The sequence below is a fragment of the Triturus cristatus genome, chromosome 9 (genome assembly GCF_964204655.1).
Source record: "Triturus cristatus chromosome 9, aTriCri1.1, whole genome shotgun sequence".
NCBI lineage: Eukaryota > Metazoa > Chordata > Amphibia > Caudata > Salamandridae > Triturus > Triturus cristatus.
Window position 1 is genome coordinate 737,510,272 of NC_140592.1, and position 144,179 is coordinate 737,654,450.

At 45.5% G+C, this 144,179-nt stretch overlaps 1 protein-coding gene across 1 annotated transcript; it reads left to right on the plus strand.

Annotated features, from left to right (window-relative positions):
* Positions 1–7,432: 7,432 nt before the first annotated feature.
* Positions 7,433–119,153, plus strand: LOC146798682 (transforming growth factor beta-2 proprotein-like). Its single transcript, XM_085625981.1, has 7 exons — positions 7,433–9,091; positions 50,570–50,733; positions 54,288–54,420; positions 78,442–78,552; positions 90,706–90,871; positions 98,066–98,219; positions 116,351–119,153. The coding sequence occupies exons 1-7, from the start codon at positions 8,752–8,754 to the stop codon at positions 116,507–116,509; spliced, it is 1,227 nt and encodes a 408-aa protein (XP_085482107.1). The 5' UTR covers positions 7,433–8,751; the 3' UTR covers positions 116,510–119,153.
* The last annotated feature ends 25,026 nt before the right edge of the window (positions 119,154–144,179 follow it).

Sequence of the window (144,179 nt, forward strand, 5' to 3'; positions counted from 1 at the left end):
AACGAACTTATTCATTACAGGAGTGGCTTTGTGGATATAATAGAGTCTGACAGGTCCCAAAAAATATCTTGGTTGCTCGGGATCAAATCTCTGTTGGGCAGCATAGGCCTAATCGAACTATGGACAAACCCTGCAAATGCTGTCTTTCCATCCAAAGAAAAGTTGAAAATAATATATTGGGAATGGGTTTACAAGTCAGAAATTACCCAAGGTCTTTCTAGCCATTTAACGAGCCGCTTTCTCGATTTAAAAGCCCACCCCCTCTTTGAGAAGTTTTGGGACCTTATTGAAAAAACCTTAGATCGCAAGTTATACTTCCAATTGCGGGTGGGTACATTACCCGTTGCAGAATTTACTTCTAGATGGGGGGGACAAGGTACTAATAACGATATGTGTTATAAATGCGTAGAAGAATGCGAGAACATAGGACATGTATTATTCTTTTGTCCAATGTACGTAGCACCCCGAAAAATATGGATGAAACCAATCTGAAGACTACTCTCCTCCTCCCTTTCACTTGCCCATACCCCTTCATCTACCGAAGCAGAAGTGGAGGACACTCCTTCTCCCACATTGCAGCAAAGACCTGACTGAAACAGCCTTCCCACGCAACACTGCACCATCACCTCTCTTCCCGAATTACAAATATCCCCCAAGACCCAGCTGTTTGAATAAGCCTCCAAGGACCTGCAAGTGCCTGGATACCCTATTGGGTGATTAGCCATGCTTTATAAATCCTGATTGACTGGTTGATTGATTGATTGATTGGGAAAGTTGAGTACTTACAACACACAGTCTAGCTTTGCAGTCTCGGCTCTGCTACTTAACCAAACTGGTGATCTTGGCTAAATGATACTCTTTTTATGCCTCTGTCCTTGTATTGGCCATTACTTGAGAACTTCGAAAGAGGGTCACTAGAGGAAATGAGACCAAAGATCAGAGACAATGCCTTTCTCTGTATATGGTGTTATCATATTTTCTTGTAAAAATGCTTATATCTGACAGATGACTACCACCTGGTCTACCTATGTACCTAATTGTTGAAATCTCTTAGCATACTATTTCATTTCAAGTTCGATCCTTGCTCTTACTTGAGATTAAGATAGGATTCCTGAAGTCACAAAGTTGTACTTTTTTATTTTACATGTAGTTAATTAAGTCAAGCTAATTACTTTTCTAAGCTAGGGGTCTAAGACTAAGGGCCATATGTAGGAAGCCAAATACCGGTCGGTAACGGCCGATTTTCGGTAAATATCCCGTTACCGACCGGTATTTAGGCATTTGGTATGTAGGGGGCATATTTCAGGATTCGGTAATTTACCGAATCGGTAAAATTACCGAATCGGTAATTTTACCGATTCGGTAAATACCGAATCCTGAAATGATATGTAGGGGGAGTGTGTCGTTGGTGTGGGGATTCGTTATTTACCACCAACTAAAAGTTGATGGTAAATGACGAATACCTGTAAAAAAGCATTTTTTTGCAATTTGAAGTGTGCAATGTGGCAGACATACATGCCCTTAGGGCATGTATGTGCGCCACATGTGCACACATGGACGAATCAGGGGTGCAACAGGGTGTCAATGTGACACCCCGCCACCCATGATGATGCCTCCCCCATTACCGATTCGGTATTTACCGATTCGGTAATGGCAACTGGCTTCCCATTCATTCCTATGGGCCTCCAGGCCCATAGGAATGAATGGGAAGCCAGTTACCATTACCGAATCGGTAAATACCGATTCTAAAATACCGACATATACCGAATCGGTAAATATTTACCTACATTACATTTACCGATTCATAAATACCGAATCGGTAAAATTCGGTATTTAAGAATCGGTAAGTGTAATTTACCTACATATGGCCCTAAATGTTTAATTCCCAAGCTTGTTTTCTTACATCAAATGCTTGTTAGTAGCTTTTGGCCTAACTCTAAGAACTCTCAATCTTGACAAAAAATGGGAGCAGTGCAATAATGTTAGAACTGGGATTTCTGGCTAGCTGAGACTTGCGCTAAAGCGAGGCAGACACCACCACTTTAGTCAGGATAAGGGAGTTACACGTCTAAAATAACCCCTGCTCACCCCCTTGGTAGCTTGGCACGAGCAGAAAGGCTTATCTTAGAGGCAGTGTGTAAAGCATTTGCACATAACCAACAGTAATACAGTGTACACACTACAAAAGGACACCACACCAGTTTAGAAAAACATGCAATATTTTTCTATAATTAAAACAAGACCAAAAACGACAAAAACTCCACAATAGTATACTTAAAAGTTCACAGTTCAGAAACTACGTTGATTAAAAAGAGTTCCTTGGGTGGATAGCTCCGTCCGGGCTCCCACGGTGTCGTGAGCACAAATCTGAAAACAGTTCTGGCTGACTGCGGGTACGCGGCCAACTATGGTGTCGGGAAGACCCGCAAACAGTACCTTTCAGAGATGCAGGGCGATGGGACCCTTGAAGTCACTCGCGTTGCAGGTCGAGCTCTTCTCTGATGGGATCAGGTGCGCTGGCGCCAACAGGCATCGGGTGCTGCGGTGCGAAGTGCAGCGGTGTGGCGTGCGGTGCCCCCAAGTCGCGGTGCGAGCAGCGGCTCGGTGGTGGCATCAGATGGCGTCATCGGTGAGACCAGGGTCGCAGTGCGAGATGGAGGCACTGCTCGTCACGGTGCTAGCAGGTCACGGTGCAAGCAGCGGCGTTATCGTTGCGGGAGCGCTGTCGTCGGCTGACGAACTGGAGTCGATGACACTGGCATCGGTGGGACAAGGCTGCGGTGTGGGATGAGGGCGGTGCGTCGTGTAACTTACGAGCGGTGCCCCCGAACCACGGTGGAAGCAGCGGTGCTGATTTTGGCGGGAGGTGGCGGCATCAGGAAGGCCACGGCGTCGTCGTGTAGCGAGGCGGTGCAGAGTGTGGGCCCACAGGTCGCGATGATGGAGTCAGTAGGCGTCCTCGGTGAGACCAGGGTCGCGGTGCCGTGTGGTGGCGGTGCCCTCTGCGGTGCCAAAGCTTTGTCGTGAAGCAAGGCCGTGCGGAGTGTGGTGCCTCCAGCTCACGGTGCAGGCAGCGCCTCGTTGATGGTGTCAGCAGGCGTCCTCGGTGAGACCAAGGTCGCGCTGTGGCGGTGCCCTCTGCTGTGCCTTCAGGGCACGAGCTTGGCAGGGTCGTCGTAGACGTCGTCGAGTGGCGTTCTTCGGGTTGCTGCACAAAACACACAGTCCCCAGTGCTGCGGGTCAAAGAACCTGAAGTCTTTGCTGTTCCTGATACTTCGTGAACGGGGGCAAGCTCTACCTCAAGCCCTTGGAGAGTCTCACCAATTTGGTTGCAGAAAGTCCAGTCCAGGCCTTTCACTGCCCACAGCAGAAGCAGCCACTGAAGGTCAGCCCAGCAAAGCACGCAGCAAAGCGGTCGTTCCTCTTAGCAGTCTTAGCAGTTTCTCCGGCGCTTCTCCTGTGCAGTCTTCTTGATCCAGGTGAGTTCTAAAATTCAGGGGTCTGGGACCCAGCATTTATACAAAAAAATCCTTTGATCTGCCAGGCAGAGGGTGTCGGTGTCCGGCCAGAACCAGTTGGGCCTTCTCTGGCGTGAATTCCTGGCAGGAGGTGGAGATGGCTTTGTCAGAGGCAGACCAGACCCTTTGAGGTGCAAGGAAATTCCTCCCCCATCCCCATCACAGCCCAGGTCTAATCAGCCCTTTCCTGACCTATCCAGACCATCTGGAGCCCCTCCGGCCCCCAGCCTTCTGTCCTCCAAAACCCAGACAGGCAATCCACATTCCAGCAGAGGCATACGGGATGACCGAGCAAAATAATACCCACTTTCTAAAAGTGGCCTCTATGAACTCAGAATAAAAAGGTTACCCTCGCTAAAGGCTGCGTCCTTCGACGCTGAGTTCAGGCATACCAAACTTCATTCACTTATACCTTTTTTGGGCTACGTACGTGGGTGGCACAATTCGTGCTGCAGACCCACGAGTAGCGGTTGACTCACAAGCCCCGGCACCCGCAGTGCCCTTTACTGGGGGACTGACAAGTAAGTCACACATCCAATCAGAACACAATTTACCACAGGAGCACCAGCGCTTTACCACTGATCAGCAGTGCGAAAAGCACGCAGAAACGTTATACCAGCAAAAACAGAGTCAAAACCGAGAGGGCAGAAAGCAAAACCTCGAGGGCAACACGCCAAGAGATGCCAAGTCTAACAAATAAGCACTAAAAGTTATTGCCTAAGGTCACACAATTTGGTCACCTGGGGAGGCCCGGATTAAAAAATCTATCTCTTGGTTTTACAATTACTAACTTCCATAGTAGACCACAAGCGGGGAAGGGAGGGTTCTAATCAAAAGGCCCAGAGGCAGCCGTTTGTTAGGAATGCCACTGTGGGAGGAACCTTGCCCAGATTGTTTAATACAGTAGCTTTTTCCAGTATATTTTGGTGAAAACGCACCCAATGGACCATCTAGTGATGTGGTTAGTGGTTTCTGTCCACCCCAATAAATTGTCCAGCTTTTTGGAGGCCGTGTCAAGGTGTTGTTGGTTTTTTTTTTTAACGCATCCACTACATGGAACTGAACCTGTTACTAATTGCTCCCAGTGGTTGAAGATTAAGAAATAATGACAGCAGGGGATTGTAAGGCCTTTTCACTGGTCCCTGGGCTGTAGGTGGTAACTTGTCTGGATTCATCGTGGACAGTGTTCTTCATAGCTGGTGTCACAGGTCCTGGGATTCTATTTGATTCAAATTGGATAACCAAGTTATTCCGTTTGTACACTTAGTACCAATCGCTAGCAGTCAGGCCTAACTCTAGAAGGTGGTAGAGAAATTGAACACACTTAATAATCTCAATATCTATGGGCCTGATTTAGAGGTTAGCAGAATTGAATGAAACCTCAGAAAAGCACGTTGAGAGCCATAACCTCCAAAATACATTTCTGACAGTTCCGCACGCGCATTGTGTCTCAGCGCGCACTTAGTGTCTCTGTAGTATCCTGTTAATTGATAATGGAAAGGTGGACACCCTAACCCTGCACTTAGTGTCTCTGTAGTATCCTGTGAATTAATAATGGGAAGGTGGACACCCTAATCTAGATGTAGCGTTGTGTGTACCGCAAAATTAGAGATCTCAGGTTATCCCATGTCAGGCAGGAGTAGAGTCCATCTTTTTTCTCCTTTACATTATGTTATTTGGAGCTTCCATAGAACAAGTAACAGAATATATAGAATTCAATAAGTCTACCTGACTATTCATGTCTGACATGGAACAACTTCAGAATGCTGTAGGATGTGCTTACTCATCTCAGTTTCATGAAAAGAGACTCTTGGGTGAGCCCTGTACAAGAGCAAATTGAGTGGGATGCACAGAGCTTTTAATTTCCCGGTTCCTTGACAGATTAGCTCAGCCCGTTCAGTTTTTTTCTTTTCATTCTGAGATTTGCAGTCAGTCCATGCATTACCAATATCGATCCAGGACCACCAGTTCCAGAATGTGAATAATAATCGACCAATCCAGTTAGGCAGAACTAGCTTTACGGTCATATATTTCTCTTGTTGCCAATATTTTTTGATTTCTTGGGCAGAGTTTGTCAAAAATAGTGCACATGCTGACTTTGATTATGCACCTCTTGAATCTGCCTCTGAGTGCTCTGCACCCACTTTCTGTTGCCTTAGGCAGCCCCTAAAATATTGGGTTCTGGGTGTAAACGTTTTTCCTTTTCCAGTAGTTCAGTATACTAAAACACTGCAGCGTTTCATTGCACTAAATAGCTGCCAGGTTTCCCAGGTCATGCAGGATGCGCTGGGCCAGGCCAGGTTTTTACGCTACTAGTTTACCCCATGTCTCCAAAGACGCAGTGCACAACTCCAGGGGTGAAGTTAATCAGCCTGATGATTTCTGGAATTTGCAATCCCTGTTCGCTTCAGCAGATCCAACTGCACTTACATATCTGCAAAAGAAAAGACCAGCAGTGCATTTCTTATGACATGGAGTCATCTGGTAACCCTTATTAGAACATTGGAATGTTGGGAGCTCCATTGAAGACAATGGAGTGCTCCATGCTTTTACGGGACGGTAAAGGCCCGCAAAGCAACATTCCATTGTTGTTTTCAAGGCCTCTCGGAGCCGAGGGAATTTAAACCCCTTGAACTCCGAGAGGCCTTCGGTTTTTTTGTTGGAATATTCTGCCCTCTAGTGGCAGAATGTTCTAATAGCCTTATAGCCCTTCGTAGAAGGGCTATACCGGCTATTAAAGTCCCTCTCCCTTGTTAAAGTCCCTCTCCTTCGGCTCGGGCCTTTAACACTGGTGGGGGACTTTAATAGCCGGTATAGCCCACTACGGCGGGCTATAAGGCTATATTAGAACATTAGAATGTTGGGGCTCCATTGAAGACAATGGAGTGCTCCATGCTTTTACGGGCCGGTAAAGGTCCCCAAAGCAACATTTCAATGTTGTTTTCAAAGGCCTCTCGGAACCCGAGGTAATTCAAACCCCTGGAACTCCGACAGGTCTTTGTTTTATTTGTTGGAACATTCTGCCCTGTAGGGGCAGAATGTTCTAATAGCCTTATAGCCCATCATAGCTGGGCTATACCGGCTATTAAAGTTCCACTCCCATGTTAAAGTCCCTCGCCTTCAGCTCGTGCCTTTAACGCTGGAGCGGGCCTTTAATAGCCGGTATAGCCCGCTACAAGGCATAAGTAAAGGACACCTTTTCATACCGTGTTCAGTGCGTTTCCAGGTTGGTGTTGCTTTATATCAATGTCGCTTGCAGAGCTCTCAAGTTTCCCAGGTCCTTGCATGTGTAATTCATCCATGCCAGTTTTTTTTTGTGACATGTAATCTTGAGTTTATAATGAGATTACAGGACAAAAAGTGGCAGCACGGAAAGCAAACACTTGGACTGTATAGGGCATCACTCACTGGCCTGGGAAACTCAAGAGCTTCGCATTTGCTCGGATATCACAATTTGTTAAACTATCAGCACATCTTGGCTTATAACGAGAGCAGGTTACATTCTGGAACTTGTAGTTTCTCTTTTAATGGCGTCTGTATAGGGTCGAAAATCTCAGCATGCAGAGTGCTGCTAAATTTAAAGCCAGAACTGGTTGGTTGAAGTTATCGTAAATGACATTAGGCTATGAAATAGTCTATTCGCTGATATTTAGTAAATATTTTGTACACCGAACCCCACCCCCTGAAGGTGATGGCGCAGTCAACAGAGTGCGCGCTTTGTTCGTCTGCTCTCCTCAGAGCCTCTGCTTTCCGTGTCCGCGTGCAGTTCACGCGCCAGGTTGTGGCAAGCCCTGACGGCACGTGGCGCGTGGTGCAGCTCTGTGGTACACCTCAGGGCTCTGGCTGCGCCGAAGGAGAGGGGAAGGGATGAATGAGCGGGAGGCGGGGAGGCGGAGGAGATAGAAAGGTAGGTGGAGACAGACGAGGCGGGGGCGGAGGAGAGCCGCGACAACGTTTTCTCAGGGACAAAAACTTCGCTGACTGTTTAAGGATACGGCGCCCCCCCTTACCAGCTTCAGTTCCTGGCAGGAGGGCATTGGGTTCAGGAGGGACACGACCCGGGGCTGCAAAAAAGCACGCGAGGGGGCCGGTCGAACTTCCAGCTCCTCAGTGGGGTCAGTAGAATTAATCTGCATGTGACACAAGAGCACACTGTCCAAACTCCCAGCTCCTCGAGAACCTGGATCAGAGACGCCCAGCTCCTCCCAGGAGACAGCTGGATTGATCTGCGCATCGTACCCGAACAGACTGCAGACGCTCAGCACCTCGGTGGGGACGCAGACTTTATTCTGCACATTGTGGAAGAGAACAGAGAGCCAGATACGCAGCTCTTGAAAGGACCCTGGACTGCATGTGGTACACAAGGACCCTGCCCAGACACCCAGCGCCTCGAAGGGAAGAAAGGCTTCTGCACAAGGTCAGGAGGATAGAGGGCTTGGCCCCCAGCGTATCAAAGGGGGGCATATCACCTGAGTGCCATACTTTAGAGTCCCGAGGCACTAGATCACAACATTGCATCTGCAGACCTTCTAATGGGACATGATCCTAGACATTTGCAAACAAGGCAGGGCGGCAGGCAGCTTTCAACTCCTAAGCAGTACCTCAATCCCAAACTGTAGCTCTTCCGAGTAGCCTGGGTCCCAGGCCCCCAGATCCCTCTAACAGCCATTCAGAAACCAGCCATGTAATTGATGTTGTGAAAGCAGGTGCCACATCTCCAGAAATGCACGCCTTTGATTCATTAGCTCAGTTTCCAGACTGAGGGTCTTTCCTTCATTTGTAAACAAGAGTTGGCCTACATTTAGGATTGTTATTGTATGTGGACACGGAGCGTGGTGCACGGGTATGAAGCTATGGACTTAGATGGGCATCTTTGGCTAGAAGTACTCTTGTGCCTGAGGGTGGCCTGAATGCAGGCAGTAAGTTCCACCGTCTGGCAGGAAGCGAGTCCAGAAATGGCCTGCTGATGGGCTTGGTGGACTGGGATTGATTTGGTTCTCCACCAGACTGGGTCTCTGAGCACATCAGATTCCTGAATTGCAACCTGTGAATTCAACAACGTCTGCTGACACATTTTTGAAGGACTTGTCCATCTAACAAGCGATTAATTCACAGTGGACCTTCAATACGTGCATTTTTCCAACTTGGCTATTCTTGGTGCATGTTTTTTGCTCTGCTGGAAAATTGACCAAGTTTTTGCGGAATATCTGATATTCACTGGCTCAGCTGAAGATGTGCATGCTCCTGCTCTGCGCCTCTCTGCTGGAACTGGTGGCGGGGCTGCTGGCCCATTCTACCTGCCAGCCGTTTGACCTGGACTCCTACAAGGCGAAGCGCATTAAGGCAGTGAGGGGTCAGATTCTGAGCAAGCTGCGCTTCCCAGGCCCTCCCGAGCAGGAGGCCCCACAGACGGTACCTCCGGAGGTGATGCTCCTGTACAACAGCACCAAGGAGCTGCTGAAGGAGCGGGCCAAGGAGCTGGCTTGGCTCTGTGACCGGGGGAGCAGTGAAGAGGACTACTTCGCCAAGGAGGTGCAGAAGGTGGACATGGTGCCGCAGAACTACGGAAACAGTGAGGATGGGGTGTGGAAATTGGTCGGTGTGAAAGGGTGATGTCAAATCAGGAAGGAGATAAAGGGAAAAGGCAGTCACAGAAGAGGCATTTAGGGGATGGTAGACTGTGTATTGTATTGTAATTGCATTTATATAGTGCTTACTACCCCTGATGAGGCGTCAAAGTGCTGTTTCAGAGAGTAGCAGGCTACTCTGGAACCCATACAGTGTTAGTGGTGAATTATTATTGTGAAATATGAAAGTAATTTGAGTAGTGGATATGTTAGTAGTTATTTGGATTGAGAAGGATAGCAAAGAGGTAAAAAGGTTTGCATTTATAGAGCGCTTGCTACCCCTGATGAGGTGTTGAAGTGCTTTTTTGGCGAGTAGGAGGAGGCTTTGGATGAGTAAAAGGGAGGTGGAAGGGGATGAGTAAAAGGGAGGAGGAGTGGGGAAGAGTCAGAGGGAGGGTTTAGAAAGGCTTGTTTTGGGGGATCGTAATAATAAAAAGAGCGATGATTGTGTGGAAATCACTAGGCGGCTAACACCGAGGGGATATTAGGGGAAGTGGCTATAGGAAGACATGCCTGGGTGTCTCACACTTTTTGATGCTAAAGGGCGAGTCAGTTTGTCTTCCTCACTGGGTGCACCTCTTTTTTCCCCTAGATGCATTTGGGTGTTTCTCTTCCCTCTTTATCTTTAAAGTTTACATTTGTTTTTCTTTTGCATTTTTAAAACATAAACTTTATAATGCATAGCCCCAATTATGTTTCTTCCACAAAATGCACAGTTTGATCCCAATATCACATTCAATCATATTACAGCAAACAGCATTATGATTAAGAAACATCCTATCTAACCAGGGATTATCTCTTTCTAAATGCCATTGGGTGATTCTCATCCTCTCTTTAGGTCTGACCTTGGCTACCTCACAAAGTTATTGTTTTTCAAAAATGAATGCATACCACATACATAATACACATACGTTGAGGGTTTTTTGGTTTGCTGACTTCATTGAGTGGTCTGTTGAATTGTCATTCATATTTTGCTCCCACCCACCTGAGCATAAAGCATGGCCCCTTTACCCATTGGCTTTCTTTACTATGACGACTGCACAAAGCCTGTGCACATGGTTGACATCCACCTAAAAATAATGTATTTCTCTTCAATGACAAATCTGGTCGAAGTAACATTTTATTAATTAATTTTTTTATATTACCTTTAAATAGCAGGTATTTAGTTTTCCTGCACTTATGGTGTCCACCTACATGATTTATTTCCTGGCTCCTTTTTAGGTCTCACCTAGGTACATGGCAGCTACATTTAAGTGGCTACAAGTTTTGTATGTCACTTTATTGTTCTGACATAAGCTTGCAGTAAAAAAATTAAAACAATAACCATTACTCCAGCTTGCTATGGCCAGACATATTGGCTTTGTCAATATGTTTTTTCATGATGTTATTAAGCATTGTTTCTCTCACTTCTTATTCTTAGGCACACTTGACATAGCACCACGAATCAGCCCCAAAGGGGCATCTCGGCACTAGAGCACAGTCCAGGTAGAAGAAAGGGAAAAGGAAGAAAAGAGAAGTAGCATTTAAAAAGCCTTGTTTTGAGGAGTTTTCTTAAGCGGGCAAAGTCAGGACAAGCACGGATGTGGAAGACTAATCTGTTCCAATGGTCCAAGGTAGGAAAAAGATCGGCTGCCATATTTGCCTACACGAATACAGCGAAAACCGAGCAGAAGCTGGTCTTTGGATTTCAAGTTTCTAGTAGGGAGATAGGAGTGAAGTTTATTTTGAAAATACATAAGGCCCTCACCTTTTAAGGATATGTGTACCAGACACAAGAGCTTGAAGATGGCACACTTCCTGATTTGTAGTGAATTGAAAGATTGTAGGGCGGGCTCTGAGGGTGTTCTGAATGACCTGAAGCTTAGATAGAAATGATTTATTTGCTTCCACTAAGAGAGCATTTCTATAGTCAAGAGAACTGAACACAAAAGCCTGGATGAAAGTTCTTCTTGAGTGGGGGGTAGCCACTGGAAAGCTTTCCTAAGTGTGCACCTTATTTGAAAGCAGGTGCCACAAATGGACCCTGCATGGTTTCTTATTGTGAGGTTATCATCGATTAAAATGCGATGATTTATTTCTGCCTTTTAAGAATGTGGAGTGGTGCTCAGTTCTGACAGCCACCAGTCGTCCGACCAATATGTGCAGGTCTTGCCGAACAGCTGAATCTCAGTTTTGCAGGCAATTCTGAGCAATCCATGATGCGACTCTCTTCATACATCCTCTGAATTAGAATTTTGAAGATTCAGGATTGGGACCCATAGAGATAATCAATTGTGTGTCATCTGCATACCAGCTGACATCTAAACAGTAAGATATTACCACTTGAGCTAGTGAGACAACATATATATCTTAAAGAGCGTGGGGCTCACTGAGGAGCCCTGTGGTACTCCTTTGTCTAATGACATAACACAAGATTTAAAAGGCACTAAGATTATAGTTTGAGTGTAGTTGTTAAAGAAATTTTGAAGCCATCCTATCACTTTACCACTGACACCAAACTCAGAAAGTCTTCGGACCATGGTGGAGTGTGAGATGGTGTCAGAGGCTGCGGATAGGTCGAGTAGCAAAAGCATTGCTGGGTAACCATCATCCAGGGAGAGTCGGCTGGTGTCCAGCGCTGCCATCAACGCGGTTTCTGTACTGTGTGAGGCTCTGAAGCCTGATTGAAAAGGGGTTAAAATGGCATTTGTTTCCTAGTAATGAGAGAGTTGTTGATTGACTAAGCTCTCTATATTTTTGCCTAAATAAGGGCAAAGCGATATGGGTCTATAGTTTGAAGGTAACATGAGGTCTGATTTTTTTTTTTTTGGATGGGCATAACTATTGCAGTTTTCCAAGCTAAAGGTAAGGTCGCAGTGTTCAAAGAAAAGTTAAACAATGCAGCAATGGCCGGAAGTAGCTTGGCGGCCAGTGCCACCAAAACATGGGGAGGGAAAAGGTCAGAGGGAGAACCTGATTTGATTTTTCCCATTGTTTCCAGAGCCTGTTCCCAAAGTTATGGGTACAAAGTGCATCAGGGAGATGGAAGAGTTGATAAATAATAGAGTGGTGGATATGGTTTCAGTTAGTGGGGGGCATTGGGAAAGTTTCTTATAGATGTTTGTGATTTTCTCTTCAAAATGGTCTGCCAGAGCATCGCATAGTTCCCGGGAGGACTGGATGGTAGATGTACAGGCAGTGGGCCTCATGAATTCATTTACAACTTTGAATAGTTCTTCAGCTGAATCCCCCACACTAGCAATGCTGTTTTTATAAAATGGGACTTTTGAGCTCGGCACCAGCAGTTCTAACAAGCAATTGCAATGCAATAGGTCTTGCATTTTCAAGAGTTTGAGCTTTTGGCATTGTAAATGATAATGCCTTTTTTAATATGTTTTGAAAAGTTGCAAGCAGTGCATAAACACACACTTTGTACTTATAGTCCTTGCTTACGAGAAGCAAGGCTGACAGTCAAAAAGGGCAACTTTGCTTCTCATAAACAACGACTACAAGTACAAAGTGCGTGTTTACGCACCACGTGCAGGTTTTGAAAACACAAATAAAAGGCATTGTCATTTACAATGGCAATAGTTCACACTTTCGCAAATTCAAGACCTTATTGCATTGAAAATGCTTGTTTAATACTATGGAACCTGCCTTTATGTGACTATAGGGCATGCATTAGGGTGACTAATATGCATTAAAAAGAAAGGATAGGTTTAGGGCTGGCAAAAAGTTTATTTTGCCAGGTTGAAATGGCAGTTTAAAACTGCAATAAAGGCTGCAGCAGCAGGCCTCAGTGATAGCTACTTTAGTGGGTGGTACAATGAGTACTGCAGGGCATGGGTAAAGGTAGTACCATTTTTCTAGGGACGTACAAGTAATTAAATTTGCTAATTCAGTGTAAGGCAATGTTACCATGTTTGAAGGAGAGAGCATAAGTACTTTAGTAGTGGTTAGCATTGGTAAAGAGTGCACAGTCCTAAAGCCAACAAAAACAAATTCACCAAAACAGACGGTATGAAGGCAAAACATTTTGGGAAATACCAGACCACGGATGTCAGATCTAATTGCCTGCCCTCTTAATGTTTCACTGTGCACCATGTGATCCATTATAGGAATAAGGACAGTTTCAACATACTGCTTTTAAAGCTTTCCAGACAGGTGTACTGTTTAAAATTTGAACAACTATTTGTGTTTCTTGATTTCTGCATATAATAGATATCCACATTTGCCCAGTTTCCTGCCACTTGTCCATTCCAAGATTGATGGCAGGTAATTTTAATGACTACACTAAAAGGGATTTTGTAAGTTTCTTTCTTGAATGTTTGAACTAACTCCTACCCTGCAGTAACTCATTAGGAACTGAAGACGAATGCAAGCACTGGTTTATTTTAACTAATTGCACAGCTTTATTATGACTCATCAATAACAACACTGAAAGAGTCTTGAGTTATGCAGCCATGAACATGAGAAAACAGAAAACTGTAAGATGGAGGTCAGGGTTTATATGGTTTGTTCTGCTTTATCTATCCTTAGTGTGACCTTTTCCACCAGTGCCATTTGCATGCGCGGAGTTAAATTATAAGATCTAAGTAACAAATAGGGAGAAGCAAATAATTTTTCAGGCTTACCGTTGAATTAGAACTTGGATATATCGTGACTGTTTTATTACAAGGAGCACAAAAATCTCTAAAGTGCAGCCAAGGGGTCACAGACCGCAAGTTTAAATCAACGGGAAAGACATTTTACACACAACAGAGGGAGTGGGAGATTAAGCTGAGGTATGCAGCTGGTGTTTTTAAGGAAGTATGCACCTTTCAAAATATTTCATGCTGTGGTGGGCATGGTTAATCTCGACCAGCACACAAGGAGGGAAATACAATCCTTTGAACGCCAATGCCAGTCTCTGGCGATGCTGAGAAGAACCTACAAAGCGTTTTCATGTTGCAAATCACATATTTCTATTTACCCGTTATGTATGCTACAAGACAGCTCTCAACGTTACCCTATTTGTAAATCCAGAATTCCTTCAGCGCGTAGTTGAAGCTGTTATTCAAAATAGAGCAGGACACCAAAGCGATGCAGCATGTGTCGGGGCCTCTCAGCGAACAGGGAAATGCTGCGTTTATGTGGAAGGGTGTATCAACGGGCTAAAATACATAGAAAAAAACAAAACACTGCTGCAGGGGCTGTGTGCGCTCGGATGATGGGTGGAGGGCTTATAATGAAGCAGAAGGGGAATCAAATCGGCCAGTGATGGGCCAAAAGCATGAACATACTGGCATCATGGTGCAAGGCATTCATACGGGAGAAACAAAGGCAAGCTCTCTGACTTTGTTTGTCAATCCTGAATTCCCTGAGCATGTAGCGGAAGTTATTAGAGCAATCAAAAAGACCTCTATCAGGACCTATATTGCTTTTAACAGAGACTTATACAAGTTCTCTCCTGCCAACCATAATAGGATAATTAAGAGTACATACAATATAGAGTATTATTTAATAGTCATTTTTTATTTTTTCACTTTTTTCAATTTAATAAATTCTACTTAGGAGGTAGCATCCAATATTTTATAAACAATAAACATACATATTCATTGGATTATCTAAGAAACAAAAAAGAACCTATTTTTGAATGTAAATACCCCCGTCACTAATGTAGCACAAAAAGTTCTCTCATCATACTCTCAACCATACATCAGTCATACTCATAATGTTAAAATAGCAAAAAACATTCAGAGGCTTAGCACGGTCCCACAAGGTTGTGAAAGGAGAGAGACAGCAGCTAGAACAGTTGTTTTCTGATGGTGCTGGATCTCTTGGGAGCTCTCCTCTAGATGGGTAGGATAGGCCTACGCGCGTTTCGGTGGAAAGCCACCTTCTTCAGGGCCACCAACAGGAGGGGCAAAAGCCCTAAAATAGGAAGGGGTTATCTGTAGAAAATTAAATATAACAATTTAGAATAAGGCAGGAAACACTTTGAACAATAAATTGGACTTCATAAATCCAGAGTGAATCCACAGTCACTTTATCAAGAATCACCTCAAACGTACTGCAAACCCAACGTGTTTAAACTAAATAGACAAATGTTAGGAAGGTGATAAAAGAGAAAAAAATAAAAATGTTTTAAAAAGTATAGAGCCTTCACCTATAGGTTAGCAAAGACTAGGCCATAAAGGACAAAGGAATATAATGAAGAAATGTTCTTAAAAAGCTACCTGAAGTGCAATCAACAGAGTAAATCGACTAAAGAGCTAGTCACATTGGTAATGTCAGGAGCAGTCTTGTCTGTCTAGTTGACCAAAGGTCAATCTGCGCCTGAGCAAAAAAGCAACGATTACTTGAAATGCATTGAAATGCAAAAAGTAATAGGGTTTATTGTTGCCAACTACATGTAAGACATAAAGGAATGCTTACCCTATTATGTTTAGGGGAGTAGTAAGTTATATTGGTCCATCTGCGTGTAACGAACTCTCCAATAAAGTATTGAATTCCACGAAGTAAACTGTTTAGCTACGGCCAGAGCAGTCAAATCTCGCTACTGCTGGGCAGCTGTAACACAGAAAGGCCTATGCTCAGTGCATTGCTATTATATTCGAACACTCTGTAAGGTGGTAATTCTAACAATTTAGAATTCTGTTGGAACTACCTTAAAGGGGATGACAGCACTAGATTGAAATATGCAGATTTTGAGATGCACCTAACAGCCATTCTGTCAAATGTGCCGTCATTTATACAACGCCTCGCAGAAACTAAGCACGGCCTATACGGAATCTACAAAGAGATTCTCATAATTAATTGGTAGAATAATGAGTTAACCGTCAAAGATACGGGGAACAAAATGTAAAGAGGCTTTATTCTATCGTATACACCGAGTAATCCCTACTGTATTTGCGAGCATACTAGGCTGAACTTCAAAGATGTATTGCAAAATGCACAAATACACCAAAAGACTAAGGGCCATATGTAGGTAGCATCACATTTACCGATTCATAAATACCGAATTTTACCGATTCGGTATTTATGAATCGGTAAATGTGATGTAGGTAATAATTCGGTAAATTTTACCGAATCGGAAAAATTCGGTAATTATGAATCGGTATTTACCGATTCGGTAATGAGGCATACCTTCCCATTGATTCCTATGGGCCTGGAGGCCCATAGGAATCAATGGGAAGCCAGTCACCATTACTGATTCGGTAAATACCGACTCGGTAATGGGGGTAGCATATTCAATGGTGGCAGGGTGTCACATTGACACCCTATTGCACCCCTGAATCTTGCATGTGTGCACATGTGGCGCACATACATGCCCTAAGGGCATGTATGTCTGCCACATGGCACTCTTAACTCTGCAAAATATTACTTTTTGCAAGGTATTCGTTATTTATCACCAACCTGTATTTGGTGGTAAATAACGAATTCTTAATAATTATTTTCACTCTTTAGAGTGCCCCCTACATAGCATTTCTGGATTCGGTATTTACCGAATCGGTATTTTACCGATTTCTTAATTTCCGATTCGGTAAATACCGAATCCAGAAATCAGCCCCCTACATCGCAAATGCCTAAATACCGGTCGGTAACGGGATATTTACCGAATTTCGGCCGTTACCGACCGGTATTTGGCTTCCTACATGAGGCCCTAAGTGTTGTTTGCAAATCATAAGAATATAAATACACCCGTCGCTCATATATTAGCTATTACAAAACAGTCACAAACTCGCAAAGAACGCAGAGCTTATCTGTAGATCGCAAGATGCAAAACACATCGCTGAAATGAGATTCCTCCCTTCTCCAACAATTGCTACGAGGCTTACCTGGTTACTGCAGTATGTCGGTCTAAATCACACATCACCATAGGGAAGTTCGTCGAGACTAATTGGGCTGCAGCGGTTTTTAAATATAACTCTATGTGTTGATTGGCCAAAGTAGGATCACGAGGTATCCCACGGGGTCACATGAAATAAACTTGTGATCCGTTGGGAGATACATGGAAGTACCGGCGCCATATTGTAATGTAAGGCTGTCCCAGGGAATCAAATAGTCTGCGCAGTCCAACAAGCCCAAATCTCTAACACTGGTGGGGAGACTGACTACACGGATCGTGAGCACATAGTAGTGATGAAAGATCTAGAAGAAGGCTGCTTAGAGATGTCAAACACAATTTATTTTTTATAACTGTGCATAGTGGCAATATTGTTTTTTGTTGGAGTAGAGATACTAATAACAAATACATAGGTGAATAACACCCATAACAGCCAAAATATTATGGCGTGAGCGCAAGAAATGCGATCACGAAGTTACAGCTAAAGTATAGTAGCATAGACAGTTGAAGAGAGATAGGGAGTGCACTCGCAGAAAGCGCGTGACAGATCCATTCGAAATGACTATCAACCCATAAGCACGACAACCATAATGAAGGGTATAGCCGAGGCCAACAACCTCAAAGGACGAGTGAGGATTTGATCAGAGGAAGTCAAATTAGAAGTATTAAGAACACAGGATGGTAGAATGTTCCTTATTATACGCTCATATGATGGCTAACTGCGCTACAGGTGCATTTGAAGAAAACACAAAGTGTTACTTCTGAAGATTATATATCCAAGAGGTAGGTCGAGTATATGGTGAAGGAACTATGTGACCAACCACATAATTTCTTCGTTCAAACCTCTACGAACTGTATCAAAATAGAAAATCCAGAAGGATTCTCTATCTTGTCTTACCTTATCTGTATCCCGTCCAGCTTTCGGAATGATTTTCTCCAATATCACCCACTGCAGTTCCTTCTCGTTATGTTGGAAGTCCAAAAAATGACTTACCATTGGTGCTTGTCTTTTACCAGTTCTGATCGCAGATTTGTGTTCGGACAATCTAGTAATCTAACAATCTAATCTAACAATCTAATAATCGGAAGTTATTATTCAAAATAGAGCAGGATACCAAAGCGATGCAGCATGCAGCGACCGCTCTGCAAACAGTGAAATGCTGTGTTTGTGTGGAAGGGCGCATCGACGGGCTAAAATAAACAAGTGAATTAAGTATTAAACCGCTAACCTTAGTGTTGCTCAGGGGAGTACTGCGCAGAAGGCATATCCAGGGCATGCCAACGTAAGCGTCTGGAATGAATTAAAATAATTCACGGAAAGAGCAGAGGGGACGGGCCGAGAGATTTTAATAAGTTTGCTTTCGCTATAGAGGGGGGGGGGCTATGAGGAAGCTGCAAGTTATCTCTAAATCTGTGGGAAAGAAATGCGTGCCTAACGGGAGAGCAGTGAAGGAGGGGTGGCAGCTGCTCATGCACTGCAATCCTGGGGCGGAATATTGCCCCACACACAGAAAGCACAAGTGTTGATTACGGGGGAAAGCAGCGGTGCCGGCAGTGCTGCTTACAGTGTGCGTGTGTGCACGCAATGTGCTGGGAATACTGAAGCACAAAATGCGCTGAAAACATCCCTGGAATGTGAAGCATGTGTGGCGCTTAGGCAGGGAAACACATGATTTAGGAAAGTAGTCCTCGCACTAAGACATAAACACGTAAAGCGCAATAAAACAGTTGTTGGTCGGTGCTGCTTTCGATAAACAAGGAAGAAAAAGGAAGTGATGAATCGGAGCAGCAACCAATAGGGAGGCCGTAAATCTGAGTGAAATCTGAGTGACGCATATAAAACCCTATTGGAATCCCCAGGCAAGCAGCAGGCCGGATTACTCTCGCTATAGGGATTACTGGAGGTCTCAGAGAGACAACGTGTGCACGCTGCCTAGGCGAGACCTAAAAAGGAGGTGCTAAGACAGGTCTCTATCGGGCTCTCCATTTTTGTCCTCACCATCAGTATGAAAAATAAATCTTAACTCTGCAGCAGTACCATCTTTCACTGCCTTTAATGCAACGTCAAAGAGACTCGTTACAGTTCTTTCCGTCTCATCATTTCAGACCGGAAGCATTTTCAATATTCTATATAACGAAGCCATAGTTGTTGCTTATTTATCTTATGCAATTATCAATCACTGACAAAGCCAATAGTCCTGGCTTGTTGTAGGTGTAATGTTACTTGTTGTATTATATATGTGGAGGCAATGACAAAAGCAGCAAAATACCGGTCGTGTGGCACACTATGCTAAGCACAGATTTTTAGCTTACTGTTTTTAAGCCATGCCCTTAATTATATCAGCCACGCCCCTTTGAGAGACCCACAGTTTTTTCATCCTACTTAAAGCCCTGCCTGGGGGCAAGACGTTTCATTAATTTATGGCTTAAGTCTTTTTTTGATCCGGGAGGGCAATAAACTAGGGCGCCCCTCCATAATTCCCAGGGCACAAGTCCTATAAAAAGAAGTGGGGGGACTAACCAAGTCAGACACTATGCAAGTGTCGCGTACCCGCGGGTTTCCTCTCCTCGGAATGACGCTGATGCTATATGGGTTCCACCTCCCATCTGCCCCTAGTCCGGAGGACGTGTTACACACGCGGACGGAGGAGGCAGGTGAGTGAGGGAAGTGAGACAGGAACGGTGGGGACGGAAACCTAGAAGGAAACAAACACACAATGAGTGATAGTCGACTGACTCGAACTCCCCCTACCGTGTTTCCCCTTAAGTGTGAGTCGCTTACCTGCTGTCTCCTCCCACCTACTGAGGTGCGGGGCGGTGAAGTGACTGGGCGTTTGCGTAGGCTAAGTATCTCCAACACTGGAGTCCGGTAAGTTCCGTTTAGCGGGGACAAACCCCAGGGGGAATTAGTGCTCGGTGAGTGAGGTGAGCTGGACCAAGAGGCCTCTGGTAGTTCCCAAGAGTCTGTCTTCCAGCTCACTGAACGACGCCCAATTGGCGCGGTGAGAAGTGTAGGTAGGTGAAGGCGCTACTACTGCCAGGCTCCGAATCCTTGAGCCGAGGAGCGCAACACCTACCGACCGTGAATGCCCGGAAATCCTTGGGCAGGTCTGTGAACGAGAATTACCTTTTTGGTTGCTTCGCCGGAAATCCTTGGGCGTGGTGGTCTCTCGGCGCTACGCCTCTTCTCTCGGAGGAGTCGAGAGGCGTGGAGAGCCAAGGTGGAAGTACCCGTTCCGGTATTCCACTGGTGACGAAGGGCACCGTAGGAAGGTGCCTCCACTCCGGTCTCTCAGGGGAGACGGGAGCCAGGAACAGGAAACCTTTCCCCGGCCAGTTCCGAGGGACGTTGGCGGTTGCCGGGAAAGGCGGAGATTCCACAGGGGTCGAGAGGTCGTATCTCTGTAGACGGGTGACAGTACGGGTTCACCGTGAACTCTTTCTGTCGTAGCTCTTCAGGATACGTCCGGGAATAATCGGCCAGGACGTGAAGGAGAGGACGTGTAGTTATACTCTCGGGACACACCCACAACGTGACTCGTGGACTGCCGGGGTACCTGGGACTTGTAGTTCTTCCAGGTTTCTGGCGGGATCGCCACTCGTGCAGATATCCAGCCGGATCGTGACAGCACATCCCCTCTCACCCCTTAAGGGGTGCGACGAGTGGGGGGCCAGGTCTGTCCGGACACCGGCGATGGAAGGCCGCCACCAGACGGTCTGCGTGGAGTGCCGTCGCGGGCTCCCAGGAATTTTCTTCCGGCCCATACCCCTTCCAGGCCAGGAGATACCAGAGTTTTCCTCGCACCTTCTTGGAGTCCAACACCCTTTGAACCACGTACTCCCGCTGGTGGCGGACCCACACAGGGGCCGGGCGCCTCCTGCTGGGGCCAAGGGAGGGTTTGAGCAAGGAGACGTGGAACACCGGGTGGATGCGCAAACGCGCCGGGAGCTTTAGTTGGACGGCCACAGGGTTCACGTGCCGGACAACTGGGTAAGGTCCTATAAATTTAGGGTTAAAGACGCTAGGGCGTCTGAAGCGGATGTGTTTTGTGGACAGCCATACTCTCTCTCCCTTGTGGTACACTGGGTTGGGTCTACGATGTTTATCTGCCTGGTGTTTGTATCTGGCCTTGGCTACCAAAAGTGTTTTGCGGGCCTGGGTGAGAGATGCACGTATAGTGGACAGCCTGTCTTGTACGTCAGGGACGCTGAGATTGGTGTGTGGGAGCACGAAGGGTGTGAACCTAGGATGGAACCCCGCAGAAAGAAAGAACGGGGTGTGTTGTGTAGAGGTATGCATGGAATCGTTATAGGCCAGCTCCGCGACCCACAACCAGTCTACCCAAGCGTTGGATGCCTGGTCCACATAACACCGGAGGTACTGCTTAAGTGTCTGGTTGAGCCTCTCGGTCTGTCCATCGGTTTGGGGATGGAAGCTGGTGGATAAGGAGGATTGGATTCCCAGTTCGGCACACCATACCTTCCAAAACCGTGCTGTAAACTGAGATCCCCTGTCCGACACGATACCAAGCGGCAGGCCGTGTAGCCGGACGACATTGAGCAACAGAAGTTTCGCAAGGGCTCCAGCGGTTGGGAGTTGTTCACAGGCCAGGAAGTGACCCATCTTGGTCAGGTAGTCGACCACTACCACGATGGCGGTGCAGTTCTGGTCTTTAGGTAAACCCACGATGAAATCCACCGAAATCCTCTCCCAGGGGTTACAGGGGGTTGGTAGCGGACGCAAGAGACCCTGCTGTTTGCGATGATCGGCCTTCATCTGGGAGCACACGGTGCAATGGCTGACCCAGCGCAAAATGTCCGGCCTGACCGAGGGCCACCAGAAGTGTCGAAGAACTTTCTCGAGAGTCTTTGTTCCTCCCATGTGCCCGGCGCTAGGAAGCTCGTGACACCAACGAAAAACGAGCTGTCGCAACTCGAGAGAGGGGACCAGAACCTGTGTGCCTCGCATGGGGATACCGCCTTGTAGGCGCCAGTCCTGGTGCCTCTTCATCCAGGCTACCCAGGTAAACGTGGAGATCCCTCGTTTGACGTCGTGTAGGAAGGACTCAGTTACCGTTAGTCCTATGACTTGTCCGGGAGACAGGATCGCTTGCTTGGGTTCCACCGCCGGGAGCCGGTGCACTTCTTGACGTGACAAGGCGTCCGCCTTCAGGTTTTGCGAGCCGGGGAGGTAGGTCACGAGGAAATGATATTCGGCAAAAAAGAGCATCCATCGTCTCTGCCGTGGAGTAAGGTGTCTCGCTGATCGCAGAAACTGGAGATTTCTGTGGTCGGTGAAGACGGTGACTTGGTGTTGTGCCCCCAGTAGCCAGTGTCGCCATTCTAGGAACGCTTCCCGTATGGCGAGGAGTTCTTTTTCGGAAACCGCGTAGTTTTGTTCGGCGGTGCTCAGCTTCCGGGACATGTAGGCCACTGGGTGAAGAATGCCTGTCTCTGGATGTCGTTGAGAAAGAACCCCCCCTACGGCGATGTCAGAGGCGTCGGTTTCCACTGAGAAGGGAAGGTCGGGGTTGGCGTGTCGCAGGATGGGAGCGGACGTGAAGGCATCTTTAAGTTGGTCGAAGGACCTTTGGGCTTCGTTCGTCCAGAGGAACGGTACGTTCTTTCGTGTCAACCTGGTGAGCGGTGACACCATCTGGGAAAAGTGGTGTATGAACCGGCGGTAAAAGTTCGCAAAGCCAAGGAAGCTCTGGATCTCCTTGATGGTTCGAGGGGGTGGCCACTGTTGTACCGCCTGGACCTTTCGGGTGGACATCACCTGTCCGGTGGGAGTTAGATGGACTCCGAGGAACTCCACGGTGGTCACATGGAACTCACACTTTGTGAGTTTGCAGTACAGTCTGTGGTTCCGCAAGGCTTGTAACACTCGCCTCACATGGACAACATGGTCTTCTTGGTTGTTGGAGAAGATCAGGATGTCGTCGATGTAAACCACGACGAACCTATCCAGAAAGTCTCGTAGCACCTCATTGAGGAAGAACTGGAAGGCCGCCGGGGCGTTACAAAGACCAAAGGGCATCACCAAGTATTCATAAAGCCCAAACCGGGTTCTAAATGCGGTCTTCCACTCGTCGCCCTCCTTCATTCTGACCAGGTGGTATGCCCCTCGGAGGTCCAACTTAGTATACAAACGGGCCTCTCGCACTTGTTCCAACAAGACCGGGATCAAGGGCAACGGGTACCTGTTTTTTATCGTCAAGGCGTTGAGGGCGCGGTAGTCAATACAACAGCGTAGTTCGCCACTAGTCTTCGGTACGAAGAAGAGGGGCGACGCGGCCGGGGACCGTGAGGGACGTATGTACCCCAACTTCAAGTATGTGTCCAGATACTCTCGCAGGTGGGTGGTCTCCGGCCCGGTGAGGGCGTAGATGCGTCCACACGGGATCACCGCACCAGGTACCAGGTCAATGCGGCAGTCGTACTCTCGATGAGGGGGTAGTTCTTCTGCCTTTTGGACGCTGAACACATCTTGATAGGACGTGTACCAGGTGGGAAGCGTAACATCCTTCTCTGCGGCGGTGGCGATGTGTTGGGCCAGAGACGGACCCGCGAGTTGTGGGTGGGCCATTTGGATACAGTGGTGGTTACAGAAAGTAGAGTTGAACGATATGGTATTGGTGGACCATTCTATGGTTGGTTCGTGTTTCCGTAACCAGGGTAACCCTAGAATGAGTCGGCATCGCGGGGCTTGAATGATGTTGAACTGCAGCCACTCTCCATGGTCGTTTCCTATGGATACCCAAAGAGACGGGGTCTCATATCTTATGGGCCCCGACTCCAGTTCTTTTCCATCCACCGCGTATACTAGCTCCGGAGGCTCCTTGCGTGTAAGCGGGATTCCGAGCCGGTCGGCTTCATCTTTATCCATAAAACACCCCGTGGCTCCGGAGTCGATCATAGCTCGTATGGATCTGTTCCGTTGGTTGATGACAGCAGTTAGCGAGATGAATAAGTGATCCGGCTCTTGGCCTAGGGCGGATTCCATTGAAGGGATGAAGTGTGGGCTTGAAGGCTTCCCTCCTTGGTCCGTCAAGCTCTGTCGTTTCCCGGTGCCTTTTCTTCGATGGCGAGGGCGGTTTGTCCGGACCGCGGTCTGTTCGTTTTGGGCCTAACTGGGCATTCACGGAGGAAGTGTCCTTTCTTGCCGCAGTACAGACAGAGTCCCTGTTTGCGGCGATGGTCGCGTTCACTTAGGGTCAACGAGGCCCTCACGGTCCCTATTTCCATGGGTTCCGATTTGGAACTCGTGTGGTCAGGAGGTCGGGTGTTGTCATAGGAGCCGGACGTTTTCTCTCTTCCTCTGTGATCCCCTTTTCGTTCACGGAGACGATGCTCCAACCTGGAGGCCAGTTCCATCATCGCAACACAGGTCTGGGGTTGTGGGTCGATCTGGGCAATGACATCTTTCAGCTCATCGGTGAGCCCTTGATAAAAGATAGCCGACTGCTTGGTTTCCGGCCAGTCGGTCTCTGCCACCAACCGACGAAAGCTGTTCCTATAGCCCAGAAAGTCATTTGGTTTTTGCCGGAGGGTTAGCAGGTCGCGGTCCGCCGCAAAGGTGTCGGCTCTGCGATCGAAGGTGTCTTCGAATGCGTTGCGGAAAGCGTCCCAATCATATAGGAGGGCTTCGTCCCTGCGGACGATGGGAACGGCCCATTGAGCCGCGTCTCCTGCCAGGTAAGAAATTAAGAAGGCCACCCGGGCCTGATTGGTAAGAAACAGCTTCGGTTTACAGTGGAAGTGTAGCATGACTTGAGTCATGAACACCTGGACCTTATGTACGTCCCCATGAAACCTTTCAGGGGGGGCCAACGGGACCTGGGCAGGCATTTCTACTACTACCTGAGGGGACTGTGAGGGAAACGAGGCCCCGGCATCGAAGGGGTTTCGTTGGAATCTATCCATACGTGTGTGCAAGGCGGCCGTTTCCGACCGGGAAGCGGCTAAGTCCGCCTGCATCAGGGCTAGCGAGGCTAACACTTCTTCTAACGTAGCCATGATCAGCGTGATCGGGAGGAGATATTTTCGTGGGCCGATTATTCTGTCGCGTACCCGCGGGTTTCCTCTCCTCGGAATGACGCTGATGCTATATGGGTTCCACCTCCCATCTGCCCCTAGTCCGGAGGACGTGTTACACACGCGGACGGAGGAGGCAGGTGAGTGAGGGAAGTGAGACAGGAACGGTGGGGACGGAAACCTAGAAGGAAACAAACACACAATGAGTGATAGTCGACTGACTCGAACTCCCCCTACCGTGTTTCCCCCTAAGTGTGAGTCGCTTACCTGCTGTCTCCTCCCACCTACTGAGGTGCGGGGCGGTGAAGTGACTGGGCGTTTGCGTAGGCTAAGTATCTCCAACACTGGAGTCCGGTAAGTTCCGTTTAGCGGGGACAAACCCCAGGGGGAATGAGTGCTCGGTGAGTGAGGTGAGCTGGACCAAGAGGCCTCTGGTAGTTCCCAAGAGTCTGTCTTCCAGCTCACTGAACGACGCCCAATTGGCGCGGTGAGAAGTGTAGGTAGGTGAAGGCGCTACTACTGCCAGGCTCCGAATCCTTGAGCCGAGGAGCGCAACACCTACCGACCGTGAATGCCCGGAAATCCTTGGGCAGGTCTGTGAACGAGAATTACCTTTTTGGTTGCTTCGCCGGAAATCCTTGGGCGTGGTGGTCTCTCGGCGCTACGCCTCTTCTCTCGGAGGAGTCGAGAGGCGTGGAGAGCCAAGGTGGAAGTACCCGTTCCGGTATTCCACTGGTGACGAAGGGCACCGTAGGAAGGTGCCTCCACTCCGGTCTCTCAGGGGAGACGGGAGCCAGGAACAGGAAACCTTTCCCCGGCCAGTTCCGAGGGACGTTGGCGGTCGCCGGGAAAGGCGGAGATTCCACAGGGGTCGAGAGGTCGTATCTCTGTAGACGGGTGACAGTACGGGTTCACCGTGAACTCTTTCTGTCGTAGCTCTTCAGGATACGTCCGGGAATAATCGGCCAGGACGTGAAGGAGAGGACGTGTAGTTATACTCTCGGGACACACCCACAACGTGACTCGTGGACTGCCGGGGTACCTGGGACTTGTAGTTCTTCCAGGTTTCTGGCGGGATCGCCACTCGTGCAGATATCCAGCCGGATCGTGACAGCAAGTGACATCATGACACGTGACATGACGTCACAATGCAGTGTTATAAAAGAAATAAAATAATGCTATTTTAATTATTTCGGTAAATACTGGGACAGACCACCCCATCTGACAATCTTACAATGTCTTCACTTATATAGAGGGACAGAACAAAGGTAAAAGCATGCCTCCCTTAAGTACCTGTGAAGCGATAGCAATCTGTGTGCCTTTGTTTCCCCTCTGGTGCATTTACATTTAAGTCTGAAGTTCCAGGACGCCTCTAGTCAGGATATTCAAATAAAAGGAGGCCTGATGGTCCCTTAACTTCGGCCCAGCTGGAGGTGAAAAAAGTCCCCTCGCTGCCTGCACGCTGCTGCTGGAAATGGAAAGCAGACAACGTGCAGGCGCTGCTGAACCTGTCCCAGTGTCTTACACTGGGACAAGTTCAACATATTTCTGTGGGGCTCAACTTCCTGGCAAGGGGGATGGCGTCCACCCTGTGAAAATGGTGGGTGGACGCCGTGTACCTGCGTGTACCCCGACTCGTGCCCTGATAATTCCCCTATTGTAATATCTAAGTTAAAAATACCGAGCTCCATCCAGTCCATACGAAGTGTATCCATAGAAGAGACTTTAACCGGGTCGCGGAAAGCAGGATGTAATTTTACCTTTCCCAGACTCTTTGCACAGATGTGACTGAGGATTGATTCCCTTCCTGTTTTTCCAGATACTATTGGTTTTACCGTTGTTGTTTCTCCAGAGGTGATTGGGTGTTTGACTTCCTTCATTTATAAATGTGATTGGGTGTTTCTTTTCTTGTTTCTTATGATGTGGATTAATGTTTATCTTCTGGTTCCCCGGATGTGATTCAATCCCTCTCTTCATCTTTCTCCTGAAGTGATTGGTCATGACCCTTCATCTTTCTCCAGCTGCAAATGAATCTTACACTTCATGTGGTTACATGGATCTTATTCTTCTCTTTTTCTTCACAGGCTGTTGCATAGGTTCCTTCCTTATTATTTGGACGCACCTGGTTAGTTCCCTTTTTGTGATATGATTGTGGGTGTTTCTCTCCCTGAAATATTATTGGGAGAGGGTGTGTATGAATGGGTCATTCCTCCTTCTTCTGTAGTTATTGGATGCTTCTTTTTCTACCTATATGATTGGATGTTTTTCATCCGTCCCGTCTGAGTGTTCCTCTTTGTCAAAATGTAACTTGGTGTCTCTCTGTTTCTCAGGGTGTTTGAGTGTTTATATTCTCAGTCTACAGATATCGATGTCTACGTTTCTTATTATTTCTCTATGTGTGCTTGGGTGTTTTTCTTTTTCCAAACGTGATTGACTGATTTTCTTTCTCGAAGGGTATTTGGATAAATATCTCCATTAAGCTCCAGTTCTGAGTAGGTGTTATTGTTCATGTTTCCTTTTTTAGGTCTCGCTGAGCCCAGCGCATGCGCTGGCTCGGAGAGACATTTTGTATGTGACTTTTTTAAGTGCTGCTGGCTGGCCTAGAGCTTGCGTGCACGTGAGTGTGCACTCGCGCAGCCGCCATGCGCTAGGCCAGCCAGCAGCACTCAGGAACGCCTTTAGAGCATCATCGCGATGACTTTCGCTTTCACAGCGATCGTGATCGCGATGACTTTCGTGTTTTTTGGGAAAGCATTGGCCGTGCGCGCACACAACTCCCGCTTCTCCCACCGTGTGTGCGGCCAATGCTTGTTTTTCCTTAACTTTGGGTATAATCACTGCACCTGCGCTTTACTTTTAACATTAAAAGTAAAGCGCGGGTGCCGCGATTATACCAAAAGTAAAGAAATAGAAAAAATATATATTTCTTTACTTTTGGTATAATCGCGGCACTCACGCTTTACTTTAATGTTAAAAGTAAAGCGCGGGTGTCGCGGCTGCCTGGCGAGCACTTGTTCTTTTTAAAACTGTATCCCAGGATGGCAGAAATAGCAAAGGCATTCAGAAAAGGCTCAGCATGCTTTCGTGGACGTTCGAGGACGGGCAGAGAAGGAAAAGGACTCTGTCTCTTCCTTATTGCCCAGCGAAGACACGGACAATGTCCTCTTTTTTTCTGTGCTGGCCGCTGCCCCCCCCCCCACCCTCTTCCTATTATTCCATCTCTTTCTGTCTTGCTCCTCACTTACTGAAAACCGTGACTTGGAAGAAACCGTTCACAACCTCTCTTTCCTTCTTTCATTTAGTTGCTTCCCTGTAAAATGGATCCAAAAAAGAAAAAACACCTGTTATTGTATTTTATAGCACCCACAGCTACTCCTAGGAGTGTCCTGGCGCGAGCTTTGAGGTCAGCAGAGCAAAAGGGAATTAAAACAGAAGAGTTTTGAGCTGTTTCTTGAAATGATTAGAATCTTGAATATCACGCATAGAAAGAGGCAGCGCATTCCACAGAGTGGCTGCCCTAAAGGCAAGAGATCTACCACCCATACGTTGAAGACGTACGCATGGGATAGACGCAAGACGCTGAGATGACGATCTCAGAAGCCTGGTAGGCAGGTAAAAAGAAAAACGCCTTCTAAGATAGAGAGGACCTCCATCATATAAAGCACGATGCGCAAGGACCAGAGCCTTAAATTCGACACGTTTCCTGACAGGAAGCCAATGCAGCAAGCGCAGAAAATGTGCAATACAATTTCTAATAGGAATGTTCAACACCAGCCGGGCTGCCGCATTCTGAACTACCTACAATTTTTTTAGCAAATAGTCAGGAAGACCAATATATAATCCATTGGCATAATCGAGATGAGAGAGGATCAGGGCCCGGACCACTGTTTCCTTAGCTGGTCTCGGTAACAATGGTAAGAACTTCCTAAGAGACCTTAGTATACCGAAGCAACAACCTGTGAGTTTTTTAATCTGGGTCAAAAAAGACAACTGCTCGTCAAACCAGACCCCCAAGTTTTTAACTGGGAGGCCCGTACAAAAGGGTGATGGATAGGCAAAGGGCCAGAGAGAATCCCTGAAATGAGGAGGAAATTTACCGTAGAGGAGGATTTCCGTCTTATCCTCATTACATTTCAGTTGAGCGGCAGACAGCCATTCAAAAACGGCTGTCAGACACCCCTGCACTCTGGAGGTGGAAAATTCAGATTTGCCCCACTTAAACAGGAGCTGAGTGTCGTCGGCATATGCAACGACCTTGGCACCAAATTCCTCTGCCAATTGAACCAAAGGAGTAACATATATATTAAAAAGCAGGGGGCTCAACGAGGACCCCTGAGGAACTCCCGTGGTAACAGGCTGAGAAGGAGACAAGAAAGGCGGGAGCCAGACCTGTTGTGACCGCCGTGTGAGAAAAGATTCCAGCCACTTCCAGGCATGACCCGTGATACCGATATCCAATCCAATCCAAATTTTCTTTATTTCGGCCGATTAGGCCATAAAAGATAGAATCACACAATACATTTAAAACAATCAGTAAAAATACGAGCATAATAAAACCAATAAAATCAATATACAAATATTACGGACATCTATACAGTGGAATTCATTAGACAGCACAGTTCTTGTTTATATTAGACCTTATATGCCACATAGCCGTTAAAAATTTTGCAACTGCAAAGACTATGTGCGGATCAGTGTTCGTTTTCAGTATTCTGTACACCTGCAGATGACTCCTAATGCCCAGATTTCTGCATAGCGGGACTAGCCAGTATCTTCTTGGTCTATTGTAAGCTGGGCAAAAGAACACAATGTGGGTTTCTTCCTCATCATGATTGCAGCAGCCTGGGCAAATTTTATCATTCTTTTTTGTCCAGTTGTGGGTAAAAATTTTAATAGGGAGAGTCCCTAGCCTCCATTGTATGAACAATTTTCTGGATAGGATGGGAAAAATAATATCCATAAATCCCTCAAACTGGTAGTGGTCCTTGAAAGTCAAAAATCGATCAGTCAAGGACCCTTTGTTAGAAGCAGAGACCAGGGAGGCATAACGTTGCTCCCTATATATACCCACAAGGCGTTTGCGGGAGACCCCAAGGCAGCCTTGCTCGGGCGATTCCCATAATTCGGGGAGTCCCAGCCGATAGAGTTCTTTCTTTATCAAGGCTAGCCAGGTAATTTTATCGCAGGAGTTCAGATTCATAACATGTACAAGCTCTTGCCTATAGTGTACAAGCTCAGCAGTAGACCAGAGCCTATGCCAGAACCTTAATGGCATAAGTTCCAGGTCCTCTTTTATAGAGGGTAGACCCATATCCATTCTTAGGGGAAGAAGGGGTGTGCCTCGGGGGAGGGCCAGGAGACGCCTTGAAAAATTGTTTTCTACATTAATGATTCCTGTGCCCGCCGTGTATCCCCAGAGTTCTCCACCGTAGGATGCGCCTGCTTTGGCTTGCGACTTGTACATTACAACTGCCGGGCTAGTTGGTTTGTAGGTGGAGGAATTTGCTACCTTCAGAATTCCCCCGGACAGTTGTGCAAGTTTCATGCGACTGATTGCTACATGAGGTTCCCATGATAGGTTCTCATGCAGCGTTACCCCTAGGTACTGAAAGGTTTTTACTCTCTCAAGTGTAACTGAACTCAGGGATGGGTTTGGTCTAGTTTTGGCTGAGGGGTTGAATATCATAAATTTGGTCTTCCCTGTGTTTATTTCCAGGCCATGTTGGCTACAGAAAAGGCCAAAACCATCTAAAATCCGTTGAATCCCCATCGGGGATTTGGACAGCAGGAGGGTATCATCCGCGAACATAATGGCCGGTACCCTCCTGCCGGCCAGAGACGGAGCGTCATTATCATGAACATTGTCAAGATATGCAATTACAGTGTTAACATAGAGGCAGAACAGGGTCGGGGCAAGGACACAACCCTGTCTGACCCCTCTATGAACTGGGAATTTAGATGTCAGCGCACCCGTCCTTCCATACCTGACCTGTGCAAAATTGTTTTCATGGAGCCTAATGATGGCATTTAATAGATGGGGTGGAACTCCCAGCCCCGTTAGTGTCTCCCATAGTTTCTTCCTGGGGACCAGGTCGAAAGCTGACCTCAAGTCCACGAACACCATGAACAGCCTTCCCCTCTCAATGATCACAGTTTTCCAATATAGGAGTACGAGGCGGAAGATCTGGTCCATGGTGGACGTGTTTTTCCGGAAGCCAGCTTGTAAGGGGCTGAGAATTTTATTTTCCTCCATCCACTCCATAAGATGGTTTAGGAGTAGGCGCGAGTAAATTTTCTGGGGGACATCTATGAGACTTATTGGCCTGTAGTTGGCTGGGAGTAGAGGAGAACCCTTTTTAAAAATGGGCACTATCTCAGCCCCCAGCCAAGTACAAGGAATCTCCATCCCACCCAGAATAGCGTTAAAGAGTGTAAGAAGATAGGGACCCCATATGTCTGCATATGAACGAAAAAGATCGCCAGGCAACCTGTCAAGACCAGGGGCCTTCCCCATCGAAAGGGCTAGAATAACATTGACCACCTCGGGAAGAGTAAATTCCAGGGCTGGTGCTGTGGCAGGAGCAACAGTAGAAACCATGTCCCTCCCACCATCAATTTGAGGTGGTTCCTGGTATAATTGGCCAAAATGGGCCTCCCAAACGGATGCTGCAATATTTGGCTCTATTGCAGCTTTGGGGTCTGGCATACCGGTATTCACCAGGGACCAAAATTTCCTCAGATCTTTCGCTTCCAGTGCTGATGTTAAATCCTGCCATTTATTCCAATCCCAGTCGGCTCGAGCCACTGCCATGGTTTTCTTGTAGGTTCGTCTAAGCTCAACAAGTTTGCTCTTGTCCGATCCTTTTTTAACACACTTCAGGAGTTCGGACTTAGCCTTTTTACAAGATGCATTATACCAGGTTGGAGTTCGAGTTGTATTTTTCCTTGGGGGTAACACTGGGTAAAAGACCTCACCTAGAAGGGCCACCAATTCTTCATGTATGTGGGCTAGTTTCTTATTGAATTCCAAGTTTCTTGGCTGTGAAATTAGATTGTCCGTTTCTATTAGCTTCGGGAGTGCTAACCGAAAAATTTTACTTAGGGACTCTTCAGAGCTCGCCAGTTTCCCCCATTTGATCCTACGTCTATTGGAACTAATTGTCAAGTTCCCGGGATCTTTACTGGGCTCAGCGGCAAGTGATCGATCAGCACCTTTAGGGTGCGCCATATACATTACAAGTGCATTATGATCACTGTCCGTTCTTGATATTACTCTGAAATCCTGAACCATAGGCCAGAGACTAATGTCTACAAAAATATAATCTAACCTAGATTCTTGGTTCACCCTGTTAAAAGTACATGCAGAGGGAGTATCTGAGGTACTGCGGCCATTGCATGCCCTTAGAGAAAAATTTAGCGTTAAGGACAGAATTTGTACTACTAAGGGAGTCCAGATTTTAACATATGGGGATTGGCAACGCGGTACGCCCCAGAGGTCATCTTCCACTACGAGGGCTCCTTCCTTGAGGCCTTCTAAGGGCTCAAAGTGGCAATTCAGGTCGCCTCCCAAGACTATCTTAAAGTCATTAGGGAGGCTGGCCAGAAAGCAAGTAAGATCGTCAAGTGTGGGAGATTCCATGGCCAGCTTAGTGGGACGGGAGTATACATTGATTATTGCTAAACTCGAAGCATTAGGCCACCTGAGCAGAACACACTGGATGTCCTGCGAATGCGTCGGTAAACTCTCCGCATTACACCCAATGTGGCTAGCTACCCAGATCGCCAATCCTCCGGAGGGCCTCCCTCTGCCTGACCAGATCGCGTTTATTTCGAACACAGCATACCCCACTCTAGATAATGGTTCCCTTGCCCATGTCTCTTGAAAGAGGCAGATGTCGCTGTTAGCTATCAGGGAGTCCCAGTCGCTCGTGTCAAGTTTATTGGCAATGCCAGCGACATTCCAAGAAAGAACCTTTAAGGAGACGTCAAGCGGGTCAGGGTCACTTCCACCACTTTTAAGCGGGGCAGCATCCAATGGTGCAATCGTAAGACTGGGCCGGAGTATTTCAACAGTAGATGGTTCCATCGGGTCTGCTTTATGATGTGTTGGGACTGACAATTTTAGCTTGTTATTAATACCGCCCAAGATGGTTTTGGTTTTAGATGATTCATATTCTTCACCGTGGGGGTTAATAGATGACAAGTTCTCCCCTCGGGGGGCAGCATATTCTTGAGTGGCGATGGCTATTTCGCATGCGCCATGCCCCTGACCCTTAAAAAGTCAATCTATCTGTTCAAGACAGCTGTAACTGTTGGGATGGAAAGGGATACCAAAGTTTGTGCTTGGAACATTACGGGTGGGCCTGACTCTGCGGCCATCAGCAGCAGGTCCAACCCGGGTCCAACCATTGTCATTGTTCAAAATTGGCTTAAAGGTATTGGGATAAAAATGTGACAGGTGGACCACTTCAATAGATGTAGACCCTTTGTTCCCGGTCCAATTGCAAATATAGGACACAATTTTGGGGTTCCTAAAATTTACAATTATGCAGTCACCAACACATTTCTTATCGGTGTGGCCGATCCATGGGACTCTTCTAACCATGAGAATTTCTCCCTTAGTATTAGGAGGTAGTGGCCTGTGAGTGTTAAGCCAGCTAGTGACCTTGTTATGTAAAGAATCATAGGGTTCCACCACGGTTCCCTCGAACGGGGGTACTCCCTTCAAGACAACAGAATAGGCAGCAGCCTCGGGAGGCAGATTTACCACTTTGCGCCAATCTTGTTGGCTATCTTGCCTGTCTGTAGGGTTCCTTGCGTCATTTAATAATTTTACCTGATTAGGACCAGAGGCCGTACCAGATGAATTCAGCCTACTGGTAAATCCTGTGACGGGTTGGTGGTTGCAGGGTAGTGCGGGGGCGGATTTTGACAAAGAAGCTGGCTGCACATTTTCCAATGGGGTGACTGTCGGGGGTACAGGGGCCGAGATGATGGAATTTGAAAGTGAATTAGGTAAATTAGGCGCCCCTATGGAGTGCCCACCTACTGCGTGCATACCTGCTCTTTGGTCTGTGACTAAACCTAGTAATCCCCTACGCAAATCTATTAGGCAGATTTCAATGTTGGCCAGACGGTCTTCTAGGGGATTAAGCAATTCCCTCAATAGAGTGCGTAAATCAGAGAACATACTATCATACATCCCGGCAGCATTTTGTTGGCTAGGAGGATTTTTTGCCGGGGTGTGTTGGTGCAGGGCTTCGTGTTTGCGGGATGAGACCGGCCCTTTGCTAGCTATGTCCTGTTTAGTTCCCCTAGCTCTAGAGTTGGCTTTAGTAGCTTTAGAATTTCCCCCCCTGGTTTTGTAGGCCCTTTTATCCATTTTCGGGATTGCTCCCTCCTTCTCCCGCTGTGTGGGCTGGGTCAGGGCCTTGGTATTGCTTGTGGTCTGCTCAGTGACAGCTACCTCAACAGTGGTGTGTACTGTGGGGCCCTTACAGTTTGGAAGAGGTAGGATACTAAGCTCTGCATGCTCAGAATTATCACAATCAATAGAGGAGGTAATGGAGCAGTTAGTAACAGATAGGTCTGGAATAGCAGACAGCCCAACTACCCCCCCTGCCGGAGGTGTTATGGGATTTGGTGGCTTGGCGGGGGTGGCAACATGTGCGATGGGTCCCAGGGAGGATCTCCTCACCCAGTCTATTTCTTGGGAGATGCGTCTTTCAAGAATGGAAATCTCATCCACGAGAAGGGACCCAGCTTTAGCAAAGTACGTATCCAATGTACCTGTTGGCCTTCCCGTCGCCATAGCACTCTTGCTCCTGGTTTCTCTCGTGGTCATAATGTCAGCGACAGCACCTGGTATGCGGTGGATTGCAGACAGGCTGAGGTGCCCCACGCCCTCCCTTGCCCGTACTCGAACGGCCTCAAACGGCCCGCTCTTTGCCCGGTCTTCGCTCCGGGCGCGTTCCGCTGGCGCGTTCGGGCGATAGGCTTATACTAGGGGGAGGGGTCAATGAAGGGGCGGGGCCGGGAAGAGTCACCAGGTGTGCCGAGTAAGGTTGTCAGAGAGCACCCTGGTCCTCGCAGTCCCGGCCTCTCAAGCTCCGCAGCGGCCTCTCCGCAGGCAGCGCGACTTCCCCTCCAGACCAGCAACAGGACACAGACCGGCTCCAAGGTATTCCTCAATCCGTGGCAGGTTCAGCGAGCGGCACCCGCGAAGCGGGGGCCGCGAGGAGTGATGTAGGCAATAGGGGCGGGGCCGGGAAGAGTCACCAGGTGTGCCGAGTAAGGTTGTCAGAGAGCACCCTGGTCCTCGCAGTCCCGGCCTCTCAAGCTCCGCAGCGGCCTCTCCGCAGGCAGCGCGACTTCCCCTCCAGACCAGCAACAGGACACAGACCGGCTCCAAGGTATTCCTCAATCCGTGGCAGGTTCAGCGAGCGGCACCTCACCTTTCGTATTCAGAGGGTTCTTTTGAAAAGGCAATTTTTCAAAGAGTCTTAGGTTTAATTCATTAGAATAATAAGTGTAAACGTACCCGTGTTGTTGCTCCAGTTGAGTGTAAAGGCTTCGTTGATTCCACGGATAAATCAACTCCGTGCAGAACTTCTAGGCGCTATGTCACTGAGGCATGACCATGCCACCCTCAGAGGCGCTACTGAGAAATGAAACCAAAACCGATATCAGCTAGCTGAGCCAACAACAGAGCATGAGGAACAGTGTCGAATGCAGCCGACAGATCCATCAAAATAAGGGCTGCACTCCCCCCCGAATCCAAACACTCACGAATAGCTTCTGAAACCTCAACTAAGGCAGACTCCGTACTGTAAGTGGCTCTAAATCCAGATTGTGCAGGATGGAGTAGCCTAGAGTTCTCAACAAAATCGGTAAGCTGTTTGTTGACAACCTGCAGGAAATGCCCTTTTTCTGACATTTTTCTATTCCAAAGTGCGGCCTCGGGATGGAGAGAAGTAAAAGGTTTTAAATATGAAAAATAAATGCATTACTAAATAAAGCAAAACAGAGTGGTTGCAAAGTGGCCAAATTGGTTTTATTCACATCCAAACACCTCAGCCTCACTTTACAGACTTTGCAGTGAAGCGCTACTTTTGCTTTCTCATCTTTCTTTGCACAGCATTATTGGCAGAGACAGTGAGTGATATGCCGCGCCATTTGAGCTCAGTCGCAGGTCGTGCTCTTCTTGCGTCTTTTTTTTCTCTCCTTTTAAATGAAATCTTCCTTTGGGGTGTTTTTATTTCATACTGCCTGCTTGTTTTACTTACGAGAACCAGGTGGGATTTCATATTTGGATTCCGGCATATGCACTACGAAAACATAACAGACAGGTGGCACACTCAATTAAAACCGCTATTTGGTTAAAAAGTATAAATAGTGCACAAGATATTTATTTATGGGAAGGACGTAAATCGAATATAGTTTAATGTATGACTGTGGGTTGGTGTGACTGAAAGTCTCTTGACTGTGGGTTATGTTTTAAAGTGGCATTGAATAGTTGCTGTGCAGTTGGGGCTCCATCTTTTTCAAGTTGTCATGCCCTGTTTGCAGCAATAGACCATTTGAAGTAAAACTGAGACCTGCAATACATGAGAGCCCACGTGTTGCAGACGTTAAGCCTGAAATACATTTCTAATGACAGTTCAGCTTCCCTCATTTTACTGCAGCTTGGTACCTGACAGAGGAATGTTTAATGTTCAAAACACCTCGTATGTAACATCACCAACATGAAAATCTAGAATTCAATTTCCAAAGCTGATTGTAGACAGATGATTCACATACCCTGTGATATACTGGATCACAGTATGTGTGTGTTTGTATATGTGGGTGCAGGGCTGGATTAAGGCTGCACTGGGTGCTGACCTAGGTAGGAGGTCGCCGACCTTGGGAGGGGGCTCTAACCTCAGGAGAGCACTGTGTTTAGCAATCGCTTACAATTGAAAACGACCGATGGCGAGTTCCTTGTGTATCCAGTCTTCAGGTAGCAATAAAAATGTCACACACACTTTTGTTAATAATGTTCCTACTTGAGAGAGGGATCAGAGTTTTTTCTAGTGTCCGTTTTGGCTTGCCATAAAGCAGCACAATAATGCTCTGTTGGCACGATTTATGAGTTTATAAACGTTGTCAAAGCTTCTGCCGATCCAAAGGAACTAAAACTGTTTTAAGGAAGAGACCGAAGAAATATCGGCCGCAAGGGGACCTGTCTGCCGCACCACTACGTGTGTTTTCACTATATTATTCAAAGGGTAGCTGATTGCTCTCCTCAAATGGCTAGCCACCGAAGTAGCCCAGTCCTAATTCTATTTGTACACATAAAGTTTGAGAGGCAACTTGAAAAAAGCATGTGTAACCGCACATTGCTACTTCAATCACAAACAACAAAGATGAATCAAGAAGTTTGTTCGTTGACAGTTGTTTTTATTCAGGGTCTTCTTGACCATAAGCAGAGTTTTAAGTGAACTGGGTTGTCTCTCAAAGGGGCGTGGCCGATGTAATCAAGGGCGTGGCTTAAAAACACATAAGGTAGAAAACTGTGCTTAGCATAGTGTGCTGCCCGATTTGTATTTTGCTGTTTTTGTCATTGCATCCAGATATGATACAAGTAATATCATGCCTGCAACAAGCCAGAACTATTAGCTTTGTCAATGGTTCTTAGTTGCATATGATAAATAAGCAGCCACTATGGCTTAATGTATATAAAATTGTAAAAGCTTCCACTTAAAGCCCTGGTGACATCACGACAACATTGCTGCTCCTGCGTTTCAAAAAGAGAAGGGAAATCCAGAGAGGTTAACAAGCATTGGCATAGCCAATAGGTCTCGCCTTTGGGACCTTATAAGTGTTTAGCCATGCAACGGTTGATGTTGTCGCACCAAGGATATTGTGCTGCATAACTAAATACTTATAAGGTCCCAGAAGCGAGACCTATTGGCTATGCCAATGCTTGTCTTAATGTATACTTAGTTGCTTTTTATCTATTTGCTATTTGAATGGGGCATTCCCCTCTGTTTAGTTAGAGCAGATTTCTGTTGAGAAAGACCTGTTGTCAACTTACCAAACTCTTACAGTGGGATTAAAGCCCGCCCATTGCTTACTATTGCTCGGCTTTGTCATTTGCTTTCTTCTTATTCGATAGCTGACGGCCTTTTTGTTGGTGTCCCAGCCATGGAGCATAGCTTTTTTATTGTGTCCTTCCACTGCTCGCTTTTAGAGAACTACTTTCATCTTTTTACTTTAGCACTCTATGACAGTGCATGTGTTTTTCAGATGTCTCACACGTGTGCTCCTCTCCCACCTCAGCGCTCCGTGTTGTTTTTTGTATGCCTACACCCCATGGTCTGCTTTGCTCTTTCTTGCTTGTGATCTTTGTTCACCGGTCCCTGATGCTCTCCTCCGTGTGCTCGTTTTCCTCTCCACCCACCATCTCCTCCATTGCCCTACTCACAGAGTCCTATTTTTTTATTTGTACTTTTATTATGCGCAAAAATATGTATTTTTATTGCACTTTCCTGTGACTTATTATTTATTTTTTACTGATCCATCTTGGATCAGTAAAAAAAAAAGTGCCTGCATCTTGCGCATGTGTCATGATGCATGCCTATGCACACGTCATGACACAGCCTTAACGGTAATGTCATTGCACTTTTTATATTTGTGCGCATGCTGTACAGCATGAACAAAAGGTGCTGATAAAGCCAATAGGTCTCAAGGGCAAGGCCTATTTACTTTGCCAATGCTTGTTTTCCAGATTTGATTGTGTCCTTTTTTGTTCAGATATATTTAGATCCTTATCTTCCTGATTATGCAGGTGCAATTCTAGGGTTTCTTCCTCTATTACTAGATGTGATCGGGTGCTTGTTTTCCTCTTAATGTACCAAGGTATCGATCTCATGCTTCCTCAGCATGTGCTTGGGTGTCTCTTAACATTGGTCTCCAAGGTGATTTTCTATTTTTCCTCTTTCTCTAGACTTGGTTGGGTACATTAGTTCCACATTCTCCAGGTATTATTACATATTTTCTTCCCCCTTTCCAAATGTGCTTTTTTTTAATCTTCAATATGATTTGCAGTTTTGCATCTTCTTTTTATAGAGTAGCGTCCGTGTTCTCCTTTTCCTCGTGAGGTGACCAAGTGTTCCCCTTTTAATCAACTGATATGCTTCGCGGGTGCCGCTCGGAGGCTCGACATTTGCTGACCTGCCGGATTCATCGTGTACTGCCTGGAGGAATGTGACCTGGGGAACGAAAGGGGCGAGTGCTTTTAACTTTGCCTGTTCATCTGTTGCGGGACTGCGAGGACCAGCGGGACTTGCGTTTTCCTCATCATTGTCCGCAGCTGGTGCCTCTTCCCGACCCCTCCCCCTGATTCCTATATTTGGTAGCTAACCCGCGCGGTAGTGGGACGCGAGCGGGGCTCAGACCGGGGCTAAGCCCGGGCAAAGGGCGGGCCCTCTAAGGCCCGAACGAGGCCGAACGAGGCCGGGCAGGGCTCGGTTATTAACATTTGCCTTACGCCCTGTCTGCACCCGTATCCTGGGACATTACCGTAGCTATGACTCTGATGTTAGATAAAGTGATTGGGGAAAAGATGGGGAGTGTGTTAAATGGCCCTCTAGATACTTATTTTAAGAGGGTTCAAACGGATGATGAGAGGGATATGTCAATGGCTGAGCGCAGGACAGAGCGTCGTCGCTCTATTGAGAAAATGAAACGCAGGGCTCCTGATGATTTTATTTCTCAGGCTCCCTTTTGTGATGGTGGTAGCTGTAGCCCTGATCCTCTCTCGTCTCGATTATGCCAATGGATCGTCTTCCTGACTATTTGCTAAAACAATTGCAGGTAGTTCAGAATGCGGCAGCCCGGCTGGTGTTGAACATTCCTATTAGAAATTGTATTGCACATTTTCTGCGCTTGCTGCATTGGCTTCCTGTCAGGAAACGTGTCGAATTTAAGGCTCTGGTCCTTGCACATCGTGCTTTATATGATGGAGGTCCTCTCTATCTTAGAAGGCGTTTTTCTTTTTACCTGCCTACCAGGCTTCTGAGATCGTCATCTCAGCTTCTTGTGTCTATCTCATGCGTACGTCTTCAACGTATGGGGGTAGATCTCTTGCCTTTAGGGCAGCCACTCTGTGGCATGCGCTGCCTCTTTCTATGCGTGCTATTCAAGATTCTAATCATTTCAAGAAGCAGCTCAAAACTCTTCTGTTTTAATTCCCTTTTGCTCTGCTGACCTCAAAGCTTGCGCAGGGACACTCCTAGGAGTAGCTGTGCGCGCTATAAAATACAATAACAGGTGTTTTTTTCTTTTTTGGATCCATCTTACAGGGAAGCAACTAAATGAAAGAAGGAAAGAGATGTTGTGAACGGTTTCTTCCAAGTCACGGTTTTCAGTAAGTGAGGAGCAAGACAGAAAGAGATGGAATAATAGGAAGAGGGTGGGGGGGGGGGGGGGGGGCAGCTGCCAGCACAGAAAAGAAGAGGACATTGTCCGTGTCTTCGCTGGGCAGTAAGGAAGAGACAGAGTCCTTTTCCTTCTCTGCCCGTCCTCGAACGTCCACGAAAGCATGCTGAGCCTTTTCTGAATGCCTTTGCTATTTCTGCCATCCTGGGATACAGTTTTAAAAAGAACAAGTGCTCGCCAGGCAGCCGCGGCACCCGCGCTTTACTTTTAACATTAAAAGTAAAGCGTGGGTGCCGCGATTATACCAAAAGTAAAGAAATATATATTTTTTCTATTTCTTTACTTTTGGTATAATCGCGGCACCCGCGCTTTACTTTTAATGTTAAAAGTAAAGCGCAGGTGCAGTGATTATACCCAAAGTTAAGGAAAAACAAGCATTGGCCGCGCGCACGGTGGGAGAAGCGGGAGTTGTGTGCGCGCACGGCCAATGCTTTCCAAAAAAACACGAAAGTCATCGCGATCACGATCGTCTTCCTTGGCTTGGAGGTAGAAGTAAAGATGTCGAGGGAGATATAGTTGTGATTAATTTTAGAGATCCAGGTGCTGTTGATTATATACTGAACTGGCCCTTAGGTAATGGTAACAGCTGTATTAGCCCTCGAGCCTTGACTTATTTTTATCCCAGATCCCTGGTGTTCCTTCCAATTCATGCCAGGGACAAGGCTATAGCTCACCCAGTTATTCCTATAGTATCATTTAATAGGAACTTGCTATTTGATCCCCAAGGCTGGAACATGATTCCTCCTAGACCTAATAGGAATAGCAACTGGAGAATGGAGCATTCAAGACCTTTTACGCCCTTGGAGTTAGTGAATAGGTTCGATGTGTTCGCTGGTATGGATGAATGTGATTGAAGTTTACAGTCCAGGTTGGGTCCTCGGGGCAACATAGGTGTTGTCAGCCCAGTGGGGAATGAATTAGAGGTTCCCGGTGAGGTCAGCGAACTTCCCACCAGGGACACAGCTCTACCGGATCCTAATAGTTTGGATGCTAGTAGACCCCTTAACTCCTACAGATCAGCTTGAATTTTCCATTGACTCTAACCCATGGGAACTGGGTGGTAACAAGGGAGTTATTTTTGCTCTGCCCTCCAGCGGCAAAGAGGTTATTCATCTGGTATGATGGAATGTAGCCGGCTTGAAAAAAAAGTTGGCTCTCCCAGAATGGAACAACTTCATTGAAAAGTTTGATGTATGTATGTTCCAAGAAACATGGAGCCTGTCCCCAGTACATAAATCTGGATATGCAACCTTCTGGTTACCCGCTTATAGCTGTGGAAAGGGTAGACCTGCTGGTGGATTACACGTATGGGTAAAAATAGAATTAAACTGGAATGTTTCAACCCATGATTCAGCAAGTAGGGACATTCAACACCTTTCATTTGCAGGCCATAGGAAGGATAGCAGGATTGAGTTATTTAACATCTACACTAGAGGGACCCCGGGAGACAAAATGTCATGTACTTTTACGCTTTTAGAACAGGCATTAGCTAATTGCCCCCCAACTTCCAAAATTCTTGTGGGTGGAGACTTCAATTGCACTTTTGAACCCCTAAGTGGGGACGATCCCCTGGGTACAGAGGAGGAGGATTCTAGCTGGTCTATCCCTGCCTTGTCATTACCCCCGATCAAAAAATGGACAGCAAGGGCATTACAGATTAATGCCCTTGCTGTGGATTTTAATTTAAGAGCACTAAATGGTAGATCACTTTCTGATCGGGATGGAGCGATTACGTTCAATAGGCTTAGTGGCCCGTCCAGAATTGAATTGGATGTCACTTTGTGGCCTGACCTAGTTGATATGGTGGTGGTACCTTCGCAGGATAGCGACCATAACCCCCTATGTATGAAGCTAAGGCGGAGTAACCTAAAAGGAGGTCTGAAGTTAGCCCCATTGAGGTTAACAAATGAGGTGGTCCTCTACAATGGCAATCGTAGGTTGAAATGGGACAAGGTTATCTCCCACCCACATAAATTGGCAAAGATCAGGGTGCATATAGAAGAGCTGACTATAGAGTTGGCGGAACTAGCACCGGAAACGGGGGATGCCCAGGAGTCGCTCTTTCTTCAGATTTATAAAAATGCCATCGAGGAAGTTGGCAATCATTTTTTAATTCAGAGTTCTAAAACAAAACCCCCTAAATCCAGTAATCCCTGGTACTCCGCCAAGTGCAGGGCTAAAAGGCAGGAATTAACTGCGGCCCTGCGTAAAAAGAATCAATCCTTAGTCAGAGTAGCTAGGAAGGAGTACGCGAAAGAACTGGTGCGGGCCAAAAGAGAGTGGGAAGAACAACACTGGCAGGATCTTAAATGTGCTTCCAAAAGGAAGAACGCTTCGCTGTTTTGGGAATTGATTAATAAGGCCAGACAGCACAACAGGCCTCCATTAGCTAACCAAATTACTAGTCAACAATGGCATTCCCATTTTTCAATCTTATATGGCGGATTAGATGCAACTCAATCTTCGTCTTCTGATCCAATCAGACAGGCCCCTCTTCTATCGACGCTTGAGGAGCCATTCTTGATCTCTGAAGTAGTATTGGCTATTAGACATCTGACTCGGAAGAAGGCTGCTGGCCAAGATGGAATCTTCTCCTGGAAGAACCCACAGCCTGGGCTACACTCATCGCCCTAATAATGAATTTAATATCTAAGGGATACCCCGTCCCAGACTCGTGGAAGGGAGCTGAGGTGATCACTGTTTACAACAAGCATTTACAATGCAATGGTCTCGGCAATATTCTAGGTAGAGCTATTGGTATTGCTCATTATTTTTTTTAGCATTTTTGTATCCCTAACTAAATGGCATTGTCATTTCTATTGGCATTATTTTTTTTTTTGCATATGTGATACCTATTGTATTAGCAGAGAGAGAGAGGTAGTGAGATAGAGAGAGTGAGGTATTGAAATAGAGAGTGAGGTAGTGAGAGAGAGTGAGGTAGATAGAGAGTGAGGTAGTGAAAGAGTGAGTGAGTGAGGTATTTTCTGACGTAGTGAGATAGAAACAGTGAGTGATGTTGTGAGATAGAGAAAGAGTGAGGTAGTGAGATAAAGAGAGTGAATTAGTGAGTTAGAAAGAGAGAGTGAATTTGCGAGGTAGTGAGAGAGTGATGTAGTGAAGTTTTGAGAGTGTGTTGTGATATAGTGAGGTAGTGAGTGAGATAGAAATAGATAGTGATGTAGTGAAAGAGAGTGAGGCAGTGAGATTGAGAGAGTCAAGTTTTTAAGTAGTGTGTTAGAGTGAGAGATAGTTACTGTGGTAGTGATATTGTGTTGCTGTGAGAAAGAGTTGAGTAGTGAGTTAGAGAGTGAGGTAGAGAGTTAGTGAGAGAGAGTGTAGTATAGTGAGAGATAGTGAGGTAGTGAGAGAGAGAGTTAGGGAGAGAGAGTGACGTAGTGAGAGAGCCAACCCCACACACATACAGAACCACCCACACAGAGCCACACACATACAAAGTGTATCCCCAAGACATACATACAGAGCCACACCTACAGAGTCAGCCAGACACAGATAGAGAGCTATCCACACAAATATTCAGAGCTACAGACATCCACATACAGAGCCACTGACTTACACATACAGAGCTAGCTAGAGACATAGTCACTTAACACATATACCGAGCTAGCCACATAAAGATACTGAGCCATCTATACACACACAGAGGCACCTATGCACTTTTTGAGCTACACATACACTGAGCCACACACACGCACAGCTACACACACAGAACCACACAGACATACACAGACTTACACATACTGAGCCACACAGAGGCACTAACAGAGACACCCTCACAGAGCAACCCACACACACATTGAGCCTCCCCCACACACATTGAGCCTCCCCCACACACATTGAGCCTCCCCCACACACATTGAGCCTCCCCCACACACACACAGATCCAACCATACACAGAGCCACCCACACACACACACAGAGCCACCCACACACACACACACACACACAGAGAGCCACCCACACACAGAGAGCCACCCACCCACACACAGAGCCACCCACCCACACACAGAGCCACCCACACACACACACAGCCACACACACACACACACACTTCAATGAAAGACGGCTACGATTTCTAATACAGCATTATTTAAATAATTATTATCGGCTCCGTTACGGAGCTCTCAACACCAACTAAATTGTTGCTGCTAAAGATCAGGAATTTAGTTGCTGACTCACCTGGGCATCCTCCAAAATAAATTGACGCCGGGACCCCGAGGGTCTCACTTAACCCAGACAGGAGCGTAGGGGGGGGGGGGGGAGAGCCCAGGAAAAGGGCGAGGCCGAGAGTATGCAGCAGCGCTGGGGCGAGAGAGGGCGAGGGGACAAATCACCCAAGCGGCAGGCCGCAGATTCTCCCGGAGCAGGCCCATCCATCAGAGCTGCGCGTCACGTCACGGGGTAGCTTCGCCCACCATGAAGACCACCATCTTTAGCCCGAGGAGAGGGAGAGAGCGCCAGGGGGAGGAGAGCGAACAGCGCCAGCCGGCGAGAACAGGGGGAGGAGACCAGAGCAGCAGCCGGACACAGGAGCACTGAGGGAGCCATAGCTCAAAGTAGCTGAAATGCGAGACAGATTGCATTGCAAATGCTTGTTTATACAGTTGGAGATCTCCAGTTCTCTTGTGTTGGTGGGAGTATCTCATTCAGTCCTTTATTTCTTTCTGGCACTTCGAGCGCTGCAGAAGGAAAGCAAAACTACAATTCCCACAATGCATAGAAAACACACGGTGTGAGAGTACCACAGAGCTCTCTGTAACTGATTGATTCCTGCCCACTAAATCCAGTTAACTATACTAGTTGCACAGGGAGCCAGTGATAGCGCTGACCACCTTTGGAGCGGAAATCATTCTTAACAAGTACTCAGTGAGAATTACTTGGATGAAGCACAAAGTTAGGGTTTGCCCTGGTAGAAGGAACCTGCCTCCCAGTGTGCACCCATCTCCAGGTCAGGAGTGCACTGGGGCTCTTAGCGGAGGTTTTGCCACTGACGCTGTAATTTCTTTTATTGGTTTGGGTTTCGACCCGAAAGTTGCATTTACAGAGATGTGGAATACGTCGCTTTAGCCCTGGTCAGAGGCGCAAATGTCGCTGCAAAATTGTCCAGAACGTTTTGAAATTGGACCCTTGCAATGTACGTAATCTGACCCGCGGCTCCCAGCCTCCATATTGGTACAACTCACTCTGCACCGGCGCGCACAGGCTGCTCCTTTGAAAACCCCGGCGCTCACTCAATCTGGCGCTCATTCCTCTATCGGTCTCTTACAAATAACAAATGACACATTTTAAAATTGGTGAAAAAGAAAAATGGGTAGAGTATGGCAGAATCATGTTTGTTTCTTTATATTTGGTACAGTCGAGCTATCCGCAAGTAGATCCCAACCACAGTTTTGCTTCATTGGCACCAGCACCACCCTGGGAAAAGGAGGCTCAAACACTCATGATGAGCGAAAAATAAATGAAACTATCCGTCCTGTGAGATGGAACTGAAGTAAAAGAGACACCTCCAGGAATATGCATGTCTCAAAAGTCTTCAGGAAGGTGCTGGCCTCTAGGCCAGAGCTCACTGGCCTGCAGGAAATGTCTAGTGGTCAAAATACCTGTATGGTTATAGCTTCTCCACAGCATCAGAAAGCTGCACTTCAATTTCCCATGCAAGCACAGTGCTCGTAGATGCTGTGGCGCCGGTGCCAGTTCCCACATGTCATGTAGTCAGTCTCACTGAGCTCATGGGGTTGTTTGTTGAAAGTCTCTTGTACATATACTGGCGTCCCCGAGTCTGCCGGGCCACCGGTGTAAGGTCCTGGCTGGTGAAGGCAGAAGGGGCACTGCGGGCTGAAACATGATCCTCAAAAGATTCTAAATGGAGCAGGTGGACCCTCCGTTTGGGGGACAGGGTACCCTCAGTGACGTAACGGTAGACCTTTACGCCCCGGTGGCGTGGGGGGCCAAGCTCCAGGGGGTCCCCTCTGGCACTGTGCACGGGTGGTGCGGGCCCCTGGCCAGAGAGCTCCTGGCTGGGTCCAGAGCTGGGGGGCGAGTGGCTCCATGTACTTTTCAGAGGGGCCTCTCAAATTTCGTTATGCCACTGGGTACCCTACCACAATGCTACTTTTAAAATACTAAAATAGCAGCTGTTATCACTAGCTTGCTCTTTGGCAAGTCTGCCCTTGCTGCCCCAGGGGTCACGGGGTCATAATGGCAGCTCAGGATACGGAAAGTAGAGTTCAAGGAATGTGTCTGCCTTCTGTAGGGGGCACTGTTTGCCATTCACCCTCAGCAGCTTATACGAGGCTGGTGAGAGGCTCGGTGTAGTATAGCAGGTCGAATGAGTGATGTCATCTGGGGTCAAAGGGCACTTTCATTGTGAAAGGCCAATAAAATAGTGGATGGAGTTCTGGATGTCGAAGAGGTGGTACCGCTGGCCACTATGTTTTCTCCTCCAGCACATCTTGAGGATTGCCACAGGCTTTCAGGAGCTGGTTTTCTCTTCCATACTTCTCACCCGGGGAGCGCTTTTCCACATGCCAACATTTTAGGAGAGGCAAATGAGAAACTTTAAAAAAAACGTAATTGAGAAATGCATTTCCCTGCTTGATTTCTATTGAATGGGAGGAAATTTCAGACGGGAGGCATAAAAAATTACGCCACTTTCAGCTTCAGAAATCGGGCTTCTCCCGCCAGAATCGGGTCTGTTGGCATATTTGCTTTTCCCCTACACTGCACTGAGATGTTTGCAGCCCATGGTAATTGCAGTAATGGGGCCGGTTGTTATTATTTATTTATTTCCCGCCGGAAATCGGCGGCGGTGGACGCGCTCCCCACAGCAAGCGGCTCGCTCACATCAGCCTGGCAGGGAACAGAAGTCCCGAATGCACCCTGCGATGTTTACAGTCAGATGCACGCGCACATTACAGGATGCACACATTTCCTGAAACTGCACAGCCTTGGCTGAGCACAGTCAACGACCCGGAGAGGTTGCAAAACATGCGAGGGTGCTTTATGTTGTCCGGAGTGTCTGGTGATGCAGCTCCGGCGGTGCTGGCCGAGGCTACGCCGTGCTGGATAGGTGGGAAGGGGGGTGAGGGAACGCGCCGCAAAGGATACGCACCCGATACACTCACCGCACAAGATGTTGAAACCAGGCAGTGAGTCACGTTCTCCGCTGCTAGGAGCGGTCCGGTGGGCTCCTCTGGTCGTGGCGCAGGCAAAAGCCTACGTAGGCTGCGCCTCCTTTATCCAATCGGGGTCGGATTGCGATGTGCAGCTCCTTCCTCTGGACATCGCCATACTCCCCGTTGGGTCAGCCAAGAAGATCCTCACGGGCAGACGATAGAGAAAAAATGGCGGATGGAAGCTTCGAAACTTTTTCGGATTCAGGGGCGTGTTCCTGCTGTTCTAAAAGGGCGTGGCTAAAAAGTGGAAAGAACAGCAAGGAACACGCCCCCGAATCTGAAAAAGACGGAGCCTATTTGGAGGGACGGCTCTCTCCTCCAATGGCTGGCCTCCGTTTAGGAAGCCAGCCAATGGAGGAGAAGCTAAAAGAGAGGCGGGCTAAATAGCCACTCTAGAAAACATTAAATCTTCCGACTTCCGGTTCTGCCTTCGGCAGACCGGTAGTCCTCGACCTAAAAAGGGTGCTAGAGATGACCCTGCCAACTACAGACCGATCAGTCTGATTGATGTGATCCAGAAAGTGGTTGGCAGGGTCATCATCTTGCGGGTGGGTGCATGGATGGAAGAAGAGCAGGTTCTTTCTCATTTCCAGGCCAGATTTCGGAAAAAAGTGGGCACGATGGACCAGGTCTTCCGCTTTTTTGCGATCTATTGGAAGTCGGTGACAATCAATCATGGTAGCCTCTACCTGGCTTTCATTGATCTCAGGATGGCGTTCGACCTGGTCCCTCGGGCAAGGCTGTGGGACATCCTGGAGAAGTTGGGCTTCCCGGGTCCACTCTTGGACTTCATTGTGAAGCTCCACGAGGGGAATTATGCGAGGATCAGATGGGGTACCTAGGGACAACTGACGGAGAGGGTGCCCGTGAGGAGGGGAGTTCGCCAGGGATGTGTTATGGCGCCGACCCTGTTCTCTCTATTTGTGAATGGTGTGGTGGACCATCTGAGGGAGGAACCGGCAGACGCGCCTTCCCTGGCAGGGGAAAAAACCCCAACCCTACTCTTCGCTGACGATGCCATTCTGATCTCGAAATCCCCAGCATGCCTCCAAAAGCTTTTGCACCGCTTTAGCGAGTTTTGTAATGACAGGGGACTTACAATCAACACCTCTAAAACAAAGCTCAAGGCCCTTTCACCCTCCAAGAGATTTAAGAATAACCTCATGCTCAATGGTGAGTCCTTGGAGATGGTGGACTCCTCTGACTATCTGGGTGTTAGGGTGAATAGCCGGATGAGCTGGAATGACCATCTGGCCAAAATGCTATTAAATTTTAAAAGAGTTGCCGGGGTGGTCTTGCGAGAGCAGCGGGAGTCTACGAGTAAACCTGTGGCACCAACTCTCGCAATCTATGAGGGCCAAGTATTACCAACTGCCCTATATGGTTCCGAACTTTGGGGGTTCGAGAACATACCAAAGCTAATTACTTCAGAAAACAAGTTCTTGAGAGATCTGGTTGCCTTACCAGTTTCTACTCCATTAATCCCATTACGTTTAGATATGGGCAGGCGCCCCCTCAAAGAAATAGTGCGTCTTCGCCCTCTACTCTTTTGGGTTCGACTGAGAAGGACTGAGGAGCTCAAAAATTATGCAGCCGCTTTAGATGAACTCATTTTGCTTGACAGAGGTAATACGATTAAGTGGCTGACTAATTTGAGGCAGCTGGTTGAGCAATTGGGCTTGAGTGATTCCTGGAAGAGCCAATCCCCGCCTCCCAAATTAGTTATTAAGAAGCTGTATTGGGACTGGGTCCAGCAGGAGTCCTTTTGTAGAGGTGCAGGGGGTTCTCTTACCGAGCGATTCTTGGAGTTTAAATGGTCCAGGTTATTCGAACCGCTCTTTGATTATATTGAGAAACCCCTGGATAGGTCACTGTATTTAAAAGTCAGGTTTGGGATCCTCCCTGTAAACGATTTTACTTCTGGGTGGAACAACCAAAGTGGCTTATCTAAGTCTTGTCCATGCTGTGCAGCCCCTATAGAGACCGTGGCGCACCTCTTCTTTGCCTGCCCAGGCTATAGGGTGGCCAGGAGGATATGGTTAAAACCTCTATGTAAGGGGTTGGGCCTTAGATGCCACGTAATGGCCCTGCGGGTCCTTTGTACCGACACGTCTTCCCCCTCGATGGTGTGTGGCGTAGCCAAATTCATTGGGAGTGTTTGGAAGACACGTATGAGGAGATTTAAGCCCTTACTTACTTCATAGGCTAGAGGGCAGCCAGGAAGGAAGTACTTAGGGTTTTGTTAGTTGTTACAGGTATATATAAAATTGGATAGTATGTATTTTATGATGTCTAATGTATAATAAGCCTGATGAGTTTTAACTGCATTTCATGGTATTGTGATATTTATATATGTTATGATTTATTGTTTGTATACTTTTATGATGAAAATTTTTATCGAATAAAGTAATATTACACACACTATGTTTAATATTACTCACTACCTCCTGGTTGCTCTTCCTGTTCCTGTTTTCTTCAGATGTGTCTTTCTCCAGATTTGATTGGGCATTAATCTCCCATGTTCTCCACATGTGCAAGAGTGAATCTCGTTTTCCGTTTGTCGAATGGCACTCATCGAGGGGGAGAGAGAGAGAGACTTCACCTTTTCCAGCTGATGCTGTGCATTATTTTTCTTCCTCTTTCTCCAGATGCTATTAGATTTATCTCCTGCTCTTTATTCAGATGTGATTGAGCGTTCCTTCCACTATTTGTCCAGATATGACTTGTTGGGTGTTCCTTCTACTCTTTCTACTTACGTGATTGGGTGTCTTTCTTTCTCTTTCTCAAAATATGATTGAATATTTCTGCCTTTCTCCTGGTGCCGAGTGTCATTTGCCTCAGGCTTCCACAGTTATAAATGCTTGTCCCCTTCCGTTTCACCCATGCTCTTTTTCTTTCTTCTCCAGATTTGATACCCACCAGTCCAGTAAGCCCATTCTTCCGCATAATACGGTTTGATGTTTCAGCGCTTGAGAAAAACGCCAGCAACCTGGTGAAGGCTGAACTCCGAATCTTCAGAGTGCCGAACCCCAAGTCTAGGGTCACGGAGCAGAGAGTGGAGCTTTACCAGGTAATACATTCTCTAGAGATTCTGGGGCTGATTATGATGACGGTCAGATGAGTGTCCGTCCGCCATCGTTGTGGGAACGGGACTGGCCGACAGGTAGTCGTCTGTCCCGCCCGCAAAATTACAATCTGACCACCGTGGAAGCGGTTGAAACATGCATCTTAGCATTGAAGCTTGTGCTGCGCCCTGGAAAATGGCCGCAGCACAAGCCCCAGAGCCAAAAGTCATGTTTGTTAACATCCCTGCACCCTGTGGCAGGTACCATGCGGTGCCTGCCACACGATGCTGGGATGTATATGGGCCATAGCAGAGGGCAAGGAAGGACAGGGGCCCATGATAGCCTTTGTGCCAGTCTTTTCACGTTGGAAGAATCAATGTGAAATGACTGGCAGAAAGGTGCATGGTAATTCTCGCTGGGTGTCTGAGAAGGCACTGTCTCCATTGTGGGCAATGCGATCCGACGGGCTCCTTGAGCCTGTCGAAAGCTGTCGGTCGGTCCCTGGGCAATGCGGTCCCAGCGGTTGTAGATGTCGGTGAGACTGACACCGACAGCACATCGGTGTAGGTCCCACCTACATAGTAATTGGCCCCTCTGTCTACTCAATTCCCACATTCTTTCCACATATACAGGGCCACTGAAAATATTTATGGCGGAGTACGAATTACCAATCCAGCAAGGTTGTATAAACTGCAACCTGTGCTGCATGTAATGTGAATAAGTAAAAAACGATATGCATTCAGGTGACACCATGCAAATATTATTCAACAATTTTTTTGTTGTGGCTTGTGAAACATAGGAACACAATTATTTGTATATTTTGCTTCACAAGCCTCTCTTCGTCTGTGAGTGAATTAGCAAGGTCCCCAGCAGCACAAAAACAACATATACACATTTCTTTCAACAAAATGAGCACCTCTTTTTATTTTGCCTTATTCAGCTACATTGTAAGACTTTGGAGTTTAGGGCTTGAGAACTAATTTAAAGCACATTCCCCAACCCCATTTCTCTTCTTGATTGCAGCCATCATGGTGTGAACTCCAATAACACATCCACTGGTACATCATATCACACAAGCAGCACTCCTACATCCGTCCCTACAGTCTACACAGGGGCATAGCTAGGTCAGTAAGATTGAGCAGGTTTTCCTAACAATCACGCTGGCATATAATGTTATAATGGATTATAGGACAAGCAGCAGGGCTCGAGTCGGGGTACCACGCGGGTGGACGGCGTCCCCCCACTTATTTTACTGGGTTGTTACCGGGTGGACGCCGTCCCCCCTGCCCAAAAGATGTAGCCGGTATCCGAGTCTGCACCTACGTGCGAATGAATGCCTTTCAAATGCACCCGAGGCTCAGAATAATCTCCCCTTCCACCTCGCGCCCTCCCCTTGCCAGCCTTTCTCAGAGCCAAGCCGAGGCGCCAAGGCTTCAAGGAGCTGCGCTATCAACACGCCGAGCATGTCACTTCTAGGGACCCCGACAGATGCCCGTACTGCCTACGGCCCGAGTCTGTAATAACCGTGTAATCCGAGGAATGCGTCCTGTGTATAGTGTGTTCTTGTGTTTTGAGTGACTGCCACTTATTGAAGTATTATACTTCTACTTGTATCTTGTATGTATTCACGCATTTCAGACGGAGACTAGCAAATTTCGTGACAATTCCTGTTGTGACGTCACTTCCGTTGACACAACCTAACTCGAGCGTCCCCCCACTTCTTTTTTAGGACTTGTGCCCTGACAAGCAGGGTGCACAAGAGGGGCCTAAGTGGAAGTGGAAAGGGAGAGGAATGCGGATTGGTAGGAGCACTAAGAGAGAAAACTCAATATTTTGTAAAATAACCAACATTATCGAGGACTTACAAGACGGGGAGATAGAGAGTATATTATGCGTTTTTGTCTGTGTGAATGTAAAAATTCCTGGTGAAATCTGACAGATAGCTCTCCATACCCGACTGAAAGCACCTGTACCTAACTATTTATCAGAACATACATATACTGGGGGGCGGGTGTAACACCCCAAACACCTCCCCTGAAGCTACGCCTCGGAGTCTACAGTCCGATACCGACTTAACCGGACCAATGCCAGTCAGCCTTCCTCCACACTATCCCTATTTTTAAAACTCCACGTCCTCATCATCCTCAATAATATTAGTAACCTGCCTAAGACCCTACAAGCAACAACAGGCTACAGAGCAGTGAAAGACATAGGCAATCCACTCCTTTTTTTTCATTCTTGGAGTTTTGTATAGAGTGGACCACGTCTTTATCAGCGTCTGAGCGCTTTCCATCGACATGTTCCAATATACAATTGTCAGCCACAACCAAATGCAGTTAATAATAACAACAATCAAAATGTAAAGTTCATGAAGGCAAAATTCACTATCACCCAAACACCAGCGTGAGGTACATGTATCCTGCTTTCACATATTAAGCAGGTGACTTTAACATGTGGCTTTTCAGAATGTTGCTGTCCCTGATGGGTGATGTCCTCGTGGTTGGAGGTGACGAGAATAGTACCAGAGCGAACTATTTGTTACGTTTAACCTTGCTGAATGTTTGGTAGAAGTGTTCCTCTGTGGTTTGGGGGAACAGTTTAGCAAGAACTCTTTCATCGATAAGGTGAAGGCCCTGTGAGACATTGTGGGAGGCTTTCAAAGCTTTTCTAAAAGACAGATATTGAGTCAACTGCCTTGACCCTTAAGGCAGAACCTGCCACAGGGGGCTTGCCAAAACTTCTACATCACTCAGTCAACACTTTTACACCAGCCCTAGTTGTAACACTCGTATTTCATCCCCCACAGCCTGTACTCCTATACTGTCAGCCTATTGGGTGACCAACCCACCTCCTACAGCTAGTACCCATACAGCAGCCTCATTTCCAGCACTATTACAACACCACCTGCAACATGCACCCTTACATCCTCCCCCAAAAGCTACTCCTATGCGCTCTACCTACTGAGAGACCAAACCACCACTCCTACGACACCCCACACATGAAGCGCTTCTACGCTATCCTCCTTTGATCCCCTTTTATAACACAACTGGCACACTCAGCCAGTTCTCCTACACTGCTCCCTCACACAGCTAGTACTGCTACCCCATGCTAAACAAGTTGTGTATTTTTCCAAAGCCGGTAATCCTCTACGATCCATCTTCAGGGTTGCCAAATTGTCCTTCTTGCATTGGTCATAGCCAGCGTTCCTACAACATTCCCATTTGCAGCACTGATACAACTTTCACAGTCAGCAAGCCTACATCCCTCACATTCAGCAGACAAGCCTTTATTGTTCTGCAGCCTGTGCCCCCATACAACCTCTCTACTGAACAATTACATCAGCACTGTCACCTCAACATCTTTCTCGCACAACCAGCAGTCCCACTCAACCCTCCTCTACTTACACCTCTCACAATCAGCACGCGTGCCTCATTTCTTGCAACCAGGACTCCTGTACATGGAAGGGTTCATAATCTTTCCTGCAGCTCCACCCCCACTTCCTAACTCCATGTTTCACCACCTTGTAACACAGGTATTACTATTGCTTCCTCCTACACAGATTCTGAGAGCAAAGGATGCGTATTCCCCCTCGCAGCGCTACATCGACAGCAGGAATCTGCAGCCCAACAATAAAGCTGGTTGGCTAGTCATCGATGTGACGGAAACAGTGGGCGAGTGGCTGTCCCGCAGAGGTAGGCTGGAGTAATGTTTCTCTTTAGTCACATTTGATGCACTGTATGTGAGGGAGAATGACTGGCAATGTTCCTGAAGTGTGCTTAAAAAGAACAAAAATAACAGTGGTGTCACAGTACTGCAATGCAGCACCCAACTGTACAACACTGGAACTTAACACCCAGCAGCCACAGCAGAAGCAAAAGAGCTACAATATAACCTAATATAGAAGAGCCACATTGGAATCAAAAACATTCAAATGCCCAACACTCGGCCCCAGCACCCAACTTAACCTCATTGGAACCAACAGCCTCACTGAATTGACCTCATAATTACACCACACTATTAAGCAACATCAAGCATCGAACTAGCACACGACTGTACCCACTGGAACCCAACATCCACTGCCATACTACATAGATACCGCTCTAGCACACAGATGCACCACAATGGAACAAAATCCCAACTGCACCACGCTGTAAGGCAGCACACACAAAAACCCTAAGTGCACAACACTGAAACCTGACACTCACCTACTCCACATCAGAACGTAACAATCAAGTGCATTTGGCTTGAAGCCATCATCCAACAGCACCACACTTGAGCCTAACACACAAGAGGCGCACTCCTCAGACACTTAATATGTCCTGCAGACGTTGGAAGGCAGGGAGTTGCTGGGTCTTTAAATGAAGCTGTCCATCAACGTGTGCCCCATGAGAGCGAGTTCTGCATTGAGGTATCCCCTACAAAATACAGCGCTACCGGCCAATGGCAAAGATGCAAATGCTATCTTCGATTCTATTCCATGCTTGATCTCCAACATGAGTTCTCATGCATAAGACTCTGGACCAGCTGATACTTGGTCTTCTTGGCCATCTTTCACTTGGGCCCTGAAAGGGCTTTTGAAATATCTGTGGGGGAAGGAGAGCAGGCAAGCGAGATCTCCAGTAACTGAAATCATAGCTAGGAGTGTGGGGTCTTTAGAAAAAGCATGGATCTGACAAAAATCTGAGAATATGTCCCACTGTTAGTTCAAGTCTTTAGCTCGCTAAAATTGTTAGTTATCTGGAGGTCTTACACTTGGGCATGCCTCCAGGCCCAGAGCTGTGGTGCTCCGTTCTTTCAAGTTCTCCAAATTATACCATATTGTAAATTCCTACCCAACGATGGAGAGTTTGCAGGGCACTGTTTGAAATAGTATAAATACTGATGTCATCATAAATCATTTTTGCAAAATCATCAAGAGGCTCATCAATGAATGACTCGTTCACCTTACTGATGACTGCACACACTGTATTGGTGTAAACAGTAAACAAATATCTTGTAATTATCTATCAGTCAGACTATTTCCATTGATCCCCCTTCATGTGATCAATACATGGTGCTTCCCAGTAACACAATATTTCCTGAAAGGGCTCTGATAAAATTTCCATATGTAGAAATCTGTATCACGCTCACCCTTGTACACTGGCCTTGTGCCAGATGGTGTTGCTGTCTTCAGATAGTTGTAGAGAATTTGTACTAACCTGTTTTAGTGAGTAAAACATTGTGGTGATGAGGTCATTCTAGAAATCCTCTGCCTTATTGTGCATGATTGTTTAAAAGGTCTTGAGTGGTAGGGCCATTGTCACCATTTCCAGCACAGTTCTGTGCACTGTTGACATTGCCTAAGTCAACCAACCTTGGGCTTTTCCTCGTGTATTTGGGTACCTGTCCTGTTAGGAAAAGAAAACCAGAATGGCATTTCCTTTATTGTTACAGCCTCTCTGTTCTTCCAGTCTCCCAGGGCCGATGCTACATGTATGGCCATTGTAGGCAGCTGCCTTACAGCGCCTCTACAAGAGGGCACCAAATTGCAATAAATGTTATGAGTAATGGTTTCATTGCAGGAGGCAAAGGTCACATCCAAATGGAAAAATATAATTTGGCCTGGGGCTCCAAAAATCCTTGTACTTGAGTTTCAGTCACCTACAGATTGTGAACGCTGCATATGAAGCGATTCGTGTGTGAAGCAATTCCTGCAGTGGTTTCATGTGTAACCTGATTTGGTAGTTTTTGCCCACATAGAAGTCTTTACTTTTCACAGTGAAGCCAAGCAATGAAAGAGTTCTGCCATCTTGCAGGGTGCCTCTGTGTCATTTTCTATCAGAATTCCTCTTTACCAGGAAATATTCCCAACTAGGGTAAGTAAACATGTACTTTTTCTCTCCGGATTTGAATCCACACTGTGGAGAAGGTGTTTATGAAACCTCTCGGTGTTGACTTTACTCCCGAAAGCAACTCTATGCATTGCTAATATTTTTCTCCTGCCAAGAACCTGAGGTATTTTATGATTTTTGGGTACATCAGAATGTGAAGTGAATGTGCTTGTTTATCGAATTTCTTCAATAGTGGAATGAGCCTGTGAGGCGTCGCCGTTAAGTGCTGCATTCGGACAAACTGGTGGAGCGGGTTCAGCCCAAGACTAGGTCAGAGAGGTCCATCCTTCCTGTGCTCGAGAAAGTAGATTCTCCACACTCCTTGTTCTCTTTTCTTGCAGCCATAACTTCTTTGATGACCCCTTTTTGAAGACCACCTGTATGTAATGTCAGATGTTGTTGTTTGATCCTTTTTCTGGGTGGTGAATAGTGCAGTGTTGTGTCAAACCAGATGCACTGAGCATGAGATTGTCCATTTGGAATCTCGTGGTGGGAGATAATCTGTATCCGGTCCATTGGAATGTTCCTTGACTTTTCCTGAACACGATGTTCTAATTAGAAGGGAGAAAATGTGCGAGTTTTCCCACTGTTGGAGTGATACCCATCCCCACACTTCTAGGTGTCTCCTTTTGATGTAGTACCTCTGTTCGCTCCCAATGTACAGGGATGTGTTGCTCTTGAGAGGCCTGGTTAGGATGGTGGTACTTATGCTGGGCCTAGAGATTATATTTTGGTCAAAAGGTTTTCTATTGGATGTAGCGCCTCTACATTGCTCTGGGCATCTCATTAAAACCTCATAGGACATTGCGGCTGCATTTTCTTTGGTTTATTTTCTAAGGTTGCCTCCACCTATTTTCCTGACAGTGATGCTCCACTGTAAGACATATTTTGTGACTGAACCTAGGATCTAAGATATGCCGTTTATAGCCAGAAATAGCACAAGAACTCGATGTTCTGCTTCATCAATGCATGTTGTGATAGTTCATGAAGGTCATCACCATTAAAACTGTCCTCCCTGCCCTCTTGCAGGATTTATATATTGTTTGCTTAGGTGCCATTGAATGCACTCCACTTCAAACTACTACTATTATATCTTCCATGCAGCGGCAATTTGCCTGTTTTTGCTTCACTCTTCCACGCTAGCAATAACAGAATCAGCGTCTGAGCATGATTACGTATAAACTGGATCTAAGCTGCAAGCAGTGCTTAACTTTGCAGGGTGTTTGCTAGGGCTTAGCTCACAAATTCGTTTATAGCACCTTGACTTAACTGAGTGTTTGCTTCCATGATTGGACTGATAGTGCAGTGGCTAGAAAATGGTATATTTTGCATAAAGAACTGCTGCGTTGCTAATTGTGATTGACAAATATTTTGTTTCAAGAATGGCACTGATCCTTTTGCAAAGGGTTAGTAGTGCTGGGGCCACACATGGTCAGTCAGGGGCTGAGCCACAGCTCAAACCAGGGAGAGCCACGTACTAGCTTTTGATTGGTTGTTCTTGGCCAAGGTGTGCCAGGTCACCAATATATATCCTGCAGTGTGGTTCCAGCGTCCCTCCTACTGCACCATTGAGTGATGTGGGACCGACTGACTGGTCTTGGATTGACATCGCCACATTTAGATTTAGATTTAAAATCCTAGACATACCAAACAGGGGCTTTACATTTGACCATGAGAGGCAAGTAACCTATACTGACGTGTTTTTTCATTGAGCTCTGATAGTTGAGTCTGTTTTCTATTACAACTGTTGGACTATGAAAACCAGAATGTAGAGGCAGAATTGCAATGAACAAGCTACTCATATCCCACATGGAATACATCTTTTTATAAATTAGAACACCGATTATCTGAAAAAAATGGAAACATGTAATGTAAGTGGTTGTATTTCTAAAGTGCCGTTGAAGTCTATTTGGATAACAGTGGAGTACAGTACACTGTAATACGGCTAACATAGAAACCTTACCAGGAAAAGGGCCAGAACAATAGGGGCGGCCATGGTGGTTGCATAGGGCATTTGGAGAACCAGCATTTGGTGATCACTTTCATTATGTGGGTGTAATCCAGTGAAGTGATCAAATGTCACACAAAATGTGCCATATTTCGGCCATTTTGCATTATGTTAAACTTTACATGATTTTTGCTTGCATGAGATTGGTTTGAGCAGAAAATGTCTCACTAGGACATTTTCTGATTAAATCAACCTCCTATGGCACTGCCAGTAACTTTTCCATGCCAGGTAGGCTCTCACCTAGAAAAGTCACGCAAGATACCTTGTTATGCACCTTGCATAATTTCATGCATTATACCCCCACATTTTGTGAAATTAAATGAAAATAATGACACTAATAACGCACAAGCCTCATGGCTCCTCCTAAAAGCTCTTTATTTTTTACAAAGTAAATGCTGGGGAAAACTCTCAGTTTTTCTCAGTTCTATGGAGATATTCAAGTATCAGACTTTTCAAAAGTCTCTGCTACTCTCCCTTGTGTTAGCATGGGTGGATATTTACCAGAGCACTTGGGATAGTTTAAGGTTTTAGCCCTTTCCGTTCATCTCAAATCTGAATTTGCTTACCGCTCTTTGTATAACGTGTTTCTGTCCCGTAGATGGACAAAATAGGACATTTTATCTCTGGTGACTTCCACGAATAGTCTCATGAACACAGCCTTACACATTAAACTACAGTTGATTAAACCAGTTCTTAAAATTTGATTTGAACAGAACCTCCAGGGACATCTTAAGGATTTTGGGGGCCCCCGGCCAAACATTATTTGGGGCCCCCTGCTTGGTACAACTCTGAATTTATTATCCATGTTCAGCTCGTTTAAACCCTCAGCAGCTATGGTCTGATTATTGACAACCCTCTTTGTTGGTTCAAAAAACCTTTAAGAGGACCCCAGTCCTTCAGGGGCCCCCATTCAGTGCGAAACCTTTGAATATTCAGAGATATTGGAGACCTGGGAGCCCCTTTTCATATTGTGTGCGGGGCCCCATCATTTGTGTGTTATGCCAATGTCTGGGACTGTCCTGGAAGCTTAATGATGGGGCCCCAAGAAAGGTGGGGACCCTGGCCAGAACCCACTTTGCCCATGTCTTAAAACGTCTCTGAGAACCTCACTTGGAGGTGTGGAACTCTAACCCCTTTGACAAATACAGAACTCCGTGTGGAGAACATTTAATCTGAGTTTGAAACTCAGAATCGTAGAACAGACCAGTGAGTTATAGAGATCAACAGTTGCAACAGCTGCATCTCCCAAGGTCGATGGTAAGCTTTCTTATATTGTGCTCCCAACTGTTCCAGAGTGTGAATTCTATTAAAATGATTGTATCGGTGGAAAGGTTACTCTTAGTGCAATGTTGTGTAACTAGATTGCTGTTCTGGTGGTGTTTTCTCTGCTGCCTTACCCGGCATTGGACTTAGTAGACAGAATAGATCACAAGTTTGTAATTATTTTTAAATTGTGCATCATATTTTTGATTTTGTGTACACATAAAATTTGTAGGCACATGTTTCACCCTTCTGGCTCGTAGGCCTGGGCTTTTTCAAGGCCTATTAAGGATCAATTGTAAATAGTCCGTAGGTTTTAGTTCAATGTAAATATGGAGTAGCCGTAGTACAAAATGCCGTTGGGAAAGGTATTGGATTCGGTCTGTAGTTATGTCCAGAGACATTTGGGAAAGGAAGATCACAGAATTTGAGAATATGCATGCAATTTAGAAAACATGCCACTTAACTGAAACAAACACCGCATCTGTTACTAATAATTAAGATCAAGAAATCTTTTTAATGGAAAATCAAAATGTTTTCATTTATGAAGGATATTAGATCTGCTGAGTAATCGATGTTATCTGCCATACAGAACTGTAAACTCATCTTATGGATGTTGGAAGGGCAGATGTAAAGAGGCGATTGCCGCATCAAAAAAACAAATCTGTTGTAGGTGCAGAACTGGGCTTGGCTAAGACGGCTCCTTACTGTGACTGATTGAATCTGGCTTGATGCACACCCCTGTTCATCTAGGATCTGAGTGGCTGCAGGCCTCCAGTTAAGAAAGTATCCAGAGGAGCAGAAACATGACATAGATAAAATATAAAATAAATGCCATTTTCACTTTGTTCCATGCCCTGTAGATTAATTCCTTAATAACACGGTACATGGATAAATGGGAGAAGGAAAGGGGTAAACAACTCTTAAGTAGAAACCTGAAACATTACAGGGGTCAAGGCAGCAATTTAATCTGGATGCTCACAACGAAAGGGAAAACTGCATATAAGATTTTTCCACTGGTACTTGACAGTTGTCCGCCTCAGACCTATGCATCAGGTCTTCACTGCTTCAGGGATGGATCATTCATTGGCAGGTATAACGCTGCACATACACTGATCCTGTAGGGGAGAAGAAATACCTTGGGAAAAAATTCTGAATTGTATTGGGATCATTATTGTGCACTACGGCTCAGTCCAGTAGTAGTCCATCTGGGTGATATCAATGAAAATAATTAATAGACTAAACTATTTATTGGCCTGATTTACAAAGTCTCAAGTAGGATGTGTATGTCATTTGCACACTGACTGGTTTGTGAATGGGTGAGCAATATTTGCTAGACAACCTATGTACTTAAATGTCATATTGGGAATTGTACATTTGCAGGCGGGTTGCAAAATGATCTGCTCTATGAACATTAATTAGGCAGCTTTTGCAATGGCTGTGAATGGCTGCAAATGCAGGCATGGTGGCCTGCAAAGGACAGCATACCACCGTCCTTGCAAATGTTTTACCAAATGTGATTTTTTTTTTTAAAGCATCCCGTATTCATTAAAGAGACAGGTGTTGAAAAAAAAATATTCTCCATTGGGGAACATATCGGGGGTGTGGACCACTGCCTGCTCCCCTCTCTTTTGCCCAAAACGATTCCCAAAGGGCAAGCTGTCTCATAGGTACTGCTTCCCTTTTGTGAATCAGATCACACCTCCTTTGAGGTGTTGATCTCTGATCAATGTTTGCGACCACTATTGAGGTTGGAAAGCATTGCTACATTCCATTCCACTTCCCAATTGCAAGGGTGCAATCCCTTTCGTGCCCCCTCTTATTTTCAAATCGCAATGGGTTGTAAAACTCATTTTATGAGCTAGAAAAATTTTCTGACCCATAAAAGGGGGTTTGTACCTACAAAATACTCTTTTGCCATCACATAGGCTTTTCTGCGATTTTCAGGATTTCCTTTATACATTAAGCCGTTAGTGAGCAAACTGAGTTCACATCTTTTTGCTGCACCATTCATGATTGATGATTCCCTGTGAGAAGTTGGCCTGGTATATGATGTTCACTAGTTAAAGTGACCACCTTGTACCATGCCAAGCAACCCTTATGGTGTGGTTGTAAGTCAACCTTTTCGGATCAGCTGCCCTAGTGGTAGCGTAGGCTAAGCAGTCTTTCAGGCTAAACTCGTTTAGGCATGTGAAGCAAGCTGTTTTACCATATGTAACCCCCTTTTATACCAATGAAAGGACACCACACAGATATATATTCAAAATATATATGTATTTATTACTCAAAGTATCCCCTAGACTCTTTATGAGCACAGGAGCACTAATCGTTAAACAAGAAAGTATTACAATATACAGAAGTTGCACTTTATATGGATAGGCCCTGGTGGCCGCTCAAACCATATACTAAAATAGTGGTATAAGTACCACGAACAGGAGAGGGAAAAGGCCTAGGGCCTCTAGAATCGCTGGGCCTACAAGGAGCTAACTTCAGTTAGTGACCAGGAGGTCCACGGGTCGCGTGTGCAGTGAGGAAAGTTACACGCGGGCTCCCATAGGTTTTCAATGGGTGCGTAAAAGTGCAAATCTTACTGCTAGAAGGGTCTTCTGGATGGACTACGAACTTAGGACTTAAAACCTAGACATTAGAGATGTTTCTCTACACTTGTGCACCGGAGTGCCAGCTTTACCTCACCCACAGGAAGCGGGTGCAAAGGTCTCGAAGTGCGTCGGGTTTCGTCTATCTGTTCAATGGAGCCTGGTGACAAAGATGCTGCAGGCGGTCGGTCCAGAAGAGATGCGGTGGATCCAAGGGTGGATCGGAAGTGTAGAAGACCTGAAAGCAGAGGGGACAGTGTTCACAGTCACTAGCCAGTGACCGGCGTGGCACCAGGTAGGTACCAGGCGATGTCGGGTGCAAACAGGTGAAGAGGTGTAGCTTGTCTCTGCAGCCACGTGGTCCCTGAAGGTCGACGACATCCAGGAGTCGGTTCACGAGCTGTCCCACGCAGGCTCTCGCTGTCGGTGGTGTCGGCGACTCAAGAGAAGCAAACAAGCCTTGGCAAAAGCAGGAGTCGCAGGAATCGAAGAAAGCTGTTAGCTCTGACCAGCAAGGTCAGAGGGGCTGCTCCTTTGGAGGGAAGCAGGGGCCAGTCTGGAGCAACCAGACCAGCATCGTAGTTTTCAAATAGGTTCGCCAAAATGGCCACTAGCCAACGGGCCAGAGACCGGGCAGGCGCGTCGAGTCACAAAGTGCAGAGGGGCCCCACGCAGATCGTGGAGATGCTGGAGGGCTCACCTTTGGTGCAGATGCTGCTCGGATGTTGGGCTTCTCAGGACCCAAAGCACAACTCGGAGGGAGCCTCTGTTGTCGCGCTTGCAGCTTGTCGAGTGTCTTCCAAGATGGCTGGCTCCACGTGTCTCGGTGCCTCCACGGGTTCCTTCTTTGCAGGGACTGTGGATCGGGCTGTGAGAGGTCTGGAGGTCCAGTTCTTGTCGTTCTCTGGGCTCGGGCTCCGGCGGGAGGCGGCGGCAAAGCAGACGTCGATTCGCTGGTTGGTGCTTGCGTTAGCAAGATGGTCACTCCCTGACCATAGGGGAGATTTCCTTCAGTCTTCTGTGCAGCAGAACGTCGAAGTTCCCGTCTTCTTCTTAGTGTTAAGTTGATTCCAGGATGTCTGAAATCTTAGGACACAGCTCCTACCTTTAAGCGGATTCTAGGGGCCGGACTACCTGCTAGGTCCCTCCCTAAGGGTGGGACCAGGAAGGGGGGTGGGTACACCCCCAATCCTTTGTCCAGCTCGCCCCAGGTCCGGGGCTGGGGTGCCCCAGGACCGGTTTGAACTGGCATATGCACCGAGGCTCCTTGTGAACCTCAGGCATGTCTGATTCTATTCAAGCCCTACCTGACCAATACACAAAATCCTGTCTGGGGTGGTGCTCGCACCTCCCCTGGCAGGAAACCCTTTGTCCACGTCTCCCAAGCTGGAAAGACTCCCAGCAGCAGGAGGGCAGACTTGTATCTGTGGTGGCAGCATCCATTTTGTGGAGCTGAGGCTATGCCGGATTTTACCCGGGTTTCAGGTTCTGTACATGTCATGTCCCTCTAGAAGGGTGGAATGCTAACCCCGTCGCCAGAATTGGCGAGGGGTTAGTATTCCAATTCGTATGACACCTTACTCGACATGTTTTGATAAAGCCAAACCAAAGATAGCATTTAACCGCGAGGTTCATAATGCACTTAAGAGTATATGGTATGGCGATATCTGGAAACGGTAGAAGGAAGTTGTTCTGACCACTGCAGACAGGCTCAGCTCATGCCAGAGCACCATCTCACATGGAACCAAGCACTCTGCCTTCAGGATTGTTAAGGCCTGCCATAGGAGTGACTTATAGGTTAACATGTGTCCCATTTAAGGTTAGGTATAGGTATACTACACCTAAGTAAGAGGTGGTTACACCAACTTACCCCATCTGAGTGATCAGCCAGTTGTGTCAAATTGCTAGGCCAGGCCAGGGGTGGCACAATACATGCTTCAGCCCCTGGTAGGCCTTGGATACACCAATGCCCTGGGTACCTAGTGTACACTGGTACAGGGGCTCACAGGGTGATCCAATTCCAATGGGTTATGCACATAGTGTCAATTTAGCAGAGAGAACAGCAGGCTGGGGGTCTGATTAGGAGGCCCTCAGCCTCAATATGTCAAAAAACAGTGAAGCAAAAATTTGGGGTGACCATAGGATAGCAGACTCTACTCTCCTACATTCCCCATAATTGGAAGGTGGTGGAGATAAGGTGGGTGAAAGTATCGAAAATGTATCCTAAAGAGAAATGATCAGCTACTGAATCTGGGGCCAGTTTCACGCCCATACCAAAATACAGATGACGGTCATGTTCCTTCCACAATCAGATTTGAATGAATAAAATAATTTTATAGAGCATGCAATACCCGAAGGTTTCTTAGCCCTAAACAGACCTTAAAAAAGAAACTTCCTGCCTGATGATGGACACATCTGGCAGAGCTTTTTGATCTACTGAATAAACAGCCAGGCCTTCAACTGCTTCAACTGATTTGAGGATACTCTGGTCTGATTGGGTGATCCTACATTTGCTATCGGGCCTCACAAGGGGTAGGACGGCCTTGATAAATACTAATTTACAATGCAATTAAATCCATTTGATATCCTTAATATTGTTTACTATGTAAAAATGTCCATTTATATCCTACTTTGTTATATCATATTGTCATGAGTATATGATTTATTTACCTGTAAGTGAAACTGTATATATAGTTGTTTAAAAACAGTCCTCCGGAAAAAATTGTCCTATGGTGGTGGTCTTGAACTATTACCTCTTCAAATTCCTTACAAACGCCTTCAAAGCCCTCCAAAAATCTGGAGCCGCCTACATCAACAACCGCTTGACATTCCACCAACCGAGCAGAGAGCGCAGATCCTCCGTCTCTGTGGAGGCCGTTCCTTCTCCTACCTCGCCACTAAGTCCTGGAGCGACCTCCTCATACACCTGCGCACCTCCCCATCTTTGAAGGACTTCGGCAAGCAGCTCAAGACTTGGCACTTCGACCAAATTGCTCTCCGAACAAGGATCGAACAACCCCCCCAGCCCGGAGGTCCTCCAAGGGTGTCAAGCGCCACTCTACAAGACCAGATGATTGACTGATGGAGAGTAGCAGCCCCCTTTCGAATGTCGAGCAGCGGCAGGGCTTCTCCTTCAGAGAACCACCCTGGTGTCCCAAGCTTCTTTGTGCACTTCTGGTGTACCGAAGGGGAAAGTAATCCTGACCTGATGATGATGAATAAGTCCTTGTCCTCAATCACGAGTGCTGCTGGTGCACACCACCTTCAACAACCAGCACAAACTACGCACCGCATGCACTTACACAGAAGTTTGATGGCACTACATTTTAAAAACGTGAATTTATTGTGCAAAGTCTATGGGTTTGGAACGGAGGCCGGACAGCTACATGGATGTGATTCAGAATGTTGTTTCTAACATGTAATGAAGGTACTGTCCAGTGTCATTCATTTTACCAACGTGTGAAGAATGAAGCCATGGAAACTTATGCCTCATAGATAGCATGTTGGTATATGCAGCAGGCGCATAACCCACTGAGCTATGTCTCATGATAGGAACTGGTGACCTGCAGCTGACATAGGGTGCTCTGTAATAGCTGCATGAACCAGCAGGGCAATCTCACTAGGATCTCAACCCGTGACCTGCAGGTCACCAGCAGTGCGATGCAGAAGCACGTTAGCAATGCTACAAACCGCATGACTGCTGTAACAAGTTCCATGTGAAAAATAAAACAACACAAGTGCACCTGCCTTCTCTGAATCGTGAACGCAGGTGCCAGGATGCTTGGTGGGTGGGGGTGCTGAGGACAGGCTGGCAGAGAATCTGCCAGCTAAGCTCAAGGGCTGTAAGGGCAGGGGAATCTACATAACACACTGGCATCCAAAATCTGGCACACAACTGAGCTCCCGCCCTTTTATATCAACTCGAAAACGTCCACTCAGAAAAGTTTCTAAATAAGACCTGTGATGTTTTGATAATTTACTGACTAATGGGGTTGGGAAATGCATCATTTAGTCCAGTTATTTTGCACATCTTCTTGAATGAGAACCACTCAAACTCTCCTTGGGCGGGTGGGGCTCGCTTGCTGGCGAGTAAAACTTTAGTAACTCGGCGCTCCGCACCTAAAAACGTGCACACACCTGTGTTTAGATCCAGTTTCGTGTCTCCCATAAATGTAATGAGTACGTCTCAAACATGTTTAAAGTGTTTTTTTCTGAAATGGCTGAGATTGTTTTAACATTTTTTTCACGTATGTTTGGACCTCGTAGGTCATATCGGCACAACGGAAAGAATTTAAAAAATGTGCTTTAAATGCTCGGTGGTGAAGTCAAATTAAAGTTAATTAATGCTCAAACTCTAATTTAACTAAATCTTTCGGACAAAGAAAATCTTGATTAGCGTGCACTAAATTTCACATGTGTGAAAGTAACCATGTGACTACTGAATTGTAGTGACAGTTCGTCAAAGTTTTTAGTAGTTGTAACCAAAAAATTGATTTTGAACAGCGTGGCTTAACCAACATTACCAAAGGTACTTACTTACCTGCCTCTTCTTAGGCCCTCATTCTGTTTTATTTTTGTTGTTGTATATTTTTATTGAGACGTACATGTCAGTTTATAAACAATACATTAAAAAAGGAGAATAAGTAATAGATCAAATTGTGGCCACACTATAAATCACTATGAAATGTTAACTTCTCAGATTTCTAAATACAAAAAAGATAATACTGATAGAAAAAGATACAGTATCTAAAATACTCATAAAACCTGGAAAGGAAGAAATAGGAAAGGTGGACTATGGAGGAGTTGATATAGATAGCATACAGTATGTAGTGAACCATATATTATAGATTGGTGGAAGATAGTAGCGCTAATATCATACAAATATAATATTTCAAGTGGAGATATTCCTACTAACTCATCAAGGCCCTCATTCTGATCCGACCAGTATGTGTTTGTGGTACTACTGCTCCGGGAAATATCCACACCTATACCTACCTATTACTTTGCCCCTTAGGAGCACCACAGGTCTGATTTTGACAGTTGTAACGATGTAACTTCAGCTGGGAAAAACACTAGATAGTTTATTTAATTTCTTTATTTATAGTATTTATAAAGCTCACCATCATCCCCAAAGAGGGATATACCGGCACAAGGCCTCAGTTACACAAACTCTCTACACTACAAGGCCTTTAAAGTGGAAACAGTCAAGTCTTCATCATCTTCCGAAAAGTTAGAAGATCCGAAGTCAGGCGAAGATTAAGAGGCAAGGGATTCCAGTGAGAGGCCACTGAGTACTTAAAAGAGTGGCCACCCATTCTGGATTTCTTTAATTCTACTGCTATATAACAGATACTGATTAGAAAAGCGAAGAGCGCATGCTGGGTTGTAAAATGCAACTTGTCGTGCAAAATTGTGGGAAAGGTGTCATTGAATGCTTTATATGTGTATACGAGTAGCTTGAAAATGGCTGACCAGTGGAGAGAATTCGGACAGGCCGTAGTCAAACTCCACTTGGTACTATTACAAATCAATCTCGCAGTCACATTTTCAGTAGATTGAAGGCGGGTGAACAAGCAGTTAGCCATTCCTAGATACAGTGCATTGCCATAATCTAGCCTACTCATAATCAATGCTTGTACAACATCCTTCCGCCACGCTACAGGGATACACCAAAATAGCCTGTGCAGCATGCGGATGAGTCCAAAACAACTCATGCACACTGATCCTGCATAGAGTGAGTCATCAATTAGAAAGCCCAAATTCTTGACTAGGCTCTTGGGCTAGCAGGGCCTAAGAGCGAAGGCCACCCGGTTCCCTCATGTCTCCGTATGTCTCTCATCAATGGAAATAATAATCTTAGTATTATTGACATATGTAAGGATCTCAGACCCCCAGGCCTTATCAATGCCTGCCAGGGATGAAACATTTATGTGGGGCTCAGTGAAGACCCTTTGAAGAACACCACAATGTAGCAATCAAGGTTTAGACTTAAAAGGGGTCAGCTGTCCTGAGTGAGATCTGTTGCTCAGAAATAATCCCAACCACCGCAAGGTAGAAAAGCGCAGGCCAATTTCATGCAGTCTTTGCAATTTAGCTCCTAAATTTACACACAATATACTGCTCAGGCCGGTATTACTGGCCAAGTGTTAGACTTACTCAAAAATTGACAGTATTTCTCTGTATCTAAAACAGTTGATAACCAGAAACCTTTTCAGTGGTTTTTGCCACCCCATGTGTCTTTTTAGCGCAACCCTGATACCTTTGGGCCCACCTTTAGCCAGAATCCTGGGCTGGTGTACAGCCTCTGTCCTTAACAGAAGGTGCTCGAGAACCAATGTCTCAAGTCGAAGTCGGTGGGGTGAATGCTGAAGGCTGTCCAAGGCTTTGGGTTGCAGATCCAGAGCGGCAGTCAGGCTCGATGTTATAGTGTGACTGCAGCAAGAGTTAGGGACCCTAGGAGAATGAATGCTAGGTAGCTTGATCAGAGTGAGAGATGGACTTAACATTGCTGTGCTTTAGTCGGGCTCTCAGGAAAAGAGATGAGCCCACAATAATGTCCTGACAATCTGATCCTCTGGCTGAGTATCACAGTTACCAGTTATGAAACAGATTCAGTCCATTAGAGATGGTTTTCAGGTTCAGTGGGCAGGGTTGCTTTTGCATTACCAATCTTCTGTTTTCCTTATAGTAAGGCAACTTTGCACACAGAGATCAAAACCTCAGTGTCCGAGGTAAAAAGGGATAAAAAAAGTTCCTGTATTGGAGAGGGAAACCTTTTGGTGCTATACCAGTGGTTTAAGAAGGAACCGACACATCATAGAACACCCGGGTGTCGATACGAGGTCAGAGCTTCATATTGTGAAAAAATATGGGCCTCATTGAGAGTTTGACCAAGTGGGAGCTCAGCAAACACAAGGATATGATGGACGGAGCGCTGAAACTTTTCAGACACTCACCCCCAGTCACGGATCAGGGTTGAATCCATCATCATTCTTTAGCACACTTTGCCACCCCAGTTCAGACCCAGATATATGCAAATCAGTGATAGCTCCACCATAAATTGTGGGCGCTCCTGCAACACTGAACCTGTAGTTCCCATACCTCATTTAGAGTTGAGTGACCTCTTGGTTTACACAAGCAGAGCTTCAGCTAGCTCCGCTGTCAGAAACCCTTCACCTGTCAGCCTATTCAACCCATGACCGTTAGGTCACAGTGGTGTCAGTCCCACCCTATTTTGGAAGGGGCGCCCCAGTGATTTTATCAGCTGAGGTCGACTATATATTGATGGGTGAACTTGATCTGTGAAAGTTGACAATGGCAGGGTAAGTAAACTCCTTTCATGGCAGAACCATGTCTTTTGTTTTTGTGAAACAAACTCCTGCTTTGTGAGCTTGTTTCAGAAAAATACAACTTTAATACCAAAAGACCTAAACAAACATGTTGCCAGTGCTATGTTCAAATTCCTTGCCTATCAGGGTAATTGGTTTATTTCCTAGGCAGGGAAATTTAGGTACATCCAGTGAAATCTAGTGACAGTCGGGCCAACCTGAATAAGGACATTTTGACTGTTACAATGACCTAAGGGGCCTATGGTGGGTGGGTGGGCCACAAATGTCACTGGTGGAGCCGGGTAAAAGTCCTTCAGTAGGAACCTTGCATTGTCCACCTATAAATAAGGTGGTAAAATTGCTAGTTTGCGGGAGAGTGAACTGCTATTTGATGGTCGTTCTCACATTACAGCAAAATTTAAACTACCCCAATGCCAGTCATTCAACATAAGATGGTGCTTCCCTGGCCGGATTGAGGAATAAATTGCTTGCCATCATCCTCATGGATAGATGGATAGTGACCAGCACCACATCCTCCTACACCGTAATGTCAACTAGAGGAGTGCTGACTCTGAAACCTCTGGAGAGGGATGATATACAGTGGTGGGGGCGTGGGTAGTGGAATGGATCAAGTGAAAATATTTACCTGTTGGGAAAGGAAGTGGGTCTAGTAGAGAGCATGTATTGGGGCGGGAATGCCCCTTGCATGGTATACAGTTGTGTTACCCTGCTCTGAGTGATAGACTGCTTATATCTGGTATCTGTGGCTCATGCTAATCTAGTGTGTGCACAAAGGCCTACTTAGTCCTTTGAAGTGACAGAGGTCCTCTGACCTGGAGGTGCTCACCAAGTGTGCCCTCATTTGACTTGCAGTGGACTACCGTCCTTGTCATGGGTTTAGCATGTACCGCGGTGGTGGCACATACCATGTTTTGTGAATCAGTAGTTGTGCCCAACCAGACCTATTTATCTGTGTCATTGAAATGGAGGCCTCCTGGCCCACTCGTGTAAAGTTCTGCTTTTATGTGCTAAACCAGATCCTTGTGCTAACATCTCAGTTGCAGTGCATGCAGTGTGTGTATGAGTGAGCCAGAGTAATGGAGGCCTAGATGGTTCTGTTTAATAAGACCCTGGGTCCATCCTGTGCATAAGATGGAGGGGAGGTTGTGTTCCCATAAAATGGAAGTATATTGCTGACATTCCTAAAGCTGAACAGAGGAGACCTAGACACTGAAGAATGAAAAATGGAGACAGGATCCTTTAAGAGCTGCTGATTAGTCTTCCTGTATTACTGCCATTTGGTAGATGGTGAGTATGAAGAGTGGAACTGCAGTTCCTGTTGTTCAAGGTGAAAAGGATCCTTTAGGTGAGGCCAGCCTTTTGTTGTTTTTTTGATCAGTGTCAGGTGACGTAGGTGAAGGAATCTCACACCCCTTTGTGTTCTGTGGGTACTCTAGGCTGGAAACTACCCTGCAGTGCAAGAGCATCACGCTGTAAACAGGCTATGTCTGGAGAACAGCCTTGAGAGGACAGATGAAATGAGAAGCTACCCAAACCAGTTCTGAAAGTGCAGACAGAGAATTCACATGCTGGTCACCTTAACTTGTATAAAAGTGGAAGCCACTGGCCAACTTTTTATTCCAGTTCCAAGTTCTCCTCAGCCAAGGATGGGAATGCTCCACAGAGTACTCAGAGTTTGCAGTGCAACCAGAGCTGGTGTCAGCCTGACAGGCAGCTTCCTAGAGGTTAAAGGACATCACCTGGAGTCTGACCTTAGAAGAAGAAGCAGAGTCTCCAGACTAAAGAGCCTGTTGCTGAGAGAGTGAAGGAGCCTGTCAACCCTGCAGAGGTGTGGCTCACCTGAAGCACCAGAGCAGCTTGACTGCCAGTGCTGTGTAGGTCCGCGGGCTCAAGGAAGGCTGGTAAAAAGAGTGATTTGCATGTCCTTAAGTTTGCGGGCTGTAATCTTTCTGTAACAATGATTCCAGGAGGGAAATTCAGTCAATAGTCATCGTCACTGTCATCAAGAAGCATATTCCCGAGGCAGAGTGTGCTGCTAAAAAGATTGTGTCCCAAGTGAAGTACGTTGCCATCCAGATGTTGTGCTAATGTGGTCTTTGAGGTTGCCATCCCAGTCTGTGTCAAAGGTGTGCTATGCCACTGCTACCCAGTTCACGCTGCTGCTGCCCTCATGGCGCTGTGACCTTGGTGGACTATCTACGGCACCTTACAGACGACCAAGAGGGTCCAAAGTTGCCAGAGTCACTGTCTAGCTGTGAGGATGTCGGCTGGTAGCACCACTTTCACCATGCTGTCTCTCTACCCCAGATTGCATGTGGAGCCTCCAGCCAACGCATCTCCTTCTAGAAGCTAGAATGGAGCAAAATGTGTGCAGTGGTTCGCCAACTGATGACTCTGAGGGCTGTGCTGTGATGAGACTGTACAATAAGCAGAGACTCACTTGAGAACGGAACACTACAACTGAACATTGGGGTAATCTACACCTCACCTAAGGGACATTTAAGACTCTAGGGAATAACTACCCAATGGGGGAGACCCCAGAAGTGGGGTAAGGTGGTGCAGAATACAAGGCATAGTAGCCTAAGCGCTAGTATGAGAATTGTCTCTTTTATGTGCTGTGAAGTATTAGGTTTTAATTGTATATTAAAGTACTTTTTCTTTCAGCAAAATAAACCACTGTGTTGGACATTTAGTTATCCTGCTGCTCAGTGATTGTCTAGTGCTGTGATTGTGCACCCACACTATCTCCCTGAGAAGCATGGGACTGCTCGCCATCGCTACCACTGAGAGTCAAGTGCTGTAGAGGTTGTCCTTGGTTCAGTTTTGAGTGCCTTGGTAGGACGTTCCCTGGGACATAAGAGGCAAGCAACCCCAGCCACCAATGCTGGTTCCCTGTAGCTCCTGCTTACCCCACAGCCCCGAGTGGGGTCTGACAGCATTGTTGTAATACAGGAGGACAAAAGGTAAGGGAGTTCCTTGTAATTTTTATTGGCTGCAGTACTGCTTGCTGCCTGCCACCTTCACTCCCTAACTATCTCTGGATAGACATAGATTTGGGCACATTGAACTCCTCGGCTGATGACCTTCCATTGGGCAGGTACTGCTAATGAGAGTAGTTGGAACAGCCTCAATCCTCGAACACCATTGGCTCTTCCTAGGCATGAAGACTGCCTTCTTCCCTATCCATCTGACGTGTGGTGGTGTCCATGTTCACCACTTCTCCCTTTTCTGGGCCTGCCTTCCAGTGATACTTGTGATACATTCTTGTGCTTGTCTGAGGTAACGTTGTCTCTCCTGCGGAGTACTCCTCCTCTGTTGCAGTATTGGTGGCGGGTGCCTGCCATGATCATGATCTTGCCCATGGCCCGCCTGGCTTTTCCCTGGCTTGTGCTGCCTCCTGTGGATAATGAGAGAGAAAAACAGATTGTCAGAAAAGTTGTGTATATCAACAGGAGATAAAATTGACACATTGATAATGTATGATGATATCTTCTAGGTTACACCTTATTCTACTACATGTGAATTTCAGACTACATCTCAGAGATGGCGGCCACGGGGTCCTGGAGTGTAATGGATAACCTGGCCTGTCATGAATATGTAACTCAATATACTGCATCAACACCTTTCAAAATCACACTGAAAATATGCTCTCAGGAGAGACAACTCCAGGAGGCACCGCTTGAAGGGTTATGGGAGGACATACATGACTTGGTAATATACTCAATGTGTATTTTCAGTGCATGGTTATTGGCACGCCTTTGATGACATCAGGAGATTTTTCAGGATGAACTGCGGGTGGATGCATACAACTCTGTGAGAATCGAAATGTTTACCTACACAAACATGTTTGTTTGCCCTTGACAAATTGATGAGGTACGCAAATCTTTGGAAGCCACTGAAGACTAGTAAGACTATGAAGGCACTGGAGATTTAATCAGGCTGAGAAGAATGTATGAAGATTGGGGTGTCTCCTTTTCTTTGCCCTGAGGAAGACCAGAACAAATGATTAAACCACACACACTCTAACAGGTCGAAATGTCAACGGAATATACCTTTGGCCTGCAATATATAATAGCAGGAAGAGGACAGATTTGTACATCTGCCCACATTCAGACTTTACAACCGGGCCTGAGAGACGATTATAATAAGAAAGAAATGCAATTACTTGTTTCGCTCTCTTAAACATTGTCATGCGCTTTTTCTATCAGCACAAGCACTTTTCGTCTCTCAAGCACAGCTTGCCTGAGTTCCTGAGTTGTATTATTGATGAAATAATAAAAAATTGCATCACCAACAATATATATTCTGTTCTTCTTAAGTGATGCGTGTTTCTTATAACTTTGTGTATTTATTGTGTATGAGGAGGGATTGGATCCTCTGAATTGAGAAAATGTTGGTCAATACATCCCGACAGAACCATTGATGAGTTGTCCTATAGGAATTAAGTAGGGCAAGAAAGGTGACCGATAGAGAAGGTGAACAATAGACTTTCATGCATTGAAACCTGGCAATAGGGATCCAACTGAAGCACGCTTTCCTGGACCAATTGATAATCTTGTAAAGCGTACTACACAGGTCAGCAGTAGACACGGGAAAACGGGAGCGGGACAAGAGAGACGGAAACGGAGACAACGGATATCGTCCCTCTGCCTGTTCTTACAGCTGGGCTAAACCTTCTCCGCAGAAGCATTGATATCTAAAACGAAAAATAACTCCTTAAGCATTTCATCTTTTAAGTCCACATTCACCAACCATATGACATATGATATACCTTGTGATAATTTCTGTATTTCTGACTATTTCTAGGAGGTTAAAACTCTTAGAACTTCTAGAGCTGAAATGTAAATTGAACCTCTATCCTCAATGCAAGACCATTCTTGAACTAAAGTACTTTTTTCTATGTCAGTGATTTGTAATGTAAATCTGTTCTCAGAATGATTCTTAATGTAACAGTCATCAGCTATGACAAAAGGAATACACATTTGTATTAAGCCTTCTCTTACAACAAGCAACCACTTCCCCACACTTGTCAATAACTTAATACCATAGTGTTGCTAAACATAAACATGTCAGTACTTATGAGCATCTTTCTTGTTTCTCTCATTGAAATAATAGTGCAAATTACAGTTCATATCTTTTGGGAAAACATGACTTCCCAAACTACTGTTCAAAATTTAAAGTCTAAATAATTATATGCAGTACTATTCCAGAATACTCTTCTGAATAGGAAACCCTTTGATATCTCCTGGTGTCCCGTTTATATTCCAAATCTGGCAACAGGAATCTGGCTGTAACAACTAAGTAGCTTGATTGCATAGCAAAGAACGATCTGAAGCACAAGAAACTTATACTCCAAGGCTCAGATGTACAAAGTCATTTAGCATTTCGAGTCGCTCATTTGGCCCGTTGAGAAATGCTAAATGGCTTTTTTAGATGTACAATGGGCCAAAACCGGTCACATTTTCCGATTTCTACCTGGTGGAAATCGCAAATTGCAACCGCGATTTAGGAATCGCAAATAGGGATTACCTATATGCGATTCCTAAAGTACATGTACGTAGCATTTCCTAAATGCGAATTGGGCATTTAGGTAATGCTATTCCCATCGACTTGAAATCGATGGTAACCATGTGCAAAATTTAAAAAATCATTTAAAAATGAATTTTTTTTAAATGTGGCAGGAAGCGCATGTGCACTTACTTGTGCTCTAGGAAATTCAGGGTGCCTCCAGGGGAGCCTTAGGCCCTGAGACACCCTTGGCGTAATATTCCTTAATTTGCAATTTCCTTTTAGGAAATCACAATTTAGGAAAGGCAGAACATTTCCTATTTTGCCCATAGGCCTGCATTTCCTATTTGCGATTCCCTAATAGTGATTCCTACTTTGTAGAAATAGATATTAGGGAATCGCAAATTTAGTACATATCCTTTTGCATTTCTTAAGTAGCGATTCCTACGGAGTCGCTATTTAAGAAATGCAAACTGTAAGCTTTGTACATCTGGGCCCAAGACTCAGAGGTGGCTACCACCATTGCAGGTTTGGTGAGAGTCCTGTGGACTTGTATTCTGTTCTGACTCTTCCCCTGTTCCTAGCATGGTACATGCATCGCAGACATGAAGCCTCACACAAACTGGCTCCCATACTTTGTGCGCACTGCTGAGCTCTCCTACCTTAGAAGAATCGCACACGCATGAAGTTCATCGAAGTATGACTCAATTGTCCTCTTATCGCAGGTGAGCTAGGTCTGCGGAATCGTGACACTTCCTGCGGATGTCATACATGCTTCTAAATGTAGTTCAAATTTGTACACCTCATGCATGTAGGGATCTAATGCACGGTGGGAGTAGTATTCCTCAGATGTAAAATAGGAACGGATGATATTTCAATTGCTTATCACACTGATTTTCCAATGTTCATCACAAAAGTGGGAATTAACACGTACTATGTGGTCATTTTGTTGGTCTTCACATGGGCACCACTTTTTTTTACTATGCAGAGGTAGACAATAGTGTCTAATTGCACTATAATGCCTTCGGTCAGCACGTATGTTCTTCTATCCTATCTTGCTGCTGGTAAAGCACAGCGGTTGGACATTGGAAAAGGTGAGGAGATGGGGAGAGAGGCCATACACAACTTCACCTTAAAAAATAGACATATGTAAATGGATTACAGTTCCTCTTGACTCACATTCCTATACATTTCACTCACCCATACATACATAGCATTGATAATTGGTTATATATGAAAGAATATTGTGATGTGTGCCAGGTTTGCAATGCCATGTCCCGAGGCAACACAGAGGTCTGTTTGCTGTACTCACCAAGCATCCAGATGTCAACCTCATCCCACGCAATCAGCTGACATGGAATTGCAGACTAATGGGAGCTGAAGCTGTTATATGTTGCACCAGGAAAGAGGACATAGACGTGTAGTGGGTATGGACGTTTGAAGTGGCCCTTGTCATTGCAGAAATCCTGCAAATTAATGGATTTGCATGAGTATTGATTGCAATAGTGATGTGCCATGACTGAAGTGCTACAGGTGTGCAGTCAATCGCTCCAGCACAAAGGGAACAGGCAAAGGCATAGAACTGCTGCCCCATGCTTCACCTGTCTTGCAGTGACTGTGGCATGATGATGTAGTGCTACCATCAACAGATGACATGTGCCAAGACTTTGGGCAAGCACTGGGGCTGGCTTCTTTGTAAGATGGCATCTGTGACCCCTTTGGTTCTTTTAAATCATCCAATAGACGGTAACTTGTGCGCAGCTGGTACATTGACATGGGAGATGGGAGAGGAGTGGTGCGGCAGCCTGAATGGCTGACTCCGGAGCGTGCGGTTCACGGTTCGATCGCCGACGGCAGCTCAACTCAGCTTCATGTGACTCTGGCAGTAGCTCACTTAATCTCCCCAGCTGCTCCCAGTGCCTTTAAACCCTTAAGGTGGTGATATGCTTGCACTTTACAAATAGGAATTTAATTGAATGACCTCCAGGTCATACCGCTCTACAAACTAAAGAGACTAGGCGGTGGTAGATTTGCGGTGTTGGCCCCTCACTTTTGGAACACCCTTCCCCTTGACATCAGATCCTGTACAGACTTTCTGACATTCAGGAGACTTCTTAAGACCTGGCTGTTTATTCAGGCATACGAATAACCTACCAGGACCAGGATACTCCTATATTCAGTGCCAAGAAACCAACCAGTGTTTGTGCGCTCTACTAATAATTTTAACATAACATAACATAACAATGGAAGGCACGGGAGTGGGTGGTTCGTGAAGTGAGCCACTTCAGTCATGTCCGGGATCACATCTCCCCAATACATTTTCCAGAGACATAGCAAAGAGGGCTATCATCTGTATATGTTTTTTCTCCTCGAATAGTTTTTTTCTTAAAATGGTGTCAGTGCAACAAACACTAATCTCGACATGGTGGAAAATGTCTTGAACCTGTGGCTACCTTCCATATTCTGCTGGCCCACATGTGCATGGTTGGTTGGTGCGTTGATGACAAACAGCTGGGGAGGGGTGTTCTTCTGGTTATGTCAGGAGCTGCACCCCTTTTATTGGAGTGTATGGGTGTGTCGGTGTTACAAAATGTGCATTTTCTGCTGCATTGTCGTTTAGTTTGTAAACCCTTTTTATTATTATTAGTATCAATATTGCTATGATTTTTGTTATGTAGCTTGATGTGCCAGCTACACGTGGTTATTTTTGATTACTAATACATGTGATATTTGTCCTAGCTATCCAATTGCATACTATATCATTTTGTTTTCCATTTTTAAATTTCTTTTCTCAACACATGTGTAGATGAGGCTATATTGCTGATTCTGGGAGTGCTTATACTTTTGTACCAGTAACGTCTTATTTTACCTTCTTTTACTTTGCCCTTGTAGAATTATTTCTCAACCCAATTGATATCTGTTTCATTTCATTGCAGATTCAATGAGTGGGCAGTGTGTGACTTTTTTCAAGATTGGGTGGTTGAACATTATGCATGGTTGATCTGTAGTACTCTTTTTGTACCACTTGGCGCAGCTTTTGTGTATTAAGTCTTACTTTCACTTTAATGGCTGTTGAGCACACTATTGACAGTGCTGATGAGAGGATGTTTTTTCTCCTCAGATAGAAACTTGGGTCTCAAGATTGGGGTGCACTGCCCCTGCTGTTCCTACATCCCAGCCGACAACAGCATCATCCCCAACAGGAGCGAGGAGCTGGAAGTACGCTTCGTGGGTAAGGCACACCGAAAAGGGTGAGGGTGACCAAAGGATACCTGAGATCTGGGGCATTCAAAGGAGAAAGTTGGTTCTCTCTGAAAATTTAAGAAGTTGTTACTATTCTGTGAATGTGGCAGGAGGCGTGACTTCTATATACATGGTAATGCTTTATGGAGATTACAGAAGGGTGTTAATGCTCTGTGCATGTTACAGAAAGATATACTGCTCTGCGATTGTTACCGGGAGGGGATTGTCATTGAGTTGGGAACGTTATTGTTCTGTGATGTTGCAGAAGGATGTTAGAGCTATATGAATGTTACAGAAGGATGTTAGAGCTCTATGAATGTTGCAGAAGGATGTTAGAGCTCTATGAATGTTGCAGAAGGATGTTAGAGCTCTGTGAATGTTGCAGAAGGATGTTAGAGCTCTGTGAATGTTGCAGAAGGAAGTTAGAGCTCTGTGAATGTTACAGAAGGATGTTAGAGCTCTATGAATGTTGCAGAAGGATGTTAGAGCTCTATGAATGTTGCAGAAGGATGTTAGAGCTCTATGAATGTTGCAGAAGGATGTTAGAGCTCTATGAATGTTGCAGAAGGATGTTAGAGCTCTATGAATGTTGCAGAAGGATGTTAGAGCTCTATGAATGTTGAAGAAAGATGTTAGAGCTCTATGAATGTTGAAGAAGGATGTTAGAGCTCTATGAATGTTGAAGAAGGATGTTAGAGCTCTGTGAATGTTACAGAAGGATGTTAGAGCTCTATGAATGTTACAGAAGGATGTTTCTGCTCTGTGAATGTTACAGAAGTATGTTTCTGCTCTGTGAATGTTACAGAAGGATGTTAGAGCTCTATGAATGTTGCAGAAGTATGTTAGAGCTCTATGAATGTTGCAGAAGGATGTTTCTGCTCTGTGAATGTTACAGAAGTATGTTTCTGCTCTGTGAATGTTACAGAAGGATGTTTCTGCTCTGTGAATGTTACAGAAGGATGTTAGAGCTCTATGAATGTTACAGAAGGATGTTTCTGCTCTGTGAGTGTTACAGAAGGATGTTAGAGCTCTATGAATGTTGCAGAAGGATGTTTCTGCTCTGTGAGTGTTACAGAAGGATGTTAGAGCTCTATGAATGTTACAGAAGGATGTTAGAGCTCTATGAATGTTGCAGAAGGATGTTAGAGCTCTACGAGTGTTACAGAAGGATGTTTCTGCTCTGTGAATGTTACAGAAGGATGTTTCTGCTCTGTGAATGTTACAGAAGGATGTTAGAGCTCTACGAGTGTTACAGAAGGATGTTTCTGCTCTGTGAATGTTACAGAAGGATGTTTCTGCTCTGTGAATGTTACAGAAGTATGTTTCTGCTCTGTGAATGTTACAGAAGGATGTTAGAGCTCTATGAATGTTGCAGAAGGATGTTTCAGCTCTGTGAATGTTACAGAAGGATGTTAGAGCTCTATGAATGTTGCAGAAGGATGTTAGAGCTCTATGAATGTTGCAGAAGGATGTTAGAGCTCTATGAATGTTGCAGAAGGATGTTAGAGCTCTATGAATGTTGCAGAAGGATGTTAGAGCTCTGTGATTGTTACTCAGGGGTATGAACACTACTGAAAGATGTTCTTGCCTTGTGAAGGGTGTTAATGCTCTGCGATGTTACACAGCAATGTTACTGCTCTCTGAATAATAAATAAGGATGTTAATGCCCTGTCAGTGTTACAGAGGAATGTTAGTGCCCTGTGAACGATGCCGAAGAATGTTCCTGCTCCGGGACTGCCAGAGAAGGCTAACAACTCTGTTATTATAATAGACTATGTTAATCCTCTGAGAATGTTTTCAAATCAAAGATTATGGGAGAAGTATATCACTGCCCTGTGAATATTAAAGAAAAACACTACTGATGAGTAATTTCTTAATGAAGAATGTTAGGCAGATAGGGCCATTAGGGAATTATGCTAATGTTATGTGGCTTTATGAGGGGTGACCCGGTCCATGTTAAAAGGATGATTAGAGCTGCTTTGCTTGGGGTCAGAAAAGCGGGCCGCTCGATAAACAAAAGATGGGCGCGAATGCATTTTTCAAAGTCTCAATTTTAAAAGGGACAGCCTAGTAAACAATTTTACAAACGAAGTTTACAATGAGGGCGTGGCTTAACGGCTAGAGCGGCCGACTTTGAAGCTGGGGAACCAGGTTCGAGTCAGGCGGGAGACCCAAACATCCTGTGATTCTCCCCGTGCCTAGAAATGAATGTGCCCGTCTGTAATACAGCTGGTGCTCATGTAAAGCGCTCGGATGCCTACGGGTCGAGTTAGCGCTATATAAAAAACTGCACACAAAAAACAAACACAGACACTTGACCGGAACTGACGCACTCTCCATGTTAACAGTGTACATCACCTCTGTAAATCGAAGCCAGTTAAATTACCGTTCTCGTGGGAACGGTTTGACGCAGGACATGATTTCCCAGCAAGTTGATGTCGCGTCGCCAAATATTTACAGCCCTAATCACTGACAGATGAATCTTTATGTGCCCTTCAGCATCTTTTCAACACTTTCTCGCGCTTGGTTTGTGGCGCCATACAATGTAAGTTTCCACCGCCGAGAAGATGTGTTTATTCCTGTGTCCTTGGCACAACTACAATACGTTGCATGGTGCCAAGGCTACATGTGCATACTTCACATCTTCTTTCAATTTTACGAGCCCAGATCTAGGTCCAAGGATTTGTAGCACTGCCCTTTGGCACAGTCTAAAATCTCAGTCTCCAGTCTTCTCTAGAAGGTAATGCGTTTCCGCTTCCCGGACTTGATTGCGCCTGATTTTCTCTGCATAGATGTTGTTGTGATCGTTTGGAGAGACCATATAGCTAATCCGGGTAAGTGCTTCACTGTTTAGATCTTTTTTTGGGCACTCAAACTTCTTTTTAGGCCAAAGCCTACCAGACAGTGCCGACTCTGGTTTCCTAAATATTTCTTGGGGACATTCTGAAAGATTCCCTGGAAATGCATTCCACCCACTGCTTACCATCGGCATTATGTTTTTTTTTTATTTTATTTTTTTTAAGTCCTCATCTCACCAGTAAACACTTGTGGGTCTTATGAAGCCGCTTAAACGATTTATGGGGGGAGGAGGCCCACGGCTTACCACATATGTTTCCGTTGGTTGACCAGTCCCTTGTTTGTATGGGTGACTGGTGTAATCATTGGACAAAGGTATTTAGTCGTAGATTATGACCCCAATTCATAAAGGGATGCCAAAGATTAGTAGACGCATCCCCTATTCCATCATATTCCAGATGGGCCATGGCGAAGGAAACCTTGAGCCAATCCTCTCTGTTGGATGGTTGATGGTCTTTCCATCTCTTGCATATTTCCCTTCTTGCAAGCAAAATCAAGTATAACAATAGACCTCATTGCTCTTGTGACGCCTTGATGCAAAATAGGCCATCGTCCCCAAAGAAAATCAGTGACATATTGACCTCTATGATAGAGTTAAACACATCTTTGAGAGTGTCTCCGATTTCTTTCCAGAAGGTCTTAATTTCAGGGCACTCAAAGAATATATGAAGATCATTTGCTAGGGGAAGCTTGCACCTATAGCATTTCGGGATTGGAGCTGGAGCGAATTTCGCGATTCTCGCTGGTGTGTAGTAAAGTCTATTGACAACAAAAAAGTGGTTCTTTTTTAAAGCTGCAGGTTTGATGAATTTATACAGCAGCTTCAGTGATGGTTCAAACAGTACTTCTATTGTTGGCTCAAAGGGGGTCTGCTCCCATATTTTGATCGATGAGGGTGTTTCCGAGTCTACAGCTTCAAGGGCTAGGTTGTACCACACTGATACCTCTTTTTTTTCAGGGCTGGACTGAGTGGCACAGCCTTTCTACCTCCCAGTTTCCTTTTACTTGCTCTTTCTCTGCTTCGTACCACGAGGCAAGCTGTAAGTATTTAAACCTGGAGAAACCTGTGCCAATCCTGGCCCTCAAAACCTCCCACGGAAGGACCCCCTCGGTGTCCACCAATTCCGACCAGATTGTAATTCCAGCCCTTTTTATAGGTAAGGCCAGCCCGTCCTTTAGACAATGAGGTGTGCCTGGGGAGTCCCAAATAGGAGCATGGAGCGAATAATACCCTATCCCCCATATAGTTCTTACTTTAAGCCAGAGAACTAAAGCTGCCCATAGAACCTTCAAGCGTACTTTTTTGAAGTACTTTGTAGCGCCAAACTTATGCAGAAATGCCTCTACTCCTCCTCCCTCTTCTGCCGTTCTTGTCATTTCATAGAGCAGTTTCCCCCACGCCGAGTCTTCAGGTCTCACCAGTAGTGATCGAATAGCTTTAAACTGAAAGGCCACTGGGTACCAGCATATATCCGGGAGTGCCAAACCCCCCTTAGCGAGTCTACGCCTTAGATTTTTCCACGATAATCAGGTACCTTTGTCTCCCCAGATAAAACTCCCGATCTTACTCTGAACTTTACTTATTAAGTTTTGGGGAAAAGATAGAGGAATAGCGGAGAAGACATAGGAGTCCTTGGGGAGAATGATCATCTTCACCAGATTGACTTTCCCGTATATGGTCAAAGGGAGATTTCTCCATCTAGAGAAGAGGCGATCTATTTCCTTGATTACTCTGGACAGCTTTAGAGAGGGGACTCTGGCTAGATCTTTGACTATGTAGATACCCAAGTATTTTAATTCTAGTGAGTCAGCTCCTCCCCATTGTTCAACATTCCAGCCCATCTCCTCCGTCTTAGATTTATTTACCAGGTAGCCTGACAGAGCCCCAAATTCCTCCGTAATAGACTCTAAACGGGAAAGCGCAACACCAGGATTGTTCGTAAATACAGTCAGGTCATCAGCATACAGTGCTAATTTGCAACTGTAAGATAGAGATTTAAAGGGATGAATATCATTATCTAACCTGATGGCTTGGGCTAGTGGTTCAATGTAGAAGTTGAACAAAAGTGGAGAGATCGGGCAACCTTGCAGAGTCCCTCTCTGAATGCTAAAGGCTGGTGTAAGTGTCCCGTTCAGTAAGATACGAGCAGATGAACCTTGATAGCAATTTCTCAAAGTTTGGATGAAGATTGGACCAAACCCTAATGCTGCCAGTACCTCCCATAAGTAAACCCAGCAAACTCTATCAAATGCTTTGGCCGCGTCCAGGGCTATTATAGCCAGAGGGTCAGATCTTGTGGTGGCCAAATCGATGTTACCTATCATTAACTGAGTTTGCTCTTGGATCTGCCTGCCTACTACGAACCCCTTTTGATCTGGATGAATCAACTTGGGGACCAGCTTCGCCAGTCTCCCTGCCAACTCGCCCATAAAGATCTTATAATCGGCGTTAAGCAGGGAGATAGGGCGATAAGAATCAGCACTTAGTGGATCTTTACCTGGTTTGAGGATCAAGACTATAGTTGCCTCTTTCCAAGACTCTGGAACCCTACCGGCAGGACTATAGACCGCATTAAACAGGGAGCACAGGGCAGGAGTCAGTTCTTCCGCTAGAAGTTTATATACTTCATTTGGGAGTGAGTCTGTACCGGCAGCTTTTTTATTCTTGCTTTTATTGATTAGCCCACTTATTTCTTCCATGCTGATGGGGGCCTCTAATTCCTTTCTGCATTCCTCTGTTATAGAGGGAAGAGATTTAGTGCTTAACCATGCTTGAACTGTGCGTGGGGAGGGCTCCAAATCCTCTTTATACAGATCTGAAAAGAGAGAAAGTAAGCAGGATTGGAGATCTTCAAATCTACTCGAGGTCTCCCCCGTACTGTTTATTGTCAATGTATTAATGTTATTTTTTGCTCTATCTGTTCTGACCTTCCATGCAAGTAGAGCCCCAGCTTTTTCGCCGTACTCAAAATTCTGCATGTTCCTTGCGTGCCATTGTGCCCTGCACTTTAATTCTAACTTCCCTCTGTATTCCCGTCTTACATCTTCCAGAGCTTTTAAAACTTGCGATAGTTGTTCCGAATCTCCCTGGGGAAGTCTATTCCTATCCCTCTCCAACTGACTTATTTTCGCCTCAGCAGATTTTAAGGCACTAGCTTCAATTCTGTTTTTAAAACAGATGAGGCTATGAAAATTACCTCTCAGATTAGCCTTGTATGCATCCCAAATAAAATCCCATGACGTTGATCCCCCATTTAACTCAAAGAAGTTATTAGTGGAAAGCTTAACAGCCTTAATAATCTCAAGATCGGACAACATCGCTCTATTTAGTGTCCATCTTGACTGCAACGCCGACCCTTTGGTTCTATAGACAATCTGAATTGGCGCATGATCGGAAAGGTGACTAGGTTTAACTAATATATCCTCAATATTATTGAGGGATGGTGAGTCTGCCAGGACATAATCGATTCGAGAGGAATGACCATACTTTTTGCTATAGAACGTGAATTCTTGCAAATCACCTTTCTTTGCCCTCCAGACGTCTGCCAAGTCTAAGTCATGTAATAAATTGATAAAGGCTCGATGGGATTTTGGGGCACCGATGTAATAGCTCAGGTTGGATCTATCCCTGACTGGGTCTAAGAGGAGGTTAAAGTCACCACCTATGACGAAAGGGGGCATTGCCAGGGTTAAAATCAACTGAAGTTTACCGATGTAGGAGGGGTCGTCAGTGTTTGGTCCGTAATATGACACACAGGTTAAATTAGTGTCATCGATGGAGAGAGTGGCCACCAACCACCTTCCGGATGAATCAGACTTGCAATTTGTTATAGTGCAATGTAGGCCCTTTTTGACCAAAATTGCCACCCCTCTGTTGTGGGCTGACTGCTGAGAGGTACAAAAACAATCTATCCAGGGAGCCCTGGAGAAAAGGAGAGAACTTTCCGTTAGGCTCAGGTGAGTTTCCTGTAAAATGCAAACCTGGGCCGAGGAAAGCTCAAGATATTTTAAAATCAGCCTTTGCCTACGGGGACACCTTAACCCATTAACATTCCAGGAAGTGAAGATGACCCTTCTCCCCCCATATTACGATTAGAAGCTATTACTTTGGATTGAACCTACAGACCTACCGTTCCCAAGACCAACATTTAATACGAGATGAGATTCATTTTTCTTTTTGTTTTTTACCCACTGCTCCCCACCCGTGTCCACCCTACCACCTTTTCCCCAACCCCCCCTATGCCACCCTCAGCCTTGAGGAACCCTCCATTCCAATAGGCGAGCCTATTCAAGCCCTGCCCCCCCCCCCCCCCGCCGGACTATAAAGAGAGAAGTGAATCAAATAACATAAGAGCGCTTAATAGATCTAACTTGAACCACGTTAAGCCATATAAGGATTTATTATTTTAACCCTCATATTCTGCTTCTGGATCTACCGAGGATACATACAGAAGGCCTATTTTCCTACGCTGCTTTTAATTCTTTCTATTAAAGCATCCGCTTCTTCTCCCGTTTTGATTTGGTGCATCTGGTTATTCCACATTACACGGAGAAGGGTGTGAAACTTCAGTTGAACCTTAGCTCCGATACCTTTCAACTCCTCCATTCTTTTCCCCAACTCCCACTGCCTTAAGGCCATCGCATGAGAAATATCAGATCTTATTTGAAAGGTAAAAGGAGTAGGCCCCCCAAAGTTAATGGAGCCCTCTTTAAGAGCGGAGGACAAAATCAGTTCCTTTACTGAGTAGGTCAAAAAATTAATCAGTATTTTCCTCGGCTTTGACTTGGCTGGGTTTCTCCTAAAGGGATCTCTGTGTATTCTCTGAATATCATGAACGAGATCAATCTCTGGTGCACCTATCAGGGCTATTTTTTTTAGGAGAGAGATGGTGAATCCCTTTAAGTCAGCACCCTCCAGGGCTTCCGGGACGTTCAGGATTCTTAAATTGTTCCGGCGGGAATAATTTTCCAAGCGTTCTAAGTCCTCTCTGAGGTCCTTATTCTGAGCTAATGTTTTAGCCAGCTCCCCAGCTGTTGTATTTATAGAGTCCTTTATTTTCGGGATCTCCAACTCAATCGCGTCAGTTCTTAGTGAGACCTCATCCAATCTGCTGGAGAGGGCCTCGCAAGAGGCTTGAATGGCTGCCTGATTGGTCTCAGAGATATTGAATCTCTTTGATAACTCTGCTTGGTTCATCTCGGAGACCTTGAATCTATTCGACATTTCCTCTTTGATAGCAAATAGAATGTCAGCGAGGGAGTGCGGCTCTGTTCCAGTGATAGCTGAGCATGAGGCTGATTCTGCATTTACTGTTACAAGGCCCAAGGCCGTAGTTGTACCTTTCCCATCAGGGTTATCTGATAGAGTCTTTTTAACTGATGAGGGAGAGACAACAGAGCTAGGGTCCTCATTTTGGGAGGTCACTTCCCCTTCCCCTTCTGTCTGGGCTCCTTGCAGGGCTAGGGGGGAGTATCTATTCGTGAGAGGTATGCCGAGGCACACCTCTGCTGCGCTCAACTCGTGAGTGAGAGCGCCCCCCCTTTTCATAGGAGTCCCGGCGACTGGGTCCAAACCAGGTTCTTTCATTTTCAGGCGAGTATTAACCAAGACAGTAGGGACTGTAGGGTCAGAGGGCACGGAGACAGAGGCAGAGGCGGTGGTACACATACTTGAAGACATAACCTTATAGTATGATTTAAGGGAGGGGGTTACTTTAACCCTTAAAGGAGAGCGTTTTTTTGCTTTTGCGCCTCTCCTACAGTTGTCTGACCCTTTGCCTTTGGTCTCCGCACCCCCCCTGCCGTTTCCTTCTCCGTTTTCCCCCGCTGCTTTACTTCGGATATTGCTGGGGGAGGGCGAGGAGAGTAGCCAGGCTTATCAGTGCTTGAGGCGCAGATTACTCTTGTTCGGAGGGTATACCTGTTTATCTTGGGTATATCACCCTTTCTTGCCTCCTGCTTCCTAATCCCGCCTGAGCTGACCCCCGACTCTGAGCCTACATCCATGCCATCCTCAATCGGGTGTATAGAGTTGTTTTTAAGGAAGAGTTGTAAAGAAGAAAGTTTGGCTCCACTTTATCAGAGAACCCCCCAAGCTTGGCACAGGTCTTACCTCGAATTATAAAAAATGAAAATCGCCGACTTTCTACCTGCGAGGAGCTTCCCGAGTTACCGTGACCCCCACTGGCCTGAAAATCAGAGGTAACCTGCCGGAGGAAGGGGACGCCGCTGATCTGAATGTGGCTGCTTCTATCTCTGCCTCCAGTAACCCGGAACTGATAGGTGACGAGGTCCCTTCTCCGAAACAGTGTTGCCGCCTCCTCCCAGCGCCAGCTCCGTGAAACTCGAATGCTCGGCCGTTCGAAATCCTGTGTCCGTGGCAGTGCTCGCTCCGGTCGAGACTCCGGACATACACCCAGCACAGGTGCGAACGGGCAGCAGGGGTCCCCCACACTTCGAAGTAGAGCGGGCACCGGGGGCATCACTCCAAAGGTAAAGAGAGTTTTTACTGATGAAAAAAAAGGGCTTAAACCAGCATAATTACACGGACGTTTTACACAGTCCAGGGGGAGAGAGAAACGGGAGCCGCAGCCGTTTACCTAGCGGCCGCCATGTTCCTCACCCAAGCTGACGCTTCCGCTCGGCATTATGTTTTCTAACTCACCGTTGCTTGCTTTCTATTTGCTGGCTTTATTTTTTTAGGCTGGCCAGCCCGAGGGAGTCCCTCTTGTGGAACATAGCCTGTTAACTGTATTTTTCCACAAGTTCTTGCTTTCTGTAAATAGGTCTATAAATGTTGTTCCTATCTAGTGACATGTGCTGTGCATTCAAAGACAGAGGTCAAATGTCAGGCTCTGTCTTCCGAGGGAACTTGGTGTTTACTTTTCTTTTTCTGACTTCAAAATGAGAGAAGTTATCTGATAATCTGAAGGTGTGAAAGGAAAGGCTTTTTTTTCTAGCACACAAAAAAATGAAAATGTCAGTAAATAAACTCTGAAAATATTTCTGAATATATCAGAATTAAGAAAGCACAAATAAAGCATTTTTTGTAAATCTGAAGTGGCAGGGCACTACCACACCATGCATACTCCACTTTACGCCACTCCAGTGTATGACACTCCAATCCACTCTATGCCCCTCTACTCTACAACACTCTACACCTCTCCACTCTATGCCCCTACACTATATACGACTCCACTCTACGCTACTCCACTCTATGCCACACCACTCTATGCCACTTCACTTTACGCCACTCCACTCGTTGACACACTACTCTACTCTAGTCTATGTCACATCACTGTACAGCACTCTTCTGCACCCTATTCCACTCCACAGCACTCCACTGTACGACACTACAATCTACTCTAGGGTACTCTGCGCCACTCCACTGTACCCCACTCCACTCAATGCCACTCTCCATTATACCACAAACTTTTAGCCATGCTGAACAGCAGCCACGATGGTGTACAACATGGTTAAAATGCATTGGCAAAACCTCATGTAATAGCTGTGCATAGACACAACCTATTGGCTTTGCCAATGCTTGTTAAAATCAATTTCCCCATATTTCGGTACCTTGTTCCAAATTCAACACCTGGTAAAGAAACCTGAGTCTTTTGCCTTTTTGCTGGCAACCAAATTTGGACACAAAAAACACAAATAACATGGGGTCATGTTCAGTGTGTGTGAGCGACATAGCTGCTGCTTTCTCACACACTTCCAATCAAGTAAGACCCATTTCCTGTCAAAGAGCCCAAATTGGAGTTGGAGTTTTTCATGGAAATGCTGGTTTACAATATCACTCTTTCAGTAAATTGCAAGTAAAACTACCCCAATCACAACAGTTTCCTCACCATATAGAACCATGAAATCAATTTAGGACATAACTAGGGAAATCAAAGGGATTCAATCACATTTGTCCTTAAATGTTTTAGACCCTCCCAATCCCATCTCACTCTGTTTTTAATTAAATTGGTTATTATTTTCCATTGTAAATGGCAATGGAATTTGATCCCAAGGTGAAGATTAGGTTTGTGCAAATTTGGCTTTTGCCATTTAGTCTAGTCTAGAGTTCTTATGGAGTGCATGGCTACTCGAAGGGCTCGCAGCGCTAGAACAGTCATCATAGGTTCTCAGATCACAGCAGAGTGGAAGATTAGCTCCTAACCAGTCATGTTTTCAGGGCTTTACGAAAAGAAAGTTCATGCTTCAATCTTTGTCATTTGTTTGCAAAAAACCTTGTTAAAAGTTTTGGTTAATAGTGGGTAAAATGTCCTCCAATAATATTTTTGTGGTAGAGCCACAGACCTAATATTTTGCAGATAAATTCCACAAGTAGAAACAATTTAGGAAACATCTCCCGTTAACCTTTTTCGGGAACATTTTCACCCACTGCCAAATGTTTCCTAGAGGGACAGCCTTTGCCTCTTTGTGAACCTGAAGTTTGCCACCTTTGCCAAACTTAATTGACAAATATATAATATTATAACACACCTCTAGTAAATATATCCCTCAAGCAGATCTATTTTTCTGGCTCTAGAATTGTTATGCTGCCCATTACATTTCCCAGTGTATACTTTATAAGCCAATGGAAATAGAACCAATTAAGAATGGCACCAGCCTTACTGGTCAACGTAGTAACACAGATCCCCCCCCCCCCCCCCCCATTAGGAAAGCATATTCTGTATGCCGACCTCACCAGATTACTGTCACTTATCCTTTAATTCATGTGCAACAAGAGAAGGATAGAGCAAAGTCACTCATTCTGCATCTCCCAGAGGCAGGCAGGTTTCCATGCTACCCACTAGTTTCTCTTCAGTGCTGTTAGTTAGATGCAGTTTAACTAATCACCCTGTGATTTTGATGAGTAGTTAGATCCTTAGAGGGGCTGTGTTTTCTAGTTATGACAGGAGCCAGAGTTTGGGTACTGTGGTCAGTGGATAATAGGAGACTAGCACTTTGCTTGGACCTGTATGAATTGACTACCCCTTCACAGGCTGTTAGAGAAGAATGTTGCTGCTCCAGGGTGATTAGAAAAGGATATTACACGACAGGATTATCTCAGAAGGGGGTTATCGCACTGGAAGTGTTGGAGACGGATGTTTCAGCTCTAGCATTATTACAAACGGGTCTTCATTAGCTTGTTGATAAGTAGGAGGGATATACTGTATGTGGACGAAAAAAATAAATTTGAAAAAAACGGATATATTCTTCTTTAAGTTTGTTGGGTGTTGCCGTAGTGAACAGTAGAAGTCTACTCCTTATCACTCCTCCTGTATTATTGCAGGAATTGACGTTGATATTATGAAGGACTTGCCGAAAAATAAATGGAAGCCAGAGTACAGCTCCAAGACTCCGCACTTGATCCTTACGCTGTTGCCGCCCAACCGCATGGAAACCCTGCAGAACAACCGGAGGAAGAAGCGAGCTGTGGAGACCCCCGCCTGCACCAAGTAAGGGATGGGACTTAGTAAGCAGGCCTAGCTGTAATGAATTAGGTATGTGGTCAGCTGTAAACTTAAGTCTCAGACAGTATGATGTCTGCAGTGAGACTTAGCTACAGAAAATATGGCAATGTCAGTCATCAAGTACTTTACAATCATTAAGCAATTGTGTAAGCAAACAGGCCTAGCTCCTGTACTGGAGTTGATACTGCTAGGTAGTTCTAGTTTCCCCTTGATGGTTCAAGTCTATTTTTATTCAATTTTTTTTAAACATTGGACACATACTCTCACCTACATCCAATAGACGTGAGGCTCAGTGTTAAACAACAAATAACTAGGGGATGGGGATGCAGGGGGATGGACTAGGGAAGAGCAGCAAGGAAGAGGGGGTGGCCCTTGAGGGGAGTGGACTAGGAGGGAATGTGCTCCAGCCCCTGTGAAATTTTCCACATAGGGCTAAGTGTAGCTGACTGGGGAATTACAAGGCATCCTCATCTAATCTAGTCATCCCTGCTAACCGGATCCACAGCATAAGTAGTAATTCGTAGGATGCGAAGGTATTGTGGGCATGCAAGTTCATGGATTCTCATGGTAGAAATTAGATGCATGTGCCCCATGTTTTGTGGAACTGTGGCAGCTTCGCGTCCGATACGGCTGTGATTTTCTTCATCCCAATAATGTCCCTCAGTTTATGCAACCAGTCTGTGTGGGTCAGTACAGAGTCGGTGTCTCATTTAGAGGTGACGGCTTGCTTTGCAGTACAAAGTGCCATTGTAATGGCCTTCCCCTTGTTGGAGTGTAGTGGATATGTTAATGCGTTCGGCAGCTATAAAAGTACATAGCTGGGCAAGGCTGAGATGTCTGTGCTGAAGATCTCATTGATTTCTTTGAGTACTTCCTCCCAGTATCTTTTAAGTTTGGGGCAGTGCTAAAGGAGGTGTGTCAGGGTAGCCCCTGGCCACAGTGGCGCCAGCAAGCATCTGAGCTACCGATCCTCCACCTAGTCACTGTTATAGGAGTATAGTACCAATAGTGTGGAACTTTAAGTAATGCTTCTTGCCCCTTTGCACTGCTGGATGAGGTGTATGTTCTATGTAATATTTTGTTCCATTCTTTAGGTGTAAACATGTGCTCTAGGTCTGCTCCCCTCTCCTCTGGGCTGGCTTCTTGGTAGGGTGCGTGGGTTTATTAAGAAAGGCATAAATGTTGGAGAGGAGGCCTTTGTTGTTGCCTCTGGCAATCAGCCATTTTTCAAATTTTGGAAGGGGTCTACCTTTCATGGATCAAGTCGAGGGCTCGGAAATCTAGTGTTTGATAACTGTATAATGCCAGATTTCCACGGCTGGTAGCCCATAATTTCTTTGGAGCTGCAGAAAGTCCATAATGCCTCTGTGATCGAATAAGGCTCCTAACCTCTTACACAATTAGCTGTCTGCCAGGCTTGGACTGCAGGACTGGCCGCTGCCGGCAGAAATTCTGGGTTGCCTGTGACTGGTGTAAAAGGGAAAATGTGGGATGATAGGCCCATAGATATCTTAACTCTGTTCCATACTTCTACTGTGTCATGGGTGACGAATGCGATATAAACTTCAGGTGGGTGATGCTGTTTTACGAGCCAGGGACTTTTCCAAATGTGTTTCCCAGCTGTGCTTTGGTCCATGAAGCACTAGTGTTTCTCCGCGAGGAGTGTTTCACTCTACTAAGTAGAACAGTTGTGCTGCTAGGTAATAATGGATGAGGTGAGGCATTCCGAGCCAGCTTTTCGCTAGTTATAAGAAGGCCCTCTTATGGGCCATGCACATTTTTTTACCTGCCAAAATAAAGGTTTCAATCAGTTTCTGCAGTTTGTTGACCCGGCACGGGTATGGTTGCAGGGGTAGTGTGTGCATGGGGTACAGTATCTTAGGGAGGAGAGTCATTTTAACAGCTACACTGCATCTTAACCAGGAGAGGCAATGCCCACCCAGGAGCGCAGGGTGGAGAAGACTGTGTCCAAGAGCTCTGTGTAGTTACGCTCCACTGTTCTCCCCAGTGCGGAGCAGATGTTTTGTCTTAGGTAAGGGACCCAGGAATCCACCCATGGGAATGGGAACTGCCGCTCCAGCCGGAGCCTATCTTGTTGTGGTATCGTGAGGTTCAGGGCCTGTGACTTTTGAATGTTAACTTTAAAGTCAGCAACAGAGCCAAAAATCTCTAACTCACTGAGTGTGATGGGCAAGGAGGAAAAGGGTTGTGTGAGAGCAATCATGACGTCATCCACATACAGTAATATCTTATGTTCTTGGCAACCTAAAGCTATGTACTTAATCTGCTTGGACCCTCGAATCCTGTCCGCCAATGGCTCCATATAGAGGGCAAACAAGAGTGGGGAAAGAGGGCAGCGCTGACGTATGCCCCTATTGATGGGGAAGGCTTGGGAAATTAAACCATTGACTCTTACTTGGGCTATGAGATCTTTGTAGCTACACATCACCCACTGCTTAAAGTGTAGTCCCAGTCCTATCTTGTTGAGCACTCACCACAGAAATAGACAATGCACATGGCCTAACACCTTTTCAGCGTTGATCGACATGAGGAGCACTGGGGTTCGGGAGAGGTGAGCCTTATCTATAAGGTGGAGCAGTCATTTAGTGTTATCGCTGCAGCCCCACTCCGGTATGAATCCCTCATAGTCCAGGTCTACCAGGCCCTGCATGAGTGGGTTAAGGTGTGCCGCAAGGATGTCCGTGAAAAGTTTATCGCCACCGTTTAAGAGGAAGATGGGGCAGTAGGAGGGGCATTTTGTGGGGTCCTTCCCGGGTTTGGGAAAAAAATTATCCCTATCTCTTGTATGGAGTCAAGGAAGGCCCCAGCACCCCAGAGGGAATTGTATAGAAGAGTGAGGAGAGGGCAAATTGAGCAGTAAAATCTTTGTAAAAGTTGGAGGTGAAGGCGTCCGACCTGGGGGCTCTCCTCGGTTGTGATCGGGTAATGGCTGAAAGGACTTTCTACTGGTGAATAACATCTTCCAGGGATTACACCTCAGGTGCCGGGAGGTGTGTTATATGGACGGTACCTACATAGGCATCTGTGTCATTGAAATTCACTGTATTCATGATGTAGAGATCTGCCTAGAAATACTTGTAAGCATGGGCGATCTCTTCATCCTTGTGTACCCTGTGCCCTGTTGGTAGGCAGATCCCTGACACCCTACCGCTGTGATGTGAGCCCGGAGTTTATTAGCCAGGATTCGTCCTGCTTTATTTCCTCCCATGTAGTATTTTTGCTTCAAGTGGAGGAGGGCATATTTTGCTCTCTCAGTGTCTAAGGCCTTAAGCTGCTTGTGAGCCAGGGTCAATTGTCTCCGCACCCATTGGGACCCAGACTGCTAATGGCCAGTTTAAAGAGTACAGGCTTGTTGCTCCAGGAAGAAGCGCTTGGCCTTTCTAATTCTATTCAGTCGTGTGTAGATCGCTATCAAGGTCCCTCTGATACAGCCTTTAGCATGTCTCAGAGCAGGGCTACAGGCGTGGTTGGTGTGTAATTCATCTGCAAAAAACTGCTGATCCTCTCCCTAACTTCTTTAATAGTGGAATCATGCACCAGGTGTGTGTCGCTAAGCCACCAAGGTCTGTGCCTTGAGGGAAGTCCCAGAGTATAATAAGTAATTGTAATGGAGGAGTGGTCAGAGAGAGCCATGACGCCCATCTTTGCCTGCATGATGGTCGATGATATATGTGGAGTGGGAAGAAAGTACTATATACTGGCGTTCATCCGGTGGGATGCGGAATAAAATATATAATCCCTAGTAGTTGGATGTTGTAACCTCCAAGCATCAGAGAATCCCACCTCGTGCACCAGCATAGGCCATCTGGTGGGAAATCGCTGGTTTGTCCCACCTCTGGGCTGATCTGTCTAGTGTGGCCTTAGGGACTAGATTGAAGTCTCCCCCTATTTTAAATGTCTGTGTCAGGAGATGTGGTGACCAGGCCCAGAGCATTCAAGTTAAATAGCTCCTGATGGTCATTAGGAGTATAAAGCGTGGCTATAGTGAAGGTATTGTGGTGTAATGATATGCGTAGGGAAAGAAGTCTCCCAGACTGTTCCGCTTGGGTCTGCAGAACATGCCCTTGAAATTTGGTGGCCAACACAATTGCCACTCCAACTCGTTTAGCAGGCCCGGATGAGAAGAATTGCCTAACAAACCAACAAGACTTCATCCTTGCCGTATCCTTCTTAAGGAGCAGCGTCTCTTGCAATAAACATATGTCACATTCTCTAGCTGCGGAAAAAAGTGGAAACCATTGCACGGGTGCATTGAGCCTGCAAACGTTGAAGCTCAGGACCTTAACCATATGTACCGGGTGGTGCCAGCAGTAAGAGGGTGCAAGGTGGGGCCAGGTATGTTTCTGTACCGAAGGATCCCATGTTTCCTAAGTGTAAGTGGAGCTGCTGATCAAGGTGTAGTGCCCTGGGTAAGGGTCTAACTAGGGATGCAACTGGGAATAACACCGCTCCCACCATAGGAGCAAAGAACTCTATGTAATTGTGAGTCGTGGTGGCGGTCACCATAATCAGTCAGGTCAGGTGGGATAGGCGCCCTCCTCCAACCCAGCACTACTTATCAGGAAAATTAGCCTAAGGCCTCTGGTTTGCAAGAGTCTCTATGTCAATGGAGGGGCACCCATACGGGTGCTCTCATTACAGGTGCCCTCTTGACCAGGAACTACTGTAGCGGTACCCGAGTGGGTTTATTACTAGGTGGCATCGCTGTGTTGTAGTTGATGGAGCACTGTTATTCGCTCCCGTAAGCTTTCATCCGCTGATGGTTTATGGGCTCTCCACTCCAAGGTGCGCTGATGCTTCCTGCTGCTTAAGCATAGTGTGAGTCGGTCTCCAAGTCGAACAGGATACACTGTTTCACCAAGGGGGTTCTCCAGTCCTAGGATCGAGCGAGCCTCCTCCATAGTGTAAATTACGTGAGTTTTGCTGTTCCATAAAAAAGATGAGACAAAATGGGTCGCCCAATTTGTATTTAGCCCCCTTGATGTGCCAAAAGGTGGCAGCTTTGAGAGCACGACGCCTCAGGAGCGTTCTAGGTGACAAGTCCTGACGCAGCCATACCTTCACGCCTTCAAAAAGGATGGGGCCTTGGTTTCGGATTACCGCCATAAGAACTTCTTTCTGGTGGAAATAATTGAAGCATGTAAGTATGTTCTGAGTTTTCCAGCAGGCGAGGTCGGTCAGTCTGTCCTGTGGGTGTGGTCAAGGATGATGTCCTTGTCAGCCAGGTCGGGCAGTATGTGGCGGAAGAGTCGGCGCACTTAACCCTCCAGGTCTCCAGAACTCGCCCGGAGAGGAAAACTGATGATCCTGATGTTAGAATGGTGGGATCTATCTTCCAGAACCTCAAGATGATGCTGTAAATCTGCATTACATGTTAGTAGCTCCAACACTTTGCTCGAAAGGCATCCAGTTCTTTCTCTTTTGCATCGTGATTTGTTCAAGGGATTGCATTCATGACAAACAGCGCTGTCTTGTAAGAGCTGGTGAGAGGGCCTTCCACATCTGCTGGATCATATTCTATGGGCTGCGCCTAGGGGCCCAGCCACTACACAGGGGGTCTTTCTCCCTGCTGGTCTGATTTTTTTGAATGGGCTTTAAGCAGCTTGTCCTTTAGTGAGGAGTCTTTTTTTACCTATGTGCCGACATTATGGGGAGAGGGTGGCGGCTGCGCAGAGTGGCTATATGGAAGAGGAAATACTTCTGCCTCCAGGATCGAGGTGTCCCTGCCCAACAGTGTTGAAGAAACAAAGGGTCTGCACTGCCGGACTCGGCTGTTCCCAGTGCAGTCCACTATAGTGGGACCTTTGTCGCTCAGGAGTGGACAGGCACTTGCTCGTTTGACCGGCTTGGGTCAAGTTCAATGTGCAAGAATTAAGTAGTGGCAATGGTTCTAAGGGATCACCACTCACAGGCACAGGCCTTTCTAAACATTCTTCATCAAATCGAAGCCCTCCTGTTTGTTCTCTTTGATCACTTCCAGTGGCAGAGTGGGCCCAGCGGTTGAAGCAGAGTTCAAGGCAGGGTGCACGGTCGGGGTCCCAGGCCCCCACTGTCCAAGATCTGTGGGGAGAGGAGGATGTGCAGATCAACTGGAATGCCACACCGGGGCCAGCTGGATGACTCCGTGTCAGGTGTCTGCCGGATTGCAAATCTCAGGCCCCACACCACAGTGAACATCCACCACCGAGCAGGCCAGAGCCGACAAGGCAAGCAGGCCTGTATCCAACTGGACATCCCCGCCCCGCCGGGCAGAGACCACCTCCAATCCCCCAAGTTTGTATGTAGGGGGCTCCTCCCGGGTTGGCGGCAGCCGCCCAACAGCTAAGTGCAGCTGGGTAGCTGAGGGTCCGTGGCGGGTGCCATTTTACAGTTCGTCTCGGCTGCAGGGGAAGAGGCTGAATCTAACTCAATCCTCCCTCCCGCGGCGGTTAAAAGGAGACTGATGTTTCCCACAAGCCTGTCCCCGGTGGTTGCAGTGTTCGACCCATGCAGATGCTCATCGCGGTCGTATTTTAGTGCAGTCGAGCGGCAGAGCTGAGCTGAAACGCTCCTAGTTGGCCACCATCTTGGCCATGCCTCCCCAGCTTACCTTTGTAATTGACATGGTTTCTGTGGTACGGTCTAGCTGACTGGTAAGAGAAATTATGTTTAAATCATATATAGCTGCAGTCAGTGCGATATACTATCTCTAGTCAGGTCTAGGTGCACTTGATATGACAGATGTGTGAGCAGATAGGCCAACCTGGATTCAAAACAGATGGTATCTATGGTGAGGCCTTGGCTTACTAAATGAAACATGGTGTCAGAGGAGAGTTACTCTGGGTAAGGCTTTAGGTCAACAGTCAGGTAAACTAAAGAAAAAGATCAGGCCCTCAAGATATCTATTTGCTACATTCAGTAAGGCATAGTCTCTGCATTTAGGCCGAGCTGCACTCAATACAGGATCTTGTCGCCACTGTTCCAGGATGCACGCAGTTAGAGATATTGTCTGCAGTGATGCCTATTGACCCCCTACACAGTATTCTTTTAGCTTCCCCTAGTAAGTGATGAAGTCTGCAGTAGATCAATGCCTATTTCCTCACAGAACATATATAGAAACTTATCCAGGGTATGCCACGGGTTTTCTCGTACCTAGCAATCTCTGTTATCTCCTTGCAGGAGCACAGACCAGGGGTGCTGCCTGCGCTCCCTCTACATCGATTTCCGGAAGGATCTGAACTGGAAGTGGATCTATGAGCCGCGAGGCTACAAAGCTAATTTCTGCGCTGGAAGCTGCCCCTATCTCTGGAGTGCTGACACGCAGTATAACATGGTAAGTAAGGGTTTGGCGTATGTCGTAATTACAAGAACTAGGTACCCAGCTGAGGGCTCTAGGGCAAATGGGAGTGGACAGAACCTACATTTTGCTTCTGAGGGTGGTTCTATACCTATCCTCTAGGAGCTACTTTCACTTTACCCTCTTTTTTCTCTCTCTGCTTTCATAGAGAGGTGATGTTGAGAAGTGTAGGGACTCTCAGGGAGACCCAAGTCACACTCTGGTTCATGGGTGAGTAGTCACTGATGAGTCACTTCAACACTGCAGGCTCTTCGGTTATGAGCTGAAATAACCGGACCACAATATACCAAGATACCAGGTCATCAACGAAGTTGCTCATGTCTAAGAATGTATGAGCAGTTTGTAGAAACTGGTGATGCACACGACGCACACCATAACTCATGATGGCTGACATGTTTAACTCTTGGTTGGTTATCTTTTTCCAGAGTAATTTGCAAATGGGTGTTTTGTGCATGGTGGCCGTCGTAAGGCATGGTGTGCCTTGGATGCGTCGCATAAATTAACAGGTGAATTTCAGTGGAGTTTCAGGTTTGAGCTAGAATCCACAACTCAGTTTTTAACTATGTTCTTTTCAGTGAGTTTCTATGGTTTCTATATTTTTTTTATATGACACTTGTTTTCCAACTCCCACAGGCAAGGATTTTGCTAGCTGCGAGACTGGATGTAGGGTCTGACCTGTGGGCAGGCCCTGCACCCAAACTTTGTAACCAACACTCTACCAGCAGCCGACACCAGCTGTGCACAGCATTTGGCTGTGCACAGCAAGGGTTGGGTGCAGGGCATGGGCTGTGGCCAGGCCCTCTAAGCAACTCTCTGCAGTTAGACAACCTTCCATTTTTTATAATTCTTGTTTTCCAGCTCCCACTGGCCTGGCCTTTGGTGCCCGGCAAGGGTTGGGAGCACAGCTGCCACAGACCAGGCCCTTTGCCCAGGCCTTGCACCTAATACCCTGCACTCAGCTAATCCCCACAGTGCAAGTCCTTCTGCTGTGCACTGCAAAAGGATTGGGCACAGGGCCCTGAACCCAAACATTTTCTAACAGCCACCCTCTACTGCGCATGTCCTTCGGCTGTGCATGGGGAGGGTTATGAGCAGGGACAGGCCCTGAATCTAACCAGCTGTTGGCAGTCTTAAGTTTTCCATGCCTTTAGGTCCCTACAACCTGTGCCCTACGGTCAGACACTCATTACACTGCCTCCTTTTGTCTGAGAATGTTTTTCCACAGCAAAAAAATGCAATTCATAATCACAAATTATCCAAAAACTGAGGGTCAAATTAGGCATCTAAAATGGTGGCTTGTGGGATCGTAATAGGTTTTTGATTTTCAGATTGCACACCAGTTTCTTGTTTTTTCCTGGTTTGGTATTCAAGTTTTCCATACCTCTGAGACACTCTCAGGGCTCCCTTTGAGTTGGGTACCTGCAAGGGTTTCCTCGTGTGGAATTTTTTTCCACAGCACACAAATACAAATCACAAATTCAGAATCCTACTATGGCCTGCAACATTTGTCACAAAATTCAAAATTTGATTGACTGTCTTGCAAATAATGATTTGAAAATTTAAATGACAAAGATATACGATCCCTTTCCAGCCCACCCGACACCATTTTTAGACACTTATATCTCAAAAAAGTACTGAATGGATTTACAACAAAACAAAGAGCTTGCTTTCCGAATAAAGTTCTGCTTTCATGCAAGGTTTGGCTTAAATCCATTCAGCAATTTGGGCGGGAGGCACAATTAAAATTTCCTACAGGAGCCAATATGTGAATAGTCCCCCTCCCCCTCAACTTTTTCCCCTGCACATATCTGCACAAAAATTAGCATGCCAGGCTTTAGCTGACGATGCCAAGCAATTGCCAAATTTGGTGTAAACTTGTCAATGTAGTCAAAAGTCATAGGCAAATAAAAAAATGTCTTTAAAATTGAAAGTGACGCTGAAACACAACTACATTTTGGTGATTTTTATTTATCTATCTATACATAAATAACGAGTAACTGTGTACAGGGGTGTGTCATTTTATAACATATCTACTTGTCCATGGGATGAGATGCTTCATAAATTTACTTGTCCTGTAAAAAATATTCTCTTCTCCCGTTGGCGCCATGAAGTGAGGCTACAACTTATCGCTTTGTTCTCATTATATCAAAGCTCTGATAATAGCTTCTCTTATTATGCAAGGACTCATATTAAAGTAGGACTTGGATACTAGTAATGCTTCGATTTTGCCACCTTTCCCCAAATCTACATACTGGGGCTGGAAGTAATGAGAAGTGGTAATTCCAAGGTTGGAACGCTCTTTTAAGTCTGTGCACACATACATCCTTGCATGTTTTAAGGTTTTCACCAAATCTTCTCTAATTCCTTACCACACTGGGAGGGGATGGAATTTCAGTTTTTTTAAAGGCTTTATCCAGAGTGGTGAAAAATGAGGTTATAGGGAAAGATAACTTGCAAACCCTCAGCATATTTTCAAATGCCAAACATACACATGCATATTTGCTGTTGTTAAAATGCAATACACAAACATTTTCTAGGAATATGGATTCCAGTCCTAATTCTGTAAATTCTTGCACATCCATGAAAGTTGTAAATCTGCACTAAATCAAGGCTATATCCAATGGCAGGGGTGAGGCTCTTTATGGGTCTCCTCTGTATGCAGCTGGGCAGATAAAAGCTGATGAATACTTGTGGGACCTGGCCTTTTTTACAGGGTTATCCCCAAACGTTTTGCATTCCTCTGTTTCTTTTTCTGAATTTTGTTTTTGTTGGCTTTAGGACAGGACTCTGGGCATTTTACCACTATTAATCAGTGCTAAAGAGAATGTGCTCTCTCCTTGAAACATGGTATGATTGGTTTACACCTGTTTGGCATATTTGATTTAATTGTAAGTCCCTTGTAAAGTGGTATCCCATACCCATGGCCTGTAAATTAAATGCTACTAGTGGGCCTGTAGCACTGCTTGTGCCAACCTCAAACATAGCCTTTCAAACCTGTCTCAGGCCTGCCACTGCAGGGCCTGTGTGTGCAGTTTACTGCCCCTGTAACTTGGCGTTTAATACTACTTGCTAAGTCTTAAACTCCCCTTTTATTACACTTAGGTCAACCTTAAGGTAGGCCCTAGGTAGCCCCACGAGCAGGGTGTTGTGTACGTAAAAGGGAAGGCATGTGCCTTTATATGTGGCATGTGCTGGTAGTGACAAACAGCCTAGTTTGTTTGTCATTTATATGAAGCCTACTCCTCTCATAGGCTAGCATTGAGAATTCCCTTATATACGTTTAAATGGTAATTCCTGATATGAAAGGGGTGGTGTTGCCATGTTTGGTATGTTTATATATATTATAGTGGTGATAAAACCTGCTTACTGGTGTAGTTGGATTTTACATTACTATTTTAGAAATGGCACTTTTATAAAGTAAAACCAAAGGAAATGATGGACGGAGTGTTGAACATTGCAAGCACTCACCCCTAGTCAACTGATCTGGGTTTAATCCATCACTGTTCTTTAGCCCACTCTGCCACCCCAGTTCAGACATGGCCATATGCAAATCAGTCTGACCCTGTCCCTTTTGTACCGCTTTGTTCGCCATAAGTTGGCAGGGTATGCTCAGACGTGAGTCCCTTGCTCACTTTGCCACTGGATTCAAACAAGCCTGGCTGAAGACGGCTGAAATGCCAGAAACCGGTCCTAGGAAGCTTGTTTCCGGTCCAGGGAAGGCATGGCTTGGCAGTTCGGGCAGGACTGTTCCCATGAGGCACAGGGTCAGACTGATTTGCATATGGCCATGTCTGAACTGGGGTGGCAGAGTGGGCTAAAGAACGGTGATGGATCTAACCCAGATCTGTTGACTGGGTGTGAGTATTTGATTGGTTCTGATACTCCGTCCATCACCACCCCCTTTTGTACCGCTTTGTTCGCCATAAGTTGGCAGGGTATGCTCAGACGTGAGTCCCTTGCTCACTTTGCCACTGGATTCAAACAAGCCTGGCTGAAGACGGCTGAAATGCCAGAAACCGGTCCTAGGAAGCTTGTTTCCGGTCCAGGGAAGGCATGGCTTGGCAGTTCGGGCAGGACTGTTCCCATGAGGCACAGGGTCAGACTGATTTGCATATGGCCATGTCTGAACTGGGGTGGCAGAGTGGGCTAAAGAACGGTGATGGATCTAACCCAGATCTGTTGACTGGGTGTGAGTGTTTGATTGGTTCTGATACTCCGTCCATCACCACCCCCTTTTATACCGCTTTGTTCGCCATAAGTTGGCAGGGTATGCTCAGACGTGAGTCCCTTGCTCACTTTGCCACTGGATTCAAACAAGCCTGGCTGAAGACGGCTGAAATGCCAGAAACCGGTCATAGGAAGCTTGTTTCCGGTCCAGGGAAGGCATGGCTTGGCAGTTCGGGCAGGACTGTTCCCATGAGGCACAGGGTCAGACTGATTTGCATATGGCCATGTCTGAACTGGGGTGGCAGAGTGGGCTAAAGAACGGTGATGGATCTAACCCAGATCTGTTGACTGGGTGTGAGTGTTTGATTGGTTCTGATACTCCGTCCATCACCACCCCCTTTGGTACCGCTTTGTTCGCCATAAGTTGGCAGGGTATGCTCAGACGTGAGTTCCTTGCTCACTTTGCCACTGGATTCAAACAAGCCTGGCTGAAGACGGCTGAAATGCCAGAAACCGGTCCTAGGAAGCTTGTTTCCGGTCCAGGGAAGGCATGGCTTGGCAGTTCGGGCAGGACTGTTCCCATGAGGCACAGGGTCAGACTGATTTGCATATGGCCATGTCTGAACTGGGGTGGCAGAGTGGGATAAAGAACGGTGATGGATCTAACCCAGATCTGTTGACTGGGTGTGAGTGTTTGATTGGTTCTGATACTCCGTCCATCACCACCCCCTTTTGTACCGCTTTGTTCGCCATAAGTTGGCAGGGTATGCTCAGACGTGAGTCCCTTGCTCACTTTGCCACTGGATTCAAACAAGCCTGGCTGAAGACGGCTGAAATGCCAGAAACCGGTCCTAGGAAGCTTGTTTCCGGTCCAGGGAAGGCATGGCTTGGCAGTTCGGGCAGGACTGTTCCCATGAGGCACAGGGTCAGACTGATTTGCATATGGCCATGTCTGAACTGGGGTGGCAGAGTGGGCTAAAGAACGGTGATGGATCTAACCCAGATCTGTTGACTGGGTGTGAGTGTTTGATTGGTTCTGATACTCCGTCCATCACCACCCCCTTTTGTACCACTTTTATAAAGTGGGCATTTCTCTGTGTTTGTGATTTTTTGTTATTTGCAGCTTGACTCCACTATACGTCTGAGCTAGGGTGACAGCTACACTTGGTGCATACTTTCCAGACAGCCACAACACAGGAAGGGCTGGGTATGACAGTGGTTACATCTGCATTCATCTGCATACTGAGGGTCTTCTTGGGCTGGGAGAGGAAGAGGTCACTTACACTTTACATTTGTATAGGCTGTGTCCTGCCCTCACACACAGGGCTGATTTACCCTCTCCTGATTGTCTGGAGCCAGGGCTGGGCTGAAAAGGATTGTTGCACACTTCTAAGGGTTCATTTTAAGTCACCCCTTCATCAAAGACAATTTTGAGTATAAGTACAGGGGGCTCTGACCTCATGTTTGGTGAAGCACGTTTGGATCTGGAGCTGAACCTCTTACAGAAGGAATTCTGTGCTGCTTAAAGAACTCATCTGGACTGTTTTTCTGCATGTTGCCCTGCTGCACTGCTATGCTCCCTAAAGGACTCTTCTTGACTGCTTTTCTGCTTGTTGCCCTGTTGCCTACTAACTGCTGGGCTGCTTAAAGGTCTCAACTGGACTACTTTTCTGCTTCTTGCCCTGCGGCCTGCGGCCTGCTGATTCCTGACTCTGGTCTAAACAGACACTGTATGGAACTTAAAACCAGGCGCTGCTGGCTCTACAATCTAAACATTGCCAGAAGACTGCTGTACTGCCAGGACAAACAGCCATTTTGCTAAACTGCCTTATGTGCTGACCTGCTGCCTGCTACCTTCCTTTGTGCTCAGCATCAAGCGTTCTCCAAGGGCTAGCTTGCTTGCCTTCCCCCTGTTTTTACAAAGCCAGGACCATCAAAATTTGAGCTTACACACCGCTGCCGTGGGACTCTAGTTGTCTGTGAGTCCTGCAGCAGTGTGTGATAAAAAAGGAATCATGACTAATCTCGCTGTCTGCCCTAAATCAGCGCGTGTTGAGTGCTTCATTTTCTCAAATAGCGTCCTTGGCGCGAGAAGGCCAGCTGAAAGCACTCGATCACCATTTCGGAAGCCACCGGCCTCCGGTAAGCCCTGTGAGAGCGACCCACATGGTCCTCATGACGTCATCATTGAGAGAAACCTTGTGCATGTGACCTCCACTCCCTCAGACAAGTTATTCAGTAACCGGGGGTGGGCCAGGCACGAAGACCATCACCGAGGCCCTCCACCTGGAACAGTGATGTGTGAAACAAGCCAAGGGAAGGCTGGAGGCTTAAAAGTTGGGCCCTGTTTTCAAGGCCCGCCTGCCTGCAGCACTGTGTGAGGGTGTCCAACTCCCTGACCACTTCTTGAGGACTGGCCCATCCTCACATAAAGCGCTGTGGGTGAGTTGGCCCCAGAGGAATTGTCTACAAGTGCGGGTCTACTTCTTTCCTCACCAACGTGGGAACCTTGCTCCTGGTAAAACCTCCGGGGTGAGACCTCGAGAGGAACATAAATCTGCCTCCCGAATTGAGAGGCCTTCAAGGCAACAGCCTCTTTGTTTTGCAATCACAAAGTTTCCTTTCCTTCTTCTGACCTTATGTCGGCTAATAGGGATGCATTTTCTCCAGCACCCCATGTTGTTGAGAAGCAGCATCTAGTGTGTAACTTACTTACCTCGGCTAGAGTGGTGGGTTCTGCCTGCCTTAGGTGCATACCCTAGCCAACCAGAAACCCCATTTCTAACAATACTGCTATAAAGGAATATGGCGTAAATAGAAGAGCAAGGAGGAGAAAAAAGAGCGAAAGATGAGTAAATAGAAGAGAGAAAGATGGAAGGAATATTGAATGGAATAAGTGGTTGAATGAATAAGTGAGAAGATGGATGAGTGGGTGAAAGGCTGAGTGACTGGATAGGTGGATAGACAGGTGAAAGGATGGGATAGTAAAGGGATGGATTGATGAGTAAGTGAATGGATAGGTGGATGGACAGGTGAAAGAATGGCAGAGTAAAGGAATGATGAGTAAAAACGCGAGTGCCCAGATGGCAACGTGGATGGACAAATGGTTGGTTGTATGGGTAAATGGCAGAGTGGATGAATGCATGATGGATAGTTTGGTGAATGGCAGAATGGATGGATGGGGGGATAGCAGAGTGAACGGATGACATAGTGGTTGGCAGGTTGAGTGAATGGTTGAATGGATGGATGGCAGAGTGGATGGATGGATGACAAAGTGGATGGTTGGGTGGCAGAGAAGATGAATGGATGCATGGATGGATGGATGGCTAAATGATGGATGGATGGTAGAGTGGGTGGATGAATGGATTTCAGAGTGGACAGATGGAAGAAAGGATGGCAGAGTGGTTGAAAGGATGGAAAACTTGATTGGATGGATGGGTTGATGAACAGACTGATGGATGGCAGAATGGATGAATAGATAGGTGCCAGAGTGGATGGATGGATAGGAAAAGATTAAACGAAGGTTACATTTTTTTATAGATTACATAATGTAAAGGTGAATTAGTGGATATCAGCGGGTGGATGCAAAGGTGAAAGGAGGAGTGGATATATGCTTGGTTGAAAGAGACAAGGGAGCTCTTATAGTGAGGGTTGGGCGTACTTGCTTCATTTGCTTGGTGCCATCAAACGTTTTAGTTTAAAGTGGGAGTATTTTAATTTTCTGTTTACTCCCTTGTACCATGGGAGCACTTTGTTGACTTTCTTTAATGATTGGGCTCCTTATTAAATCTGCTGTTAGCCAAGACCTTTTGTTTTTATTTAATAATATACATACATTCTTATATGGCTAACTTCGCTGTGAGTAACTGCATACTGATTTTTCATAAGTAGTAAATCGGTTCACAAAATAGTTTCCTTCATTGTTAGAGACTACTTTGGCAATGTGTGCTTTCTTAGCCCAAAAATATTTTTGTTTTCAGCCAATGTGTTTGCTACATTGGCGAGGGCCCAGCAGCTCCCACAAAGAATAAGGTTTTACAAAACCCATGTAAAAACAAAACATGCATTGACAAAATCAAAAGGCTGGCAATCACCATCATTGTCATTCTCAATGCTGATCATTTCCATGTTTTTCACGATCCTGCTGAAACTAGTTTACACTGATTTTCCATACATAATATTTTTGGGGACTACTAGCATACATTAAAGTCTTTTTTAGTAAAATGATACCTCAAAGAAATAGTACCTAAAATTGCACAGTTTAGCAAAACGTTTTTCTTCTAGTTGCTATTTTTGGTGTACATATTATTTTGAAAGGAAGGTATTATCAATCTTGCTTTCATGCTTATGGGAGTATTTGCATCTAATCAGAGAGTATTCTGAAGCATTAAAGGTAGTCTCGAATTGCTAAACTTTCCAAACGTGTGTACACATTTGTATACTGGAACCACTGTCCATAATGCATGCAGAGCTCACAACATTTGCTTAAAGCAGTCACCCTAATAATAAAGACTTTGCAAAAATGAACCATAAATACAAGTTCGAAAAGCATGAACATACAGATACAAATCTTACCTTAACTGCAGACAAAGCACTTTCACAGATTCATAATGTGGTGCTGTGAACTGGCAGCCAAAGGGTCTGTGCCAATAGGTTGTAAATCTCACTTCTGTATTTTGTATATTACGTGTTTATTTAGGAGTAGTTATCTTAGTTATCTTGAAAAAGGTGTTTTCTTCAAATTACAGCTAGCAATGATCACTGATTGCCATGAGGAATATTTAGGTTTACCTTTCATTAATAAACTGTTGATAATACAATGGGCAATGATGAAGGCCTGAGGATTTATGCGCTTCTGTGGCTGCAGAGTTTACCTCAGATCTATGAATTTAACTGCATTTGCCACATAATTTGTTGCAAAACTTGCAGATTTAACCAAAAATTGTTTCCAGCTAAAATGAATGAAACTAATACTCCCACAGAATATGCTATAAAATTTGAAGTTTTTGCCTCTTAGTTATGAAAACCATGCCACATAACTTGGTCCTCCATGCTGCATAATCCTAGTAGAATACACAGTGGTAAAGCTGTGCAGATTGGTTTGAAAGTCCGTATTTCACAGGGTGAAAAAATGTGCATATTCGAATGGAACATTCTGTTTGGTCGGGAGGGCTTTTGTCGCTGTCGGCCTGTGTGGAGCATTCCGATTGGCCTGATGCAACATGAAGAGAAATGATGCGTTGGCCTATACAGGACAGGTGGACTGGTTACCATGGCCCCGTGAGGGTTAGCAGGACTCCAATGGGACACTGGTATCGGAAGATCAGAGGTCACTTCATAAACCGAAGTTTGTATGGCCTTGAGGTACCGGGGTTGACACCATGGGGCCGATTACGATCCTGGAAAAACCCGGTACAAACCGTGGGTCGGAGCTTTTTCTCCGTCCGACTCGTACCGGGTTGTAAAACTTTACAAACATGCAATTACGATTCGTACGGAAACACCATTCCCATACGATTCGGAAAAAAGACCAACCGACAGAAAAATACATACAAATGTGATCCGGGACACCGCGGACGTGACGTCCGGACGGAGTTAGGCATGTTTTTACGTACCAGCAATTACGATTCGCACCGACTGCAGTCCGGATGGGAAAATGTTTACGGCACCTAAAAAGTGCCGGAAAAGCTAAGTACGCAGCGATGCGAGCTGATTAGGGGGCCCGGTACGCGCCGTACCATGCCCCCCGTATGTACGGAGCGTACCCCCGTACCCCCCAGCCCCCCGTATGTACGGAGCGTACCCCCGTACCCCCCAGCCCCCGTATGTACGGAGCGTACCCCCACCCCCGTATGTACGGTGCGGACCCCCCAGCCCCCCTTATGTACGGAGCGTACCCCCGTACCACCCAGCCCCCCGTATGTACGGAGCGTACCCCCACCCCCGTATGTACAGTGCGGACCCCCAGCGCTACGCGCTGGGGGTCCGCACCGTACATATGGAGGTGGGGGTACGCTCCGTACATACAGGGGGCTGGGGGGTACGGGGTACGCTCCGTACATACGGGGGGCTGGGGGGTACGCTCCGTACATACGGGGGGCTGGGGGGTACGCTCCACGCTCCGTACATACGGGGGCTGGGGGGTACGCTCCGTACATACGGGGGGCTGGGGGTACGGCGCACCCATCCGCGGGGGGGCTGGGGGTACGGCGCGAACATACGGGGGGCGGGGGGGGGGCACTTGTTTGGACATCTCCATGGTTGCTATGGGAGTTCGCTCCGGACGGTCTTTTTTCCATACAGTTGTACAATCGGACGGATGGGACGGATCGTAATTGCGCATTGGGACTTCAGTTTTCCCATTTGTACGTAAAAATGTCCGGGGACGTGTCGGAGACTTTTCCCGACCCGAGGACGTGTGGGGGAATTTTCCCAATGCGATTTGTATGGACTTTTTCCCATACGAATCGTACTTGGCAGTTTGTACGGCGCTTTTACCATTTGTACGGAAAAAAGTCCAGATTCAATTCGGTTGGGGAAATTTTTTCCAGGATCCTAATCGGCACCTTTGTGGCGGTACCAAGGGAGACAATCCCATGCTGTGCAGGGGTTGGGGGGTTGGAGGCCCTGAGAGGGTGGGTGCAGGTTCTTTTCTATAGCTGGTATGTCTTACTGCAGTGGGCTATGAGTGTATTTAAGGACATTCTGTCATCCCTTATGTGACCAAACCTCCAGTGCGCACAACTTCACCCTGTGTTAAACCCTACGTGGACAGCGAATCCCCTGTGGGCAACCAACTGCACACAGGTGGGTAAGGCACTGTAGCACATGTCTTTGCTCTGTGCACCACCCATCATGGCCAGCTCATTCCCTCCAGACAGCCAAGCCCCTCTTAAGTGGCTAGAACCCCACCATTGACCCTCACCTGTGCCAAACCCTTGGTTCAGAGTCAACCCCCTATGAGCACTCCACTGTCGCACACAGTCTTTCCTCTATGCACAACCCATCATGGACCACCACTCTTTTCAGAAACCTAAGCCCCTCTTAGGTGGTCAAACCCCCAATGCGAACAACCTTTACTCTGTGTTAAACCCTTTGTGGACAGCCAACCTCCGGTGGGCAAGCAGCTACACACACATGGTCAAGCCCCAGCTTCACACGGTCTTCTTCCTGTGTACAAACCCACATCGACAGTCCACTCCCTCCAGACACACAAGCTCTCCTTAGGTTTTCCAAACACCCAATGCATAGGCCTTTGCCTTGTATCAAACCTTTTGCGGATTGCCAACCTCCACACATGGATGTGCAAGTTCTTGCTGAGCATGGTCTTTGCCCTGTACACAGCCCCTTACTGACAGCTCTCCTCCAGACACCGAGCCCCTCAGAGGTGGCCAAACCAGGTTAATAAGGAGAATTGTATTCATTAGTCCTCCGGTTTTCATTTTGCCTGTGTGTTGCATTGTACAGCAGACATGCAAAGTGGAAAAAGCCTCTTCCAGTACAAATTGCTTTACACAACACAGACACCTTTGCACTATAAAGCATGGGTGTCTGCGTTGGTGAATGGCTGTCTAAAGTGGGACTGCACAGGGAGAGTAGAACAGTGCCACATCTTAGCAGATATGGAGGTGTTGTACTCTCTATCGTTGATGCAATGCAGCGCATTAACTTTACTTAACTTTACTTGCTGCTCTGTGTTTCATGATTTCTCTGTAAATCTGGGATTTATAGTCTATTGTAGCAGACTATTGTAGCCATTAGAGTCTGAGGCTGTTGTTAAAGGTGTTCGCCATTAGGTTCAACCTATGACAGTGGACTGGCCTTTTATTGTTAACTATAGCCCGCACACTATAAGGATATACTAACATTAATAGACAGACATAACAAACAACATACATTTTCTTTTTCAGTTTTTTAACTAGCGAAGTTGGTTCCAATAGGAACCTTTAAAAAAAAAAAAACAGTTTTTGACCTTTTTTATCTAAAACGAGTGGAAAAAAGGGACATCAAACCTTGGCTATTTTTTAAAAACATTTTCATGGGCGGTAACAACCTGTCCGTGTCTTCTGTACTTTTCTCTCCTGCAGACACACAGGCTGGGAGCCGAAACGCATAGACCGTCCTCTACCGTTTTGTAATTGCACTATGGTTGAATACAATTGCACGTACTTAAAACCTTCTGAACGTGGTTCTGTGATCCTTCACCAATTCCAACTGGAACGGAGGAATTTAGAATATGTATATATATATATATATATATCAAGCTTCTGGTTGCCCCTCTCATAGAAACGCACTCCACAGTGTTTTAGGGAAAAATCCTTTTATTGGTATATATATATATAGTCAAGCTGCAAATAACAAAAAATCATAAACACAGAGAAATACCCACAAATAGTAATGTAAAATCCAACTACACCAGTAAGCAGGATTTCTCACCACTATAATATATCTAAACATACCAAACATGGCAACACCACACCTTTCATATATATATTTTTTTTTACAGAGTTTTCTATAGCGCGAACTTGACCGGTTATCAGAGCGCTTTACATAGCACCAGTTGCATTACATGAGGACACATTCATTTTTGTTAAACACGGGGAGATTAAGCGATATGCCCAGAATCACAGGATGTTCAGCGTCATTGCCGAGACTCAAACCCAGTTGCCCAGATTCGAGGTCGACCGCCCTAGCTGTTAGGCCAACTTCTCTCCCCAATATAGCCCAATGCACTGGTATAGGAGTTTCCGGTCATGGGTCAAGGCGGCAGCAGCATCAGAAGAAGCAATGTCCTCAACTGTGGGAAGAGGGTCAGTAGATGTGGAAGCTCCCTCTTGTTCGTCTTGCATTTTCTTTGCAGCGAATAGCTGCCTGATGTGGCAACTACACATCTGTTTCTACATGTCAGATGTTCCACAAGAGTACATTTTTGAAGTACCTCTTGTAACTTTTTTAAATGTTTTGTCCGGTCCTGAGATACGCCCTCAGGACCAGGAACAGGCAGTAAAACCCAAGTGGGACTGCAGCGGACCCTTTGATTGGTTCTGTGGTATGTATGGGAGGTTAAAAAAAGAAAATTAAAACTAAAGTACCCATTTGAGTGGCCACTCAGGAGACAGTGCTAAAAAAAACAACACCCTTTATAAACCATCTCAAATGATTTTGCTAACCATCATTACTGGACATGTGTTTAAAAGAGACACTTTGCACTAAATACAATTCAAAGCCATGAAGCTGTTAGACAGAACTGGAGACCAGCAACCACCAAGTGCATCATCTACCACACCAATGCAATGATCACCATCAGAAGATGTTGACATCATTGTGCTTCCAAGCACTTTTGCAGCACCACAAGAAGAAAGGAGAGCAAAGAAATCACTGGAATGGCAGTTTTTGAGCCTGCAGCTGGTGAATACGCAAATAATGCACAGGAGGAGATGTGCACTGTGGAAGAAGGTGTTCCACAGAGGGAAAGCTGGCCAATATTCGAAGAGTGGCATGTGGAAGCACTTGAGAGCTATGCACCCAAGCACCGTAGCACGTGCAGAGGCACAGAAGAATTGAAGAGTCAAAAGACCACTAACTGCTCCGGAGGAAGTGCTGCAACACGAAGAATAAAATAATGACAACATGCAGCATTTTGGTATATACTGCAGACACTGTCATAAAGCTGTGGTCAGTGGTGAAGAAAGTAGCAGAATATATTCAGGGGCAATGGTACAGCACCTGGAAACAGAGCAAAGTAAAAAATGAAAGCAGTAACAACAAAAGTAAAAACAAAAAAAAAGAATATTACAATTATTCAAAATCTTTAAAAAACAAGAAAAATGTAAATTTAAAATGTTATAAAAACCAAAAGCAGTAGTTGAAAACTACACAAAAATGAAACAAATTTGAAAAAAGCACACCCAAAAATGTATCCATTCTGTTCTGCAGATGAAATTGGAACCTTGGCACTTGCGGAGGGTTGGCAGCAGGGCCAGTCCCTGCACCTAAGCCACCATTGTGCATGGCTGAAGGCTGTGCGCAGCAGAGGGTTTGCTGGTTCAGAGGGTTAGGTGCAGGCCCTTAGCCAACCACCCCCACTGCACATGGCAGAAGGCTGTGTGTGGCAGAGGGTTGCCCACTGACGGGGGTTGAACGCAGGGCCTGCCTACAGGCTAGGACCTGTGGCCAATCTCCTGCTGCATACGGCCAAAAGCTGTGCTCAGTAGGGAAGTTGGATGAATATGATAAAAGACCACAGAAATTCACAGAAAAAACAAAGGTTATAATTATGTAATAGTAAGCTATGGTAATAAGAATTTATCTTCCGTTTAAAGAACGCTAGAAAGTCACTGAAAGAAACAGAGGTTAAAGTGACATTATAGTTAAGTATTGTAATACTTTAGAAACTAATGTTTAAAAACTCAACAAAACATAGACATTCATCAGTTATAGCTTCCTGAGCTAACTATAATTTTTGCCCCCACCACGCCTTCTTTATGATCTCACATATTACATCACTGGTGACATGTTAAATGACATCACTGATGACATCAATAATTAAATAACTGATCACATCCCTGACGACATTATCCAAGCTACTGCTCTGCATATTGAGATAGTGTAGTACCAGAGACAAGTATCCTTCAGTATGGTACTAGTCATGTGGGGCACACTTTAGCTAGAAGTGAAGATTTAAGTGCAATCAGTACTTCATTAAAACAGGGTAGCATAACTAGTGTGAGTTGAGGTCGTGCAAATTCTTCCACCCCAAACAATTGTAAATGATGCACTATATAACCTTTACAACACATAATTAGACTTTCCACCTTAGCCCTGATATAGTCATATACAGCATAGAGTTACTGAGTGCATACATGTAGGTCGGAAGCAAGGAAATTGCATAAGCCCTGGAGGCAAGAAAAATTGTGTATTTTAAAAGTTATATGGTGCACAGTTAACAAATTACTAAGGTTTGGGAGTGGAAGAACTACTCCATGTTTAACAAAGTATAGGCTGCACAGACCTGATGTGGGTTATAGTGTTATATCATTCCCCTGTACACCACTCTAGTTAACCTGATTCCACTTTACTCCACTCCACTATACCACAATATACTATAGTAGAGTTCACAATACTCTTTTCCAATATATTCTACCACACTACACTTAATAACACTACACTCTACAAAACTAAGCTGGATGAATATTCCAAATTTGACACTAACATTAGAAAAAACATTGAGATTCACAAAAAAACAAGGTTACGATAAGTTATAGTTAGGAACACTTTATTTATGTTTGCTATACAAACCCAACTTAAACTACACAAACATTGGATATTCTAAAGTTATAGTTATAATTTTAATTTATCATTTATACACCACTTTCAAATTAATATGTAATACTTATCACTCACATTTATACTTTACGCACCACCTTAAAACTTATATAATTCCTGCACCTCCGTACAGACTACTTACCTCCTCGCTGCACTACATTAACTCGCCACTATACCATGCACTATGTTCTGCCACATTATATAAGTTCAGATATCATAAGTGTTTTTATTAATGCAGTCATTTCACATGCTCTAACTTCTGTCTTATGCAAAGGTTTAGGTAGTGCATGAATAAAGAACGAGTTGTAGTTAATGTAGTGTGGCGAGGAAGGTGAGAAGACTGTGTACGGAGGTCCGCGAGTTATATGAATTTTAAGGTGGTGTGTATGTATAAATGTGAGTTATTAGTATGACATATTAATTTGAAAGTGTTGCATAAATGATAAATGAAACATATAGCTATGACTTTAGAATGTCTAAGTTTTGTGTAGTTTGACTTGGGTTTGTATAGCAAACATAAATAAAGTTATCCTAACTATAACTTATTTTTAACCTTTGTTTTTTGTGTGTGACTATATATATAGAAGGTGTGTGACTGACCAATATTACTCAGGTGTCTACTTAACATAATGGGAAGAGTGGCTTTTAAATGTTGTATATCACGTGACCAAGGTCCCAGCGGGAACGAAACGCATAGGAATGTGGAAGTATTTACAGCCTGGATTTAATGAAAGCATAAAGATTGGGAATTCAGCCGTGAGTGGAACAGCGTTAAATAAATAGATTCTGTGTGGCTATGCCGCTTAAGAGGATCACACCACCTGTGAAATTGAGCCAATTTGTTACATATATAAATATATATATATAAATATTATATATATTTATAGGTTTTATTTTAGTGCAGAATAGAGCAAAATAAGTCAAGTACAGAGAATGCTCATGTGGCAGCTCAGTTAAATAAATTGGCATTATACAGCTCACAATAGATTTAAGATAGTCGAAGGGTAAAAGTTTTCCCTAGGGACGCAGTCATATATATGGCAACTTGTGCGTAATCCCACCACTGGCTCCATATTTTGGTGTGGTTTCTCTGTACTCACCTTGTGTTCTACACCAGCTCCTCCCTTTTTGCACAAAATGTCCATATCCCTGATCCACTCATCTATTGTCAATGGGGATGAAGATATGGGTGTGACACAGACACCCTAATCTTCCATAATGCCTAACAACATAATTTTAGGGTCCAAATTGATAGGTCTGCCCACCATTCTTCCCAAAATGTTACATATTTTGTGCCAATATCCGGCCACCCAAGGACAGTTCCAAATCATGTGGAAATGAGTGTCTCTCTGGCATTGAGGATCCCATGCCTACCACATCTTCTAGAGCCGTGTTGGATTGTAATGGTATTTATGAAAGTATTTGAATTGAGTACGGAGTAGATAGCCAAAGTCCTCTGCGCCATCTTGGCCTTGATCCATTCCTCAATGAAAACTTTTCCTACATCAAGTTCCCAGGTTTCTCTCAATTTAATAAGGGGTCAGGTAAGTTAATGACTAGGAATCTACATAGTTGTGATATGCCTTTCCTACCCAGGATGTCTATGATGAGCTTCACCTCTTGGAGACTGAACTCAGGGCTGCGTTTAGCTTGTCACCATTGCTTTCTAAAGCATGTCTCAGTTACAGGTATCGGGAGAATTGCATCCTGTGTAGTAGGAAGTCTGTTGTCAGATCTCCAGAGGACTTGACGTGTTCAAGGCACCAGACATCACCAAGGTTTGAGATACCAATCAAGTCCCATTAGTAGAAGCCAGTCAATCTTGCTCTCTGATTTTGCCATTGCACCGCCAATGGGCGTGCCATGCCACTTGATGTGTTTGAGAGCCTCATGCCAGCAAAACGGTAACAGTCTAGGGATCGCCTAGAATGCTTGAGGCACCATCTTGCTATAAATCAGGTTGAACAACCATACCTGGCGATCAAGTCAAGTTTGAGTCTATTTGAAGTATACCATTTATCACCAAATCGCCAGTCATTGATAAGAACCAGCTGAAAGGCCCAATAGTACAATTTCACATCCACCCCGCCCAGCCTTGTCTCATATGGGGATTACTGATATTTCAAGGACAACCGTGGTAGCTTGCCACTTGAGAGAAAGTTGCTAACCTAGGAATGCAGGTCAGTAAAGAATGTGAGTGGTAGTGTAAATAGATTAAATTGTAGGATGTACAGGAAGTGAGGAGGGAGATCATCTTGAACCGTGACCCCCGCCTCATCATGGCACATTTAAACTTCAGACAGGAGTTCAGTCTCCATGCTTAAGCATTTCTTGCTCTCTCTTTGGTCAGAATACCTGTACAGCTTGAGTATAAGTCCAGTCAACGTATACACTTCACAAAGGAAATATATTGAGAAAGAGGGATCAGTGTTTGAACCTTTTCAATACCTAACCTGTCAGCAGAAAGAAGCTTAAGAGGCCTTATCTGGTGCATACAATATCCAAGCAGAGGCTGCAGAAGACAAGGTCAAGGGGATTTGCTAAGAGAATTGACTTATTCTTTCTTTTTGTGGTTGACCCAATCAGATTAATTGCCTCTTTTTCCTCACTTGTAGGTGCTCCCCTTATACAACAAGATGAACCCAGATGCATCCGCCGCACCATGCTGCGTTCCACAAGACCTGGAGCCTCTCACAATAATCTACTACGTGGGCCGAAAACCCAAGGTGGAACAGCTTTCCAACATGGTGGTGAAATCATGCAAGTGCAGATAGATGGACATGATGAACTCAGAGCATCCTCTAAGAAACGGCTGGAGTTGTTCTCTAATCCCATGGGGAAACTTGCTCTGGGAAGCCATAGAATAGTAGAGCACTGAGGAGGGCTTGCAGCAGCAACAGATAGTGCTCAAGCTCCGTTTTGAGAGTCCGTATGGTGATCTGCCAGTTGTGGCTATAGGTTTGTTTGGAACACTCTATCTCGACCAACGCTTATGTTTGTCAAAGCCCTTCATGGCTCATTACTCTCTCTTCTAGTCTTATGGTAGAGCTCTCTCTCAATCCCTCGGAATTGATTACTCTAGAGTTGGTCCTGCCCCAAATGACCAAGAGGTGATTCATTTGGGTATCACCCATTGTTAGTTCAATTCCATTTCTGGTGTAGTTGTTTCCACTCAATTCTTTCATAGTTGTTTCATTCTCATATATCTCACAGTTGTGTTCTCTGCATTGTTGATTACTCTTTTTCTCTGCTATTGTTGGCTGCTTTTCCAAACTCTAATCGGCTCCTTCCTGTACAACCTGTGGTTGGTACTCTTTTTGGCACAGAGTAAGTTCCTCACCTTTCTCATAAATGGATCCTCCATCATAATGTCTCTTGTTGATTCCATCACGTTTCAACCATAGTTGAATGATTCGTAGATCTTTTTAGCGGTGTATTCCCATATCTCAAGTTCTTTACCATCCTCCTTTTCCCCTATAGTTGAGACAGTTGTACAACTGTTCTTATTGGGTTTTTTGTCACACTTTCCATAGTTGACGCCTTAACCTATTTCGCTTCCCGTTGTTCTCATTTCTTCCATAGATGATTCCTTTGCATATATTCTAAAGATGACTCTGAGTCATATCTGCAATAACTGGTTCCTTTACAAAACTTCCCTAGTTCATTTGCTCTACTATCTCTTACAGATGATCCCTTCTCATATTTCTTGTAGTTGGTTACTTTTCATGTGTTTCAGTATGCATTCCTCCCTATATTTTCCATTGTTGATTCCATACCATGTTTCTTTTTTATTCTCACATCTTCCATTATTAATTATTACTGTTGCTATTGATTATTACGCATATTGCCAAAAGTTGGTGTTTTCCTGCATCTCTTACTGTTGGTCCATCCCAAAATCTCCTTCAGTTGGTCCACCACCATATGTTCCACGGTGTGTTTATTCCTACTTCACCCATAGTTTTTCCCCAATGTTGTCTGTATGTAGAGTCTCCCCATATCTTCTGTAATTAGTTCCTTTTAGCATCTTTTCTGGTTGATTCATCTTATCTCCTTTAGTTCTTCCATTCTCATGTCTGCAGTAGTTGTTTCCCCCATATTGCCAGGGTTCCCTCTCATACATATGCCCCATAGTTGATTCACTTTAATATTTCTCTTAGTTGGTTCCTTCCCATGTCTCCTGTAGTATGTTTATTCACATCTTCTATGTTTAGTTCCTTCTGATATATTCCACAATTTATTTTGTTCAAAATCACCTTTAGTTCTTTCCTTTTGATATTTCCCAAAGTTCGTTTGTTCCCATATCTCCCAAAGTGTGTTATTTCTCACATCTTCCACACTTGGTTCACTACCCTATTTCCCATAATTTGTTCCTTCCATTAGCTCCTATAGTGATTTTCTTCACATTTCTGCTGTAGCTGGTTCCTTCAGATAACTTTCACAGCTGATTTCTTCACACGATTTATGTTAATATTGTCAGCAGAAATTCCTGAGAGTCACACAGATAAATGTTCGTAGGTTCTTGAACAAGAAATACTTTTCTTTTCTCTGCATGTGTTAGACGAATACTTAAACTCCAGAATTTGTATACCTAGGGCCATATGTAGGTAGGGACCCATTTACCACTTCATAAATACCGAATTTTACCGATTCGGTATTTATGAAGTGGTAAATGATATGTAGGTAATGTGTCGGTAATATTTACCGATTCGGTAAAAGTCGGTAATTACCGAATCGGTATTTACCGATTCGGTAATGAGGCATACCTTCCCATTGATGGGAAGGTATGCCTCATTACCGAATCGGTAAATACCGATTCGGTAATTAGGGGAACACATGCAAGGGTGGCAGGGTGTCACATTGACACCCTGTTGCACCCCTGATTCGGCCACGTGTGCACATGTGGCACACATACATGCCCTAAGGGCATGTATGTCTGCCACATTGCACACTTCTAAGCGCTTCAAAATGCGTAAACACATCCATTAATTATTTACCACCAACTATTAGTTGGTGGTAAATACCGACTCCTAAAAACACCCACACACTCCCCCTACATCTCATTTTTGTATTCGGAATTTACCGAATCGGTAAAATTACCGATTCGGTAATTTTACCGATTCGGTAAATTACCGAGTACAAAAATGAGCCCCCTACATACCAAAAGCCAAAATACCGGTCGGTAACGGTATAATTACCGAAAATCGGCCGTTACCGACCGGTATTTGGCTACCTACATGAGGCCCCTAGTGAGAATATTTACTGAATTGAGAAAATGCAAATGTTTTGTCCATGGTGTTTCTGGGATCCTGCTTTTGTATTTTTGCATTTTGTGCACTGGCTAATTGTGAAAATGTCTTCTACTTTGGGGCTGGGGAAAATTAAAAAAACTTCTGAAATAAAGATCAACCATGCTTCCTATTTAGTTACTGTTGTCATTCTAAGAAAAAATAACCTGTCCTGAGGAATTGTGCTAGTGAAAGACAATGTGCAATGTTGCTAACAAAAGAGCTTGTGCAGTGTAACGCAAAATAATAAATGAACAAGGAATACCAGTCTTTTTACATAGAGTAACTGTATGTCTGGTTTCTTAATATTCCCAATTTGTCAGAAATTATAAAAAAATTGAGCTGGTGACACAAGATGTCAGTATTAGGTCTCAAGCTATCAAAATGCAAAGACAATCTATAATACATTTTTCAACTCCACTGCAGCCGGCACAGAGAAGCCCCCAGGAGGCGTGGCATCAATTGTGATAGTGCTTTATTTTCTTGTACTTACATTTTGATGGGCTGCTAACTAGCACAATAACAATGACGGGAGGTTTTCCTAGTGCAATATGTAAAATTGCTCTCTTATGCTTAGCACATGGGTTTCGATTGATACTTTTCTTCCTGGGGTCACACTGCATCACATAGGTGCTACTTCTCCAAATATTTGCAAGCTCTGCATTCGATGGTTCATATCAGGCACATTGTTTAGGTACAGGGGCATAAACGATTTGCTGCAACTGAGACACATTGCACCTGAATCAGACCCAGAAGTATTGGAATATTCAATTAGTTTCAGGCCTGGCGATAAAATCACCTTGCATAGGATTGGTCTGCTAAGGCCTGGTATTCCATTATTTGCATAGCTCTTGTTGTTTTTTGGACCAGCACTGTATGGTCACAATCAGTGCTGGAAAATAGGCCTAGGTGTGAAATTCCGCTCGCAGAGTTTGCTGAGTTTTTCCCACTCCGCGCTCTGCTTAGTGCATAGAGTTGTTTCCTTGCTCGACAACGTTAAGTTGAAGAGCGGGAGCGAGGAAAATCTTACTCAGAATACCTCCTGGCGTGATTTCTCAACGTGGGCGGGCGCGGATAGCCGCGAAAGCTCACGTTGAGATACCTTAACTCCGCCCATGCCTACTGGAAAGTTGGGGAATTCCTCCGGATCCCAGTTGCGGGTGTTATTTCTTGGCCCAGGCAATCATGTTGAATTTGTCCTGGTCCTATTTATAGAGAGGAGGGACACTAGGAGCTAATTATTAGGTCCAGTGACCCTTGATCCCGAAAAGTAACTAGTACACAAAGGGAGTCACTGTTCCTTGTAGAGGATAAAAGAGGGAGAATTTTTTTTTCATGTGCTACTCTGTCTTTGGGGGACAGTGTGTCCTCATCATAATGCCCTCACACACCCCAAAGGATGTCATGCTTCATCATTTGGGCTTTGCTCCTCGTCAGGCCGGCGCTGCAATGCCCTATGGGTCCCCCGAAGGGTCTCTTTACCGGAGATCTTTTGATGAGAAGCTGTTTGGGTGCATGGGTGTAAGTGGCAGTGAAGTCTAAAGTGGTGTGTTAAAAAATGACTGGAGGGAGAGTGGGTACTATTTATTATGGTGATCCCTCTGTCATTGTTAAAACAAAGTGTGTAGTGCTGCTCTAGGGGATAATATGTCCCTCTGTAGCTGGGTATATGTCCCTAATGGACATATATAAAGGTCAACATGTTTCGCGCTGTATGTGGCCTCAGAAGGAGATCCAAAGCGCTTCTTCAGGACCAAAGGAAGATCAATTTTAGTATCAGTGGCGGCCTGAACTAACCAGTGCCACCAAGTTTGTAGAAGGGAGTAGCGTTTCCCTTAATATTAGAGTCAGGACCTCATGAGATCAGTGAGGGCACTCTGGAAGGTTCTCCCATAATAGCAGGACCGATCCACCTGCGTGCCTCTCCCGGCGGAGACAGGGAGAACCAAACGGTTTCTCATCAAAAGATCTTCGATAAAGAGACGCTTCGGGGGACCAGTAGGGCATTGCAGCGCTGGCCCAACAAGGAGCAAAGCCCAAATAATGAAGCATGACACCCTTCAGGGTGTGTGAGGGCATTATGATGAGAACACACTGTCCCCCACAGATAGAGTAGCACATAAAAAAAAGTTTCTTCCTCTTTCATCCTCTACAGGGAACAGTGACTCCCTTTGTGTGCGAATTTGTCCTGGTGTCATTTTACGACACCGGGACATAATTCAGGAGTGCCCCCATGTTATCTACATACAGTACAGAGCAGCAACGTGCAGGCGGCAAGGGGGGCTTCCTTTTTAGGTCTAGCCTAGCGCAGCGCGCATGTGCTGCCCTAGGAGAGGGCCTCTTGGAATCACTCTAGACTTTTCAGTAAACTTGTGCGTGTGGCTTTAGATTTTCCACACATTGTATTGGTCTTTGCGTGTGGCTTTCAAAAATGAAAGCACGCAATTGGCCAAAGGCGGGTGCATGCCCCACCTTTATCATTAAATGTTTACTCCCACGGCCTCCAGTTTGAGGGAGCAAGCAGCAGTGCGCAGGGTGCCATCTGTTGTGGATCATGTTTCCAATTAGCGCAGTTGCTTTCACTTTCGCGGCTGCATGCTTGTTTTAAAAGACTTCTCCTGCCTGCCATTAAAGGCAGGACATGCTCTCCAACAGCTGGGAAGGGAATGTGCTTTAAAGGACAAAACATCTGGTTCCAGTCGCACTCCCAATGCTTAATTTGTAACCTTACAACTGCCGGGGCTTTTACTAGGCAGCAGCTTCAGACAACATACTACTTTTTTTACCCTGCATAACAGGCAGCACACAACTTGTGTTAATGGGAAGTGATTGTGCTTTCAAGAACAAAACTTCTAACTGTACGAGCTCGGAAACTTGGTTCCATTCTTAAATGTTGCTCAATAGGGTGTGATTTTAGACAAAGCATTTAATTTCCCTACCCGCAGTAAAAATACAGGTGTCCTGGACAGCGGATAAAGTATTTCTGTTGATTGTTAGGTGCTGCTGTTGAGCACCAGAAACCATCAGCTCATATATAGCACTGCACTTTCCCTATGTTTAAAACACCACTACATAATATAAAGCACGGTAACCTACATTCAATATTGGTTTCACTATTAAAACATGGCGTACAACCCGTTTAAATATGAAGGGAATGTGCTTTAAAGGACAAAACGCCTGGCTACAGTCGCACTCCCAATGCTTAATTTGTAACCTTGTAACTGCCGGGGCTTTTATTAGGCAGCAGCTTCAGACAACATACTTCTTTTTTTAGCCTGCCTAACAGGCAACCCACAACTTGTGTTAATGGGAAGTGATTGTGCTTTTAAGGACAAAACTTCTAACTGTATGAGCTCGGAAACCAGGTTCCATTCTTAAATGTTGCTAAATAGGGTGTGATTGTGGACAAAGCATTTAATTTCCCTACACGCAGTAAAAATACAGGTGTCCTGGACTGCAGATAAAGTATTTCTGTCGATTATTAGGTGCTGCTGTTGAGCATCAGAAACCATCCGCTCATATTTAGCACTGCACTTTCCCTAAGTTTAAAACACCACTACATAATATAAAGCACGGTAACCTACATTCAATATTGGTTTCACTATTAAAACACGGCGCACAACCCGTGTAAATATGAAGGGAATGTGCTTTAAAGGACAAAACTTCTGGCTCCAGTATATCTCTCACTGCTTAATTTGTAACCTTGTAACTGCCGGGGCTTTTATTAGGCAGCAGCTTCAGACAACATACTTCTTTTTTTAGCCTGCCTAACAGGCAGCACACAACTTGTGTTAATGGAAAGTGATTGTGCTTTCAAGAACAGAACTTCGAACTGTACGAGCTCGGAAACCAGTTTCCAGTCTTAAATGTTGCTCAATAGGGTGTGATTTTGGGCAAAGCTTTTAATTCCCATACACACAGTAAAAATACAGGTGTCCTGGACTGCAGATAAAGTATTTCTGTTGATTGTTAGGTGCTGCTGTTGAGCACCACAAAACACCAGCTCATATTTAGCACTGCACTTTCCCTATGTTTAAAACACCTCTACATAATATAAAGCACGGCGACCTACATTCAATATTGATTTCACTATTAAAACACGGCGCACAACCTGTGTAAATACGAAGGGAATGTTACTGTAAAGGACAAAACTTCCGGCTCCAGTCTCACTCCCAATGCTTAATTTGTAACCTTGCAACTGCCGGGGCTTTTATTAGGCAGCAGCTTCAGACAACATACTTCTTTTTTTAGCCTGCCTAACAGGCAGCACACAACTTGTGTTAATGGGAAGTGATTGTGCTTTCTAGGACAAAACTTCTAACTGTACGAGCTTGGAAACCAGGTTCCATTCCCAAATGTTGCTCAATAGGGTGTGGTTTTGGACAAAGCATTTAATTTCCCTACACACAGTAAAAATACAGGAGTCCTGGACTGCAGATAAAGTATTTCTGTTGGAAGTTTCCAAATGCGAGACCTGTTGGCTATGCCAATGCTTGTTTCCACTTCCTGCCAGGACCAAAACAAAAGCCTGAAATAAAGGGCCATCAGCCCTTCTTTTTTTCCAAGTATCACCAGGCTGGGTTCCATCTGAAGCCTTTACAACTAGGAAACAAAGGCACACAGTTTATCACTTCACAAGTACTTTAGTAAAGCTTTGACAGGTAGGTGTTTGCTTTATTGAACGCCCCATGTCAGAAATGTGCATCCACTGTAACAATGCAAGATTTATCTGTGTGTATTAGTAATTACACAAATATTAATTAAAATGGCGCCTACTCGTTTATTTTTTTATTTAATTATTTTATATTGCTACTCATCCCATTGCAGGGTGTCAGAGTGCTTTACATCACACACTACATGATACAAGTGTCTAAGTAAATGTACAGGAAATGATACATACGACAATGAGGGTTATAAGATGGAAGAATCACATATCTTTTATAGTTGTAGGCATTATAATCCCCTCAAATTGCTGGGCATAGAAAGATTTGGAGAGCAGGTGTTATAACCCTGTAAGATATTTGAATCTGCAACCTCTCTGTGACCAATTAAGTGAGCTAGAACAGCTTTACTGATACATTTGTCCTAGCTGCCAATTTCATTGCAGCAGATTTTTAAAAAAAGTAAATGCCCAATTTCACTGTCTGACTATGCTCTGGAAGCTTCACCCCTTGTGACCCCAATCCCTTTTGTCGCCAGACCTTGACCTCCAATTTATAAAATAACACGTGTATTTGTAAAGCGCATGTTCACCCGTAGGTATCTTGATGCTGAATAACAGATGTTTATTGTTACCCAACACAATGGTACTCATTTTATTGACCTCAGATGGATGAAAGGCTGAGTGGACCTGCTGGGATTTGAACCTGTGACCATGAGGTCGAGCACAGACCTCTGCAGTGGATGCATTAGTCCACTGAGCCACCAGACCCAGCAATTTATGGATTCCTGTAGTAATGTTTTTCCATTTTCATCCCTAATCACAATGCTGAAGATACAAACTTTGAAGGTCATGGATCATCTCCATCTCCGATTCAGTGTCAGGCTAGCAGGTGCCTTTAGAGGGGGCCTAGCGCGATCTGGGTTCATGTACAACTAGTGCTTAATATGATCCAGTGGTTTCCGGTGCTCAGCACCGGCACTTAATTATCAACACCAGGGCGCATTTCCTAAGCACCAGTTAAGGACACATTCATTTATGGCAGGCACAGGGCGATTAAGTGATTTGTCCAGAATCACAGGATGTTGAGCCAACGCTGAGAATCAAACCTGGTCCTCTAGTTCTGAAGTTGGCAGCTCTGGCCATTACACCACACCCTCTCCCCACTTTCATGGTTAGTAAGAAATGGGCTGGTGCAAGCTGCCTCATGACGAGAGCCCCTGCACTTATTTGTTTACAAATTAACCACTGTCTACAACCATGTCAGCAGTGCACAACTATGCATGCCACGGCTCAGACTTAAGGCCTGATTTGCCATTGATCTCCGGCCTTAGTGCACTGTAATAATGAAAGAATGAATGAATGAAATAGGACATGGAAAGCCCACAGCTACTCATTGCCATTGATCTCCGGCCTTAGTGCACTGTAATAATGAAAGAATGAATGAATGAAATAGGACATGGAAAGCCCACAGCTACTCATTGGGAGGCCCAGCGCTGAACCTCCTAGCCATAAGGCATAATAGGGGGGTATACTCTATCTTCTTACCCTGTCATTTCTAGCAAAAGGACCTCTTGCTTCGTTCGTTTTTTAAAGTCAAGCCAATGTGTACATTGTTGATTATTTATTGATTCTTTGTACTTTATACGTTATGTATTTATTCTGTGTTCATTTCCGCCTTTGTGATATTTAAATGGGTGCATTGTGGTTGTATGGGAACTTCTCCTAGGCCACGGCTAGGCCCCTGACCTCCTATAAAATAGAGGAGTCCAAAGAGGTCCCGGTGCATCCATGCAGAGCATACTCAGTCTCTTCAAACTCTTCAAGGTGTATCTTACTAGATGCCCCAACTACACTTTACATTATAAACCAGGATAATGCTATCCATCGCTTCCACAATGTAGTTTATGGGTTAAAAGGTTAAGAGATTTCAGCCTTTTCCCGTTACACAGAGTGAGTTAGCAACAAATTGCAGCCAGAACATCTTAAAAGACACAATGGGGTATATTCTCAAGAACGTGTGATAACCATCACAAAAGTTACTTAACGCAGCCCTCAACATCGCAGTCCATCGCGGGAAATTTACGCCGTGTTAACCAGGTATTCACAACACGGCGGTACCATGCGATATTCCCCAGATAACGCGTCAACTGACCGCGATTAAATCAACGCCATGCCGCAAAAATGCGAAACGCGAGCGCAAAAAAAGGTGCGATGAGGCCAATCGCAATACAAAAATCAGCGAAAACCAGCTATAGGCGTGCAATTCACACTCGTCAGGCGGGGACAATCACCATAAAAGTAGAAAAAACTGACAAACAAATGCCAAACAACAACCAAGCACAATGGATGTTGCCGGAGCAAGTACGGAGGAGAACCAGAACCCCACAACCCCCCCGGAGGACCTGCCTGGGACCTCGGGGTCAGGGAAGGGGAAGGAGAAGAAGAGTCGGAAGAAGCGCTTCCGTCCGCAGGAAAACAGGATCTTGATAACGGAGGTGGTCGAACACCATCAACTACTGTTCGTCATCTACACTTTGTCATTGGCAACAAAAAATTGACTATTGCAGTCTAACGTGGACAAGGTGAATGCAGTTGGAGTGCTGAAGAGGACAATGGAAGAGGTCAAGAGGCGCTGGAATTACGTCAAGCACAAAACAAAGCTGAAACTCGCCAACAACCGGAAGGCAGCAATGCAGACTGGAGGTGGGAGTCCTGCACCAGAGGAGGATCTGGACGACATGGAGGAAATGGTGTCCACGGTCATCAGGGGGGAGACGGCGGCAGGAGTCAGGCCGGACACAACAGCACCAGGTTGAGTAATGACCAGGGACTGGGGGGACGGGGGAAGATGGGCACAATGGCACACATGCACAATTCAGCTGAGCACATCTGCGGACAAACCATGCCGCAGACCCCAAGTCCCACCAAGAGAACAATATACCCAAGTATGCAACATGTCAGCACTGTACAATCACAGAAGTGAAAGGCACACCGCATGAAAGGGATAAGGGTCAGCAAAACAGAGCAGCAGCCCCCCCCAATGCAGCACCCACACATAACATGCAGAGCACATCAACACGGACAACAAAGTGGCACAAACCCCAACACGTCCCACCAGAACACAGGACACAACTGGTGCCGACTTGGTGTAGACACTGGCCAATGCCAAGTGGCATTGCAGGGAAATGTGAGTTGATATTTAACAAGTACAAACACACATCCGTGAAGTTGTCGAAATGTCCACTGTCCCGCAGCAAATGGGCAGCCCCTCCGAAAGAGCCATGATGTACACAGTCATGCAGTCTTATGTAAACATGTACAATGCGACAACACACATGTGAACGCATTGGTAAACTGCTTCTCCCCTTCACATTGCAGAGGGTCAATCAACACCTCCTGCAGAGCAGCCCGAACCTCTCTTCTCTAATGACGAAGAGGACCACCACACCTTCGACTCTGACGCCCTCCAAGAGTTCATTGACAGTCTATGCATGCCACCTCCAGGAGCAGGGCAGCCCAGCTGCAACGAGGACACCCCACCCCCTGCACAGACCACACAGCAGGCAGCACCCACCACCACGGCTGCCTCCCAGGATCCCCACGAAAAACACATGGCCACACATGGCCTTCCAACGCCATGTGTTGGGAGGCCAGGAGCAGCTGGCTGAACAGGTGCGGGTGGGCTTTGACCGCTTGGCAGACAAACTAGATGCCATACGTGGGTGTCTAAGTTCCATCAGGGACCACTCACAGTCCCTAATGGACACCCACAGTCCGCTCCATGCACTCCAACGAACCATGGCTGACATCGCCAGAGTTCTGACTCAGAAACAGGAACGACTGTCTAGTCAGAGTAGCTCCAGCGAGCTCGCCCGGGAGTTGGGACTCATGCGGAGGCTCATGGAGCGGGCCAATGCGGAAAGAGCGGCTGCCACGGCTGCACACCAGCAAGAGGTAGATGGGTTCCATAATGACCTCAAAACCATCCTCATGGCATTGCTGCCACAAGGCCTGGCGCTGATGCATGCTGCTGCTATCACTACATCCACATCTCTGCCCCCCTGAAGTGTCAATGCCACACAGTGCAGCAGACTTTCCACCTCCGGCCCCTGAGGTGTCACTGCCACACAGTGCTGGAGAAAGGCCAGCACCACTCACACGTGAGGCACATGAAACAGCAGAGGACAAAGATGTGGATGAATCTGCCCTCGTGGTCAGAAGGAAACCGTAGCATTCATCTCTGCCTCATGGCCGGTTTCAGCTTGGTTATGCCCTCTGCATCATCACGTTCCACTGTCCCCTGATGCACTCTGCGACACTCACCTTGGACCTCGCAATGGACTGCCATATTCTGTCTGATCACCAATGACACAGCTATCAGACTGTGGACTGAACTCTTCTACTTCCTTTGGACTTATCATTCCCTAAATGACTCTGGCTGGCCCTCCACGGGCCAACCTTTGAAAGTGGGGTTTGCATGGCCCTGTACTGCTCCAGATGCAACACTCCTCTGAATGTGCATTAAACATTCCGAATCACACAGATGTGTCATCTCTATGGTCTTTCAAGTGTGGTAGTATGGATGAATGTAGGGTCAGTGAATACCTCTTACGTCAATGTGGCTCATGTTGTTGGACTTAGGACACAGGGTGACACTTTGTCCATTGTCGTCCGGGTGGCGCCGACGCAACAACAGTGACACATGCATTTGTTACTTCCTTGTCCAGCCCCGTACGGAACCACGCCCAGAGCTCCGGGGTCATTGTTCAAACCCTTACGCTGGACTGGCATAACCCAGGCCAGCCCACTACGCTTACGCTCCAGGGGGGGACAACAACGCCACATGTGCCAGGACTCCCCTGTAGTGATCTGCTGCTCACAGGTCTAGTTGTCAGCATGTCATGGCCACTCCCTCATGGCTGGTTTACTCCCACACCACACCCATCCAGCACATGCGTCACAGCACATGTGACCCTTCCAATAAATAGGGCCGGGTGCACATGCACGACGCCATTTCCAACCTCTCTCGGGGTGTATCCGTGTGGTGTGCATGTAGGCATGGGGGCCTAGGGGCCTGCGACATCACATTCCGCAGGCCTCCTCACCACGATACCCAATCATAGAGGGTCCATGACTAGCGGGGCACAGACTTGGTGGCACCGGATACACTGCGGCCGGCACAGGGACACCACCACGGGATGGTGACTTTCGGTGCACTGAGGTAGAGGCACCTTAAGTACTGAGGGGTTGTGCAGCCTGCAATGATGCCAGGTGCACTGGTATGTCCTCTGCCATGGAGTAATCAAGACCCAGCACCAAATGTGAGACCTGGTGGCCTGCGAAGCTGGTATTCGTTCATGTTTCTCATTGTCATGCCTGCGGGCCCTGGGCTTGTGGCTTGCAGCGGCACGTGGTGGGCCCTCTTTTCTACACGTCGGTGGCAGAAGGTGAGCAGTGAGGCCTGCGTGCGCTGGGGCGGGCATGCACCGCTGGGCGGCGGGTGGGGCTGGGGTGCAGCTACCTGGGTGCGCAGGGGCGGACAGGCGATGATGTCGCATACAATTGTATGTACTTTGCCATTCAGGTATCTGGACTCTGTTTCAGATGACGGGTCTGTCTCAGATGTGGGACCTGGTGAACTGCAGTACATACCGGCACATGGTTGGAGACATACCGGTGGCAGCAGGTGAGCAGTGTGGCCTGGGTGTACAGTGTCGGCACTCTCTCTCCCTGTCCCTCTCTTCTTTTCTCTATCTCTCTCGCCCCCTCTCTGTCCGTCTATCTCTCTTTCCCCCTCTCTGTCCATCTATCGCTCTCTCTCCCTCTCTGTCTGTCTATCTCTCTCTCTCCCTCTCTGTCCGTCTATCTCTCTCGCCCCCCTCTGTCCGTCTATCTCTCTTTCCCCCTCTCTGTCCATCTATCTCTCTCTCCCCCTCTCTGTCCATCTATCGCTCTCTACCCCTCTCTGTCCATCTATCTCTCTCCCCCTCCCTGTTCATCTATCTCTCTCCCTCTCTTTCTCTCTCTCTCCTACGCTCTCTCTCTGTCCCTTGATGTACGCAGGACACACCTTCTCATCATGATTTTTGTCTTGCAGGCTGTGACCTGCGGATTGTCCCGAGGAGGGGAGCCGCCATGTGTCTTCATTTCTGTTCTGTATTTATTTTAATAAATTATCATTTGTTGCTTCGAAGATGAATGTGTGATGCTCATTTTTGTGACGACACATGCATGTCACCAGTTGTGATTGTGCAACATCACGCAGGTTATTTGGTACATGATTCCGTGTAGTTGATGTGGCATGTCTTAGGCCGGGGGGGGGGGGTGCCGGAGACGGTGGGTCCTGGGGGTGGTGGCGGTGGGTGTTGTGGCCCTCTTGGGTGTCTGGCACGCATGTTCAGTGGCTCCATGGCATCTGTTGTTCTTTAGGTGTGGCTCTGGGCTGGGCTCTCTTTTATGGTGCAGGATGTAGTCCGACTTTGCACCAGGTTGGAGCAGGTGTTAGTTTCCTGATGCTAACGCACCTTATCGCCTGTTTTGTGATCTTATCGCAGATCAGGCTGGTCGTTGAGAATGTTAAGGTGTGGTGTTGTCACGGCTTTTTGCACGGAAACGCCTACTCAACATCTCATTAGCGATAGTTGCCGGGGTCATCTGTGGTGATGTTTTTTGCGGCTGCTATCACCGGAAAACTGGTGATATCGACTGTTTGCACCAGCTTGTGAATGGGGCGGTAAAGTTATCGCGACTTTGGCTTCGTTAAAGTGCCATTAACTCGGCGATAGCTCCTTAAGAATATGGCCCTTTATTTTTAAACATGCACTTTTCAGAGTAGTATTCTTGGAGGCATTATGTGCAATACTCTATTCATTCTTGAAAGGCTTAAAAACATGGGAAGAGTACCCCTTGAGATGCAACAAAAAAGTAATAAAAAATGGCGACAAAGGTCAAGTTATTATGAGATTCTACCCTAAACAAAATAAAGACTATTTAGTATTTTTTGTTGTTTTGTTTTTAGTGATGTGAAATGAGGCGTGTTTAGTGATCCATGAGATGCCATGGAAAGACACTAAGTGTTTTTAAAATACCCCTCACACACTATGAATCCCATAGTGTCATGCTTCATCATAGGTGTCTTCCCGTCCCTCTACGGGGTGGGGCGTGCTACAACCTGCGAATACGGGGGAGCACTGTTGTTATGAAAGAATAGGCTATGTGTAGTTAGGGAGTGAGAGTGGTAGGGTTAGTGAAGATTACAAAAAATAAATAAAAAAATTCCCTGGCTGGTAGAAAAAACTATTTTATTTATTTCTGCGGCTGGGAACATTAAAAGGGGGAAAGCTGTAGGGGGTGTGTCTTAATGCGATACCCCCTACTGGGTCAACATGTTTCATAAGCAGTCCCCACTGCTTTACTCATCAGGACCGAATGTGATCCGTACTACACTCAGATTATCAAACTGGTTTATATGTATGAATGCCTATTGTTAAAAAACACCAGACCACAAAAAATGTGTTGGTCTGGAGAAAGTTTCTTAGGGGTACATTGATCCCTGTATTCAATAACCAACTTGGTATCTGAAAAGATAAGAAAAGATAATGCAGACCACCTTTGGATTGTTTCATTAACACATCACCATACTGTGGAATGTTCTGATTGGATTAAATCTCGTGATATATTTTTCTTGATATATTTTTCTCTATGGCAGCGTAGGTTTTGTAGTTCTAAACCCAGTGAACTACTGCCCATTGATTGCATGGTATAATGGCAGATTTCTTTAAATGTACAACATTAAACAAGAAACGACAAACACACACTTTCATCAAGAACACTCTGGTTTTGCTGGTAAAAGTAATCATTCGTTCATCCGTATATACAGACATACCGGTATACATGAGATCATTATTGCCCGTTAATAGTTATACACAAAGCATCATTACGTGAAATCGTTTTTGTACTTACACTATTTGGAGTGACGCACAGGCTTCATGAGCTTGCACTGGAGGGAAGGATGCCTCGAATAAACACTGTAGGTAAAGTAGGAAAGCACATAGTGTTAGCTTTAAGCGATCAAGCCATGTCTATTCGGTGGGATCGCTAAAATGTCATTGCATGGGGTAAGCGTGCCTGGTTTAAAGACTTGGCATAGTTTTACTCACAGGATTCAGGATTCTTTCCTTTCCTTTATGTACCTCCGTGCTGCTCCGTGGATGGCAATACGCGAGTGAGCGCTGAGTATTTAACTTGTTTGTAAACAGGATGCAGCGGGAAAAGGCTCCTCTCTGATAGACTAGAGCGCAAAGCTCCTTCCAAATGGCTACCTGTATTGTGCCAAAGTTGTGGATCTGAAAGACATCACTTCCTGGTGTAGCGATGACGGTGATGAAACGAAGGAAATGGGTAGGGGGGGGCAAGATATTGTTATGTATCAATATGTTCGGAACCTGAAAAAAATGTTTTCTGGTATTGCGCATTAGATATGGAAGTCCGAAGACAGCGCGTTGCCTTGGAGATGCGGGCGAATCAAAGGGCGAGAAAGACTTGTAACAAAAATTGCCTTAGATTATTAAAAGATCGTTCTCTCACCGCCAAATATAGGACGGGTGACTTGTTGTTTTTTTTCATAATGGAGAGATAATCATTGTGCCTGGGAAATAATATGTGAAATATTAAAGAATGAGATGAATGAAAAGAAGGTCTTAAAAAAGGGTAAGGATGTTTTTTTAAAAAAAGTTAGACCTATGTCTTTATGAAGACCCTTTAAATTATTGATTTGATATTGTTGAGATATGGGCCATGGCACTTGGCTGTCTGATATGTGTGGGTGCTTCACCGCAGGTTTTTCTGACATTCTGAAGACATACAATTGGTGAGAGGATACATGGTAGTCTTTAGTTGGAAGTAACATAATGTTGAGCATGGAGTGAAAGCATCAAGTCATAACTGACCCCATGGAATTTCATCATTCAGGCCTGTGATATTTGTCTTTAGACGGAACACCCATCTTTGTTTTTTTTCAAAAAGGTATCTTTCATTTGGAACTTGCTCGATCACTGTCCAGGATATATCTTCTGGTGTATGGCCAAGTTGTATGAAATGTTGTGCCATTTTTGTTGTGCTTTTTTTTCACCTGATGTTGCTTTTATGTTCTCCTATCCTTGTTTTCACTGATCGTGTTGTCATCCCTTTGTATTCCAGTAGGCATAGGACAGGTGACAAGGTATACCACATTACTGCTATTACAAGTGGTGAATTTTCTCTGTTCCCATTTAGTGCCATTACGAAAGGTGATTTCTTTGCTTTTCTTGGTAAGTGGGCATACTTTGCATTTCCCACATGGATGATGTCCATGTATGTTGGCCATTGCTGTTGATTGACCTGTGAGTTCATTCCTACGAGGTCTCATGTGGACAATCATGTCTCAAATGCTTTTTCCTCTTCTGTGCGAGAAAACAGGTTTAGGGAGATTCAGACCTCCGCTATTGAGGACCCGCCAGTGTTTATTAACAATCTTAGTTACCTGGTTAGAGTTGGTGTTGTACGTTGTAATACAAAAAGGCCGTTTCTCATCTGGCTTGGGGTTGGCAGGTTCAAGAAGGCTCTCTCTGCAGTTGTTACATGCCCTTTTGTAAGCCTTTTCTATGACCTGCTTTGGGTATTGTCTCTTTTCAAGTTTTGCTTTAAGATCTACTGATTGGATTCTGAAATTGTTAACTTCTGTACAATTCCGTCTTAGACATAAAAATTGTCCATAGGGGAGGTTATCCCGCAGGTGTTTGGGGTGAAAACGTTGGTACATTAGGAGGCAGTTCTTGGATGTACTTTTGAAATGTGTTGTGGTCATGAGTCTCCCATCTTTGGGTGATATATTCAGATCAAGGAAGACCAGTTCTTTATTGGAAATGGTGCTGGTGAAGTTTACAAATTTATCTTGGTAGTTGAGCCAAGTGATGAAACGATTTGCAGTATTCTCATCACCATCCCAGATGATCAATATATCATCTATATATCGTTTCCAGGTGTTGATGTGACTGGGTTGTTTGGATGTAGAATTTTCTTTGTCTCCAAGTGATGTGCATAGAGTCCAGCTATGCTGGGAGCGAAGGTGCTTCCCATGCTGGTCCCGTGCTTTTGGAGATATAGGGTTTGGTTGTATTCAAAGAAATTCTCTCTTAGTGCTAAATTGCAACATTCCATGATGACATTTCTAGGGGTTTGATATTCCCATTCAGTGTCAAAGAGGACTTCTTCAATGAGGTTTAAGGTCTCAGGGCCCGATTCACAGAACTAACTTAAGACAAAATCCTAAACTTACTACCATTTTGGTATTCACAGAAGGCACTTACTCATTTTGGTATTCACAGAAGGCACTTACTCATTTCGGTATTCACAGAAGTTAGGAGTCCTAACTTTAGGACTCCTAAATGCCTTCTGTGAATACCGAAAGTCTTAAAATTAGGATTTTTCTCAGTTTAGTAGTAGTATAGTTAGGACTCCTAACTTTAGGACTCCTAAATGCCTTCTGTGAATACCGAAAGTCTTAAAATTAGGATTTTTCTCAATTTAGTAGTCCTAAATTTAGGACTCCTAACTTTAGGACTCCTAAATGCCTTCTGTGAATACCGAAAGTCTTAAAATTAGGATTTTTCTCAGTTTAGTAGTAGTATAGTTAGGACTCCTAACTTTAGGACTCCTAAATGCCTTCTGTGAATACCGAAAGTCTTAAAATTAGGATTTTTCTCAATTTAGTAGTCCTAAATTTAGACTTAGGACTACTAAATTGAGAAAAATCCTAATTTTAAGACTTTCGGTATTCACAGAAGGCATTTAGGAGTCCTAAAGTTAGGAGTCCTAACTATACTACTACTAAACTGAGAAAAATCCTAATTGTAAGACTTTCGGTATTCACAGAAGGCATTTAGGAGTCCTAAAGTTAGGACTCCTAACTTCGGTAGATTCCGGAATGAGTAAGTGCCTTCTGTGAATACCAAAATGAGTAAGTGCCTTCTGTGAATACCAAAATGGTAGTAAGTTTAGGATTTTGTCTTAAGTTAGTTCTGTGAATCGGGCCCATAGTGTGGGGGAGACTAGTGTATAGGTTCTCAACAGCACAACTGATTAGAAGTTGGTGTTGGGGGTCAAAGTTGACGTTTTTTGCACCATCGGTCTCAAGTATGCGTCTACAAATTTTGAGACTGGTTCTAAGACAGATCCTATGCTGGACACGATAGGACGGCCTGGAGGGTTTTCTAGGTTTTTATGTATCTTGGGAATGGTATATAGGTAAGGTGTTCTGGGTGAATCTTGGATCAGGAAATCTCCCTCTTTTTTCGTTATCCATCCATGGGCAAGGGCTTCCTCTACCATGCTCATTATTTTTATCTTTATCCTTTCTGTTGGATCCTGATCTAGAACTCCATAGTTTCTTTGATCTTGGAGGAGGCGTCTACATTCTTTGTCATACTGGTCCTTTGTTTGTATAACAATCGCCCCTCCTTTCTCTGCAGGTTTTATCACCAATTTGGGATTGTTGCTTAGCTCTCGTATTGCTTGTCTTTCGTCACTTGTTATGTTCTGGAATACTTGGTTAGTAGTGGGGTTTCGATTTTCTAAATCCTTCATCACTGCTTTCTCGAAGGTAAGCAATTCTATAGGGAGAGTGGAGTCTAATGGTGTGAAGCTTGATTTAGGTTTTAGACCTGTGTCACTTTCTTGTGATTTGGTTGTTTCTTTATCCTTGAAGAAGATTTGTAATTTCAATCTTCTTATGAATTCCTGTATTTCTTTGCATAGAAGGAATTTCCCTCCAGTGCAAGCTCATGAAGCCCGTGTATCACTCCAAATAGTGTATGTACAAAAACGATTTCACGTAATGATGCTTTGTGTATAACTATTAACGGGCAATAATGATCTCATGTATACCGGTATGTCTGTATATACGGATGAACGAATTATTACTTTTACCAACAAAACCAGAGTGTTCTTGATGAAAGTGTGTGTTTGTCGTTTCTTGTCTAATGTTGAACATTTAAAGAAATCTGCCATTATACCACGCAATCAATGGGCAGTAGTTCACTGGGTTTAGAACTACAAAACCTACGCTGCCATAGAGAAAAATATATCAAGAAAAATAAAAAATCACCACGCTTAATGATATTGAGAGCCTAGAAAAGTGAGGCTTACCTAATATTCTGAGCATTAGGAGATATTTCAAGCAGCGTGTGGCTCCGAAGAGGTCATCAGTTTACTACTTCATTACCCCTCATCTCCATCCTCCTCGTCCTAGTCCTTACTTGTGAAGCGACTTTGCCTCCGATAGAGGTTTGGTTCCACGACATCCCCACAGCTGTAAGCTGTTTTCTATTTCTATAAAAAAAAGAACGAGCTCCTCCCCCTGCCCATCTTCCTGTATTCTTCTCTGTCCTCGCTGACCGGAGGTAAACTGTGCCATATGCACAACAATTTTGTTCACTGGCAACACTCCTCCAAAATCACAGAACCAGTGGAAGCAACATCAAACAGGTTTCATTGCAGAAAGTTTTATCACAATAGTTGACCCCACTGAGGAGCCATTGCATCGGTTTCTTCAACAATCTTTATTAAAAAACACCTGGTTGCAGCATTTTATTAAACACTGGTCGACAAGAGGAACAAATAATCTGATACAAATACTTGGAAATGGTGCCAGCACACTTAGCCATTTGTGAGGGTTGGAACAAGCAACAAAGGGCTATTCAGAAAAATAAAATACCACAGCTATATCCCGAATCTCACCAAGCGAGCAAGTTAAAAAAGGAAGATCATTCTGGAGTCATTTGGAAGTCATTTGATGACTTCAGCTGTGCTATTCCTGTAATTATCTGGGAAAGTCATCCCTAACTATCCTGAAGTACGTGTATAGGGCGAAATATTTAAATGTGATGACTCTAGAGTCATCACAGAAACTACTCCAGGATTGGTTCCAGATTACTTTAGCAGAAAATGTGATAATTTTTTACTACTACAGGATGATCCCCTGATGATTTCAGGGTTAGGCTGTATTACTCCAGGAGGATCCTATGAGTAATTCGGGCTGTATTATTACAGAATGATCTTGTGATGAATTCAGAATGAGGCTGTAATACTCAAGGATGATCCCAAGATATATTTAAAATGGGACTGTAATAGTCGATGATGACTTCATGACTGGGATGTATTGCCCTAGGATGAATTCTGGCTGTATAACTGCATGGCGATTTCAATATGGGGTTGTATTATTCTAGGATGAACTCGAGTAGTAATGGTTAAACCTTGTTTGACATACACAGGAAGTTAAGAAATCCACTGATTTATTAGTTTGTTGGCAGGGTAGATTACATCGACAAAAACGAGCATTGATAATTCCAATAGGTCTCTTATTTTTGACCAAATTACTTGCCAATGCTTTTTGTCGATGGTCTGTAGTATTAGGAAAAATATAAATTAATCTGAAAGAGTGCGATGATGAGAGGGGGACAAAGAGACATGCTGGCCAGCCTACTGCAATTAAAAAAACAAGAAGATAGGAAGCCAGAAAATGTGAGTTACAAGCTACAAAATCAATGGTAAGCAATGGGTGGAGTACATTCCCAAGGAAGCTTACAGAATTCCCACAAGAAGTCTTTTTGCAACCAGACACCTGCACTGTCTGGTAGGCTTTGACCTAACAAGCACTGATAATTGCTTCAGGGCTGATCTACAAAAAAGAGTGTATTCCTTGACTGAACACAAGCAAACCTCTCACTATTTTACATGTGTATGGAAAGCTGAAGAGAAAATGTGAAATGGCTTACCTGGCTTGGAATTTACTTCAGCTTGCCATGGAAAATGGTACCCAACCATACCTGTTAGGACTTCAGGACATATTCATGTTACATCAAGATAATTCCACTATTATTCTGTACGGGATTTCTATGATTACCAGTTTTTCTATTACAACTTAATAACACTGGTGTTTCAAGCTATTGCATTAAGCAGAGATCCGTTAATACTAATATTATTGCACTCCTTTTAATTCTGCCTCACCCTTATACTTTCAGTTTGATCATTGTCATTCCAGTCAAGTAATTTTGTTGACATCAGATATAAAACAGTAACTGAGAGTTTAGAGGTTAGTACTGTCAGTGCAGTATTGGTCTTGAGTGAGCCATTGTCAATGTATGAGACTGCTCAAGAAGTATGTTGTGGTTGAGTGTCTGTAAGTAAGCCTGTATGTGGTCAAATGGGTGCTGCAGTTCATTGGTGATGATGTGAATGAGGTCTGCTAGCCCAGATGAAAATAGAATTAGTGGGTGACTGGTCTTGTTGTTGTGCACTGTATAGGTAGCTGATGGAGTGCGGTTTGATCAGATTATGCAAGTGGCATGAATCTTGTAAGTGAAGAAATGTGCTTCGTGTGGCTCAGGTGTATTTTGAGTGACTTTAGTATGTAGTGTCAGAGAGGTCTAAAACATGAAGAGGTGCTGTATGTGTGTGAATGATAGCTTGGGCCCAATAGACTGGGAATGAGTATATGACAGATGTGGGTGAAGGCAAACATTATTTTGGTGATCACTGATGTTCTTAGTGAGTGCTGGGAGTGACTAGTGCTACTGGGTTGTGTTAGGAATGTTGATGTGTAGTGAGTATGGGTGCAGTGTGAGAATGCTGTGAATGATTGCAAGAATGTTGCAAGGACTATTGCAACCAACTGTGAAGTATGTTGATGATGGGGATGTGAGTGGATATGGGGCGGGCAACTGTGGGTTAGTGCAGCTAATTGCTAGGGATGAGTTATGAGTTGTGTATTGAAGGACTTTGGTAAGTAATACATGGCATGGACTGCAATTGATGTGAAGTAGTGAATGAGTGTTTCAAGTGGCTGAGTTTTGAGTGATGACAGGTTGGGATATGAGCTGTGAAAGAAAATGTGAGCGACTGGGTCACGCTGTGAGGCAGAATAGAGTTTTGCATAGCTGTGGATGAGATGTGACTGGATGGCTCATGGGACTGATTGCGTGGGTGAACGACATTTAAAATGGCTGAGATGGGTGAATGGAGAGAGGTAGTTGGACAGTGAGTGTCTGCAGCTCATTGCTGGTGTGAGTAAAAGGATGTGATTGTGGCTATGGTTTCTGGAGGGTGGTATGGGTGACTGGTGTTGCGAATAGCTAATGGTGAATGAGGCATGTAGCTGAAGGAGAATGGGTTGATTAAAAGCTGTTAAACATCTTGAAGTAGCAAGTAATTGATAAGAGTTCTTGAGAGGAGTGGTGTAATGACTTAGTAGTAAAGCATCATAGGTGATTGGCTACTAGACGTGTGTAGTGAAAACGGTTTTGTGAATGGTCCAGGGATACAAATGCTAGAGTAAGGTGGTGAGTGGTGAAGTTGGTGGTTAAGGTGAGAGGTAGGTGTGTGGACAAGTCATCATGTGTTTGTGTAATAGTGTGAGTGGTTGGTGCCAAAAGCACTATTGCAACTGCCTGAAGGGAAATGAGTGGAGTGAGTGACTGGTGCAGTAAGTGGTGCTACGAGTGTGTCATAGTGGTGTTCTGAAGGGATGACTGGAAATGCACATGGCTGAATGTGGGTTCTGAGGTGTCAGTGAACGGGTGATGGAGGCAAGTGATATTGCATCTTTTGTGAAAAGTGTCCCAACTAGAGTAATGCAATGATAGGAGTCAATGGTGTAAATAATTAGTTCTGTGTGTGAGTTATCAGTTTTTGTTGATGTTACTGTGTAGGACTGCAAGTTGCTGAATGGTCCTTTTTTGGGTACTATGGGGAATGAGTGAGATGAGCAATTAGTGTTGTGATATAGTTATATGAAAAACATGATAAAATAAAACAGTGACAAAGCCAAAAGACTGGTGATTAACGCGAAATGCTTGTTTTGACAGGTGAATCTTGAACAAACAGTTCTGGTGGTAGCAGTACTGCACAAAATGTACAAGTTAACCCCCCCCCCCCCTCCTCCCCGGGTGCATGAACTAATATAATACTAATGTACCAGGCCTTGATAAAAATGTGGAAACACTTTCTTAGGTGGAGGAGTAGGGAAAAAGAGTTGAGAAGAAGGAAAGAAGCAGACAGATGGAAACCATGAAAGATAGGTGCAAGAAGGAAAAACATAAAAGGGAGAGTGAGGAAGGAGGAGAGGTCTGAAGGCAACGATAGATACAGGAGACAAAGAATGTGAAGAGAACTAGGGAAAACAGAGACTGGGAGTGCAAGATCAGAGTAGAACATGAAGAGAATGAATAGTGGAAAGAGTAGAAATGCAAAGCAAGGGAAGAAGAGCAGACAGAGGAGAGTGCATGAAAGGAAAGTAGAAGAGAAAGACAGGAAGGGGAAAATGAAATGTGGTTATAGAGGGGAATCAGAGAGAAAGAGGAAACGTGGACTTAGGGCCCAGTGCGAAGGGTGAATGGAGAGAAGTGAATGAGTGTGGTGAGAATGGGAGGAAAAAAAGCAGATAGCGAGGGAGTGCGAAAAAGAGTACACCTCTGCTTTATTAAATATACGTTAATTAAATATGTAAAGTTGAGGGGTGACAGGACTATATCATTCTTGGGCCTGCCTCATCAATGCATAGCTGTAGTGTTCAAGACACACAATAGTGACTCTTTAACTGTGTTAAGGTTTTATGCCATCAAAAAATGTTTTGTGGCAGCACAATAGGAATTCCTGATATCAGATAATAAAGTACCAGTTATACCATCAGAATTAAGCTTTGATGGCGAATCAAGCTCTTGTGCTTCAAAGAAATAGTTATATTACATAATCAGGCAAAAAACACAAAATCCCACTGCCACTCAAAATGAAGACAGTCATTCAACCCAAATCAGACAGACTTCCTTTTGAACTAATAAAGCACAAAATTCAACTGAGTCTGCCCCGCTGTTGTTGAGATGTGACAATATACCTCCAATACCCCAAATGGAATTGCCACATTTGCTGCAGTGTGTAGGGGTGCCTCTTGACCAGTTTTCTATCAGCACCCCCGGTATTTTAATATCCTTGCTGGTAAAAAAAAATAAGCACAATCACCTAAAGCCGGTATTTTTAGCCCTTATCTGTACATACTTCAACAAACAAATATACATTGAAAGCACTTTTAAAAGGGTTGTAACACTGAGTTAAGGACACTTGACTTACAATTAAAGTAAGAAATGACAAGAACCAGGTTACAAAGGAATACACACAATTATTTCAAAGTTCTATTTAGTATCAAGTCTGGGTCTTGGCAGTCTCTTAAAAGAACAACAACGGGCGGAATTTAACTCTTTGTCTTAGAAAGGTGGCAACCCTAGCAGTGTCCCAAAGAAAGTCCCACATTTATGCAGTCTAATTCACAGGTGATCATTTCCACCATGCTATAAAGAAAGCCACTATTTGTAAAGTTCACAGAGGATAGGTGGAGTCCTGCATCTACCTGTCCCACTTGAAGCACTACATTTTAGCGCCGCATATCAAAGGGTGGCGGACTTTCGCCTTTGAAACAAAGCACAGCATTTGCAGAGAACCCAAAGTGCGAGGAGGCTGCAAAAATCACACCCACCTCACTTTGCGCCTCCTCCTCCTCCCACCATACAAAAAATATTGACGAAGCAGAGCAATGCTTTCTATTCTGCCGCTCTAGTAAGCTCAGTCCGAATATAAAAAATTCTAGCTTGTGCAACAAGAATTTTCGATTCTGTTAAGGACAGGACAAGGAGGCAAGTATTATGCTTCTCTTTCTTTGATGTCACAACCACTGCAGCAAAACCAAAACATCAATAAACAAAAACTACAAATCCCATGAGTTTAAATACACCCCTTTTTAGGTCTCGGCTAGCGATGGCTGCGCTTGCGCAGTCTCGCTCGCGAGAGATAATGACTTGGGAGAAGAGGGGCTTGAACCCGCCCCTCTTCTACCCTGTTCTCCATTGGCTGGCCTAGTAAATGCTGGCCAGCCATTGGAGAAGAGGTCCCGTCACTCCAATCATGCCCCGTCCTTTTCGGATCGGGGGGCGTGTTTTTCGCGAAAAGTCTCAGGGAGGAGACAACAGCAAAACACGCCCCCGAATCCGAAAAGGACGCTCCCTTTCTCCGAGGCATTTCTGCTGTGCCTCGGAGAAAGGAGGTGGTGTCTTTCGGTGCCCTCCATTAAATTCGATCATTTATGTAGCAAAGAAAATAAAAGTAATTGTCGCTTGCAGATTTGAACTCTCAATGTCTTCAGTCTCTCACATCAACATTTGTGCACGCTCTCTCGGCTCGCGGGTCATCGTTACACAATTCAAGCTGTTTTACCGAGCGCCAGGCACGTTTTACGAAAACCACCCCCTCCCTCACGAACATTTATTTTATAGAACACTGGTTTCTCTGCCACAATGAACCGTGCTTGGACTATGGTCTCCGCTCTGGCAAACAGTACTTCGACCTCCTTAACTTCCTTTTATGTTGTGGTGCTACAACTCGGCGTCTTGCCTCATTTCCGGTTCTAGTTTTGCGTCGAAATGAATTTTGATGGCAAAATGTGGCATGGAACATTCACCACTTCAACTCGACAGATTAAGAAATATATCCCAAATTATATATAACAGTCGGTAGACGCATGCCTCTACAGTGTTCTCTTATATTTTGAAACCAGAATTGGTCAAGTTCGTATCCTTTCAAAGTTCCCTTTTCAAACAATCATTATCAACGCCAAGTCTGGCCCTGGCACGGTAGTGCGATTTTTGTTTAGTATTAATAAAATTTGACACTTCAGACAGCAGTTTCAGCAGAGAGGACAAAGATGGAATGGGCATGGAATCCAAATAGCAATCATGCATATTAGTCTGGGCCACTGGCATTTTGCGATGCTGCGGTGGTGTCTTCCGGTGCCCTGGGCTTGTTTTACACTATCCCGCTTTGTGCTCCTGCGGAGATCCCACATAGGCAAATAACCAAAGATTACGGCCGTGTCAAGCCGTCCTATGTCGACAATCACAGCCATGGCTCGTCTGCCATTTTGCGACGAACCGCGTACTTCCACCACAGCCTCCGAGTGCAATGGCCAATCCGTCCGGGTTATTACATGACTCGGGACCAGCACGTCCCCGCACTGTCCCCTAGTGCACTTCAGTGCGGATCCGACAAGCTCCGCAGTCCGGGTCCGGAATCGGCAGGCCCAGCCGATAGCTTTACATTCGGCCGTTCGAGGCTGTAGAGTCAGCGTTGAATGCCTGCACCTCAAGGTGACTCGGGTAATTTGCTCTCCAGGTCCCGCAGCAACTTCGGTCCTCTGGGATTGCTGCTGGTACTTCGCTTGTTGTTTCAGGCCGCAAGCACTCGCAAGTTCGTATCCTTTCAAAGTTCCCTTTTCAAACAATCATTATCAACGCCAAGTCTGGCCCTGGCACGGTAGTGCGATTTTTGTTTAGTATTAATAAAATGTGACACTTCAGACAGCAGTTACAGCAGAGAGGACAAAGAAGGAATGGGCATGGAATCCAAATACAGAAACTGAAACTTCTCTATCAAGGGGAAACATCACTGCCAAAGTTCAGAGCTTGTGAAAAAGCGACCAGCGAAATCACTTGCTAGTTAATGTTCGGGGGGGGGGGGGGATAAGCAAAAATTTCGGGGGGGGGGGGCGCTGAATCTTTAAACAGTAGGCAGAGTGGCGCTGATTTCGGGGGTGGGGGGGCTGAATCTAGGCAGAGTGGAGCTGCGGGGGTTCTTAGAAGGGGTGAAGCAACAGCGAGGCCTCATTAACATGCAAATGGTCTTTTTAAAGACCTGTGAACTGCTCAGGCGCGGCTTTGTGTCTGCCCGGGAAGCGGTCTCATCCCGGGCTGCCACACACGACGGGGGGGGGGGGGGGGCTGAAGCCCTTTGAGTTCAATGGGTGTTGCACGCCTGATCACAGGTAAATGCGGGAGAGAACGGGGTTGTTGAGCAGGGCCGGGCTGGCTTGCCCGGGCATCGGGCGTTTCCTGTAGCAAAAGTGCTTCACAGTTAACCTCCCCCATGACCCTCCAGCTGGTCCAACATAATTGCCAGGCCTACTTTGGGGTTCCAGTTCGGCCCTGTTGTTGAGTATCCTACCCAGGGCTTTAAGTGGGATACAAACAAATGGGTGGGGGTGGGGGGCGGTGTTGCGCGGGGTCTATACGACTTGTATTTTGCTGTCTCTTTTGTCATTGCATCCAGGCATAATGATACAACAAGTAACATGATACCTACAACAAGTTAGGACTATTGGCTTTGTCAATCGTTGTTAGTTGCATACGATAAATTAGCAGTAACTGTGGCTTGTATATAATATTGAAAAAGCATCCACTTGAAGCCCTAGTGACACCACGAAAATGTTTCTGCTCATGAGTTTCAAAAAGAGACAACAATATAATCATGCAGTGGCTGAACTCGACAGATTAAGAAATATATCCCAAATTATATATAACAGTCGGTAGGCGCATGCCTCTACAGTGTTCTCTTATATTTTGAAACCAGAATTGGTCAAGTTCG

Bases quoted from the DNA above. Each gene is read 5' to 3' on its own strand.
- LOC146798682 (XM_085625981.1), top strand. From the start codon at position 8,752: ATGTGCATGCTCCTGCTCTGCGCCTCTCTGCTGGAACTGGTGGCGGGG. The intron at 9,092-50,569 runs GTGAGGATGGGG...TTTCTTCTCCAG, and splicing joins GCCGCAGAACTACGGAAACA to ATTTGATACCCACCAGTCCA. The intron at 54,421-78,441 runs GTAGGCTGGAGT...TTTTCTCCTCAG, and splicing joins CGAGTGGCTGTCCCGCAGAG to ATAGAAACTTGGGTCTCAAG.